Source organism: Cygnus olor, chromosome 2 (genome assembly GCF_009769625.2).
Source record: "Cygnus olor isolate bCygOlo1 chromosome 2, bCygOlo1.pri.v2, whole genome shotgun sequence".
NCBI classification, from domain to species: Eukaryota; Metazoa; Chordata; class Aves; order Anseriformes; family Anatidae; genus Cygnus; species Cygnus olor.
Window position 1 is genome coordinate 10,822,152 of NC_049170.1, and position 144,179 is coordinate 10,966,330.

Genomic DNA, 144,179 nt, shown 5'->3' on the forward strand with positions numbered 1-144,179 from the left:
GTGTATTTATAAGAACTTATCAGTTCTACATCTTCTTTTAGAAAGTGGCTACATAAGAGACTTGGTGTTGTTGAGAATTCCTTCTATTTATGCCTTTTATAGTAATTTTTAGGGATTGTGATTTTTTTTTTTTTTTTTTTTTTTTTTTTTTGCTGGAGTCATGGGCAGGACTGAATATTAAATCAGCTTAGATAGATAAGGAATAGAATTAAGCTTAAAAAACTTTTATTATTCCTTAAATGGGAGTTGCATCTTTATTGCAATATTCCTTGTTTTAGCTGCCAAGTATGTAGTTCTAGATATACTTCAATGAAATTATTATATAAAAATGATATTTTCAATGGGTAATGTGATCCAAGGCTATTTATCCTATGCCAGACTGCTCTAGCAATAAAGCACCTCTTCAGAAAATTGTTTAATAAAAGATCAACACAAATCTCTTTGATTTTAAACAGAAGAGTACAACTGGTGATTACAACAGCACTATTGGCAAATGCTGATGTTTTACTCAAAACTATTACAGTAGCCATTTCTGTGTGGACTGCAAAGGCAGTCCTACTTTGTGCACCAAAACATAAAAACCAGGCACTTTCAAAGGGGACCACAGGATAGGAATCAAACTCTGTGGAACATCATCTTTGAAATTCATACAGTGAGCCAAGAAGCACTACTTTTTTTTTTTCCTTTTTTTTTTTTTTTTTCCCCGTGTGATATTAATGATTTCCTGGATTAGTACATTAAACTCCCAGTGTAGTTAATTATAGCCTTACATTTTTCTTTTGTTTTCCATAATTAGGAAGGAATTTCCTGGTCCTTAAGGAAATAAATGCTACCTGAAGTATAAATATAATGTAAGAAATTTTCCTGCTTCCCATCATAACATTTTCAACATGTACCAAAGCAGTCAGCACTGAACGGGATCCCACACACCTATCTCATAGACTGGTTGGAGGGGAAAGGGACCATTACAACAAATGAGTTTTTGAATAGTTATGGCTAGTAAATGGCAAGAGAACATCAGAATTAATGTGAATGTCGTTAAAAAAAAAAAAGCAGGAAGCATCCATGGGGCAGGTGTTTCTGTTATTACCTGATTGGCTGCACTAACTAATTTCCCAAATACCAACATGTAGAAAAGCAAAGCACTAAATTTTACATGTTCGAAAATACCACATCAAGCTGCATATAACAAATGATATATCCCACAGTTTTTGTATGTTTTGGGGGACATAGCTGACTTAGATCATGGTGGTCTCTGTCTGCATAAATGACTGAGCCCTTGAATTCCGGTGGAGCTGAGAAACACTTTCTGATCCATTTCGAGAAATTGAAGAGCTGTGGAGTCTGTAATCTCTGCCTGCTGTCTGCTTCCAGCACAAACTCCGCCATTTTCTTTTCAGTTCTCCTTGCACCTGTGTTAAAAAGTAAATGCACAAGATGGGCTGAAAACATTCTTTCTATGTGAGGAACTTTTCCACATTTATTGGCTATCAGATGGGGAGCTCTGGGTACAGCTTCTAAACAGGTTTTACAAAATTGAGGAAAAGACTGTGCCTATGCTGTCTGTGACGAGAAGCCCCAGGGCCACTTTCAAAATCAGATTTGCATCACTTGTGCTGCCACAGTGGTGTTTATTAAAATACTAGCTAGTTATTAATCACTTGTACTTAAAACCAAATCAAGTTATTAGGCCCAAATCAGGCATCTCATGAATACCAAAGACCAAACTAGCACTCAGGAGACCTGCATGTCAATTCCCTGCGCAAGCAAGCGTCTTCTTCAGACAGATTCCTCCTGTCATACACTGAATGCTGTTTAATATATATTGTACCTTAAAAAGTGGCTGGAACAAGGAAGGAATCAACAGGAATTCCTTCCATCTTCCTTAGTCAAGATGAGAAAAGCTGCTACATGCCGAGCACTTCTGAAAACCTGCTGCTGTGCTGGTGTTATATTCTCTCAAATTACCCCTAAATACCTACTAAAAGATGCTTCAGGTTTTGGATGAATTTCTAGTATTGTTGCACCTCACTTGCACAATACACATTGCTTGTACAAAGGCTAGAATTAGTTCACACCAAATAAAGATGCCCTTACTAACACCTCAATTACCAAGGAATTAGATTTCAAATGGCTCTTAAGTCTTCACCCAAGTACACTAATTTCTCCTGTTGCACAGAAAAGCATATTCTATAAGCAGGAATGCAAAAATCTGCTAAATCTACTAAATCAGCTTCATGTTACATAGAATATAATTATTGGGACACTTATACATTTATTGAAAATAATTGCTAACATCCTCAGTAGGAAAGGTGAGACTTACCTCACTGTTCAAAAAACAATACAGGACTGCAACAATCAATCCCTGGAAACAAACAATATTCATTAGTATGCTGCATTAACCCAAGTCAATAAAGCTTGAATAAAAACCTTAAAATTTACCTGAAAAGATCCCAAACATAACTCAAAGATTATTTTGTAAGTGTTGGAAGTGTGGTCAGGAAACAGAGCAAACACTGTGTAGTGAACTCCAAATAATGGAATAAGCAACAATGTGGATTTTGCAAGTCTCCTGGGTAAATATATAAAACAGAAAAATAAATAAATAAAACAAGTTTAATGATAAATTGTTATTTTACTAAGATAAGAACCTGATGCAATGTCGTTTTGATAAACCTCATATAACTTCAGTTTTACAGTTAGTGTCATTTATTGAAAATTGTTTTCCTTTCAAGCTTGCTATGAGATTAGCCACACAGTAACATTATAAATTAATGTGTGCAGTTACATGCTGTATTTGATCTTCTGGATCTTGCAGTCTTCCAAAAGCTGGTAAAAAGCTGCAAGGCCTCTCTAAACCAAAAGATCCTTTTTCTGTTGACCTCTGGACAGCCTCTGGGGTTGGAAATAGATGGCCTTTAAGGTCCCTTCCAACCCAAACCATTCTATGACTCTGTGATTCTATGATTCTATTCCATAGGACCATGTTCGATAAAACATCATGAGCTGTGATCAGGCCTTTTGGGACATTTTTTACTTGGCATAGAGGGTTAATAGTGGAAAGAAATATTTCCTTCCTGCAAAATCATACAGAAATTTCCTCTTGTGCGGAAGGTAAGGTCTATGTCCTGAAATTAATATTTTCATTTCCTTTACATTTGCAACCATAAGGTTTGCCTGTACATTTCATATGCACAGTATGGAAACAGTACCTCAAAGATGCAATCCAGAATAATCTCAGCTGTAAAATTTTCATCAGAAATTTCAGATTTATCCCCAATTCCTAAAACCTCATAGCTATACTGATGGTATGAAGCATATACCCATGAATCATTGTAATGTCATCAATTCTGTAATACAATTTAGCATGAGACACTACTGAAGTTAAGAAGACCTTTAAATTATTAAACCGGGCAGTTTTGACAAACTGCCTGTGAATCCACTGAGATGCTGAATTGCTAATTATCCCTTATCTGTCACTCAACTCACTCTAATAACATCAGTTTTATAGATTATACAGGACCAGTCATGCATGATTATGGATGTCTGGTATCAGATGAAATTCAAGAAATTGTAATGCTGAGTCCTAGAATTCATCACTGTTTTGATGAATATAACTGGATTCAACAAAGAAAGGAAGCTGCTGTGATTTCACCTATTTTAACAGAAAAAGGTCACAGTATTACAAGCAGTTTTACTTTTTCTTGTGTCAGTCCTCATGGCCTTCCTTTGCATATAGTGTCCCAGAGGCTGCATCTGTCTGTGTGGAAATAATCAGTTCTGACAGCGAAGTTTCTCAAGAATAGTAAAACCCTCACACTTAAAGGAGATACCAGTAAGTGGGACGAATAGGGTTTCTGTGGCAGAAGAAATTCATTTACAACTGAAGATGATGATGTCAGCAAATTTCCCGTTTTCCCAAGTGAAGTGGAAAACTGATTTTATTTCAACATAACCCTTCCCACTGCAAAAGTAAAATAAGCAATAAAAAGGACAGAACCAGGTACAAGCAAATGGGACACACAGGAAGGGAAGAAAAACGGTGACTTGAAACGAGTAGTATTTGTTTTAAACTCATCTTTCACTTCCAATTCATTCTTGTTTAAATAATTTTTGTCTAGGTGATATAATTTCTGTATACTTCATTTACATTTTAGTGAAGGAAAGAGCCAGGCAAAAATAGCCTTATTCTTCCCTATATTTTAGAAAGTGCATTTGCATTTTGAAAAATGAGCCTCCTAGACCTTTAATTTGATCTGTAGAGGCACTATTTCTTGAAGAGGTTAATCTACTGTTCCCATGGGTATCTGCTAAAGACCATCCAATCCAAACTTAATCAGGCAATCAATTGCTAAAAGCAAAGAATTCACAGGCCTAACAATGAAGGACAAGGTTGCTATTACAAGCACTACAGTAAACTGTCAAAAATAATGGGACGCAATGATAATGATAGCTGGAGAATGCCTCATTTTCATAAAATACATAAATACCACAGGGAAACAAAGAAAAGTTTGTGTCACAAGAAGTAAACTTGAGCAGATTTCATGCCAGTATATGTATATATATATGTGTGTATGTATATATGTACATATGTATATATGTATATATGTCATTGTGTTAAATAATACTGTGGTGACTGCATAATTTCTTATAGGTTGATTTAACTCTCCCAGATGTTCAATTAATTCAATCAAAAAAACACACAAAAAAGGAACTGTGTAGGTCTGTGAAGCACAGCCTTCTGCCTATCTAGTAGCATCTTCTTGATACATCAAAATTCTTTTTGCATTTAAATGTGTCACACATTGTAAAACACAAAATGTCCTGTTGGCTTTAAAGTTATCTTTTACTGTAGCACACTATGATCTTAGCTGTTTTAGAACAGGAATTCAGTATTATTTAACTGAAGAGGTATTATCCAGGAGCCCATTTCCAAATAACACTTGCATGGTTTTGAATTTTCATTTTACTTTTTGTCATTGAAACACCATATTAGTGTCAAAAAGTGCCAATTCGGTGTCTTTATCTGGGCTTTCAAATAAGACATAGTACAACAGAATCTCGACTCTAGGTTACCGTATTCAGCAGCTACTATAATAAATAATAATAACTGATATGGTAATATAACAAAGAATAAATCCAATTTTAGCAGTGTATTTAAACTACCCCCCAAAATTCTGTGATTCTAAAGCTGTGGAAATAACAGATGTTAGGATTAAATGATGAAATCGAAACACAAAAAAAGAAAGCCTAATCAGAAATTATGTTGATCTAAATCAGAAACTTTTTTTTTTTTCCCTTTGGAAAAACAAAGACGCTATTTTAAATCAAAGATGCTATTTCTTTTTAATTTCTGAGAACAACAGAACTTCCTTCCAGCTCTTAAAATACATGTAAATATTAAAATGTATTTTGGAAATGGAAAAAAAATGTTTTAAATTAGGTTGAAGCAATAAATTCTGATCTTCCAAAAACTTTTTTTAATCTTGAAATGTAATAACTATACATTAAATGAAAGATAGTAGTCTACATATTTTTTGCGTAAGCATATTCATTCATGGTATTAAACTCAAATTCAAGAGTAGTTTGTTGGCCTTTATGAAATTGCTTGTTGTTTACTGAATTTGGTATTTGAAAAAAAGTTAATCTCTATTTCAACATAATGTTAAGATCTTTATTAAACTACATTTAAAAGTAGGTACTCCTGAATTAAATGTAGTTATAGTATCATAGCAATGGCTGCTAACAGGTTTCAGCACAGTAAATCTTACTGAGATTATTTAGGTTCTGCATGTAATGTCTAAAAATATGACTCACTTGTACTGTGACTGGTCATTTCCTCCAACATCTGGAGATCTTAACTTCTGCAGTAAGATTCTTATAATACTAATGAAAAGTATAAAATTCAACTGCAAAGAAAACAAATAGAACAGTGATTTCTGACTTCTCCATTCCATACACAGCACAAAGAAATGCTTATCAAGTCAGACTCATCAACTCAGCACTGAGTGTTGTGTACCTCCTGCCAGAACATGTTAAGCTCTACACTGCCAAACCTATTGTCTGTTTTCTGCCTCACTAGCTTTGTTACGTCCAGTGCACCTCTACATGGCTACCAGTTCCAGTCTGGCTGGCAAAAGCCTTTCAAAGCCCCAGTTGTCAGCAGTGACCTCCTTCCAAAATCTCAACTGAAGACAGATTTCTTGGCAGTGACCTCCTTCCAAAATCTCAACTGAAGACAGATTTCTTGGCAGGATGGGACATGGGATGTGATTTGGTGCCATCAAGCATTGCCCTAAATTTTCATGTGGATTCACAACTGGAAGCCCAAAGGACAACATGAGTCCCATATAGTTTTGACCCTCTCTTGCCTCTCATCTTGACTTTTATTATTTTCCGTCTGGATTAGGGGAAGAGAAGGTTGTTACATGGGTGATCTGCCCACTCCCATCAAGTATGGAGAGGGCCTCTCACGTATCTGTCTGCCTTGGGTACTGATGAACACTGATGAATGAAGCAACTGAATCCTTGCAGTTGAAGATTTTATCCTCATAACAGTTCTCTGAGATGGAACGGTAGTATTGTCTTCTTTCATAGAAGGAGAATGGAGGCATTTCATTATAATCATTGTGATCAGGTCCTGATCAGTCTAGAACATTCAAGATAAAAATTCAGTAGATCCTAAATCTCATTCCCATAGTATATTTGTTGGCTTCTGGCATCTTGTGTTCACCAAGTTTTCAAGTTGAATGACTTTTTGTGTCTTCTCTGAAATACCCAGTACAATTTGTGATGTTAATAAATGAACTGTGATTGTAACAACTGCATATCCCTCTGTACTTTATACTTTGTTTGAAATGACAGGTAATGTGAAGTGACGGAAACTGAGAGGGATTAAATAAAAAGCTGGGAAATTTCAGTATTTTTGAAAAAAAATAATAAAAAAGAAGCTGTTAGAAAATATAGGCCTTTAATGAAGGCCTTTAATGAAGTAAACACACCTTTTTCAGGAGGAAGACAAATTTCAAGTTTTACTTGATTAAAGTCTCCTATAAAAGTAATAGGTAGCAGCCAGTATTCTCGCTGATTTTATCTACAGAATTACGTATCACAGCATAGTGTACAGATCAATGGAGGTACATTTGGTATGGTACATGCACTGGAGGTATTATTTGTGAACAAAGAGAGAGCTTCCACTTCATGGTATATTTGTTAGCCACAAAATAGGAGAAAATAGAAAAAAAATCTTTACTCTGCATTTGCACAGAAGCAGAATAACTTATTGTTCTTGACAGGTCTCCCTATTTTCTACTGCAATAGTCATTCTACTACAACTGTTATCCTTTTGGTTTCTGAGGCATCACATCAGCTGCCAAACTAGACACAGGTGACTCACATTCTTGACTGTCATTCATGTACTACTTTTACATCTGTTTTCAAACAAGTCTCTTTCTCTCTGTAAGCACGATTTTGGATTAATGAAAAAAAGGCGTTCTTGTTTGGAGTTTGTAACACTCCTTGACACTACTGACCTTGTAAATCCAGCCAGAGAAAACTGGGTATTGGGATCTAAAAGTGGCAACTGCCACTTACCTTACTGCAGTGCAGCAATTTCATTTCTGTAAGATTATCATTGAATAAATCATTTGTTAAAATCCTTTAAAATATACATCTGGTCTAGAATAATACGTTTCAATGAACTATGAAACAAGCAGTGCCCTGAAATTTCACTTTTAGTATTGCAGCTTTTCAGTCCTGTAAAACAACAGGACAAGAGACAGTGGGTACAAACTGAAACACAAGAGGTTCCTCCTGAGTATCTGAAAACATGTTTTTACTGAGGGTAACCAAGCACTGAAACGAGTTTCCCAGAGAGATCTTCAAAAGCCACCTGGACATGGTCCTGGTCAAGCAGCTCTGGGTGGCCCTGCTTGAGCAGGGGGTTGGACCAGAGGATTTCCAGAGGTCCCTTCCAACCTCAGCCATTCTTTGGTTTTGTGAAGATCCTTTGAGCATGATCTCTTTAAATAGAATATATTATGTATATTATTGGATGAGTATCTAAGAACAGTAAAATAAGAAAATAAAGTGAATGCAGAGAAACTGCAAGAGTGATGACAAATGATGCCTCTTTGCTGGAATAAAACCAAGATGCTGCTGATACTCTGTTTTAGTTGCTGACTTCTGAGTTTTTGAGTCTAAACACATGGCCTGAGCATGCATCATTTAAACTATCTTCATATTGCTTCTCTCTTGCTATTTAGTCTATCACACTAGCTGCAATGTGAGATAACAAGATGAACATTTTTCAGATACTTTGAAGTAACGTAAGTACTGTTTCCACCTGAAAACCTTTCACCACTCTTTCTCAAATGAAAGCGGTTTATTGTAGTGGAAGTATGGAGAAGGCAGCTGTGGAAGCATTTGCCAAATGAGTGGTACTCCAAATTAACTGTTTGGAATAGTCATCTCCAATTAAACAACTTTGAAATGTGTACAGCATGAAGCATGGAAACCTGCCAGTTAACTTTTCTCAGGCCAATATTGTCAAAATGAGATGCCAGGGAAGGCTTCTGACACTGCATTAACTGAAGCCATTCCCACTTTGAGAAGTGACTTCAGAACTTGCTCTCACCAGACTATTTATTGTTGGATGATAGCAATATAGATAATACAGTCTTCTAACCAGTGAAAATGTTTGGAGGTAACAGAGAAGTCAATGGAAAAAAGTGAATATGGCATGAAGACAAAGTGGACTTCCAGATAAATCAAATGCAGTTAAACTACTGCTCCCTAAGTACTATTTGATTTCCTCCTTCTTTCAAAAGTATAGTCATGGCATCATCTTCACAAAAAGGCTCTGTTCTAATCTTTTTTCTTTTCTTTTCTTCCTGATCTTAAAGATTTTCAGTATCACCCATTCTCTGTGTTTTTCTTTGGTGCCATTACATAAGACAGTCTGTAACGGTTTTCAACTCCTGTGTTCTACTCTCCTTTATTTTCCTGAAATCCAGCTTCTCTCAGAATCCTGCTTTGTCCATCTAATTGACTAATTATAAGTCTTTGTCCTTCCTAATAATGAAACCATTCGTTACTCATCATTGTTTTCACTATTCTAAGTTTTCCAGTCCTTCTACATTCTCAAGAACTGACTGAAGGCTCTGTGTGAGCATGACGTTGGCACATCATACTTTCATTCAGAAATGTCATGACTTTCACAACTCCTATTCAAAGAAGTTGCAATGATCTATTTTCATCTCTGAATGGGAGGCAGCACCAACCTCATTATTCAAAGACTTGTATCTTCAAATTTTATTTTTTTCTTAAAGGTAACTGAAAATAGTTATATACATTGAAAACAATTTTCCCATGAATGCAGTATTTTCACTCATCAATGACTGATTTTACATGATATTTCACTAGCTACTTTTACTCTTTGAATGCGTGCTGCACAGCAGTAAACTTATATGGCATCCTAGATGCCGTAACAAATGTGATGTCTGCAGGCTGATGCTCCAACAAGATAGGTTACTTATCCAGCAGGAAAGGGTGAGTATCACTGCTTTATATAACTCCCTGTACTTCTGAATTCTCCTTTCAAAGCTTTACTTCCTAAACGCAAAATGTGAAAATGATCAAATCTTCTGGAGACTCATCTAATCAGAGAACACAGTACATCATGTTGCAGAATCACTTGGCCATCTTTAACTGCTCTCATCCCTAAAACACGCCGCTTAAGACAAGAGACGTCTTTGGAAGACAACAGCAGATTCTAAACATGTGCACCTGGCAAACCAGAAAAGGTCATTTGCAAAATGTTTCTGCATGTCGTACAATCCCATTGTATGATAGCAGTAATAGAACCAGTATAAAAATGGAGCAAGGCTGTTCCTTCACCTCCATGATCAGGGTCCATGTTTTATGATACGTTGGACTTTTGCTGACTGACTAGTTAGTACTCCATTTTCTTAACGCCCGATGCGTTTACTAGTCTATGCTAAGAGCCAGCTGGAGTTCAAGTCTGCCAATGAACACTTGGATAACTTATGTCTCCTGGTCTAGGATTTCTTTGGAGATGCACTGCTTTCTGGCACATGAAGTCTCATCTGTCTACCAGATAGCTGTTTAAATAGAACCTCCAGAGAACAGGCTTTTATCTTTCTGTAAACACCGGGTGGTTTGTTTTGCTTTCATCTTTGAGTATATTTTCTTTTCTCTGCACCGTCCCCCATCCTCCAGCTCCTCTGAGGTACACGTATCCTCTTCATGCTGTAGTTCTGTTGCACACCTATCACTTTGGATAATAAAACATCTTTTCTGGGAGTCCTTACCTCATGTTATTTCACACATACATGTACTCTGTTTCTCTTTAAACACTGTAGAATTCACTCTGATGAAAATGATAGGAAGTTCTCTCAAAATGATTTTCAGTAGGCACAGATTGAAAGGAAAGCCCAAGTGTAAATGCTGGACTAGTCTGGACTCTTGAAATCTTGTGTAATCTAATAATGCCTTAACTTTTCTGGCTGAAATGTTAAAAACAAAGCACGTGTATCTGAAATGAATTAATTTGCACTGTGACTATTTTCAGAAATGGACATAAACAATAGATTATTATGCCCAAATTTAATTACACAATCATCACAATGAACAGGAATTTTATTATGCTACTCCAGTAATTCTAATGAGCTCCATACATGAAAAGCTCCATGAAACATTCTCAAATAGTATTCTTTTGCAAATATTTCATGTTCATTATGTATTTCAGTAGACTACCAATTAAAGAAAGATATACACAGCTATATTTTTTTATGGCTGCAATAATATCAGATTCTTAGTTGCAGGGCTATCTATTTACAAGCAAAATCAAATCTGCATTTCATTGAAAAGTGTAATTAGATTTTTGCTTCCCCCAGGCTCATAAACAGAAGGGATGTTAAAGAAAGAACAACATACAAATAAAAGCAACTGTTCATTTAATAGGAGGCAGATAAATTTTGAAGGCAACAAATTTTAATGGCCCTGGCATCTGTTTAACATGTCTCCTACAGTGCAATTTCTTTTCATTAAAACAGAATTCTGGCCTGTCTGTAACTAGCAGTAAAGAATAATGGCTATATGTACTGCACAATGCTGAACTGATATATAATTCATGCTTCAAAGTTTACTTACTATAATAGAAATTAAAATTGGTATTCGTATAACCCACCAGGGACCACCATGCTCATTTGTATCCCAGCAACTACAAAAAAAAAAAAGAGGGAAAATGGTGTTGACACTAATAGCATCTGGCAAGCATGACCTATGAAGAGAAGTATTTGGTATATACAAGTCAAAGAGCACTAAAATAATGTTCTAGCTTAGAATTTGGTATTTATTTTTTTCCATGCTTACTTTTTGTTTCCCTGTTTTCAATATGCATATTCAAATCAGCTGAAACACCATGCGCTGGACCATGCCTTTAGAAACTATGGAGATCATTGGCCTTTAGGGAAAGTAAGCTTAGTTTCACTTTGAGTCAGGATACTTCTACAGTAAGCACTTAACAATAGCCTCTAGGTAGCAGGAAGATCTAAAGCAACTGACAGATACAATTTAAATGACATAATTTCCTTGTGGGATATTTAGGTTGCGGATGGCTGGAACTGGTTTAGGAAAATATGAGACTGAACCTGAAACTTTGTCTGAAAAAATGAAAATTTAATTTTCACTGTCAGCTCAACAATTCTGGTCTGAGTACTCCGAGAATAAATGCTCTGAAAGACTAGTTAGAAGCTACAGCAATACCCTTCAGAGTTCCTCTAACTGTGACAGTAACAATGAAGGAGAAAGGAGTTAGCCCTCAGTCTACATGTTAGAGGTCTTGCAAGGAAAACTTAGAAATTATTTAGGACATGATTTTTCAGTTTAAAAACTGAAATGGTGAAAACCATTTACCCCACTAACTAGGAATGCTCTCCCATTCCTTGGGGCTAGCAAAAGGAAGTCTGATCTTCCTACAAAATTCTTATCTCAGCTCCCCTTCCCATGCCAGGAGCCAGGCTTAGCTCTAGCTAGTGACAGTTTTACCTGAATACATGCATCTTACATATGTTTACATTACATTGCTTCTTTTCTGGGAATGTATTTTAGATATACCAAAAAAAATCTAGATTTCAATCTTTTGCATTGCTAGTTAGCAAATTAGGATGCCTGGCAAGTTACAACACTGTATGGCAACACTGAACTCAAGGACCCCCACTGCTATTTTAATAGTTTGACTTCCAAGGCAGATAGCTCTACATGTGGGTTTCAAGGGCTAACATTAGTAATAACCTGTCTCTGCCCACTCCTGCCCTTAGCATTTCCAAATAAACAGGAAGTGTAGGCTGCATGCCAAAGAGCTCCTAAACACCTGTCCCTTTACTGCCATTTCTGAAATTTTAAGTTCTGTGTTTGTCTCCTTTAGAACAGCAAACTACCTTTGGATGAACAACACCAGATCCAAGGCAAGACTAGCATGGGCACAGATGGAGGCTGTAAGCTTTCCCTCCCTGACATACTTACCCAGTGTCCTCTAAAATAATCCGTGTCACTGTCCATGTAATAATGAATATGGTAGGAATTCCTAAAAAATAAAATAAAATAAAATAAAATAAAATAAAATAAAATAAAATAAAATAAAATAAAATAAAATAAAATAAAGAGGTTTAGAGAATGATCATAAGAAAGTAAGTCCAGCCTGCTAGTAAGCATCCATCTATTTCCCAAATATGCAGCATATAGAAAACAGTTTAGTGAATGGAGGGAGAGGCCCATGTGATGAGCTATATGATGTAAGCAATGTGTTTCAAATACTATAGAGAAGTGAGCATATCTCTTATAAAAATGTAGCTATAACCACCAATACACAAAGCATGTATCTTAGATTTCTTTCAAGCTGTCACAGTGACCTATAGGGATATAGATACAAATTAGGCATTCCCAATCTATTTGCAAGGACTACAATATAAAACCGAAGAGTAAATCATTTCATATGGAACCATTCCCACACTGGTTTATTCTCATTTCCAAGCAATACCTAATGTTTTATGACCACTTATTACCGGAAGCTTTAAACTGCTCCAAATATATATATCATTGCACTTTCTGTAAGTGAATGGAATGTGTATTTAGAAACAGATGGAAAATATCATTGTGCTTTTGTAAAAGGCAAGTAGCCTGTTGCTGTGCAGCTAAACTTCCTCTCCCCCCCCGCTAAATTAGGACAGCCTGAATTATGTTTTGTGGTGGTAGTCCCACACCATCCCATCCCTGAACAACCCATGAGTGTTGTCAGGGAGTGCAGATTGGCAGAGGTCAGAGCCAGCCAAGAAGCAAGCTAGCATTTACAGGTCTGCAGGAACTAGAGGGATGAGCATGGAGGTTTTGTGTCCACTCTCCTCCATGCCAGAGTGGCTGTACCTACACTGGAGCTGAACAGAAGAACTAATGTGCCCAAGGGCTCATGTCCACCGACCAAAGTCATCCAACAGAAACTGCATGAATGCTTGGTATGAAATACTGAATTTGACTAATACACACATTAAATATATATATATATATATTATTGGAAGATGCTTAAGTTCTTACCCCATCCAATGAGCAGATAGACTGTAAAGTGTCTGTTGGGGGAGAATATTAGCACAAGGAGGATGTGGAGGTAAAGTCCTTCAACTAATAGCCAGTAAAAGTTTGCCATAACACCATACTGAAAAAACACCAAAATAGCCTTGCAGCCCACCTGAAATGTGAGAACAGGGGTCAAAGTTATTGCAGGAAAGATGGTGTATAATTCTGTTACTAATATATCCTACACATTTTAACTCTCCATGTAATGCTAGTCCCAGGTTCAGTAGAAACTATTTTCCCTCAGTCAAGCAAATTGAGACATTTAAAATGTTACAGTATATATATAAAAAGAAATTGAATTCTAAGAAAAAAAAAGCACACATTTTCAATAGTTAGTTAATGAATGGCTATTAGATTAAGTGATCATCCAGTAGGTGGCTGATAAATACATTAAAATTTCATCTGTCTTCCTAACAGTAAAAATTAACAAAGCAATTGCTTTACTAGTTTTTAAAGGCTAAACTGGAAACTGAGGGAAAAGAATAATTTCATATGCTGAATCCTCTAAGCAGACTTAGAAAAAAAATCTGAATGGACTTTTAAAAATGTTTTCCCTTTATAAAATGCTTTAGTGTTTCTTAATTAACAAGACACATAAGCATGTATCATAAAATGATGTCCCACCATACTTATAGTCTCTGTGCTGCTCTTCAGAATTAATTTTCAGATTTCTGCTCTGCTGATGTTCCACAGTGCTGGCTGCTGCTACTTTGGCACTCCCCAGTAGGAATCTGGGATGTGTGAATTGAACATAAAAATGCTCCTGCTGAGACTGAGCTGAGAAATGTGGTGATACGGTGAATGTAACAGACTAAACAAAATGGACTAAATAAAACTTCTAGTTTCTGCCTGCTTTATTCTTTTCCCCACTTTAAATACCCTTCATACCTGCACTGTTTCTGTTAAAATTCCAAGTACATCAAATACCTAAGTAAGTAACTTACTCGTTTAGTGATTGATTCCGCTGTCTAAACAGGTGTCTGTTAGGTGAAACTCTCCCAGGTACCCTAGCCTCCAGCTGGTGGTTCATAATGGCATGGGTCTCTCAGAGACACTTCTTTGTATCCATCAGCCCAGTGTGGTGTCTTGGATAACTCACTGCATCCCCAGGAACACTACATGCCCGTATACATGTCTACATTCAGACGACTAGAGAGGAGTCCAAAGTCTTGAATTCATTTCACCCAATGTTAGCTGCCTAAAGGTAAGGTTTCTGGTGTAAGCTAGACACCTACTTGCCCCTTCTACAGCTCATAAAGATAGACAGGCATGTCCTGAGAAAGCTCTGCAGCAGATGACATAAGCCGTCCAGTGAGAAAGGCAGAAACCCAGAGAAACAGCTTAGTTCAGTCATCTTGTTTGGTAAAATTAACCTTGCCTCTGGACTTCGTATGCGTGGAAGGGATATCCATTGCAGACCAGTACTGGGCCAGAAAATATAACACAGAGAACATTAAGTATTTTAAAATGAAAGTCAAAATATGTTTTGATGTTTATGGCTGCTCGCAAACAGATTGGCAGTGAATGTCTAAATTTTTTGTAAATCCCTTCAGAATTCCACTACAGATTTACCACACATACTCCCCTGTATTATATACTTGACTTACATACCAGAACCCTGCATTAAAACAATTTCCCTTCCTCCTGCAGTTAATCCTGTATCGGGCACATTTCCAGATGCTGAACGGTCTATCTCTCATTAAAGAGTCAGCCAAAATTACAGATCTGTGTTATTCAGATCTAGTTACCCTGCATTTTGAAGTGTGCACTTTTAAACATCTTTGTGTGCAGCAGAACTGTGGAACATCACACCCATGACGAAAGGGGTCACTCCTGTGTGCTGTTATGTAAGGAAGGTAGGATCCAGCCAGAGCAAGGCAAAACAGCCTTACCCATCTGGTGTCAGATCATCCCACGTACAATGCAACAGAAATTATTCAACAGTCCACAAAACTGGACAAATTCAAACAGGAAAGTATGAGGCTTTGCAGCCAAGAATAACTGGAGGATAAAAGAAATAGCAAAAAGCAAATGGTATTTGAGGGTCCTTTGACCAACCTTTGAAGGATTTAACAATGGTTTACTCCCCCTGGAAGTCTGTCTAACTAAATTGCCTACTTTGGTCCTACTAATCCAAAACAGTTACTTCTTCATTGGAAAGCTCTCAGATTACTGAGTCATACATACAGCTTGGTAGTCACTGCTAAGGACTGTACTCTTTGGGATAATGTGGCTTCATCTGTATAAAAACATCTTCCATCCATTTTATTTTCAAAAGCTTAAACTCTAGTAAATTACTTCTGAGGTTATTCAGCAATATTTGTAGGGTTCTTTTGCTGAAACAAAGAAGGTAAAGAATGGGGAATATTATATGGTCGCCAGTCTTTTAGCAGCAAGACTTGGTGTTTTTCTAACCCTTGTGCATGAAAATCTAGTAAATATACTAGCGTGCTGTTGTGGTTTAACACTGACAAGCAGCTCAGCACCACACAGACACTCTCTTGCTCCTGCTCCTCTGGAAGGGATTGAGACAAACTTGTGAGTTTGAGATAGGGGTAGCTTAATGGGGAAAAAAAAGGCTATATAGATGCAAAAGCAGAAAAACTGTATTCTCTACTTCCCATCAGTGAGTAATGCTCAGCCACTTCTTGGGAGGCAGGGCCTCAATACGTGCAGTGGGATCTTGGGGAAGACAAATGCTTTCATAGCAAGAGCTCCCCCTTCTCCTTCACCCCCAGCTTTTATTGCTGAGCCTGACATCATATGGAGTATCCTGTTGGTCAATTTAGGCCAGCTGTCCCTCCCCACCTCTTGCCCTGCCCCATTTTACTGGCCTTTGTGGCCAGGGGTTGGAGATACAGCCTTGATGCTGGACCACCACAGCTCAGCAACAGCCAGAACAGTGGTGCCATATCAACACCATTCCAGCTGCAAGTGCAAAGCACAGCCCTGTGTGGGCTCCTGTGGGGAAAGTTAACTCCTTCCCCCCCAGAACCAGTGCACTTGCCAAGAACACAGACCACAGCAATTCTGTCCTATTCAGAAAGTACAAAGGACTTGTTAGAGGTAACTCCTGCAAATAAAGGATAAAGAAAACTCCTCCTTCCTTATTTCTTTCCCTCCACTGGTATCTGCCTGGTCCCTGGACTCCTGATAGAGCTGTTGGAAAACTTCCAGACAAGCTGCCTTTCACCCTTCCCATCTGATGGCACTCCTCTTAATCTTAAAATCTCCCAGGATTAATGCAGTGGCTATATTTATTCTCATCTATAGCTGTTTGTGATTTGTTTTGGCAGATTGATCTGCTGTCCGTACATGGACATGCAAACCAACAATAACTTCTCTTACTTCTTCTCTGGTTACTTCTAATAGACCTCCTGACCGGTCATTATATTCTCCGCAGAACTGTGTACGCTGACAACTTGGTATTTCTGAATATTTACAAGGAGCCAGGAGGACAACTTAGTGACACAACAGTATTCTGCCAGGTAGTAAATGAGGTTTATTACCCATGAGGTTTGATCCTCTTCACAGGGAGCAGTGTTGGAGCTGGAATAGAGAATATCATCCTTGACTAAAACAGAGATTGCTCTTAGAATGAAGGAGAGGAACAGGTTCAGATGGATGTAGTTCCGAGTACAGTGAAGTTTTCTAAGAAATTAAAAAACAGGCATTTTAGATTTCAAGACAGAAAGGCTCTTGAACAAGCTTGTATTACTCTCTGGTTGTTTCTTAGTAATAGGAACCTTAAGAGCCTACCCTTTCTTTCTCTGTCGTATTGTCAGTATTGCCTTGTTGTTTTCTTTTATCATCATCACCATCATCATTATTATGTGCTGTCCAAAATATACAAATAAAGTTTCTCTTACACCTTTTCAGTATCAAAGACCAAAAGATCACAGTGGTGTTTTAACATAAGTTGACAGTAAACATATGTAATCATATCCTTTTGCGTGTGCACTCATTTTCTAGCAAATAAAATGTTGATTAGCCTGGAAATATTTCAGAAATGCTACCTTCTATTTTTTTCTGGTTTCATTTTTTACTTCTTTAACTCCTTTATTTTGCTAAATAATGCTTCTTTTATCCTACTATGTGAGTCTATGCAAGAACAATTAAAAATGCATGCAGAGCATTAGATGGCCTATCCTTTCTGTCCACTGAGATGTAAAGCTTTCCTTCTTTAGTCCAGCAGACACGCAAAAGCCTTACAAACAAATGACAAATTAAACCTTCCAAGTAAGTGAATGAGTGTTTGGGGGGAGTGAGTTAGAAGCTGAGGGCATTTCACTTAAGACACACTCCTTTCAAGATCTTCCCATTTTACAGATATTTGTTTTAGCAAATGGCCAGAAACCAAACTGTTAAGATTTTTTTTGGTCAAAAACAGAACCTTGAACTACATCAGGATATAAACCAGAAGCCAGGGCATTTTAGCAAGTATGAACAATGAAAGAATGAAGATACAATAGAATGTTATGGCTAGTCATTGTGGTGTGCGATGTCAGCTTCCACGCAGTCTTCAGGTTTTGATTTTTACAGAACACTGAATAATGCAATGACTAAAGTAAGCACAGTTGCAGTGAGCTTTGGGACATAAATATGTCTATCTTGCTAGCCTATGGTTTGGCAAAGGACATAATACCAGGCTAAATTCACATCAGTTGTTAAAAAAATCAGTGATTTCTGTGGCTGTATGTGTCCTTTGCTGAAAATGGTTCTGAGAAAAACTGAAATACCACTATTACTCTGGACTGCATCACATGTTCCTATAGGACTCAGAGATACGTGCAAGATGCGAGTGGGAGAAAATATTTTTCATGAGTGACTAACTTAGATTATTAGTTCTTCATCCCTTTCAGTAGAGGAAATTATAAATGTTAGATCTACAAAAGGCTGTCAAACCAACATTTTGGAGGTGGTGGGCAAGAAAGTCTCTTTAATTAGGGTTAGGTACTGTGATTCAGAACAACAAAAAAATGCTGTTTTTTAACAGTGAAACAAAAGGTGCTATCCATTTTTCCTGTGATAAGGCTAAGTTATGATAGAAAAATGTCATGTGAAGAATGTTGACAGTTAATGCACGGGAGCACATCTTATAAAAATGATTGAGATTCATATTTTTCTCCTTGTTAATAAACACATATTAGAAAAACTGACGTTTTTGGTAGGGTTTGCTATACAGGAGTTACCCTGAAGAAAGTATATTAAGGTAACTAGAATTTCAGTGTTAAGCAGAAATATGCTGTTCTACAATTTGTTTTCACTCTGAGTTGAAACAAACCAATATGTTTTAAAATATTTGAAAAATACTTATTTTCAAATCAATTGTTTTGTTTCCACTTTTCTAAAACTTTATGACGTTAAAATTCAGACATTCAAAATGAAGAAACATGCATTCTAAGAATGGTAAAGGCACTTCTCTTGACTAAATCAAAATTATTAATTTGATGTTCATAAAATGTTTATAGAAATGAGAGTGTGCCTGACAAATTGGCAACCTCTAAGAGAAAAGTATTGTGCCAGAAAATTTACAGTTAGCTTTAATCACAGTAACTACATGGAGTATTATGGGGGGAGTGACACTGTAGTAACTTGAAAAATGCTGCCAGCTTAGTCTAGCAAGGTATTTTGAGATATTCACATTCTATGTCTTTGTTCTGAGATTAGAAGATCAACCAGAGATAAGATCCTTTTGTTTTACAATGCTTCTAAACCTGTCGTTTATATTAATAATGGGAGCCTATGTACTATTTCTATAAAAATCAAAATCTAGTAAAGTGGCAACCATCTTTTGAAGAAATGTAAAACAGAATATTGCAACTGCACAGAAACTTCCATCAAAACCAAACCAAACCAAACCAAAACACTTTTCAACACCCGACAGTTCTGCCTTTCATGTGCTTAAAACAGCTGATACTTTAAGCTGATACTCTAAACAACTGCAAAGCCCTGAGGCTGAATCTGCTCTGCCAGATGATACATAACAATTTACAGTGGAGTGCAGAAGTAAAGCAGTAATACCTAAAAAAGAATTTCCACTTCTTTGTCATGAACACATGGCCTACACTTAAATTAAATTCCACATCACTCCATGTTCTTTCAGAAAATAATACTGCACATATTTGGGATTACATGCAGTATAATTTGAAGCATACATATACAAATCCAGCAATGCACAATTTTAATTATCTCTGGGTTTAGTAATATCCAGAGTTCAAAACTTAATCCTGCTGGAAAAAGTCAGGATTTTGACAACCCCACTGCTTCAGTAACTTCTGATTCATAACTCACTGCCTAACTACCAAATCTCCTTTAGACAGTTTCACTTAGAGAAGTTGTTTGCTCTGCTTTTTAAACACAGCAAGGTGAAAGTTTGCAGGTTACATTCAGAGGTGAATATACCTCAGGGGTGAGTGAATGATCTTTACAAATACAATAATTGACATTGTCTATAAAGAGCACTGGGACCTTTCAGGGCAAAGTATGCTTCTTGGGTAAGAGGTGTAAATAGCTGAGTAGTAAAAAGTTAAATCTGAGAGAAACATTCAACTTTTCCAGTCTCTGTCCTTAGAAAATAACCAAAATGTATGGGATGACCTAAAATGCGTCAGAGACATGCACAGACATACACACATAGCCCTTTGCTTTACAATTGCTTCAGCTGCAGCCTTACACAAGAACTGTCTCTTTGCTACTTGCTTGGGAAATCAAAACAGGGGTATTTTTACAGTTTATTTGGGTTCCTAATTTATATAATTATGTTAGGAGTCTAATACCCCTAGATTCCCTGTAGATAATCAAAAAAAACAGACAACTTCAGGGTAAGACTTGGAAGACCTTATGAACCCCTGAAAAAACTCTGTGTCTTTCCGCTGAACCAACAGAGAGACTGGGAGATCTCAGCTTGGATATTTAAATTGTTTGTAAAGTTGCAGGACTTGAGTGAACCTCTGAAATTCTTGATCTGTTTGTTACAACTGACTTCTGGATATGGACAACATTCATATGTCTATAATGTAATGTCTTCGGTGTGTTAGTAGGTTTTAGCAGTTTTGAAAATGCATGATTTGCCTGTAGTGTTTGGTAGTAGAAACCAAAGATAACTATGAATGACTTTTTTTTTTTTTTTTTTTTTTTTTTAAGATATTCCAAAAGATAATCATAGGTCATGTATCTGCTCTTAATCATCTCCGAATATTTAAATATTGAGAAAATTTTATGTTAGTCTCAAAGATTTACAGAATGTGGCATAGGAACTGTTCATCAGAGGACTGAGGCTCTGTCAAACAAACATGCAGCCCTCTACAAATTACATGTACTTTTTTTTCCTGCTAATCTGAGAGATGTATTTGCTTGTTCTTCTTGGCGCAGAGTGGAACTGAAAAGTTGTATGAGGTTAATAATGGAGAATATGAAAGTTACTCTATTAGACAGAAGTGAAACATAAAGGCATGAAAGTGGAGAAAGTGAGAAAAGCTATGACATCAATAATAAGATTTTGCTCTTTATTTTGCCACTTGGGGATTCCTTTCCATCTCAGAAAACTCCCAGAAATAAGGCAAAAACAATACACAGTACTGCCTTTCCCAACACTGCCTAAGGAAAACATTGTCCACTCAACACTATCCTTCAGCACAATCACCCACCCTTGCTACTTCTCTTGGACAAATTAATGATTACCTTCAATTACAGTACCCCTGGAGACAACTCAGAAGCTTCTGAAAAGGATGGCTGCCCACTTGTCTGGTTAAGACCAGCATCCTCCTCATTTTCAAGACCAATTTGTGGTATAAATTTTTAGAATCAAAGAAAAAATACTCTATAAGTCCATTCCTAAATGACTATTCTTTTTTACATAGGCTGTGATGTCTGTACATTTGTTAAGTGCTTTGACATTTTTAATATGATTGGTGCTAGCAAAAATCATGTTAGCATCACATTACTGTCAGCTGTTTGAGAAAAAATGCAAAAATTATGCATTTTCTAAAAATCAGAGCAGTGAGTTATCAAACAACAATTAAAACAGCCTTACCATTGTTCATATTTACTCATGAAAAATACATACCTGAAAAGGCAAAGGATTATACTTCCTGTTGTAAGAGCAATCAGAGATACGCTGTGTCCAAGGGTATAAATTGCCTTCACCCTTACATAGAAGTTGGCCTGCACAGAAATATATATATATGCAGAAAGCACTTACTGACATGCAGAATTGACTGAAATTACGTAATTTTCCATTAAATAGACCTGGAGACTAAATAAATAGCATTATTTTCATTCTTTGCTCTACAGAATGTGATGAGAATGTCTTACATCCTTATTCCATCATATTTTTGCAATCCAACATAACAAGCCAATTGACATCTGCAGAAAATTCAGCCTCAAGAACTCAGATGCACAAACTGGTGCAATTTCAGATGATTATTCTATGTCAGTGAGGTCAAAGAAAGTATGAGATTTAAAAGCTTCCATAAACAATTGAAATGAAGAATGAGCCACAGTTTGAAGGAATGTATCATCTCCGAAAAAGACAGTCTCTCTGTCCTTCTGCTCCAGTGTGCTTAGCAATGCATTTATACATGAGTTTAATTTTAATGACATATCTAAATCCCATTAATTTTGTAATCTATGTGTTCAAATACTTGCCACCCAAAGAACCCTTTCCTTATTTAGTTAAGTTATTTGCTATAACTTGGAAAGGAATTTTTTCAGCAGAGGAAAAGCAGACTGAAGCACACAGTCTGTTGATTAACTGCACTTATGTGTAAATTTACCAGCTACGTATTACATTAAATCCCATTCTAAATGACAACATCGAGTAATGCTAAATACCTCAGAATTAAGCAGCTTCTTCATTTGTGCTTACAACGAACACATTAGATTGAGATTGTTTTCAACTGAAGCTAAATAAAATATTAAAACAGTTGAGTTTTTTAATATTCTGAAATTGTTTTTTATAGCAGTGTAGCAGTACATGTGCTATGTAAAACAGACAGAATTTCAATATTTATTGCACAGTTATAATACCTAGCTTCTAAAGCAGTGTCTGTAAAAAGTAGCGAGAAAGCAATACCTTTAAATAAACCAAGTTAGCAAAAAGAAAAGTAAATCACTTAATATATTTATTTTTATGAAATTTAAAAGGCCAGGTGAAGAGGCAATTTCAGCAACTTCAATTCATGCTGAAATTAGCTGGACATTCATTTAACACACATTATACAGATCATGAACAAGACTAAATGAAATGTGTTAAATGAAATTAAGAATCTTGGAACTACAAGCTGTGGTTAAAGGGGAAAAACAAGGAAAACAGATTAACTGCAGTAGTTCTTAAGACTATTCATTGCAACTGTCATGCTTGTTAGGAGCTAAAAGTGGTATGCAAGGTATCACAGAAAACAAAAATCTCTTTTTTTAATTAGAGAAGGAAGACGTGATGACCTTTTTGACAGCAGTCCTGACATTATAATGCTTTGTAAGCTTTACATAATATTCATGTACTGCAGACTAAATACAAAAATATAGACTTACTGAAGTTTCCAGTGTGACTAGAATGACCGAAAGAAAGTTTTTCATTTAAAATCCTGAAGAATAAATATTGCTATAAAAAAAGGGGGGGGGGGGGGTGCATCCCTGACTGGTTAAAATAGTAAAAGATGAAGTATTATTTTATTGTTCTCTCCAAGATTTGACTCTATAACAGGTCTGCAGCATATTTGGAGAACTCTACTGCCTTCCTAGGGACTCTGCAGGCATAAATTATAGACTCTATTTCACCTAGCATTAGGTGTCAATACTGCAAATATTAACATTTAAGACAATGTAGGGTCTCTATAAGGACGTCTAGGAAGCACTTCATGTAACTATGTAAGCAGTCAATATGGACTTCACTGGATATATTTCTACTGAGAAGCCTCACAAGGACTAGTGTAGCTACCCACAGACTACCAGCTTGCACTTCGATGGATGCCTGACAAAGATCATTTTTTTCCACAGGAATCCCATGATTGCTAAATAGGACTCTAAATAGTTCAGTGTTTCTTGAAGTTATTTCTAAAATAGTTTTCAAGGATAATTCTAAATTAATTTTTTTTTCAAAATCAACATAATTTCACACAAAATCAGTTCTGAACTGCCCTTCAATTCCCTGCTAGAATGGCAGAATTATATTCTCCAATTTGGCTCATTTTTGGACAGCTCTAAAAACTATGCCTGGAGACAACTACTTATGAGCAGTCCTGTGCTTCTTTAATTTGACTTTTGTCATAGCAAAAGGAACGTCAGACAATCTCCAGGCAATTTTATGGTAATAACGTGATAGTTTCTCAGCAGCAATTACTACAGATCACGGCAGCAGGAATGTTACAAATACATTGGGCACCCTATTTCACCTATTCAACCTGACCTGCTCTGCAAAATCATGAAGAAAGGATCTTCCAATAAATGACTTAATTTGGTAGCCTTATACACCCGTCATGAGTATTCTGGGGAAAAAAAAAAAAAATCCTGATCTTGTGCAGATCAGGAGTTGCAAATGTAGGCTGTAAAGTTTGGAAACAATGCACAGCAGAACCACAATATGTTCTATTTGTTATCATCTTGTTGGCATTTGGAGGCCCCATTAAAACACATTTCTACAGAACGTACAAACAGAAATCAGAAGGGTCTCTAAATCAAAACTTCCTAACATCCACTATGTAAATATTGTAAATTTGAGGGAGATAAATGTCATTTGCAAAAGAAGTTGCAATGACAATAAATCTGTATTGTCTAAATACTGACTGGAAATTTTCATTGTTCTCTTTCTCAGAAAAAAAAAAAAAAAAAAAGATTAGCAGAGATACCCTTTTACTAACAATGATGTTCAGCTAAACAGAAGTCATCACATTGTAACAGAGTAGAGGCAGGGTCTCCCCAGGTGTGCTAAAGGCATGCATGAAAAATCTGGTAAGAGAGGACGTAGGGACAACTTTAAAATGCTCTCATCTTGTACTGGGAACTACCAAGTAGCTTAACCAAAGCTTAACCAAGTAGCTTTAAAACAAACAAACAAACAAACAAACATTGTCTTTCTGTAAATTGTATTTGCTAATAGTCTTCAAAAGGTAATCATGTAAACCAGGACTTCTGATGTAAATTGTGTCCTGGCCCAGTGGAAATGTCTTCTTCCCTCTCATTCAGGTTTCTCACTGTGCTGGAAAATCTTAAAAAAGCTGTAAGGTCCCTTTCTGCTGCACAGTAGCGGAGTAGTTCTATGAATTGGTTATAAGAATTGCTCCAAAGACAGTCTTAGGTCTGCCTGGCTAAGCAGCAGAAATAACTCCAAGATAAGTTTGTGAGTTTGGCCCATGCAAGCTCATGCATTTGCTGCTAAGCAGATTACTCAGCTGACTCAAATGTACACCTCTCTAAGTACCATGGTCTTCTGGTATTCTCCAGACTTAAGATTAGTTCTCTCTGCATAGAACCTTCCTTTACCTCCTCACTTGATTCAAAAACTCTTGTGTTGACTTTCTCACTGCTGGTATTTATATTAGGCCTTGAACCCCTTTTCTGCAGATTCTGTGAACAACTCTGGAAATATATAGAATCCTAGAATAATTTAGGTTGGCAAAGACCTCTAAGATCATCAAGTCCAACTGTTAACCCAGCACTGTCAAGTCTACCACTGAACCATGTCCCTAAGCACCAGATGTACACGTCTTTTGAATAGCTCCAGGGATTGCGACTCAACTACTTCCCTGGGCAACCTGTCCCAATGCCTCACAACTCTCAGTGCAGAATTTTTCACTCATATCCAATCTAAACCTCCCTTGGCACAACTCAAGGCCATTTCCTCTTATCCTATCACTTGCTGCTTGGGAGAAGAGACCAACCCCACCCCACTACAACCTCCTTTGAGGTAGTTGTAGAGGACAATAAGGTCTCTCCTGAGCCTCCTTTTCTCTAGGCTAATAAATGACCCCAGTTCCCTCACCTGCCCCTTGTAAGACTTGTTCTCTAGACCCTTCATAAGCTTCATTGTCCTGCTTTGGACACGCTCCAGCACCTCAATGTCTTGTTGAGCCTCATAAAATTGGCCTTGGTCGATCGATCCATCCTATCCAGATCCCTCTGTAGAGCCTCGGAGAGAACTGGGCCCAATACTGAGCCTTGGAGGACACAGCTTGTGACAGATCTGCAACTAGATTTAACTCATTCACTCTGTGGGCCTGGCCAAAGTTCTTTACCCAGCAAAGTATACATCTGTCCAAGCCATGAGCAGCCAGTTACTCTGGGAAAATGATGTGAGAAACTGTCAAAAGCTTTACTAAAGCCTAGGTAGACAGCATGCACTTTTCATTGCTATTTTGATGTAAGGAACCATAAGAATATTTGAATTAATAAAATACATGTACTTACAATAAAGATACTAGCAATTCTGTTTATATAATTCTGTTGCTAGTGACTACTTATCCAGCATTTACTTGAGAGATCAAATAGTTCAGCAACTATGAGAAGTAATTTCAGCTTACACACTTCCTTTCAACGGTAGGAAGTAGCTATTCTTGAACATTTCACTTTTTTGAGAACCTATTACTCAAGTATTTGACTTCTGCCTGGCACTGAATATAACATTAATTTCTCAAAAATGAGTCATAACATCTTTTACTAATAATTGACACAAAGGATTATCACATTTGATAATCTCACACATGGAGATCTAGTCTCATCTGCCACAGTCCCACTTGCAATATTTAATGTTGTCATCATGTTTACCCAGCTTTTTTGACTTTCATAGCAACACACATACTAGCTCTCCTTCTGCAGCCAGAGATACTGATTACAGAAACAAGACCTGAAAAAAAAAATGCAGTCAAGAGAGACATTCAGTTCATTCTTAAGTAGACATTACCTTTTGGTCAGCACAATCCCACCAACGTAATTAAGTATGTACTTGCCTAAATGTAGTCAACTAGTACCTCTTGAGATGCCCCATGGCATCTAAGATATCTGCATGGCAGATATGACAAAGGCCTCTTAGCTGGAATGGGAGTGGTGTATAAAATGATGCTAGATGTCTATGTTTAGGCAAACACATCAAGCCCTGTTTCCACACACTAGTGATTAGTCAGCTACATCTCAAATAAATATCTAACTTTAGGAATTCTGATTTGCAAGTTGAATTTCAGCCTTCCAGATTTTAAAATACATGGTAAGTAAGCTTATGTAAATGACTGGAAAGAATTCAATGTGGTTGACTGTGCAGATGTGGACAAGACTGAAAGACATAAGAAACTTGTTCCAGGACAAGATCTGATGTTCTGAACATAGTCAGTTTCCACCAGATTAAAAAAAAAAAAAAAAAAAAAAAAAGCTACCATGTACAGTGAAACTTTTCACATTTGAGTTCTATTTTGAATGGAAAAGAACAGATCTCTTGTCTTCAGACCACTTCTCCTGATGCAATATTTGCTATTCAACAAGTCCATTGCTTATAAAACAGACACCACTTGTGTCACCATCTAATTCTCATCTATGTATTGCATTTTTATGATGTTAGTAACATTTTAAAAGGCCTAAGCATACCAGATCTAGAGAGAGATAGTATATTCTCCTTAATTTTTGTCTTGGCTTGGAAGTATTTGCTTGGGAAATATGTAAATTGTTTGGTGCCAAGTATATCACATTTATATCTATGTTTAGTCTGCATTGCCTTTGCTCACTTTTTCCATATCTTTGCCCATCTTCACTTCAGAATGACTTGCACTGGTCCTACATTCGTTTCTTTCCTTCATTGCTGCTCTGGACAGAGAACCTTGTACACTTGCATAAATAAAGAACACAGAATCAACTGATTTACAGACACGAATGACCCAAGGTCACTCCACTCCTTAGATGGCATGCACCAAGAAGTTTATAGGAATGATTCTGGACCAGAACTCATTATTGGGAAATTGCAGTCAGACCACTGTTCCCATGGGAAACCCTCAATTCTGCTTATATGTTCTGAATTACTCCATGTCAAGAACAATTTGAACTCAATATATCTTTTCCTTTCCCTGTTCTTGGAATCATAAGGGATTCCATTACACTGAGTAAAAACACTGAAATTTCTCTGCTTTATGCAATTCAACTTAGATTCTTTTTTTTTTTTATGGCATAATTTTTTTTGGAGATCCCTGTAAAGTCGATCTTAGGAAAAGCAATTTCACTTCCCTGTAAATGTTTTCCATGCCCAGGAATGTACAGTTTCTGTTTACTTCCTCGAAATAAGTTAGAATAAAGTGCAGGATAGTACAGTGAAGTAACAGATGCACTAATTCATCTGTTACTGTTACATCTGTTGAATGCAACAGATGCACTTAAGCTGCTGAATTTTACAGAGGTGAGTTCATCTGAACTAGGTACCAATTTTCTTATTATAACCTAGGAATAGAAGCAGCAGTGTTATTCATCTTGTCCTACAAGAGACATCTAAAATAATTTGGAGGGACAGTGAAGTAAAAACACCTACTTCTTCATTAAGTACAAAGGGAACCTAGAAAGACTAGAGCAGATGCAGATGATAGGTGTCTACATTTAGTCAATATGACTCTATCTCAGGAGTTTCTCCACTGACTTTGTTGGCCTTCCAACAGGCAGTAAAAGTATTACACAACTTTGGCTCTTTATTTAAGATTTTTTTCCTTTATTCTTTTTTTTTTTTTTCCTTCTCCTATCTTTTTTTAAAGGCCATCATATGAAGTTTAGCACTTGTTTTTGCCTCTGTTTGGAAGTTTTTGCAACTGAGGTTCAACTCCCACAGAATTTCAGATATCACGTTTTCTCAGTAATAATATCATGAAAGCGACAACCCTAATATTCTTAAAAAAAAATTCAAGTAACTACCAGTGACTAGGTAAAATGAATAACGTAGGTCTCCTTTAGCTTAATCCATATAATGATGGTATCTAATCCTTCTAAAAGGTAGGCAGCTCAACAGAACTAGTCATTCTCTCTCCTGAGAGAGAGGGAGTCAGTGGAGGAGAACAGACTCTTCTATGCTATGATTCATGTTCTTCACTGTGCTCATGATGATTCAAAGAAATTAGGAGGAAATTATTTGCATCCAGGCTCCAAAGACTTGGTCTACTTTGACAGTACAGAAGTCATGGGCTGTCTGGAATAAATGCAGGTGCGTACATTGTACAATGTAATCAGATGAAGTTTGTCAGAGTTTTAAATCTTAGCCACATAAAAGTGTGTATTTTTTTGCTTACTATTCAGAAATATCAGTTTTGTGATGTGTCCTTATGTTACCAGCCATTATATTATTATTTTTGGTAACTACACACAATCCTATAGCGATGCCAGCATGTAACAAAACGAGCATGTATCTCAAAGTTACTGAAATAATGAAAAAGAAAACAGTAGTGTTTGGTACGCAGATATTACAGAGAAGTGAGAGAGGAGACATTTTTGAAAGGAAATTTACCTACAGATCAGGTGTCAGAAGCTACTGATTAAGGTATGCTTTAAATAATCTTTTGAAATAGAAATATATAAAAATTATGGATTTTAATATTCTGTTGCACCATTCTTACAACATATAGGAACTTTAATATGTATATACAGCTGTGTGCACATATATTATGTATATTTTATAAATTGGTTAGATACTAAGGTAGTTCAAGTAAACCTGATTTAAATCAAATTAAAGACAATGTTCTTCAATTCAACTTAGTTCAAAACTACAGTTTAACTGATGAAAGCATAGCCAGAGTTTGAGATCCCATCTTTTTAATTCCTTTCTTCTGTTACTATTTACATTTATTCAGAGTAAGACATCAGTGAAAGGACTTGTCATTCTCAACAGATCTAAAATGAGCAGAGTTCTTCACACAGAGAACATGAACACATCCCAATTCTAGATATGATAATCTGCAGATGTTATTTTTGTTCAACATATCCTGTCCTTTTCTCTTAAAGTGCATCTTGCAGAAGACAACACTGCAGAATGATTTTAGAGCAAGTCAAAAAAAAAACCACAGGATGTCCATTTCAAATTTGTTCCTCCTTAATAGCACCCCTATGTTGCATTTGTGCAAAGAAAAGTTTTGATAAAAACTTTAACAAAAGTTAAAATCCCTTCTCTAACACATTTTGTATCTTACAATCAATGTCTTAAAGCTATGTTGCCTCTTATTAACTCATCATATAACTTGCCTTTCTGACTTGTGCCCTCTATTTTCTGAGATGTGAATCTAAACTTAAATAGGTAGATAGTGAGAGAATAATATCATTGAAAGGTATTTTTTGCCTCATGGCCTCCTTACCTTAGGAATAAAATTCTATCTTCTGTTTTTACCAATGAAGTAAACTCCACTGTATGGAGTTCTTGACTGAGCTGTCCACAGTAATATTTCCATAATTTCCTGGAGAGTTGATATCTAATTCATAACCCCTGGGTGCTCTTGGTTAAATGTACAAATTGTTCCTTTCAGGTCTGCTGTCAGCTGGCTGGTCCAGACTATGATCTGCTATCATGTTGCCATGTTACCCAACTTTGGCTGCTGTAATTTTGCAAACGCATTAAATGAATGGGCAAAAACAATAATATAGTAAGAAAAAAATGAAGGATGTTCCTATTAAAATTGTTTATGCACATTGAAAGAGAATGAAAGCAATTTAAATGGATTTACAGGCTGTCTCAGAATTCAACACAAATGTGTCCATTTCTGACATTACTGTTATTTAAATAGTGAATTTCCAAAGTCAGTAGTAAATAATCTGCTAAAGCAAACAGTGAATGGTCCACAAAACCCCTGAAGGCAAAACAGGATTCCCATGTCCTTTACTCCAGTTCTCTTCTGATTCAGCTATTATCAACTTGTTACTGAGGTGATCTCAGTCCTTAGAAATTTCTTGGAAAATTGGTAGGGGGGAGGGAGAATTGGCCTTGGGAGGCACTCCTGAAGGGCAGAGGAGTCCAGGAAAGCTGGACACTCTTAAAGAAGGAACTCCTAAACGCACAGGAGAAGGCTGTCCCCATGTGCTGAAAGATGAGCCAGAAGGGAAGAAGACCGGCCTGGCTGAACAGAGAGCTTTGGCTAAAGCTCGGAAAGAAAAAAAAAAAAAAAAAAAGTTTTTGAAATTGGAAGAAGGGGAGGGCTACTCAGGAGGACCACAAAGATGTCATCAGGCTGTGCAGGGAGAAAATTAAAAGGACCAAATTCCAACTTAAGCTCAATATGACTTCTGTTGTTAAGGACAATAAGAAACATTTTTATAAATAGATAAATAAGAAAAGGAGGACTAAGGAGAATCTCAAGCAATTATTGGATGTGGGGGGAAACACAGTGACAAGAGAAGAGGAGAAGGCTGAGCTACTTAATGCCTTCTTTGCCTCAGACTTTAGTAGTAAGACCAGTTGTTCTCTTGTTACCCAGCCCCCTGAACTGGAAGATAGGGATAAGTTTGCAGATGAAATAGTGTTGATCTGCTTGAGGGCAGGAAGGCTCTGCAAAGGGATCTGGACAGGATGGATCAATGGGCCGAGGCCAACTGTATGAGGTTCAACATGGCTAAGTGCACTTGGGACTCAACAACCCCATGCAACGCTGCAGGCTGGGACAGAGTGTCTGGAAAGCCGCCTCGAAGAAAGGGACCTGGGGGTATTGGTCGATAGCCAGCAGTGTGCTCAGGTGGCCAAGAGGGCCAACAGCATCCTAGCTTGTATCAGAAATGGTGTGGCCAGCAGCAGCAACTCAGGAAGAAATTGTCCCCCTGCACTCAGCTCTGGTGAGGCCACACAGTGAATACTGTGTTCAGTTTTGGGCCCCTCACTACGCAAAGGACATCAAGGTGCTGGAGCATGTCCAAAGAAAGACAAGGAAGCTAACGAAGGGTCTAGAGAATAAGTCTTATGAGGAGCGGATGAGGGAACTGGAGTTGTTTAGCCTAGAGAAAGGAGGCTCAGAGGAGACCTTATTGCCCTCTACAACTACCTCAAAGGAGGTTGTAGTGGGGTGGGGTTGGTCTCTTCTTCCAGGCAACAAGTGATAGGACAAGAGGAAATGGCCCTGAGTTGTGCCAAGGGAGGTTTAGATTGGATATTAGTAAAAATGTCTGCACTGAAAGAGTTGTGAGGCACTGTGACAGGTTGCCCAGTTGAGTCACAATCCCTGGAGGTATTCAAAATACATGTACATGTGGTGCTTAGGGACATGGTTTAGTGGTAGACTTGGCAGTGCTGGGTTAACAGTTGGACTTGATGATCTTAGAGGTCTTTTCCAAAGTAAATGATTCTTTGATTCTATGAAATTTCGTAGACGATTCTATAGCAAGAAATATCTGAGCCATTATATTGACATTCTCCCCATGCCCTCCATTTACACACTACAAGTCACCTGTCAAAGCAGATGGAACTATATCAATTATATTCACTGTATTCATATTATTTGAAAGTTGAAAGGTCCTTCATCTTGTCAGGCCTAGTAAAACCCCATAATTCAAGCTGGGAGCTGGACTATTGTGTAATAACACCAATTGTGGATGTTTGTATATAAATTGCATTCAGCTGCATAAACTTAGAAAAGTCTTTGCAGTCTATGAACAAATTTACACGACAGGTGTTGAGAATACAGAACTGAAAACGTTACTTTAAATATTTTTCAGCCATTAGACTATAATAAGAGAGTGTTTTTTAATTTGGTGTAAAGAAAGTAGCTGCTGTTCTAATCATAGAATCTAAGAGTCTTAGAATGGTTTGGGTTGGAGGGGACCTTGAAAATCACCTAGTCCAACTCCCCTTCCATGGGCACAAACATCTTTCACTAGAACAGGTTTCTCAACACTGAAAACCATCCAACCTGACCTTGAACACTTCCCATGATGGGTCATCCACAACTTCTCTGGGCAGCCTGTTCCCATGTCTCACCACTCTCGTGGTAAAAGATTTCTTCCTTCTATCCAGTCTAAATAGTGTTGGGTTGATTGAAACATGCCCAAAGATAAAGCTGGACTTGTTTCATTCTTCTATCAGAATTTCTCTGATAGAAGTTACCTCTGTACTGTCTTGAAAAATCTGCATATATTCTATTTCAGAGAAACTCCTTTGACCAAATCTTTTGAAATGGGACTTATCTTACTTGTATCTGAGTTCAGAATTATTAAATGAAGAAAGGATGAAACCCCACATGAACTTTCTAGCAAAACATCAGTTGTCCAACCACACTGATGTAATTGTGCCTCTAATTTCGCCTCTAGCTACATACTCTGAGCTTAACAGTAACTGTCAGGCAGCTTGGATGTAAAATGACTCCTGTCACTTCTACCCAGTAGGAAGAGGATGTCTTTCTGCAGAAGAAAAAAACACACATTATTTAAAATAATGTTTCTGGAATTCTATACACACACACAACCCCTACAACAAAAAGTCTGACTAAAACTAAAACAAGAATTCTGTGTACTTTTAGTTTAGCTTTCAGTGCCAGTAGGACTGAATCTATCTGCTGGCCATCCACCTGCCAAATGAGCAAACACGAAATAGCTACATGGAGGTATAAGTCAATATTGAAGGAGCAGACAGCTAATCAGCCAAGAGTACTTTGACATTGCCATAACACTGACCATGGCCATTTTGTTCAAACTAAGTACAAGCAAATAAGGAACAATTACACAATCAAAATGATTTTGTCATACAACATACTAGCACACAATGCACAGATTTTTAGGTAAATCTATTCCAAGCTTGAAAATGTGGCGAATAAGCACATTCCTTCTTTCAGGCCATTTTACTCGTCGGGTATTATATGATTTTCTACTGATCAAAAGATAACCCTGCTTCTCAAAGTATTGCAAAGCTAAGTTAATGCTAATAGATCTTGAATCCATTATTTCGAAATTTATAATTATTTCAATTTGTGTGTTAAGATTTGCAAAAACAACCGAAATACTTAGCTGATTAGCATGAAGTACTTTACCAGATTCACTATCAGAATGGATGTAATCATACTCCTTAAATTTTCTGTATGAGAGTAAATAGAAGTGTCTTACTATGTCTGTAAGGCCTATATAACTCTTACAGACTCAGCAATAAATAAATAAGGCAAATGATGTTTTGAAATTATGTATTTAATAAATATTAAAAAAAAAACAGGATGAAATTCCACATTGTGTTGTGGCAGTTGAAATACAGAAAAAGAAATTACTTTAGATTAATACTGACCTAGATATAGCTATTAAATATTTGTCACTACTCTGTATTTTATGTTGTACAATTTAGAAACAGACTATTCATATTGTATTACTGCAAAACAGACAAAATGATACAAAATCCGGTAACACGTGAAAATTAATCTCTTTCATGTAATCTGGGCATATTTTATTCCTTATTAACTATTTTGTGTCAACCATAGTCTGCCATAGTTAAACTTCAGCTTAATCTCTAGACTTAATAAAAAAATTAGACCAACAGGAGTAAAATGAGTACAAAGAAGGTATATATATAGACTGACCAAACCAGAATTTAAAACTAAATTATATATATATATTTTTAAAAGATATTAACAAAGAGAAAATATCAATCCCCCTTTAGAATTTGTAACTCTATTCAAATCATAAACTGATTTAAAGCATGCATATGAATTTGAAATGACAATTATGATATTGAAATGACATGAAAATTTCTGCATGTGTAACAAAAATAGTATTTTTGCAACGTGATTAAGAATAGGTGGCCTTGCAAAATATTCACATGGTTATTTGAGCAATACTGATTCCAAAACTGAAATTCAACAATTTACTCTTCATGTTTTGAAGAAAGTACTCAAATTACAACCAGTAAACCAACTCAGTTGGTGGTTAGGCACTACAAAAATCAGTAGCTTATGATTTTCACAATTGTATGGAAACATTTACATTATGTCTATTTTCTAGACAATAAAGACCTAATGCTAAAAAGTTTAAACTTTTTTTTTTGGCTAACTAATTTTAATAGGTTTTACAAGTATATGAAAACACTACACATAAAAATAGTTTTATTACAAATTTGTGTAATTTGTGTAACTTTCGATACATTTTTGCTAAGATTTGTTCTTACGCACTGTTTTGTTTTATTTACTTAGAATGGACAACTTTTTCTGCTAATGCTTCCTTTAAAGTTAGTTTCATGTTATTTTTATTAAGTTTAGGAGACAGAAGTATTCTGTTTGCTTATAGAACAGAGACAGTGCAGAAACTTCCTGGGAAAGGTTACATTTACCCAGGGGACCTTTCCACGTCAGCCTTGGTTTGGAAGGACCTCTAGGGGTGAGAGGGTAATTTTGTGCTAAAGGACAAAACACGTCGAGTGAAGCACAGGACTGGATTCTTTATCCAAAGGAGTTTCACTATTGACCAGATATTACCCTTGACATAAAAGATGAACACAAACCTCCCCACTTATTTCATCAAAAAATATACTAAAAAATATAACTACTAAAATATCACTACTAAAGTATGATCATCACAGATGACTCTATTTTGTTTATTCTGGGGTCTAGTATATTCCTGTAATACTGTACGTAAGAGTTTAGTATTCACAGATGTGATATTTGCAATTATATTAAAATATGAGCTCTCACATTTTTATAATATACATGTCAGAGTACATTCCATAATATACAAATATTGATATTGGAAGAATGTATCAGAAAACCTTAAACTGCACAATCAATATAAAATTGTTTGGGCCTAGTAAACTAGTTCAGTGCATTAGAAATACTGAAATCAGCAAATGTAAATGTGAATATTATATAAAAAAAAAAGCTCATTCCTTTTGTAAAATTAACTTCAACAGCACAGTAGCCATTTCTAAACACTTGTAGCACTTAATATGAGTGCAAATATATACTGAAATAAAGAAATGGATGATATGTTATGTACAATTTGCTTATTTCTTATTAGGCACACATTTTTTGATGGCATGGCACAGAACAGAATTTACTAAAAATATATCTAACAAAATTTGTATTCCTCAGTATTTAACAATCTTTATATAACAAATTAATGATATTCCTTTTTCAACATGGTTCTCTTTCAGTTCACTTTAAGCCTAAGTATCATCCAAGAAAAGAAGAAAACAGCAATGCTTAAAGTACCTACTAAAAATAGAGATTAATTTTAGCTGTTTAATAAGAATATCATCTTATTCAAAGTTCAAATCATAAAGGAGAGATGACAATTTTAACAACGCAAAAACCTCATTACTTTCCTGTGTAAATATATACCAGTATATGTGTACCTGTGAATGTGAACTTTCTCAGTATGTACAGACATTTTGCAGAGTCTGTGGGCAATCTGCAATTAATAAATTAAATTCCCACTGTACTCCCACAGGAGAGAATATCAGATTATATTCAAGCCCAGTCCTTCTCACTTGAAGCCAATGGAAAAAAATTTTGTATTTATTTTAAGGAATACCGATCTCTTAATTACATCTTATGAAAAAGTAATGAAAAATGCAGAATGTAATGTAAATAACAATAGCATGACTCACAGGCACACAAAATAGCATTGGTAGACAGCAACCTGCATTACATTTTCTTGAGAGGGAAGCATTCAATTTAGATTCAGGACAAATGATCTAGAGCAATGATCCACTTCATGGATAGTAGTAATTAATCTGTTTTCTAAAGGTAGCTATAGAAATTCAAGACAGAGTTTGTCCGAGTCAGACAAACCTGACCTTGCTGCCATGACTCCAGCTGTCTTGGGTTGTGTACCTCGAGGAGCACACCTAGGATATTATGACAACAGCCTAAGAGTAGTTGCTTCAGGAAACTTGCCAAACAAGAGGATATTTCTTTCACCAACAATGTTTCCACTTATGCACAAGCAGCAACAGTATCCTCATGTATAATAGCACTGAGGATCTTTCTCTTCATGAATATGTCTTCATATGACCCAAGTATTCAAATCACATAGCCTGTGACTTGTATTTATTGTACGGTGTGTGATTTAATAAACCTTGGGCCAATTCAGACTAAGATTAGATAAAGCTGTATTGGCTGACCCAGTCATTACCTTAAATAAAGTGTACATATTGCAGTCCTTTACATTCACCATGCATCTTGCCTTGTGTTAGTAACGCAGACAGAGAGTCTAATACCCTATGAGGACAGCTAATACTCATGAGTCTAGATAAAAGATGTCAAAATACGTCCACATGAAAGAAAAGGTTGCAGCAAGACTTGGGTTGGGTTAACACACCTTGACATATTTTTCTAGCATGGTCAAATCAATTCACTCATTTTGCCATTGTGACGCCATGAGCTCAACAGAAATACACAAGGAAAAAGAAAAAGATACTTATTCGAATGACTGGGATGAAGCTAAAACATGATCTTGAAGGTCAGCAGCATTTAATTTTCTTATAGGAATGAGATTGGAAGTATATAGTATATAATAAAGGTTTAAATACACAATTTGATGTGATGACAACAATTGTTCAGTCACACTTGTCAAAGTAGTCTATAAATACAGACAAGCACTGAAGACTACTAAACTAAGATCTAATATCAAATAAAACATTATATTTAAGGATTCTGTATCAGCAACTTATTGTTAATTTCAAAATGTTATGCAAATATTTTCTTTTTATAGAACCTGCTAAAATACCATTTGACATGGAATAAAAATTGAATGTTTTAACTCTGAGTAAAATCAATGAAAGCTGTGGAAACAGTGAAATTTTTCATACCCTGAACAGTATCAGTGAACTTGGCAGAGAAATAATGGGTGACCTGCTTTCAGTATCTTATTTAAACTTTCTCATTTCAGTGCATTTTCAGTCTAAAAATTTGGTACCTATGAATTAATCACCTCTTCAATATTTGTTCGCCAATGTCTTTCTCTCAACCTCTTCCATAAAATTCATCATTGCTCCAAACAGGAGCATATCTGGAGATACATATACATGTGTGTGTGCATACATACACACATATTTAAATAAATATAAAATATGTATGGAAATATACATACTTTACACACACATGTATAGAAATATACATACATCTTTTGAAGTTAGAGATATAAGTCCATATCCTAAAAGACCATAAAAATACAGAATAAATACTTAATTGGATATTTAGTGGAAACTCATTCAGCAGTGAAGTAACGGGCAGCAAACTGCAAAGAGAGTTTCTACCTCCTCTGCAAACATTTTCTTCAGAGAAAGCATACAAAAGAAAATTTAAGACAATTAAATACAATAATAAAATAAAACTATAAGAAAAGTATTTTGTCACCTTTCCTAAAATATTATGTCCTTAGTCACCGTAACTCAGAGTAACCTCATACATTGCCTGCAAATCATATTGTCACATGAAATTTTTGTCTCCAAAGTATTTTGTACCTGAAGACTTAGGATTTCATTTTTAACTCTTTTTGTTGAAATTCTAGGTCAAATGTAAATGAACTATGCTGACTAATGTTGAGGAAAAACGTTTTGTTTTGAGGTGCTACTACTGAGCTCTAAGACTCAAATAGAAGAAAACATCTCCTTTCTGTGTAACAGATGGCATTTGAATGCCTCCTGAAATCTCTGAAATCTACTGAAAGATATTTTCATTATTTATATTTTCTCCCACAAAGAGATGGATTTAAACACATGCTTTTCTGTTTCCCTTTTCAGATTATTCCGATAATTTCATCCTTTCTTTAGCTACCAAAACCAACCAAACAACCCTAAGACAATTGCATATTTGCATTAAAATATAGTATTTGCACAGGAACGACTTACCATGTGGCAAGCCAGCACTGTTGTATAAATTTTTATTTTTGACTTGTCAAATTGAGGTTAAAAAAGAGTTATTGCCATGCCTCACCAAAATAACCAGCTTATGATATTCAGGCAAAGAATATTCTCAGAGCAATGACACCGTTACGTGAAAAAAGAGGACAAGGACCCTCAGGCCATGTTGCTTGAAATGCATTTTCCACTTTCCATCCCTGCAACTTGCTATGCACTCATGTCGTATAGTATCTATGGTAGATATCTAGGATATTCTCTCTATTGTGCTATTAATATTTTTTTCGTTACCTGCTTTCCATATTTCGTCTGATTTTTATCCTTTTTGGTTTATTATTTGCTCTTTATCACGCTTATTCAAATGTCACTACTACTTCCTATTTCCAGTTTCTCTAGGTTAATTCCTGCAAGTACAGTCAACTTGCATTTCAAATTACTACTTCAAATTATTATTAAATACATCAAACAAGAACTGTTTCTATTTATACTACTTCCTTCTTCTGCTAATTAAGTACATCTCACTACTTGAAATAATATCATTTGTTAATTTGATTTTTTTAAGTCTTGACCAATTTTGCCACTATGTGACAATGTTTCAGTTGATGATAGTGTTTAAAACAGCTGTTTTAGCAGTAACGTGTGTGTGTTCCCAAGCAATCAGATGACACTGATATTTTGGAACGTGTATACAGAAAGGATGGTAAAGCCATCCAGAACCATTTTCTTTATTACCTGTTTTCAACTATAGTGATGGAAGGGCTTTTAAATACAGAAAGTGATGACAAGAACTTTATGTCTTAGCTAGAAACCAGCACACCTCTGCAAAACAGCTGGAAGAGGTCTGCTAGAGTTGTTCCACACATACTACAATTCAGGAAAAAACAACCAGCAAAGTATTCATGAGATGACTTCATCTGTTCATGATAACAAAAGTTCTACTGACACTGTGAGCTCACGCCTGTAAACAAAATCTTGCACTGCTAGTCTCAGCAGACAACTGATAGAAAGTAGGTAAAACGTCATGGAAAAAGCACTACCCTCAACAACAGAAAACAAGGAATATTTTTACAAACTGAACAAATTAAGGTTTCCATTTTTGCTATATTTATGATATCTCAATAGCTTTTTGAACCATTTCTACTTACTAATGCAATTTGAAGTCCAATGTAAATCTGATAACTTACACACAAGCAGTCAAGTGGTGCATATATTATCAACAGATTATTACTGTTTTAGGGTTTGTTTTAATAGAAATATCTAGAAATAACACAATGCAAAATACACTGTGCACAAGCCCAGTAACACTGCGGTATCAGAAATACAGACCCATTACTGAAATTAACACCTGCTTATAGTTTTGAGTTTCAAGAGGTTAATGAGTTCTACATTTCTGTTTTTGTCTTATATGACCTTTGCAATCCAAGCATATGGCAATTGATGTTACCAAAAACATCTACAGATTTCCATTAATTCTGATTGAGCAAAATGTGAGTTATTTGGAAGCAGACTATATTTCATAGCTCTTTTGAACACCAGCATCTAAATGAATAGAAAGAATGTTTTTCCTACCTTATACTCATCCTCATAGTCATTATATCCACAAGTACTTAAGATGTCAGGAAAAATATCTGACCATCCATTACTCGTACAATTTTTGCTAATATTTCCTGTAAAGCAAAATTTGAGAGTTTAAATCAGAAGGATTCAAAAGTCTACTCATCAATGAACTGTTAACCAATCTAACGTTGTCATCTTCTGTAAATATGCTGTCAATGTGCTCTATTTCCTAGCTCTCCTGCATACTCAGCCATTTCCTCTCATGTGCTCTTCATTAATTTTACTTTGGCTTTTAATGTTGTTCTGAGTTGCCTTTGCACTGAAGAAAACAGAAACAATTCCAAGCTGTGATTGCAGGCTTCTTCTCTGGTATAATAGCTATTTCCGTAACATCTGCAAAAGTCTGAAATTTATTTTGTCTAAAGTATACTGGATGGAGCATTTCAGCTTGCTCTATAAAAGGGCTAATTTGTAGATAAGGTAATCTGATAGAAAAGAAATTCAAGTGAGAGTTGTTCTAAACTCCTATTTAAGCTTTCTTGAGAAGGCAGTAACAATTGAACTTATGAGTTATTAAAGTTCTTAAATATTCTAATATTATTCTATATTATTATATTATATATATTTTATAATATATTATATTATATATTATTATAATATTATTCTATAAATAAAGTTCTTAAGGTGAAAAATTACTGCTACAGCAAATTTTGGTAGGGTTGGTAATGCATTCTAAAGGCCAAATTTGCTGATAGGTTGAAGAACAATGAAATAAATACATATCTCATACTTCGAACCAAGCACTGAAACAATGTAGTTATGGAAGGTACGGGAAATGTGCAAGTATAGTTGGAAAGTAATTTTGAACAGTTTATTTCAAAATAAGCTTTTGATTGGAACTGAGAAGTTGATTCTTTTCCCTTGTAAAATCACTCAAATGAAATTGGGGCAACCCATGATACTACTCCTTATTCTAACGAATATGTACTAATGTGTATATAATACAGAACAGCTTCAATAGAAAACTGAAGAGTCCGATGTCAAAGTAAAAAACAGTCATTAAAATTATTATAACATCCTTACAATGTTAAATCTTGAGCTACTTCCCTTCACCTTTCCTAGAGCAATTTTTTTTTATCTATGATGCTTGAATTTATAACAACATATTGCTGTGGTTTGGAGGTTACTACTGGTCTTTAAATGATATGGAGATGTCTGTTTTCCATCACCCAGGAACAATTTTACGTGTCACAGATCAGCGTTGTCCCAAAATAACTAAATGTGTTTATATACACTCCAAACTAAAATCTTTGTGATTTTTATCTTGCTCATTGGTTACTGGAATTTCTTCTTTGTATAAAGTCTTCAGCTGAAAGTTGTAAATATCCTACAAAGGGTTGACCGGCAAACTACAAAATCTCTCTAGCTTATAACTAGACCTTGACCTCAACCCACAGCATCTTCTCAAACCACAGAACCACTTCTGTAGTTTGGCATAGACATGACATTTTTTAAAGTAAATGTAACCTATTTATACATTCTGAAGAGTCTTCACTTTAAAAGTACATGAAGATTCTCTGATCAGGCAGAGCAGAGGAACATGTTAACAGAACCACAAACTACGTCAAAGCCATTTTTGCAAGAAAAAGACTATGTACGCAATATGCTATAGTATTTTCTTCTGTAAGTATTGTAAGGCCATCTAACTTAAACACAGTTAGGCCATGTTCTATGGAAGGCATTGTTTATTTCTGTACCATCTTCCTATGCAATTAATATTTCAGATAACAACCTCACTTAAAATCTATAATGTTACTTGACACATACATTTTAATATGAAACTTCACTGATTAACTACCTGATATTCATATATGTACATTGTCATGTAATACAGAAGCACTACAGGATAATATGACTGCTTTTATAGTGAACAGTCATTTAAGATGAAGTCATTAAATGTTCAGCAGAGAATTGTGTGGTATGCTTAAACTGTAATTCTGATCATCACAGAAGAAATTAAGAGCCAGTTCTCCAAAAGCTGTAAAGATGAGATGACAACTATTTTTTTTAAATTCCCAGTTTAAATTAAGAAATCATTTAAAGAATTGTTGGTATTTAAAAAGTCTACACGTGACTTGGAAGAATTCTATGAATAACAAAGTACTCCAGATATTTTTGTAGAAGAATTTAAATTTCCTCCCAGGAAAAAAAAAAAAAATACATCTCACTAGTTTGGATAAATAAAAAGATTTAGATTTCTCATTTAAAGATATTTTGACAATTTCCTGCTATAAGAATCAAGTGAAGTTGCAATGTTCTGTATACAAATTAAATAAACAATGTATTGTGGAACATAAACAAATTATAAAGGTGCTGAGATACTTAATTAGGCCATAATTGAATCATCCATACAAGATGTTTGCTGTCTTCCTTCTCTGAAATTACAGAATGACAAGACTTTAAAAGACCTCTTAACTGAACAGGCACCTCTAAAAAAATCCCCCTATTAGCTCCACAAGCAAACAGTAAACAGGTGGCTATGAAAAAAGCTGTGTATAAGACAAATTATGGCAAATGATAAAAAGGAAATGACCTTTCTGTCCTGATGCCCAAGTGAGATAGAGTTTAAAATATTGGGAAGAGTTTAGATAGGAAAAAGAAAATATTACTGTAATATAAGATACTAAGAGTTGTTAAATATCAAATGTCCAAACTTTACATAGAGAGTAAGCATGCTCTAGCTTTTGGCAAAGAGAAGCAGTGTGATTTAATTCATATTAAGAACTTTTGATATTTATTATTTTGCCTTGTCTTATGCCAACATAGTATTTTCTATTGAGTAATTTCAATACTTTTATAGATTTCACAAGATTTTGTCAAGATTACACATACTTGCTCCTTTATAAACTGTTTAGACTGTCCGTGATAAACTAATCAAGATTCACCAGCTCCAGGAATGAAAACCTTTGCTCATCTGTAAATTGCTTTATTTGTCTGCTTTTTACTGGAAAAAGACTTAATCAGCAGTTTTCAGAATAAAGGCATTTTATTCATATCCCAAGTCAGTCTTTCTGTACAAAGTTTTATTTTTAGAAAAGGGCTCCACAGACAGATTTAGAAGACATAATTAAATCACTGTGGTAAGTTTTGCATAGTTCATCATGACAAAGATTTCTCACATGGGCAACAAGGATAAGAATTTTCCTTCTGCATTTTGAGATACATATATGAAAAGCTATAATTCCATGATCTATTTTTAAAAACCCACTGACAAGGCAAAGTACAAAATTAAACTGCAATATGGCATGATATCAACAAGATTGTGCAGAAGATCGTGGACTTAAAACAGGTCTCAGCAATCTGAAGAGACAACTGAGGAGCTCCTTTCAAGTTTCACTAAAAAACAGTATAAAAGGAGCATAAAAAGCACAAAAGGAACAACCTGCATGTGACCCGTTGGCAACTGTTAAAGAGGTCTGTTAGGCTCAGCTGCATTAATAATTAACATAAACAGGTCAGAAAAAGCAAACAATGTCTTCAGCCTTGATGAGCAGTATCAGAATGTATGTTTAGCTCCTCAAAGAATACCATATGGACCACAAAGACAATTATTTGTTTTTTTCACAATGTATCATGAATAGCTTTGTTAAAAATTTACTCTTTTAACTCTTTACAAAAGTAAAACCTGTAAACTGCAAGTAAACATTTTAAACATATTATTTTATCAAATACTAAAGTGCAGGCAGCAAAAATAAACCCTAAAATGAAATACCTGGTTTGCCAGAAAAAAGACTAAATACTTTTGGGCAAGGGACAGTGACAGTCTCTCCAATCTTTGCAGGACGCCAACAGGTGATGTTATCCCAAACTCCAACACATCCTGTAACAAAAGCATTAATAACAGACATGAAAGTTCAGTTTGGCTCTAACCACTCTACTACATATATCTTGTAAATAGGTTAAGACTTGGTAGAAGCTTTGGATGAGTAGTTCAAGAAAGTTTAGACTATTTTAAGAAATAGGCAAAGATAATATTTTCTATGAAAATTTTAAGGGAATCATAAGTCTGCTGATTAACCAGCTTCTTTTAAGTCAGTTACTATACTTGTTTGCAATATGTCTCATCACAACTATGTCATTTTGATGGCATAATGCTAAGGAGCTCAGAAATGGAGCCCAGATGTAGCCTCAAAAGTGCCAAATAGCTGCTTCCCTTGATCTACCAGGTTGCTAATGCAGCACCGTATACAGGTAAACCTCATCTCCATAAGGGTGCACTGCTGCCCCATGTTTAAATTCATATATTTCTAAAGCAGACACCTAACAGAGTTCAGAGGAATTTAATCCTAAAAATGTTTATTTCTTCCCAGCAGAGTCTGAAGTTATTAAGTCAGTTGCAAAATCTAGACCACAAGTATTTGCATTTGTTCTAATTAATCCCTTGTCTGCTTAATACTTTGTGTCTAACCTTGGTTTGTCACTTTTTCCAGTTACTTCAAAATGGACTAATTACTTTGGTTCCTTTAGTGACTCTTGACTCCTAGACTAATATATCTGACTTCATTTAGCCTTACCTTAGGGTAAGGGACACTTACATAGGAGTAGGAACTATGAGAGTAGCATTCTTTCCAGCTGTATCCCACAGTCTGCTGAGAAGTGCCTCTTCCCGCAGACAACTTACTCTTATCAAGTTTTTCATCCTTACCTCTTGAATGAGTGTTTTTAGCAACTGACTGACAGTACAACTTTACTCCTTAAACTCGATAATCACTCTTTTTTTTTCCCCTCATAATCACAAAGCATGTGTCCTTTTCAGTGTTTCTGCCCCTACAGTTCATTCACACATTTCATTAAGAATTGGCTCATGAGTTTTATCTATCCCGTGTTTTATCTGTTTACCTTACACTCCCTCTGGCACTTGTAGCTTTTTTTTTTTTTTTTTTTTTTTTAAATGTTAGTAATACTACCTTTGAGGCCATGCTGACTTGGCCATCTGTATGTAATTTAAAATACAAACTTTAAATCTGAGCAAGTCATCTTTATACCCTTTGAAGTCAATGGAACTTAAATGTGCTTAGGTGCTTTCTGAGTTTAAAATTAAGTCGTACTCTCTATGATGTAACACCAGGGCTTATGCAAAGTAAAAGAATGCTAACCCTAGCCAATTCAGGTCATGCTTCCTTTCCAATTGGTTTTAAGCCAGAAACAACGTCAACAACATCACATAGAAGTAATCAGAAAGACAAAGAAACTATTTTCTTCATCCACCAGCACTCAGAACTATAGTGGCAAAACGAAACTCGTTTGGCTTGGATGGATGCACTGCTTGAGCCAGCATAAACAAATCCTGGAGTACACAAGAATAATTAGCATCTTGTGCGACTTCAGACCTTTTTAGTTCACCCCCATTTCAGTAACAAGTGAGAGCTGAGATGAGTCATGGAAGTGTTCATGCACGCCCATAAGAGCTGATGACTTTCACAAATTTTCTCTTTTATTTAACACATACTCTGTAAGATGGTGGACTTGCTACAGCAAGCCGCCAACTGTTCAGAAGCCTTTACAAATTTGTGCCATGCAACTGTATGGACTGGGCTAAGGCTTTGCTAAAAAAGCAGCTGAACAATGTGGACTTCAGAGCTTCATCAGTATTCGCCCTGTGCCCCAAATTCTTATTCAAGCATCACTCACATAAAATATCGTATAGAAATATGGAGGTCCAAGTCCTATTCCAATCAAAATCATCAATACAATTTGCAACAGTTCTTGAAGCTAGCTTGTAGAAAGTAAAATGGTATACAAGTTTTTGTTGTTCAAACCATTACAAGTCACAAATGATTTCCAGGGAATATACTCTTTACCCCAGTTTTTCCCCAGTATCTTAGGACTTTACAGGTATATACCCCAGAGAAAAGAAAGACACTTTTTCATACTCCTTAAATCAAATAGATGAAATAACACAAAAGATGTATTTCTATAAAAAAAAGGCTACATTCAAATGCATCAGCAATCATGGAAGTGAAACCTGAGTGGCTGTCATCAGAATTCCAAGAACATTAGGTCTCGATTTATGCATATCTACAGGCTTATTTATTATTGTACAGGAAATCTGAGAAAACTGCTGAAATGTCCTGGAGGCATTTATATTCACTGAATGACTACAGTGTGTTTCTGAAAACTGGTCTACGGATGAAAGCTGAAATTCTGGTGTTACTGAACACCGTGCTGATAAAGACTGCTGGAAGTACAACTGTTAAACAATATGCACTTTTCTGGTCTCTCAGCTTACGCTTTTCCTCATTTCCCCCTCCTATTACTACATAGTTTTGACAAGATTGCAGTCATATATCATTTTCTTCTCTTAGCAAAATGTACCTGTTCTGCAGAAGTGGGATACGATTAACAAGTTTATACGCTTGCATCAGTTTGTCTCTTCCACCCCAACAACATCCTTCTATTGTACAGCATAAGCTTAACTATGCACAATTGAAAATAGCAATTAGTTTCCCACTGATCTTGGAAATTCAAGATGTGTCACACCTGGAGACCTAGGTGGGATTCACGGGACTTCAAGTAGATACTGCTCTTTAGCCACCATAGACCCATTTTACAGTTAACACAAAAACACAAAATATTGTCAGAGGGTGACAGAACGCAATTCACCCCATTCTGAGATACATGAAAATAGGCCAGATTGATTGCTCCCTACAATTGACTGGTTTTCCCCAGTGGCTGTAGAGCTCCCTAGAGCGCTGCAAATGTCTATACTGCTGCAAAATGAAGGCGAGATAAGGGCTAGGTTTAATGTGTCTCTGCACATTGAATATCTAGCTTGATTGATTGCTTTCTATACTCACTCTCTACTACTCTGTCAAGCCATTTATTCAGTCAGTGTTAGGATTTCTGGACTGTTATTCATCACTTCCACATTTCAGAAAATCATTTTGTATGCTCATTCTCTGGAAGTTTCACCCATCTCCCACATACATAAACCTGATTCCTACTGCCTCCAAAGGATATTAAGTAATTCCAATATAAAACATTTGAATTAACATCTTTAAATAAAGTTTTATGTTTTAGTTATAATAAGTATTCTATCAATAATTGCAGTAATATTTTTAAAAGTTTATTAGAAAATGTCAAAAAAAGTAAAATGTTCCAATGTTTATTTCATATAGTCTCTGCAGTTTTCTATATTTATCACATTTAAAAAAAAAAAACTGTTTCTTTTATTCTAAGTATCCAAAAGTATATTTATGTTCTTTTTTTTTTTTTAATTTTATGGATTTAGTCTCTGTGTTTGTATACAGCTCTAATAAATTCTCAAGCCTTGAATGTTTTTGTACTTTCACCCTGATATTTACACACATAAGATCAGCTCAGCTGCTGCTCTGCCTTGGCTGCCTAACTTTTCTGAGTATCTCTACTGCCATTCTCTTTGCCTCCTACTTTACCTATTAATAAGGCTAGCAAAGGGGGAAAAAGAAAAGGTAAAAAAAGGGTTCTTCATCCCTATTTCTGTGATGCCTAGAAGAACTCTCCTGCACCCTACACATAACAAACTCTTTTCATCCTCTTCATTTCCATCAGTTACTTCCCTGGTGAGTCACTCAGACTATCCAAGCAAACAATCTATCTTCCCAGAAAACCTTTCTTCAATGACTCTCTCATCAGCTTGGCTACTGTGTCACTACTCTGATGCTCCCCCCTGTTTCTCCAGATGATACTACTGATGATATTCTTAGTTGAAAAGAGATTACTTACTTGATTTGAATGTTTGGTCCTTAGTGCCTGTAATGCATTTGCAGATAATATATTTGTAGATAATTCATAATGAAAGGAAAAAGACAGCAAAATTTTGTTTCTTTTTTTTTTTTTTTTTCAGCTTATGTATTTTTTTCAGCTTACCACATTCATCATCCTGCTGTCTGACATCCAGTCTTTGAGCGACAGGTTTGCTTACCTATGCGTGCTTCTTCACTTGTAAAAATTTGTAACAGTGGCTTTGTACAGGAAAGCTTTGTTTATACACACATCTTACCCATACATTGACCACTAGGTGGCACTTCGCATTTGTATTTAAAAATTGCCGATTCAAGGAGAAGTTTACAATTTTTTTTTAAACTAAGCGTGCATGATACATGAAACAAAATGAAAGAAAATCTGCCAGGAAGTTGTCAGCTAGTCTATGGTTTATTTTTCAAACAGGGAAACATTTTGATTTTTGTACTTAACTTGACAAAGCAAAAGCAAACTCACCTCTTACAGGCAATCTTTTCTAGACTGTAGGTCTGAACACTGCAACATGTAATTTAGGCTGCATGAGAATTTATGAACATATAGAAACTGAAAGACTGAAACATTATGAACATATAGAAACTACAGACTGATTTTTTTTTTCCTGCAATTTCAAACAAGTAATAATAAAGAAAGGAAAAAGAGGGGATCAAGAAAAAGTGAGTTAGCAAATTGGAAGCAAAGAAAACACAACAGAACTGCTTAAAGTGGTAATAATAAGAAGACAGTAGCAAAAGCACCACTGCTCCAAGGTACTTTGCTGAAGTTATTTGCATCTATGTAAGTCTGGACCCTGAACACTCCAACAGGCCTTAATGTCCCTGACCAGCATCACCTGGGGGCTGCCCCGCTCCCCCTGCCCAGCTAAGCTCAGGTCTGGGCTCACCTTCAGCTGTGCTGGGGGTGAACCTGTCTTCAGCGTCATCACCGACGCCTGTGCCTGCCTTGGCCTGGGCTCCGATCCACCCCTGTGGTCTTGCCCGGCCATCCCAGGGCTATGTCCAACTCTGGTACTCTGTACCAGGCTTGATCCTGACCCTCACCCAAGGGCTGATGCCCCCAAGGAGGTGCCTGATGGCCCCGGCCTGCTCTGCTCCCTGGCTGTGGGTGGGACAGGCCCTGGGAGCTGGTGGCCTTTGCTCCTGTGTACATGAGGACACGAGCTGCAAAACTGGCCAGAAGCAGCTCCACAATGCCTATGCTGAACTATAGCACTGTTGTGAAACCTTGCAGAATGTATACAGGCTCTGATCAGGCACAAATGCTGAGGAAACGTGAATATAAACATTTTTTAATTACTGATCAACTAAAATGACACACACACAATGAGAAGAATTTAGGGACGTTACACAATATACACCAGATTTAACTAGTCAAACAAAATGAAAAATACAATAGGCTTTATCTCATATCCATCTAAAATGTTTTCTGTTTATAGATTTTTAAAAGCCAATCCTTTTACTAGGAATGGCAAAAATGCTGTTATTGAGGCTTCTGGGGGATTACCGGGTTTCACTAAATTAAGAAATTTCAGAAATACTGTATTTCCTTTCTGAAGAACAGTTTCCCACCAGAATATCAAAAATATGTGGGTCAATTTTAGTTTTAAGGTAATTTACATATTAGAGCACTGTAATGAAATATGGAAGTTTTGAGCTAAACATTTAAAAAAAAAAAAAAGCTCTGAAAAAGAAAACACATTTCCATTCAAATTTTCTACCAAATAAATCTTGCTTTCTAATTACTTAAAATGTTTCTTGGAGACAACAGAATGTGTTTTTGTATGAATAGACAGCACTCTTATCTTACCATAAGAACATAATTTTGTCTTATACTGGAAAAATACGTGTTTATAGGCAAAGCTGTAAGAGCTATGTTCACCTTTGTCTTGCCCCAGTTTAGACATGCTGTCCATTCTTCACAAAATACCATTAAATATCAATCTCCTTTTCATATAAAATTCACACACACACACACACACACACAAAAAAAAGTCCATGTAAGGTACTGGGACTATAAATTTCTGTTAGTTTGGATTATTTCTCACCTATGTGCTATTTGATTTATTAACTGGAAATTTTTTAGTGCATTCAGGACTGTTTCTTCATGGCATCTGAACTTTGGATGTAGTGGAGAGTAGACTGTCAAGGTCAAAGTTGTCTCTATCAAGACTCAAGTTCAAAACTGTGTGTGGCTGGAATTTCTTTCAGAATCTTCCAAAAACTACAATAAATTCCTTTATGGTTGTACAATTACTTTCTTCAGGGTACCAAATGCCATTTGTTAATATCCACTGATGAATTTCTACTTACCTTCTGGGGGCGTAGAAATTTTAGACCTTCAAAATTGTAGAATAGAACCACATGTTGCTTCTTTTCCTTTCAGAAAAGCTTCATTTGGTCACTCTTAGTAACTTCATGGTGTGAGATTTGGAACGAGGCTGACCAGGACATTTTTTTGTTCTTCTCCACTTTTTTTCATGTTGATTAGTTTTCCATAGGCTACTACACTTCCCATACCTCCTTTCATTCAAGGTGCTTTCTCACCTATGGCCCAGCTCCTTAAAAGACTAGCCAGCTCACTCTGTCTTCTGCTCTCAAATAATTAAGTATAGCTTACACCAAAGCCCAGATGTTGACAGTTTTATGTGGTTTCATTAACAATGACACTCCAATTAAGGAAAGCCACAAATAACCAAACATTCAAAACAGTCTCCTCAGCTCCTTAAATATTTGAAAAAAATGCATGAACCAAAAAGTAGCAGCATGCCTGTTCTGCAGCTAGAAAAGCAGCAACTCAGCTCAGAAAAGTTGTCTTGACATGAGCTACTGGTGCTGTGTGAAAGGAAGTTCCATGGTCCCCCTGTCTTTAAACTCTACTTTTAATGCCACCTCAGATAACTCTTAAGCAGTGCTGCAGTCTAAACTACTGACTCATCTTACAGAGAAAGATGCAAAAAACAAACATTAACTGATTAAGACCTTGATGAAATTGAGAGGATTAAGAAAGAGGGAACCTTGAGAAGGTTCCTTTTCATGCAGCAAAAGAAAGACCTCATCCAGCTTTGTGTACATCTCTTATTTACTGATATGGAGAAGAGAATGATCTTCAGGTTGGTATACTTATACTCAGAGTTAGTCCTTCATTTGTGTGATACAGAGATATGTATGTGTGTATATGTGTGGGTTTGGAATGCACGATAGGCACCTAACTGTAGAAATAACCTTAACAGCAGAGATTTGTTAGACAAACTAACTTTTCAACCAATATTTGATTCCCATCATTGTGAACAGCTTTCAGAGAAATTTGGTGCGGCAATCACTGAGGGAAATTCTGGCAGTGTAGTTCAGGAGATTAGATTATACAGTAACATTGCTTCCTCTTGCTTTAAATTTATGAATAAGTGAGCATATCGTTTTGGTAGTCCTGTCCATTTTAATTTCCCATTACTACGGGCATTAAGAAGCTGCTCTTTGAAAGGTTTATGAAATTCTTTCCAAAGCCATTTTTCTTTCCATCTACATCCTTTCCTCAAAGTTAAGATGTCATATGTAAAAATAAATACATTGTTGGGCATGTGGGTCTCACAAAAAAAGAAAAAACAACATTTTGGAAAGCAAGAACTGAAAAGATTTATTTAACTGTGTAGCCATTCAGGCCAATTTTTTTTTTAAATTGACTTCAGTTTTTTATACTGAAATTGTTTTAGAACTTTTTGTTGTAGAACCCTGTTATAAAGCGTATTAACTGAGTTTCAACATTGTTGATTATAAGATTTCACTTTTCACTTAAAGGTGAACAGAAATTAATCAATTGCTCTATAAGGTAAAATTCTCAATACTGAGCAAAGACAGAAACTGGCGGTGTATTTTTGTGTATTTGCAATCATTTGTATTGGGACCTTTTTTGTGTGTGTGTGAGAACACAGGTCATGAGTAGAATGTAAAATATGAAATAGTGTTTTCTCATATGAACCTCAAAGCCCATAAGTTATGGGCAACTTAGAATGGAATTAATCTGCCCGCCAAAAACAAGACAACAGCCAGAGGTCTCTTAGGCTTCTAGCTCAGGTGCATCCATACCTTACATGTCAAATTATAGAAGGAGAAAACAAATGTGGATGGAAGCTAATGCTGTCTACATAAAATAAACAACTAGATTTGCTAAGATCACGATCACTACACAAATGAAGGCACTGCCATGGATCTTTGGAGAGTGTCTTTTTCATTAAATGTAGTGTAACACTCTCCACTATGGAAGAAAGGCTAATGCCTGAAATTCCCCCAAAGGGTGCAAATCAGAAAGTCATGTGCTTTTAATATATCCTTAACATTGTTCAGAGGATGTTTACACAGTATTTATACAGTGTTTCCTTGGAAAACCCACTATTGCTTTATTAAACCATGAAGCAAGAAGGTCCTTCACGGACTTCATAGCCAATAATTTTAAGCACACTACAGAAATTATGCAGTGAAGTAACTCTTCAGCACTTTATAAAGCAGCTCACGATGACTATAATATCATTTTATGATGTCAGAAAAAACCAACCCACGGTCATCGTTAAATCTTTCCTTTATATATTCCTAGCACAGAGATGAGAAGTATTAGTACACATACGGTATTCCACACATAGTTGCTATTTAGACCAAAGGGACAAACTGCCTGTCCTATGAAATTTGGACCCTCCAAAACTCATTAACTGTGTATGACAGTCAAATTCTGGAGCATGTTACACAGAGATGTGAAGGCTTCCCAGGTGCTCAAGAAGTTAATGGAAAAATTCCCACTGATTTTGATAATGGGGACCCAAGCCTCCAGTGAACCTTCATTTCCAAATTCTAGACAGGACCTTGTATTTCATTGTAACTTTTGTGAGGCAGGTATCATATACTGAAGTCCGAAAAGTGTGACAAGGGTTGTATAACTGTCTTTCTCATTCAGGAAAAATTGAAGTGGGTTTTGTGAATTTATTGTAATGAATTATGTTTCAAGAGCAATACAAGTTTTAGGTGTGGAGCTAGGGCTTAGACTAGTTCCAGCTTGCCAATTCTCATTAGTAACTCTTCTTTATTAGCAGCCAGAGTATTGCTGTGAAAATCTGCATGTCTCTGTTCAAAATACTCCTTACATCTTAGTATGAATTCAGAGATTTTATTTGGAAAATAAGGACACATTAATATTTTAGTAAATACAAACAAATATTTTTAACACAGGCTCTTCTGGACAGGTTGTTGGTAAAGGTATCTGTAACGTGAAGCATAGGATAAATTCTCCTGTAACATTAAACATAAAGTTACTACTGGTTCATTACCATAGGGGCTTTATTACAGTCTCCTACAAAATTGAATATTCCATTTGTTTCAGCCAGGCATTCAATTAAATTCATAAATCCTTCCACTGCTCTTGTATCTCTACCTGCACAGCTAAATCAACAGCATCAGAGATACTGTCTGCTTTGAGGTTATAAAGTTCTTACACAGCATTTTGTCTTCAGGAAACTCCACTCTTTCAGCGAAAAGAAGCTTTGAAAGAAATATTGCCAGAAAACCTCTTCACCAGGGAAACCCAAAATGAAACTGGTGTGCATGACAAGGATACCCTTAGAGCAGCACAGCATCTGGATCACAAAAATGCATCTTGAAGAAAACTTCACTTTCAAAGCCTTGTAACAGCTAATAGTGAGTTTATTAATTCATAATTTAATTCATTAAGCAAGGCTAGTAATTATTTCTCCATATGGCTTCACACTGGTATTATTTATGTAACAGACATCTCTCATCGCTCATATAAATAAAAAATCTAAATGTAAATAAATTATTCCATTAAGAATTTGCTTGGAAGAGATTCACTGTTATTATATTTTTTCTAATTACTGATTTGGATTAATCAAAATGAGAAACAATAGTAAAATACAAAACTGATGATGATCCTTTTAATCATTGTATACAAATTGGTATTAGAATACACACTGAGGGATTTACAAATTCAAATCAAGAAAAGAGGTGGAGAAGGGATTATGATTTGGGACTTGTGTTTATGCTCAAAGGGCACTGCAGTTTGCAGGTCCTTTAAGTATCACAATCATCTTCAGAGACTATTCAAAACGGAGAGATTATGCAAAAGCAAATATACTGCATATCACCTAATTCAGCCAAAGAAAAAATACGGCACTGCAAGAGTCTTCCAAGGAGCCACATAACGGCACTACAACAGCAAAATGCAGGACACCAATGAGATATTTCAACTAATTTGAAGTGAAATCCTTCCAACCACTTGAAAAGCATTTGACAGCAGAAAGTTAATGATTAGTTTTAGATGTGACTTTACTTTGTAAGAGTCAAAATTCTCTTTTGAACCCCAAAACGTGCCCTTAGATCTAAATTTTCCTTCCATTTTTCTACATCTCGCTGAGAATCCACCTTTCCTTCAATATTCTGCATGCTACCAGAGGAGCGCTGGGCAAGTAACGTATGCAAATGAAGCGCTCCAAGAAGCACTTTTACCTTTTCACCAGGAGGGACATGGAGACTGCTTTCTGCTCACAAGTTCTGCATATGGTTTACAAAAGATAACTAATTACAAAACATTAGTACATTTGGCAGTTTAAAAAACAAAACAAACAATCAAAAAAAAAAACCCACAAATATAATAAATACAGACTTTCAACTTTCCTAAAAACCCCAACTTAACCAAGTTCCTGGCATCCTACATACGTTACAGATTATGTTACATATGTTACAGATTTGCTTTTCATTTTCTGGCTGGATTTATCTGTCACCTTCACATTTTGCTTGCTGAACAAATGGCTTTATCCACAGCACCAGCTTAAAAGAAAACTGTCATACTTTTCTGTTTGTTCGTTTTTGATAGTCTTATGTTCTACTCACGTGAAACTGTATCAGGGAAATCTAGGAAAATCTAAAATAAAATAAAAATTAAAAAAAAATACATTCTCCTCTTCCCTTTTTCCTCTGTCGAATTCCTGTTGGCTATATCTGCATCTGTGTATTTCTTTCTATCAAGACAGAAGATAAAAATGCTATAGTAACAGAGTAAATTTGTTTTCTGAATGTAACACTAGTGTCCAATTTTTCCTTTGCATGACTGTGGCCTTATGCAGGTGAATCTGATCTTGCGTCTAAAACATCTCCTGCCCGGAAAACCTAGTGATCATTCCTGCCACTAGTATTTTACTTTCAAACGGTGCTAGAGTGAGACACTTGGATCCAAGGCTTTCAACTTTTCCTCAGACTTGCTCTTTCTGCTGGTCCTATCAGAACCACCCTGCAGCTTTTCTGCCTGTGAAAAATAATAGCAGCAACAGCCTAAAACATCAGTGCATATTTTCTCCCATCTAGCATGCCTAGCCCAGCACACCTCTCACCACATGTTTGCTGTGGCTGTAATTTTAAGGCAAAAAGCTTTTTAAAGCTTTTTTTTTAATGCATTTTAAAATACATAGAAATTATAAGCACAATACAAAGAAATATGACAACTGCAATTGAGCTAGCAAAGAAGGTAAAGGGAGAAAAACCTCAGTACTCCAGTTGTCTCGACATTACAGCTCATCTTTTCTTACCTTTGTAGTCCACTGGTTTTGCATTCTTTAGAAGTTCCATGCACCTTGTTTCCTCCTTGTGAATCTCCAAATGAAATCTGCATTCTGGATGGACACCATTCACCTGTGTCAAATTAACAAATGGGCCAGGGTCTTGAGACACGAATTAAAATGCTTTATAAAGAATCCAACTACTAATAATGAAATCCACAACTTAAACTGATACTATTTTTGCCTAAGTATGTGCTCAACATTTTACACACACAAACAGTGCCCATTTTAGCTTCTCACACACTGACTTTTCAAAACAGAAGGTTAAAATAATGCACTAGAGCATTCACTAATTCCTGCCTGTAGCATTCTAAGGTTAACTGTCATTTACAAGAAAATATTTAACATTCTAGTGCATTTGCCAATACTTTCTTCCTCCAACAAAACAATGAGTTAAACTGAAGCAAGAAAGTAAACACAGAACATAAAACCAAATCAAACTGCATTATCTTTGACATGGTCAATTTTGATTTTCTTCCCATTTCCACCATGTATATTTTATGTCATGAAGGCCTCAGAGCATGATTATTTGATTCAAATCTCATTTGATTGAGAAAAAAAAAAAAAAAAAAGATGTTATTTTAAATGAACACAATATTGCCTTTACTCACTTACGGCTCTGCCCCCAATTATTTATGTCCATGGGAAGAGACAGGGATATAGATGGGGAGAGAAACAAGACACTAGGAAGTTGTGCTGACATCAGTGGGACTCACAGAGATCATAATGAAATAAAACACGAATATGCTGTACTTCAGTACTCACACTTTTAGCTACAAAGAAAAGGGTGGCGTCTCTTACTTTTTCTGGGAGACATTTAATAGCAGGATCTGGTAATAGTCTCTGATTCATCAGACACTATTTTTCAAAACTGCAATGCTTAATGAAGCTGTGATTGGGGACCTGGAACCTGGGACCGAGTTAGGACTGAGAGCCTGGTTATTCCAGGGGCTCCCTGTGGGCAAGCCAGTTGCACAGCTTTTAAAAATACATCGTGATAACCATAAGCATAACATAACATAGCTTAACTGTAAGATAACAGCAGGAGATGTTTTCTACAGAAACTCCGGAAATCTGTCTCTTCTCCTCAAAGTTTGTCATTTCATCATCTATGAAAACAGAACCTTATTTCCATTTCCCATATTTTGACTATTTAAATTATAAGCTTTCTGGGCAGGTATTTTTTTAAAGGAATTTTTACAAATCCTTAACTTAAATTAGGATTCCTAGCAGTTATTGTAGAAAGTTCAGAGTTAAACTGAAAATAACAGCATATTGTTATGTATTATGTGCTTTCCAGATAGCTCCTACTTAGAATAAAAGGCTTATGTAAACATAATGACTTTTACTACTGCATTTTCCTTCCATATAACAGATTTTGTAAAAAAAAAAATTTTTTTTTTAAAATATGTTATTTTGTCAATTGCAAGCATTCACTAGCTGACAGTAGACCTCCTACTCATCAAAAAGTGTAAGAATTAATGGGTGTTGGAAAGGTGGATTCCAGTTAATGGAAATGTTAAATAAATGCAGAGTAAATCAAAGCAGCTACTGCCATGAATGAAATTTACAAAATAAGTACTTAGAAAAGAACCACAACTTTCCCACTACCAGTGATCTAATATTGAAGATTACTTCGAGAACATAAATTTGGTAGTACCCTAAGGTAATGCAACATTACTTTTCAAACACGGGATGCATGCCAAACCGTAACATACTTTGTTCCAATACACAGCCCAGTTTCCTTCAGATGTACTTCACCCAGCTAAAGAGATTTAGGGCTCAAGACTGTGTGGCACTGATGGTGTCCCAAAACACATCGAGAACCCCAAAATGAATTTTGAGAGCACTCACCAGCCTTCAGGGCCAGCCAGATATGCGTATCTGTCTTTCCTTCTGCTTTACCAAGTGTAGGCTATTCTTTGTAAGTAGTGATTACAGACCTGTGTGCACTGTAGTGTGTATTACAAAGGTACACAGGGACTTGGAAATCCAGCTGAAGAGTCTCTCAGCATTCTTAGTGGCTGAACAATCTTTAAGGCACCCAGAATAGCAATTGGTTGGCAAAAACATTTTGTTTGACAAGTAGTTTACATTTACCTTCGGCATGTTTTCCCAACTCTTGTTGGAAATGGTCTCAGATTTTAAATTTACAGTAACAAAACAGTAAGATTCAGAGGGTAGATTTTTATTATTATTTTATTTGAGGTCATGTTTTCTGAAACATTGTAGCCTTTTAAAGACTGCAAGAAACTTAAGTTTCTTACAACTGAAGAAACGCTTAAAAGTATACAGATGTGGAAGGAAGACACCTTAAAAGAAATTATTTTAATATTCTGAATGCTTTTTTATGTTAATATTACAGAGGAATTAACTGTGCACGTACTACAATTGCTAATGACCCTCTAGACCGTACCACGGCAATGCTCTGCGGTGTCTGTGGAAACTCTCGGTGTAGTTTTCGGGGACAGCCGAGATAACTAAAACAACCAAGAATAACCCACAGCCACCGGGAACAAGCCACAATAACCGGGAACAAGCCACAACCACCGGGAACAAGCCCCAACCGCCGCCGGCCCGGGGGGTCCGGCCCCGCCGCCCGCTCCCCTCAGCCCAGCTCGGCAGGGGCAGGAGCCGTCCCCGCCCCTGAGGAGCAGCCGGGGCTGCGGGGTCCCCCCGGAACCGCCACCTGCCGGGGTGCCGGCGGGGCTGAGGAGCCCCAAATCCCTGTGGATGGGTGGGGATCATTCGCCGTCCTGCAATAACAGCGGCACAAGTCGCTTATCTCCCGCCCGGAGAGAGTTTGCCCAGCCGAGGTCCCTCGCACCTGCTACGGTTGCCTCGGAGTCCCCTCAGGGGGACGGGGGAAGCTGTGAGTGAACAGCCACAGGCGGCTCCGGGGCAGGAGCGGGGCAGACGGGGCAGGGCTGGCAGTGCGGAGCGAGGGGCGAGCGCTACCCTCCCGCCTCAGGGTGACTTACCCGCCCCAGGCTCCAGCAGAGGAGGAGGAGGAGGAGGATCGGCAGGTTCCTCATGCCAGCCAAACGCCGTTGGGCTCCGCTGCCCCGCGCCGCTCCGCGGGCCCCCTCGGAAGGCGGCGAGCAGGAGCCGGGTCCCGCCGCGGCACCATAGGGCCCGGGGGCCGCCGCTGCCCGGGCCGCCGAGCTGAGCCCCCCGCCCCGCGGGCGGCCGCCGCCCTGCGGCTGAAGGCAGCTCCCGCACCTGCCCCCGCCGCCGCCCGCTCCGGCGGCCGTCAGCTCCCGGCCCCGCCGAGTCCCTGCCTGCCGCTTCTCAGCTCCTCCTCTACACCCCGGCTCGCTTCCCTCCCGCTTCTCTCCTCAGCTCCTCTCCGCCGCTGGCTTTTCTCCTCCTCCCCCTTGCCGCCGCTCCCGCTCCCCTCATGAGGTGCGGGTCGCTCCCGCCGCCCCTCAGGTGCTCCCGCGCCGCCATGGGGCTGTGGGCAGCCCTCGCCCCTCGCTGCCAGCCTCCAGGAGCCCGAGAAACCCACTCAGGCTTCTTTTTGAGGGTCCCGGGTGCCCGTCCCGACGGTGTGCCGGGGCACTGGTGCCAGCTTTGGGATTTTGGGATCCCTGCTGCCTGTCAAAACACCGAGGCGATCGGGCGCGGTCCCCCCGGAGCAGACACGCACACACAAACCTACACGATGATGTGGGGTCAGCCAAGAGACCCCTGGGCAGATCAACAACTGTATTACAAAACCTTTCGTGCCCCCTAGCTGTTTTTTTTCGAGGTGTCAATATGGCACAATGTTTTAAGGCAACTTTGTAAGATTGCCGGGCAGTTTATACTGGGTATGGATCTTGCTTTTGCCTCACAAGGCATTTACAATATATAATAAAGTGAGAATCGTGTTAATCCATGTCTATTGTCACAGAGAAAGCTGAGTTCATGTGCTGGCTTTTAGCTGAGAATGAGAATAAATTAGATTTATCTTTCTGCTGTCTCACATGTGCTGTAATTTCAGTGGTATATACTGAAACGGAGTGAGTAGGCAACAGAAGACTTCTAAATAGTCTTATGCCACCCAAAATAATAAGCTATAAGCAAAGCCAAGGACACTTCTGGGACAAAGCTGAAGAGAATTTTCATATTTTTTTAATGTATTTGAGAAAATTCCCTTCATATTTTAAGAACATAGATCTGATTACAACCTCTGCGATATCATTAAAAAGAAACACTACAAACTGTAATGAACAGTGTTATGACCTGCATGCTGAGAGCAGAGGGACATATTAATGTAGAAATAAAACCTTTTTCTAGGATGGCATATGATCAAGTAATGAAAATATTTTCATTATAGCAGAAAATTGTACCCCTTCAGATTGACTTTGTTCTGTGCAGGACAGCTGAACTGAAATGTCAAATTGCACCTACTCCTAAAACAGCTGGGTTGGAGGAGAACCCGGGTATGCCGCTAGCTCTCAGACTCCAGGGCAGAATCCCAGGTCAAACCTCTTGGAAATGAAGAATTGCACATTGCATCCCCTCGATTCCTGAGACCAGCGTCCAGGGTTCCCCTTTGGGCTCTTGGTTGTTGACACATGCTGACTGGGGGTGCTCTTAGCACTTTCTTAAGAGCTATACAGCTTTCTGAAATAGCAATCTCAAAACAATTTATCTATTTTTTCCCTATTACAGAAATCTAATGTCTTATTATTTCAAGGTTTTGGTAAATCCTTACTATCTTTTTCTTTAGAAGTTATTTCTTGCACTTTGTGATGAATGTCTAAGAAAGCAGTCATTAAATGCAATCACTCTGAGTGAAATTTCTGTGTGTCAAGGCTCTTCAGGTACTTCAGGTACAGCAGTAAACCCAACAGCAGTCCCTGTGTAGAGGAGCTATCAGGCAGACTATCCACCAGCTGGACTCCCACAGCAGCTGAGGACACAAGGGATGCCAGACACCAAATCCCAGTGTTTGATTCTTTGAGCAAATGATTCATTAGGCTGCTGAAGCTGAGTAGCCTGGGAAACCAATTAACAAATTAGTGTTAACATTCTGTGTAGAAACAGTCTTGGGAACTGTCATCATTACTCCTTTTGTTGAATGACAGAAACTCATATCTTGGGTATAAGGCAGCCCCCATGTCCCAGAACTGGCAAAGAATTTTTGAAACTTAAATACATTCTGTCAGAAGGTTGTCCAGAGTCAGATTTTTGTCATGTTTTGTTTTCAAAGAATCAGCATTTTGGGACAAAAAGAAAAATTATCAGATATTTCCCAACCATCAACAACAACAACGATAACAATGGTTATTACTTCTGTCACTATTCCTAATGATGACTCTTTGACATGAAAGAGACAACAGATGAAAGAGATGCATCAAATACTAAGATTTTGTTTAGATACAGCTGAGTGCTTGTTGGTTTTTTTTTTTTTTTTTTTTTTTTTTTTTTTCCTGAACAGAATACAAATCATTCACAGATGAAGCCTGGAAAGTGTGGTTCAAGTTCTTTTTACTTAAACATAGCACCGTTCAGTGCCAGCTGTTGAGGGAAAAAATAAAGAACAAAAAGAAATTAAAACAGCTGTTGATATATGGAGATATATAAAAATTAGCCTGATACACTTATGCAATGAAGACTGGATAGCGTTATGAAGGAAGCAAGGGGGCATATAAATTTAGACAGTTGGTGTAGATTTGATGTCATTTCCAAGAATGTCCTAGCAAATTTGGAGGAAAGAATAAAGAGAGAGATTTTGTGGAGGTTGTGGAGGTATCCTCTAGGCACAGATTGCACAGACATGGAGGAAAAGGATGAAGTCCAAAAAAAGGGAGAGAATTTACAAAGGAGGTGGTGGAGAAGTTTGACTGAAATGGTTATTACTTGGAATCAGCAGGGCCCAGGTGTTACAGAAGGGGCAGTAAAGTGATAGTGGAAAGTTCGTCATCAGGTAATGGACCCATTGATGAGCAATGCCAAGGTTCTGCAAGCTCTGTGCTCCCCTAACACTTGGAGGAGCCAAAAGGTTTGCTCCAGTTCCAGATGTTGGAAAAGTCTGCCTTCATAGGAAAGGTCCATGTCAGTAGTTATCTGTGACAAGTACTTTCTGTTCTGCCTGGCCAGCTGTCTCTTCAGAAACCTCTAATACATGGTGTAGGAAACAAGTAGCTGATTTTTGTCAGGCACATGGAGAAGCTGACAGCTTTCCATATTGAAGCAATGACATCAGCCCCATTGAGCTGAATCTTTATTTATGTTGTTTGTGGAGTTCAAGATGTTTTGACAGTTTCCATTTTATCCACAAATCATGTTCTTGTCATGTGTATAAAGACTAAAAAACTGTTGCTTTTATTGTTTAAAAGTTTTTCTTTTCTTCAATCATCTAACAATTATTGTTTACTGAATTCATAACATACAGTTGCCAGAAATACCCAAGCAGCATGAAAAACTTAGAAGGATTTTCCTCAAAGCATGTGTACAAGCTGTCTTAGACAACGTGCCACTTCCAGAGCTGGTTATCTCTTTAGCTGCTCAAGTTATTTTACGTGTTTCCAGTCCTTCTTTCTAGACCTCATAGAGATCTTTTTCTTTCACTTTGTGCAGAACACAGTACTAAGTCAAAGTGCAAAAGGAGTGCTCTTCACACTAAGCCTTCATGAGATATTCCTAAATCTCCCAAAGATTCACTCTACAGTTATCTTGCAATTTTTTTTTATATTTTTTTGTTCGTTTGTTTTTCTGCAATCAAGATGTTTAAGGGAAGATTTCATCAGCAATAGAAATAGACTTTAGAGAGGGTTTCCATGAAAAAGGGGAAGTTTGCTTCTGCCTTTAACGTACATGCTATTTGGATCTGTTGTGTTGAAGAAAATGAAAGTTCCCCCAATTTTTAGCCTTGGTAATTTTTCTGAACTGTTAACGCATGATATTATTGAGCCTGGTTCAATGAACAGATCAAAGCACAACAGAAAAGGTGCCATTTCTATGTATGTATGCCTGAGTGGGGCAAGCTATTTGCGTCCAGCTTGTTCCAGTGGGAATTCAAACCTTGCCAGGCTCCGGGGGACTGTTGGCTACAATGCCATCCTGTGAGAAGCATCAGTGTTGCTACAGTGCAACAGATGACCCACCAGTACCAAACGTAGTAGTTGCATTCAGAGGTGAATGTGATGTACAGATTCTCTGAATGAACAGAAGAAACATTAATCAGTGGGTTTCATCTACACCTTCAGCAGATGTTCATGTTCAAAAAGTCCGCCTAGCTATTTTGAACTTTTGCCATCATTACCGGTCATCTTCTGTCTACCTAATCTCCTGAACTCTATTCTTGTTTCTTAGACAAAGAAGCAGCATGATATAGAGAGGAAGTTCTCTAAGGAAACGCTTAAGTGTAATCTCAGCTTTTTCATTGTCTTCCAGTTCAGCATCACCAACAGTGCCTTTCTGTTTCTAGGCATGAAGGGTAGCTTGAGGCTATAGCTGGGATTGTGTCTGTTAGTGGTAATGTTCAAATACCTCCATGAACTGCTTTTTTATTTTATCAATGGCCTGCAAAATGACAGTTTGCCAACTGCCCAATACATGCCAAATACATCCAAACAATGCAAATAACTAACCAGTAAAATAATGATATAAAGAAGTCTTCGGCGTAATCTTGCTATAATTTGCAAGTAGCTTGGCTACTAAAAATATATTCCTAAAGACAGAGAAGTTCTATATAAAAAAAAAAAAAAGGAAGACTTTTTTTTTGCTATGTTAATCTCAGAACTCATATACTTTAAATTGGCTTGATTAAAGAGACGTCTGTAACAATGAAGTCTTCAGTCTAAATATGGCACAGGGACACTGTTCTCAGAAGACTTAGAGTGTAATCTGTAATAGTTAGTTTAAAGTATGCAATTTCATCCTCTCTCCCTAAAATTTGTAAGACTCTCAAGTCTTCTGTGATTTCAAAAGAGTGAGAGAAGGTCTCTTCAGTACAAGAAGATTTTCCAATTTTGTGACCAGGGTATTCAGTTTTTCCTATTTCCCTTGTAGGCAGGTCCTTTCATAAATACCTATTGAATGCATTAAATTAATGGGTATTCTGTTCATTAACATAGATAGAGAAAATAGAATCTGGTATTTTAAATTTATGAATAAAAAACAATATAAATAATTTGGGTATATGACTTGCTGGAAAATACTTGGCTAATGCCATGACAACTATGATTTACTACAAAGTTTCAGGGTTGATCAGTGATTTTTGAGTCCTCTGTTGGACATGAAGAAATTAAATATTTGTATTTCTGAAAATTACAAGTATTTTATATACTAATACAATGAAGGGAAAATTGCCCCTCTTGGTTTTAGGGTTGTTTTAATGCCAGCAGGCCCTACAGGCAAATCTAACAAAACTCAAAAACTACAGGAAAAAAGAACTGATAAAATGGCAAACATGGCTTTAGAAATGTGAAGAAGAGTAAGTACAGAAGGGAAGACAAATGAAAAATAGAATCATATACTTTACTAAGACATATAATCTATGCAAAGAAAATGCATCAGACTTAGTCTCAATAGCTGTCAGTGAATCATTTGATACAGTGTCATAGAAGTAGCTAGTTAAAACTGAAATGATGTAGCTTAAAAAAAAATTATTTGGCCAAAATGGGGTTAAATGAACCTGGCAAATAATGCAGATATGTAAATAGGTGGATAAAAAGAAATAGCAGTGAATTTCCTCAGAGATCAGGCTGGGGTCCTATTTTGTTAATTTCAGTAATGATTTTCATTTTGACAAAAAAAAAATCTCTAATGATTCAAGAAGTCAATTGAAAGCAGGATCTGGATATTTTATGGAACTGGATCACCTGAAAATGAAGTACTAGAAAAAAGTTGGAAATTTAATAGAGCACAATGGAAGGTCATGTGTTAAAGAACAATGAACAAGTGTTTCCTCTATAAGATAAAGCGCAGTAGCAGGAATTTGTGTGTGTACAAGTCAGTGTGTAGCAAACACGAGTATTAGTGTGACATGGCTATGAAAAATAAATGTGATCTTAGGACATATAGGAGTGATAATTGCTGTAGAGTTAGAAAAGTAATGAAGCTAGGTGACACACAAAGGACCGTTCAGATCTCAACTGGAGTGTTGTGTATAATTTTAGCAATCCATGGTCAAGGCAGATGAATTCAGCAGGTGCAGAGCAAAGAAATGAAGACATAAGAATTTAGAGAAAGCTTCGTTCAGTAACCTGCTAAAATATAAACTGAGATAAAAGGAAAGAAAAGGAATTATGTAGGCTAAAGAAAATTTGGCAGAAAAGTAGGTGGATTAACCTAGGTGAGAGTAAACATAGGGATTGACATCCAGGTAGCTGTTCAGGACAAATATTTTAACAGTGACGGCAAAGAAAGAAATTGGTTTGTAGGGTAGAACTTGATCAGCCAGTGAAAAGGATTTTGTAAGCTCTGTGCATCAGTAGATCAAGCTTTTCTAGAGGTCTTTCCCAAGCCCCTGTGCTATTTTGTGGTAAGCAGACCCTCTCCAAATGTTTCCATCAATATTGCTGTTCTATACAAAATTGACTGCTGGATTCTTTGGCTTTTTGCAGAGACAAATTGGTTTTCTATATAAAGTGCCCGTCTTTGTGGAAAATTTCTATTTTCCATCACAAATAAAAAATATGATGACTATTTTGGGCAGAAATACAAATATTAAGCATTAGGATAAAATTTTCCATTTGGGGTTTTTCGAAAGCAGCATAAATTTTGCTAGAGACGAAAAGAAGTCTACCAACCTCTACCTTCTGAGGAATTTTGTTCTGTGACAAGGAAATTTAAGGTCAGTTGACAAGAGTTGGATCTGGATTTTCATTTTTTGGTAATCTGAGTGTATTTGTATCAGGAACCTTATACTAGGCTCTTCTCCAGCAAGAAGGGAAAATGTACTAAAGGACGATAGAAAAAGGATGAAAAATCCAGGCCACCCTTAGTCCTGGTAAAGGAAGAGGGGGAGAAATAACATCGGTATAGTCAAAAGATTGAGTGCTATTTTGCATGACTTTAAAATCTTGGAATAGAACCAAACAAATATGTAGTGAATATTTAGTTAGAGTAAGTTACAGTTTAAGGTTGTTTTGATTCTTGTTTTCTTTGTATCTTTAGAATAGAGACAGAATATTGTTTAGGACATGATTTTATTTTTTTCTTTTACTCCCTTCAAGAAGAAGACTGAAGCTCAGTGTGCTTTAGGAATTCAGAACACCATTCTGTCAAAAACTTCAACTAACCATCAGCCTAATGGTAAATACAAAAAGCAAGAATTTTAGAAAGAAGAGATATGAGATTTCAATGTCATCATCAATATGGTGTGTGATTTCTATTGCTTAGCTCAAGTCTACCCAGGAGATATAAAAGGAGAAATTTCAACTCTAGTGTAACCAAACTTTTAAAAAGTCCAAAATTGCTGTCTCCGTTTAGAGAAAAATTCAATAGCATATGGTAGTAAGCACAGCCTAATAGTCCAAAGCAGTGTGAGTTGAATGACATTCTAATCAGGAATGGATTAATGAAGGTCATATGAGAAATTTTGCCACGTAATAGGAGGATGAGAGAAATACATGTTGACAAAGCAAACCCCTGTAATCCACAGGAATGTTCTACAGACAAAATCAATACCACCCACTTCAGGTGTCCAAGTTAAACAGTAAGCATCTAAAAAGCAGGAAGAGTCAGGGTAGTTGTGACACAGGCTGCCAGTGTTAGTGGGTGAAGAAAGATAGGCATTCGGGTAAACAGGGATCTGTCCACAAAATGAAATATTAGGAGCAGATGTGTGCTCTGTCATTCTGTAGAGATTGGGTGCCTTTGTCCATTCAGGATCCAGAAAGCTCTGTGAAGAACAAAGGCCTACCTGAACAGAATTCATTCCTAAAAAAAAAAACAAAACAAACAAAAAAAAACAAACACCCTGAAAACCAGAAAATAACTTTAAAGTAGGAGGAAGTAGCTATGAACTGTTGTGGTGTAGTATTGTCAGGTTTGCTGAAGACTTTGTTTCCATGTCTTCCTTGGTCCAACTTGAATAAAGGCTATTGTTGTGATTGAGAAGAGTGTGACTGGAGGAGGGTTGAGATTGTGCCATTCTCTGTCACTTGGTGGTGGTGACAGATAAGCCTCTTTCCTATTTGGTCATCTGTTTCCATGAAAATTACATCTTTGATACTTTCTCTCAGGCTGAGACGGGCTAACTGGTTTTAAAGTTGTTAAAAATAGATGGATAGAAAATAACAGCCACCCCCACAAATATTTGCTCACTGATAGGCCTGATTTTATTACAGCGCTAGTTTAACAAAACAGAAGCAGGGACCAGGACTTCCTGACACCCAATTGATGGCAACCCTTTTTGTCTGGTGTTCTGGCCACATTTGTGGCTGCATAATGGCCCAGCTTCAGGACACGTGAAGGACATCATTCAGCAGAGAGCCTGGTGGACTGGACATCTAGTTGTTGTGTCTAGGTTTACATGGCCCTGGACACACATATTTTCCACTTCTTGGGAAAATGCATTTATTACTGAAGTATTGCACAAAATGTGGATATTACATAAAGTACGGCTTTTAGTAAGTGTAATGAAGTGTGTGTAAGCCCTAGATGCTTACATTTTGCTTGAGAAATCTATGTACATGGGCTGAATCTTGCCCCATATTCCCCAAATCTTTCTTCACCAAATGCCAACGAAAACCTGAGAATCTAACTTCAATCTAGCTTCTCTTGCTCTGATTCTATGGAGGTGTTGAGTGTCCTTGGGTTTGAGTAGCTGCAGTGAATATTGAGGAAGCTCAGACTGGAATCACTGAACTCTCAGGAGAAACCAAGTCTCGTCCTGTTCCCTTTAGCCCTACATTTGTGGCCCAACCTATATATTATATACTCAAACTATATATTGAGGAATGACGTTCATTAACTACATATGCCAGCAATTAGCTGACTGAATCTCCAGAACTGAAATGCCAGTTCAGTTTTTCCCCAATCACAATGTTGTTTTGGGTTGGAAACTTAGAAATTAATCCTAAGAGATGCAATTTTTCTGCTTTAATATATAGTGTTTTTAATGGAATTGTGCAGAATGATTAGTGAGAGGCAAATGTCAAAATACCAGACAGAAACTGACTCACCAGTCTCAGGACTTAATATTAAGGTCAGGCTATGGAAGTACAATGGAGCTCAGTCTTAATTGCCTTGCACCTTATGTGGTGATTTACTTTGGAGCAAAATGACTGGAGTGGATGTAATGAGCTGTTTTTCCAAATTTGACGGTATTTAACATATTCCTTCCACAATTGTTAGAGATGACACAGGGCACAAAGCAGCTCAGACAAGAAACCAAAACAAAGGAACAAGCTCAGAATGTCCTAGAAGATGATTAAGAAGAATTGGGGAGATTTTCAAGTGTTTTTATTTATTTTTATATTTTTTAAAGGCTGGATTGTGATGTTAAAGTTCTGTCCAAACAGAGCAGAGCAAGAACATACACAGTGCATGCTTTCCCTTCCTAATCATTCCACATTTTTCCCCTTTTTCTTAATGCATTTGCATATACCAACTGGTAACAAACCCTTAATGTTGATATTTTTTATTTGAAAAACAGCTTTCATCACAGAGATTTGATTGCATGGACTGCTCTGAAGTAAATGAGCTCCAAATTACATTATGCTTGAACTAACTGCATCTACTCACTAGAAGTATCTCAGTCCACAGCAGCACAGGAAGACATGAAAGACTGTAAGATCAAATGCTAACACCAGCTTTCATGCAATGCTAAGCTTACATGTTGCTGTTATTTATTTACCTCTTTTGTGTTAGTGAAAAAGCCCCCAGCTCTCACATCCTGTAAGTCTTTGGTACAGTTCTGTGCCTTAACTGCTATTCATCGCCCTATGTCACTGACTTGCATTTTGGTTGCAATATGATGATGAATTACAGGGCTCAGATTCAAAGTATCATCTACTTGTGTTCTCACTGTTTATTGTTTTGTCTTCTGGCCTTTCTGCACTGCTGTCTATCCACCTTGAACACTAGATAGCATATGGTAGTAATTTCACTCTTGTTTTCCTCGCAACCTGTTAAGGTCATTAACCAACTCCCACTTGTCAAGCCATGATGCTAACTTACCAGGGGAATGCAATATTTGGTGAATATCTGGATTTCAAAATACCCAGCAGCTACAATTTGACCACAGTAGCCACAGTCACTTCAATACTACTTCATTTTGAATATATTGCTCATAGAGGTCACTTACCTAATTAAATTTGAAACTAAGGTCCTTTCTGTTATTTCTGGAAATAGAAGAAAAAAGAAAAAAAAGAAAAAAAAAAAAAGTGTTTCTGAAAATGAATGGTATGGAGCTTTTTTGTAGCTACTCTTGGATATGAAGGGTTTGCCATTCTGCCAAGGTCTGAGTGCATTGATTATGTTAATGCTGTTGGGAGAAAAAAAAAATGATGCAGACATGACACTGCAGAAAGGATGCATTAGGGAAAAATCAAATTCAAGGAGTTAACACAAAGTGAAGAAATAGATGATTGCTCATAGAATGATGAGTTTCATTAAATGTTCACGGACTGATAAAGTATGAAAAGATTTTTAGGATGATCCTCAACAGTCATATAGTTTCTATGGAGTGTGATGCCCTTGAGCCTCATGAGTTAAAAGATTAGTGATGACTCTGGGGAAGTCCTAGATGTTGATGTCATTTTGAATTGTGACAGGAGCTACATAAACAAAAATGCCACTCTTGTTATTCTTGTTTTAAACAATAAGAATTACATACAGGGGAGGAAGCTCAATAAAAGGGATGGTCAAAGGGCAAAACTGTGGCAAGCAGCAAGGAAAATATACAAAGACTCCATATAGGAACTCAGGGCAAGTGTTCAATTACAGAAAGACAAAAAGAAATCTGGTATGGCTGTACAGAAGAGTTGGGAAGGTTATTAGAAGAAAAAAAAGAAACTTCCAAAAGCTGAGACTGTGCCCAAATGAGGAAAACCAATAAGATCGACAGATTGCACTTGAAAAAGCAGAATAGAACTGGAGATGAACTTCCAAATGAATCATAGAGTCATGGCATCATAGAATGGCTTGGGTTGGAAGGGACCTTAAAGACCATCTAGTCCCAACCTCCCTGCCATGGGCAGGGATGCCACTGACTAGATTAGGTTGCCCAAAACCCTATCCAACCTGGCCTACAGTTTGCTGTGTGGCTTTCTCAGCAGACATCCAGGTGGTTGAAATACCCCATCACAATGAGAGTGTGACTGTAATGCTTCTTGTAGCTGAAGCCAGAAGTCCTTGTCAACAGGCTCCCCTTGATCAAGTGGCCTGTAGTAGACTGCAACCACTAAGTGTCCTTTATTGGTTTGGTCCTTAATTTTTACCCACAAGCTCTGGACCTGTTTGTGTCTGTTTCTCAGAGGCAGTTGTTCATGATCCATCCAGTTCTTAACATAGAGGGCAAAATCCCTGCCCCTCCTTCACTGCCTATCTCTTTTGAAAAGCTTGTTGCTCTTGATTGCACTATTCCAGCATGTGTTTCATCCCACCACATTTCTGTGACAGCAATTAAGTCATAGTTTCCAACTGTGGTGGTTTCCAGCTCCTCCTGCTGTTTCCCATACTGCCTGGATTGGTGTAGAGGAACTTCAGCTGGTCTGTTGGCCTCATCACCTTTTTAGAGCAGCGCTCTCTAATTCCTTTGGGACAATTCACAGATATTTCCCTGTTGCTTCCTAAAGTGTTGGTGTTCCCTGGTTCTTCTCTGTCACTCAGAAAATTGTATCAACACTAATAGTTAAAATCTTTTCCAAACACTTCAGAAGCAGCAAGCCTGCCAGAGCATCAGTATAACAAATAGAGGATCAAAGTACATCAACATTTTTAAAAAGATAATAAGAAGAAAAGACAAATAGATTTTTTTACACCTGTGATCTCACCAGAAGAGTCTAGAGAGCCCTTAGCAGAGACTTGCTTGTAAGCAATGATTCAGTAAAGTTTTGGTAGAAGTTATGGAACAGATACATAAAAAGAACCATAACTGCCAGGTCTGACATTATCCCCAAAGGATCTTAAAGGAATTTGCAAGTGAAAGAACTGAGCTGCTAACAACAGCATGCAATTTCTCACTTAAACCTTCTTTGATGTGGAAGATTAGCAGTAAGTTTATATGGCACAAATTTTTAAACAATATTCCAGGGGAGATAAATAGGTGGCATGAAGACAAATACTGAAAGATTGCTGGTACTCTCTCTCAATACAAAGACTAGGGGGCATGAAATTAAACTATCAAGCTATAGACAAGCAAGGGTGATTTTTTTTTCCCACACAATACATAGACAATGCATGGACCCTTACAGATGATGTTAGGGTTGGTAAATGTTTATACAGATTAAACATTAAAAAGAAATAATAGAAGAACAACCCGCAGAAGGTTAAATACAAAGATATTTCCTCTGGATTAGGAAACACAAATCAGTTGATTCTGAGGGAATACTTATGAAATACCAACTATCTTTGTCCTGTTCTTATATTCTTCCTTACATTCCATGCTGTTTGCCACTGTTCAGGACAGGGTGTTGGATTAGTATGGAAGTCCTGTTGGTGTTAGATTTCTTGTTCTAGCAGTTTGAATAAGCAAATGTATCTTTAGCAAGTAGTTCTTTGGCAAGTAGGAAACTTCTCCAGAATCCTCTTTGGTAACCTGCAGCTGTGCAGGATCTGGGATTAGCTGTGATTTCCTGGGAGCTGAACAAGTGATGGAATTAATCCTTGTATTTTTAACTCCTCTACAGCTCTACCCAAAATATGTAAGAAGAAACTGAAAACAGATAAAGAAACAAAGAACAGAAGGGCAGCCAGCATCAGAACTCAATGTTTTATTTTTTTATTTTATTTTTCACTTTAGTTTTAGTTTTAATTTGCTCTTTGGATTTTCATGTACTGTGTAAGTGTGTGCCCATTAATAAACACCTTGCTAACTAGCTTGAAGTGCACATTTGTTTTGTGCTGACAGTCAAAATTATTCATATTTTTAATGATATTATATTTGCCATTTTATTTTATTTTTTTAAATGAATTTCTGGTGTCCACTTAATTATAAGAAATTGAAAGCTGCAATCATATTGACCTCAAAATATTTTTTAAAGGGCAGAAACATCAACTAGCAATATATATTAGCCAAACCCATGGTACACCGTGTTCCCAAACTAGCAAGCAGAGAAAGATCCATTTTAGTTGACATTTTATTCGGCAAATAAATTGATTCTTACACCACTTATTCCATAAATTAATCAGGTAAAATATACCTCAAAAAGTCTAGGAGTCTTATGCTTGAAGTTTAATATAATATTTCAGAACAGGAGCTCCAAAGACTTGTAACGTATCAGTAATGACCACAGTAACTCACTGCTCCCAAAACAAAATTTGCATTAGCAATCAGTTAGTGTCTGCAGCATGGCTCACCTCTGTCAAGAAGCAGAAGTGAAAGATCTTCCAAGATGCTTTTATTAGTTCTTGGCAGCATGAATATGGTATTTCTGTGCATTCTCCTAAGAAAAATGCATTCTCCTAAGCAAAATAATCACAAGGAATTTCCCTTTAACACAACCCCTTACACAAGCTGAACATTGCAAAATCGTGGAACAAAAAACAAGTGGAATATAAAGAAAAAAAAAAAAGCAATATGTCTCTTGAAGGGGAAACCAATATACTGTTTTGTAAAGCTACAGAGGGGAAAAGTAATAAATTTCCATGAGTCTCTAATGTGTAGTGCTGCAGCCAGAAGCACGCTTAGGTTTCCTCTCAGCTCAGGTGTAGGACATTCAAAGGAGGAACATCTTTTGCAGGTACTGGTAGGACTGAAAAGCCTCTGGCTTAAGAACATGAATGTCTATGTAAACATATCCATAAAGGTTGTCTCCCAAAGGAGAGCTATCCTCAAATGAATGTCGATGGTGATTTAGGACAGTCTGCGAATGTCATCCTTAGAGAGCTTGTTGTTACTCTACTAATAACTGAGAAGTTACTGGTTTAGCAAGACCAAACGAGTTACTGGGGAACATGTAGTTTCCTACAGTGACTAATAAGTAACTTGATAGAATGAGCCAATCACTTCCATATTGATGTGGGAATTTGGGATACTTCTTCACAGACCTTAACATTGCACACAAGTTTGAGCTGGTATGGCTAATGCAGAAAAGTGGGGTATGGGGTGTTTTAGAAAAGTCTGTGTGCACACAGAAAGGGCTATTTACTTGAATCTTGTTAGGCAAATATGAGTAAGGTGCTAACTGTTCCTATAGAAGCACTGTATGTCAGGGTCATCTTAAGATATATGATACGATGTTATTTTATGTTTATTTTTTAATATTCACTATGATAGTATGGTTAGCTTTGACTGGATTCTCTCTAAAGACTATCCAGATTTCTCCCACGGGTTATTTATTTTATTTTATTTTATTATTTCATTTTATTTTATTTTACTTATTATTTTAATGAAGAACAAACTTTCAGGGATAAGTTTAAAAAATATTGTCCAAGGAATGGCTAAAAGGAAGGTTTTAAAAAGGAAGAGTGCTGTAAGTCCCAATCCCAATTGCTAGTGGACAAAAGAAAAATGTGCTTCTGAAAACTCTGGGCTCAATCCTGGTACTAGCAGGCTGCACCGATGAGAAGAATTGGTATATTTCCAACTCCTGTTCATGTTCCTGGAAGACTGTGGTTTGCAAAAGCTTTTGACAGTGTTTCTAGACCTTGGCTATGCTTTTAGGACTCCATCCTAAAAAGGTGCTGCAAGGTGAAGCAGCCTTAACACCACAAAGCTGGACTGGGTCCTAATACAAATGTTCAAACCGTGTAGCTAGCTCCAAATATTTATACTTTTAAAATGTATTTCAGTAACAAACTGTGTATTATTTAGCAAAGTTTTCTCTGGAATTACCCAGAAACAGAAATAAAAATTAATTTCCTGCAAGGTCAGTATTGCTAAGATGAATACATATCCTTGTTTATTATTTCTGTTCCAAACTGCTTCATTCCTCTATAATAACTTTCTCTGAAAGATAAATCTAATTTCCAAATCCTTCCTACTGAATTATAAACAAATCAGATAAACAGCTATAAACCAGTTCCATCCACAAACGGAAGATGGAGAATTTCTCCTCCAGATTTAAAAACATGTAATTGTGTATCAGGTCAAAAAAAATTAAATACATTCCTGAGTGTTAGCACAGGTCTTTGCTGCCATGCCAAAAGTTTTGATCGTCATTCTTATTTCTAAATACCTCCAATGCAACTATTATATCAAATCCAAGCTTTCATACTATTTACAGAGCTCTATAAGGTTCTTTCTTCTTGTCAAACCTTGCTTCGTGAGTTCTTTGTTCCAAGTTACAAACATCTGTCTGGTTGTTTCTCAGAGATTTGTGCATGACCTGTCTCTATCCATTAATCAGTATTATTATGTATTAATAGCCTCTTATCCCCAGGGCCTGTAAAGTGAATGTGGGATTTTTTCACATCTTAGAACAGCAACCACAAACACTGTGAGTGGGGGCAGCCCAAACCAACCTATGAAAAACACTGAAGACAGATCTGTGAGCAAAGGTTGTCTCCCCATCACGTGCACTGGGGCTCTGCGGCTCAGGCCAGCACATTGTGAGGATTCATCTCTTGGACCACCCTTGGACAGATCCACTTTTGTAAAGTCCACTGAGAGGAACAATTATCATTTAGCTCCAGAGCCTTGCAATTAAAGTATCAAGTTTGCATGCAGGGTAGCACGGTCTTTCTTTACATTATGGGGTTTAAGCCCATCTCTCAGAAAAAGTTTATTTCAGGGAATGAGCATTTGTCATTTCCCATGTTGAAAGTCCCTGGGAGATGATGTATCTTTCCTGAGGTTGGTCTGTGGGCCAGGGGGTGAACTCCACTCTCCAGGGCCTTAAGACAGCATTCAGTCTCCAAGGCTGAAAAAAATGAAGAGATGGTCTTGAAATTTCCTTGAGACTAAATTGGGGCATCTGCTCAAAATACTGCAGAAAACATGACCAAACATAGTTACTGTATTTCCAATCACACCAGTAGGGCAGGAAATACTCAATTCTTCTCTTTTTTGTCTACTCCAGTTGCTAATTAAACAAAAAGTAAACTTTCTTTTAGCATTTTCCAAAATGAGATATATTAGTATTTCTTATGTCCTGCCTTTTATTTCTTTACTTCATTGCATACACATAGGCACACAAGGGAATGAACTCAGTGCGTAAGATATTCTCCACTTCCCCCTCCAGCTTGTAAAATATTCTCCACCACTTTCCCAAATGCACTGTCCCAAGATGCATAAACACAGGAAAACAAGCTGAATTAAAACTACTAGGTTAAGAAGATGGCATAAATTTCTCGCAATACTGTGTCAACATAATTTTGGTTAAGGTGCTTTCAGTTTCACATCAATTGGCCTCAAAATAGTAATAATTTTTTTTCGTAGTTCCAAATCTTAGAGCATTACTTTGACATTTTCATTTTAGGCTAACATTTGTGTACACATTTCTTTATAATATTTTTTCATTTACTGACCATGGAGAAAAACATCTGTTTGGTTATAGCCTGTAAATTGTATGTCAGCTGGGTCTCGGACATTAAAGTAAGAAAATTTATCATCTCTCATGAACTTGCATACTGAGATTTAAGATGAAGAGGTTTATCTGGAGATATATGTCTGCAAATTTGAAGCCCTCTCATTTAAAGGCAGTATGAAAAAAAGAGAAAAAAAAAAAAAAAAAGTATATGGTTTCCTAAGGCTGTGAGCCCTTTGTGATTGCACTGCTGATATAGATCTGTTATCTGTATTTATTTGTAAAAATGGGCATTTGGATAGAAGTCTGATGGGTGGTTTTGTTTGTCTGTCTTTCTTTTCCTGTTACTTTAGAAACCCCCATAAATATCAACTCTTACCTTGTTTTGTTGGATCTTTTTTTTTTGAGGAAGTAGAGGTGTTTAATGTAAGTAAGTTCTTAATATCTTCTTTTCAAATGGGATGCCAAACACTTTTAAAAGGGTTTGGAAGTTAAATAGGAAATAATAAAAAGCCACGAAAACCCAGAACGTTGTGGTTAGCATGAGAGAAAGTCCTTTCTATTCTGAATAGCTCAAATTTCACTGCTTTAGGGCTTGAGGTGTCACTTTTGATCTGGGATATGTTGCTATTATACTAATTTTTCCAGACAGACTTTACAGTCTGCCCATATTTAAAAAAAAAAAAAAAAAAAAAAGATACAACTTTTTATTTTATTTATTTTTTATTTTTTAAGGATTTGTGTTTAAGTGAGAACATGAGTGCAAGGAACTCCCATGGAAGGAAAATCTTGAGGGAGGAGCGAATTCATCAGTGCCTAATAAGGTAAGGTTCCCACTGACACTTTTCCCATGGTTAGAACATTTCTAACATTTCTGTCCTCTTTGTAGCAAGGCCTGAACTATGATTGCATTCTTCTCCTATGTGGGGACTGAATGTTTGACAGAGCTTTTCCTTGTTTGATCCAGCTTTCATTTTCATAAAACTTCAGGGAACTTAGTATCTTTCCATGGTAAATAAGGTGGCATGAATTTGGAGGGTTCATACTTGAATGCAAAAATCTCTGTCCTCAGTATACTTTACTGCATACAAAAGTCCACTACAAAAAAAGGAAAAATTAAATAGACCAAAAATATTTTTCTGGATTCCACCTTTTTAGAGTGAGACAATTGATTTATACTGCTCTAAGAATATATGTCTTCAGCTTTATTTTGAGCATCTACCTTAGATAGTTATATGTTATATTTTTATATATATATTTTTTTCACCATGCTTCTGTTTTTCACATAATTTTGAATATAAATGTTCACATAGAAAATATTTTAGCTTCGGTATAATCATCATATTGCCAGCCTGAAATCGGAATTCTGTTGCAATTCGCATTTATTTTTTTTCTGTGAGTTGAGTGAGGATGTTGTAATTCAACCAGGTGCTTATAGAAAAGAATGAAGGGTAAATTTACTTGAAATGCATTTCCTTGATAACTTTTTGCCGGCTTTTCCAAATTGGATCCTACCCCCACTCTCAAATTCCTTTGTCTCTGGAAAAAGTATTTTCTGACCTATACTAATAGCCATCTACTAAGTAGCTCATTTTGCAATGGGGTAGATATCCTTAAACAAAGACAGATGTTGAACTGCTGAGATTTTTTTTTTCCTGAAATAACTGCTGTAGCTGAACTGAGACTTGGTAAAGGGATCAGACAGAGAAATTTAGTCGCCTATACAGGAGGTTGGATTGCACAGTAATAATATTCCATTCCGTTTTTAAAACATATTAACCTGATTTTTAGTTATTGTGCTAACATTAATTTTCTCACAAAGTGCTCACAAAAATACATGGGAAGAAGATGGGACAAGACGAGCCTGTAATTGAAATAAAAGCAATCAGATTTGCAGAACTGCTAAGCTCCCACCAGCTCCTTCAGTGTGTGGTTCTTCCTCTGCTGTGACTTTAAAACACATGGAAACCTTCAATATGTAGGAAGCATAACTAGTGTTTTGCGAATGCTGCCAAACATTTGTAAAGATTCAGCACAGCCCGAATGTTAATAAGGAGTTGTGTTTCTGTGGCACCTCCAGGGACAGCTCTAGCCCTGGGCTCCATGCTGTTAGGTGTTGCTCAAACATGTACTTTCAAGAACTGCGGGTAAAAAGAAATGAAGTGACTTGTCCAAGATCATATGCCAAGTGCACACTCTGTATATACCTGTTAACACTAAGGGCGGGCAGTGTTTTTGCTGCTCAAGTCCCTGAGATGGCTGTGGATGAGAAGTTCTTTGTCTCTTGTCTGTGTTGCTGCAGGGCAGAGAACCTACAAGCTTGATTTTCATCCCGTACCTCAGTATTATCTAATTCTTTCCTCACCCTGCCCATCAGCACCGTGTAATGATTTGCAACTATAATTTTAAAACATTTTCTAAGCCAGTAAATGTAGCTGTATGGATCAGTGGCCCAAAATCTCTTGTTGGTTTAGGAATTTTATTCCTCTTACAAACATAAACCAACAAACTTGAACTGTCACTTTGGTTTATTGTTCTCTGAGTCCTTGATCCAAGTTCTGCTGGATCTCAGCACACAGTAAGGACGAGAGTCACATGCTCACTGCATTAGAGCAGAAACATCTGAAGATTCTGATTTTTTAATTAGATGTCTTTGAACACTATACAAGATCTGGATGCTATCAGGCTCTAAAAGTCTGGGAAAAATCCAGTGAATTTGAGACGCCTGGAAGTATTTTCTCTCTAAAAGTCACTTTCATGGTGACAGAAAATGTACTACATTCAAAAATGATATTCTAAAAAGAGAAGGAAAGAGGGAAAGAAAGAGGGGAGAGAGGGAAGGAGGGAGGGAGAGAGGGTGGGAGGGTGGGAGGGAGGGAGGGAAGGAGAAAGGAAGGAAGGAAGGAAGGAAGGAAGGAAGGAAGGAAGGAAGGAAGGAAGGGAGGGAGGGAGGGAGGGAGGGAGGGAGGGAGGGAGGGAGGAAGATGGATGCACCACAGTGGTAAAGGCAAACATTCAAAACTTTCAAAATGGAAGACTTGAGTTTGCCTGTAACTTGTTTTTGGCCTTCTGGTGTGTGCACTGCAATTCGGACTATTATTATGTGATTATATTTTTCCCCAGATCTCTGCCTCATTCAGTGCATGGATATATAACATTTCCTTTTATTTTTATTCAGCATGTGACCTTAGAGATCTTACTTAATTCTTGCTATCCAAACCCTCCTCAGAACAGAGATTTGTCAATTTTCTCAACAGCTGTTCTGTGCACTCAGAGTATTTGGATACTTCACAAATGTAATGGATTAATTTTCATAGTACCCAGCTGAGGTGAGAGGAATTATTATTAGCCCTTTGTAGGAACCTAGAGATGAAGGTCAAAAGCTAACTACCTAATTCTGTGTTCCAGGCTGAAATGCTTGGGGTCTAATTGCTTGGGACTTCTTCCAGTACTTTCTAGCAACCTACATATTGCAATTTTAAGACACTTTGGTGACAGTGCTCCAAGCAGTGCCAGTCAAATCAACTTTGAGTTTGGCATGATCAACCAGTCTTTTGTAGCAGAGAGAAAGGGAAGCCTGGCTGAACTTCAGCCTCTGTGACACTTCTTATTTTCCCTTCTACCTCCAAAGGCCTGTTTGCACCTACAGTCTCAACTCTTTTGAAAGAAAGTATGGGGAAAACTCCTCTCACACACCATGCCGACTACCAGCATGACCCATGGCCATCATCTTCTAGGTACTGGATACCACCTCCTGCAGGATGCCTCTGTGCAGGCTAAAGCCAACAAAACACATCAGCACCTCACATGGCCCTTGGTGACAGCAGTCAACTCTCCACGGGCTTTTTATGTCTGTGGGGTGCATATTTGGGAGACAAACCTTTACTACACTACCTAGGACAAATCTCCTCAGTCCTAGCTCAAGCCTCCCTTTACTTGTAGTTCAGCCTTCAGCTCAAAACCATGGCTTATATCCTCACGTGAAACTGAACTGGACAGAAAAAGACACGGCAACCCAATCTCAAGTAGGAAAATAGCCAATAAATGATGGCAGACCCGGACCTCCAGTGTACAGCAGCCCTTTCACAGCTAGCTCCCTCACCAAGCAGGTTGTTTCAAAAACACAAGCCCTTGATTGTCCTTACTGTTCAGCTTCACAGGTGGCATAAGGAAGGTCTGGGAGGGCCTTTTGGCCAAAATGTTCCTGTGATAAATATAACAAATGGTTCCTGAGAGATCTGTAGACCTTGTTGTCTCATCAGAACGTAAGCAGTCAAACTGAGAAGAAACCAGCATAAACACTGTATAACAAGAGGATCTTTCCCTCTTTAGCACAATGAGCTTGGGAAGTCCCAAGACAAAGCTATCTGTGATAATAACGATTTAAAAAGATCAGGAAGGGAATTTTGTGGACAGAGTTATAAACAGGATGCGAACAGAACAAAAGACAGAGATTCTTGCCCTCTCCTCGGTGTCCACCATGCTCTGCAGCCACCACAGGTGCATGGGTAAGTGCTCCCAGACTGGTGATGTAGAAAATCACCGAGATTTAGATCTCCTGGACCTCACCATAACACTTATGCACGTGACACGTATGCACATCTTGTTGTATTTCTTCTTTTAAAAGCTTATTTTTTCAACCATTACATTACTTAGATTAAGTTTGGATGTCATTGCAAGTTGCCACGAAGGGAAAATAACATCCTTGTGTATGGCATAGGGAGTTATCCTGCTGATAAGTGTTTCTCATGGATTTCAGCGTGCTCTTCTGGCATATATTCAGGATTCAGGATTCCAGTTTTTGCTAACTATGAATCATATTTATATTATGCCCTGAACAATTTTTCCTCTATTTCTTCTGTTTCCTCCCTCATACAGACCTTCTGTCCCCCGCTCCCATGCCATTACTTTTTCATCCCTACAGTAGACATATTGAGAGAACAGTGAAACTTTCATAATGGTTTCAGCACCATCAAGAGAAAAGAGCAATTGCAAAGAAAGAACAGTTCAAGCTGCGCAGGCATGGATTGCAGCATTCTGAGTACAAATAAAATCTCAGGAGAGTTACCTAGCTATGAAATACTCACAAGCTTCTTCTGCTGAATGATTTTTCAGAACTTTGCAACATGCTCAAATTTTGGAAGATTTACTTAGGAATGAAGCCAGGACAACCCTCCAAACCACAGGAGTTCCCTAACTTCTCAGTGGAGTATTGTTTTAATGTGAAATTATTATAAGCAAAATGTTGCAGGGAACCTCAAACAGAGTCTTAAATTGAAAATGCTAGTCAACATTGGTCAATTCTGACTGCATTAATCTCTTCTGGAATAATATATAGTTGTGGGTTTTTATTTTTTATTTTTTATTAATGCCATGTTAACCTTATCATCATGACATTGGTCGGCTTTTAACAAGCAAACTTGCAGTATATTTGGACTTTTTATTAAACAGCTGATAATTGCAGGTCATGGAAAGTGCTGGTACTGTCCCTAGATTATTACAAAACAATGCTGATTTTTCTTTATTTACTTTCCAGGTACTCTTGTTTCATTTGAAATTGGTGAGTTGCAGAGAACAGGAAACAGCAAGTATCTTGTTTAAAAAGAATAAAATAACACAAAAACATCATAGTCTAGATATTAAGAGATTTACAGTTATGCATAAATTTATTAATTAAATGATAGAGCAAGTTCAGTGACTTTTGAAGATTTTGGTGGTGAACCCAGACTAGATGGCAGCTATAAAAAGAAGCAAAATAGGGTTTTCCATATTGAATCAGGAAAACCAACATCCCTAAGGCCTTCAAGAAAGCAGGCATTTTTCTCCTTCAGGGGTCTTGCACAGAGAGCTCTCCTTTGTTTTCACTCTTTTCAGGTTTAATCTCCAGCTGATATTTTCTGGGATTCAAACCATTGTCATCAAATCTGTTCTGTGGCAATGAATTCAGAGTTTGCCAGGCACATAGCTCCAGCTATGCTCCTTTTTCAGCTCCAGGTGCAAACCAACAGGATTCCAAGTGCTTTCTCTCACTGCCTGTCCCAGTCCTGAGCCCTGGAGTGTCTGTGCAGTCAGGGATGGAAGAGGAGGAGGATGCAGAGGAGCAGTACTACATGCACACGGTGTCAATCACAAATGGGCACTTCCCATGCTGACTGTTTTTCATGTCCATGTGGCCAGCCAAGCCTCCAGTCTTCATCACTGTCTCATTAATACCAGAGAGGAGAGCTGAAGTGGTGGACTCAAGTTTTAAATGAACTGCTGACTTTTATGAAAGGATACAAATAATTTAAAAACCCTTTCTGGAGTTCAAGAATAGGCCAAGCTATTTGTACAGACACAGCTGATGTGTTTTCTTTTTTTTTTTTTTTTTCCTATGTGAAGGTTAATATGAAGACATCTGTTAGCTGGACCCAAAATTTCACTCACACAGCCTGTCTGAAATCAAAAGAAGGGGTGTAGGAAAAAGACAAGCTGGCAAACGGCGAACTAAATAGCTATCATGAAGTATTTTGAGATGGGTTTGTTGCAAGACTCGTTTTCACAACTTCAGGCTGTAGTAATCCTTCTTTAAAAAAAATAGGAACTGATTTGCTGGATTACTGGCTGGTAGAGGTTGTTGGTTGCTGCTTCAGTAATTGCAGACTATGTCTGCAAGACTATGCCATTTCGTAAGGAAAAAAAAAAAAGACATTTTCAGATGCTGTGAAATATTAATATGGAATATATCAAGAAATTTCTGCAAAATCTCAGGGTTACATCATGATACTATAATGGAAATCAGTGCAGCAGAGCTTTACTGACCAGTGTAAAAATTTTCCTGTTATAAATTCACAGCTACAAGATGTTTGTGTAACTACTTTTCTGCAGCACAGTCATCATAATATTTCATCTACAACATGAAATGATGGGGAGTCCAACAACAGTCTGTAAACACGGAGAATTATGTTCATCTGTAGCTACTGTTAGCATTGGATTATTTCTTCCTGCAAGTCATTTACTCATTAGGAAGTGTGCTTTTGAACAACCCCAAGCATTTGTAGTTGCAGATCAAATTCAGAGAACAGTTGATAATGGAAATTATTACTTAATATGCAATTGCTATATATTATTAAAAGTTAATAATAACTGTTCTTGTATTTAAGAGGAAAAAATGAGGGTGTGCTGTAGCTTCTGGCCTGAGTCTCCAGTGCTCTAATCCAGATAATGCTAAACAGAATGCTTATTCCTTTGCTGGAAAAATATCTGTAAAAGGATTTTGTCATACAAATTAACAACATTAACAAATCAGCAGCATTTGTATTATATTCGCATTACAACAGCTCCAGTCAGAACAGGATCATCTTATCATGCTACCTGTACAAACAAATGTTTCTGACCTGTAGAGCTTACAGTCTAAATTCAGACACAATAAACAAATAAAATAAATGGAGAGACGAGAAGAGGACAGGAGCGAAACAATGATAAGAACACTTAGTTGCATAGACCATGTACATGCATAATTGCAGCTCTATTTATAAGCTAGAACTAAACATGAGATATTAATGAGGTTAGTAATCCCTGCTGGCCAGCTGCCTAGCCATTAAAGGAAGGATAATTTGTCTGTAAGGAGAATATTCCTACACCCTGCTGTGTTGCTGAGCAGGATTTTATAAATGCCATGGGGTTTATTCAGTTTCTTAATACTGCTGGCTTTAGCTTCTTCAGTCAGCTATGCAAAGTCAGAAGTAGTACCTCTTATGGCTATATTATCTTTCATCCACTTTAACAGTGCAGCTAAGGGAGCCCTTTCCCATATCATTCTTTGCAAGGGGACCACTTGACCTATCAGATTAGAAAGTACATTTGTGACCCTAGTGAGTTAAATGTTGCCTCCTTTTAAATGACAGGACTTTCTGTGATTTCTGTTTTAGTGGTAGCAGAACCTTTTATAATATGCAGATATATTACATGGTTATAAACATGTTTCAATAATAAAAAAATGGATCGAGATCAAGTGGTCTCCTCCCTTCCTCTCTGCCTTATGAAGCTTAATCCTGATTTAAAAGACTGTAATTGCTTCTTGTGACGTTGGGATTTGTTGTTGACACGATGCTCTCTGCCATTTTCCACTTAGCATGTGGCCCTCAGCCCTGGGCATGAATGCACTGCTGTCCTCGGGGTGATGCTTCCTCCCCCAGTAATGTGTGCTGATGGACACCGTGGGGGACAGCGTGTTCATAGGAAACACACACACCTGTGCCTGACTAAATACTTTTCTGACAGGTAAGCCTGCCTCTGGATTGCAGAAGCTGCCTCTTTCTGTGTTGGTGCCTTTCTCCTGGGAGACAGAGCTCTACACTGCTTTTGTTCACATGAGATGGGACCTGAATACAGGGAGAAATTGGCTGTAGTTAACAGTAGCAGTTAACAGGAGGGAGGTTGATCTCCTATCTTTCCATCCACCCTTTCCTCACTCCCATCAGTTGTTTTGAAATTGTTTCCTAGGTGGGTGTAAGGCAAACTTCCACTCAGTACTCTGCTGATAAGATGCTTGTGCCCTGTGAACGGTCTGCTGTACGTGGAAAGACCAGCCCAGACAAGCAGGCATTGCTTGTTGAAAAGCAGGAAAGCTACTGGTAAGTGGGTGGTGAATTTGGAGGTAGAAAGAAGATATGTAGCAATTGTAGTCTCCCCACACCCCATGGGAAGGGACTGCACAACCCATCTCCTAAACAATCAGTGCTCAGCACTGGGCTGCCATCACCAGTTCGAGACAGCCGTAAAACACAACCCACTGGAAGCAGCCCCAGGGAGGCATGAATATGTGCCTGTGCTGTTCTCGTACTTTTAACTTGGCATCTGCTGCTGGTTAGATACCAGGCTAGACAAGTCTTTGGTCTGAGCAGAGCTGTTCTTGCATTTTTATGGTCTTGTCAACTGTCACATTAATTTCCTATGTTTAGGAAGTCATCTCAGATCAAATTACTGGCCTCACCATCTACTTGAGTCCTCTCTCCTCAACCCATTCATCATGAGCCTCTCTTTCAACTTCAAGTTTTTAGGCAATTTTAAAAATTATTTTCCATTTTTGTTTTCACACTGGCCCAGGTCTCTTGGGACTAGAACGGGAATAACTGAAATACTATGAGAAAGCCTTTTCTCAGGCTATTTACAGCTTATAGAGAAGCAGAAAGGACTAAAAAAACTCATAAAAAAACCAGTTCTCACAAGACTGTCCAACCCAATTTAGCAGATAAAAGGGATTTGAATAGTTTTGAGAACTATTCACAATTTTGGGTGGTTCTCAGTCCTGACTTGATAGGTGCCTAACTCGTGTGCACTGCATGCATTTCTAGAGCCACCAGAGATAACACGTTGGACTTATAACTTAGTCACCTGCTTAAGAATCAGTGTCGAATATTCCTGTGAGCCTCAATGTGACAAAATTCTTGCCCCAAAAAAACAGCAGTCCTGAAGTCACCATTGAGAGTGTCCCTGTTGTGGTTCCATTCAACAAGTGAAAATTGTTTTTCAGGCCATAAACAAAGCTACTTCTGAAAAAAAAAAAAAAAAAAAGTCTTCAAGCTTCTATATCATGGCTTTTCAGACAGATGGCTGAGAGGTTGTCCAGAAGGTGAGAAGGGAGCTCTTTGTTTTACATTTCATGCCTTGCTTGAAAGCTGAAAGGAAGTTGGTACTGAAGAGGATTCACTACAGGTAAGTGCTTTAGCATTGTCCCTAGCAGGAAATGGTTTATCAGATATAGCAAGAACAGATCCAACAGTGTTGTAAGACATCTACGGTCCTTGAGGTACAACGTTGGTCACAATAACTTCAGTGGAAAAACCCTCATTGCCTTTAGCTGGATCCAGGTTTCTCTCAGATAATGTTGTCAATAAAGAGCTTTTTCCCTGAGGCGTCTTCAAAGAACAAATAAAATTTGTATTACTGAAATTTGGAGCACTGACGTGATTATAAGGAGAGTCCAGCCCCCTTCCATCTCCCCTCTACCCCAAACAGAAAATCAACCCCAACCAGAAAATCAACCCCAAATCCCTGAATGTAGTACAAAAGTGAACTTTTGCTCTTCAATTTTGAGCAGGCGAGTGGCTGCCTAATCAGTAGTGTTTTGGTACCCTTGCTTGAGTTAATTCTGGTATGGAAGACCTTAACAAAGGCTTATTAATCATACTGAGAATCAGCCTGCAATGTAGTCATACCTATCACACTCAGTCATGTATCTAGAACTGATTACCAAGAAGAACAGAATGGACCACAAACAGTATGAGAGCAGGCTGTAGCTCTACTCTCTCTTTTTAGTCACTTGTGTAATGCTAGAGTGTCAAGGACAAGGTTTTAATAAATGAGGCCCTGTGTCATTCATCACTACCCTGTCCAGGCCCTAAACAAAAACACTTTAGCAAGCCAAAATGTAAGGATAGAATGGGAAACAGCTTGATGGAGAGCAGTGTATGATCTTCTACAGCCAAAACTCAGGCTGAAACAAAATCTTCTCCTTTTAGGTTACAACTTACCTATTTGCAGCTAACACTGTAGCTGCCACCAGCTAAGTGTGTCCCACCACGCCAAATGCAAGCAGTCTTGCACTGCTTATGCCGCAGCAGATCTGGGGACCTGCTCTCTTCACACATTGTTTGTGTTTCTCTTCCTTTTTATGGCAAAGTAAAATGATTTTCTGAGCAAAGTTGATGCAAAATCCTCAAACTGTCCCTATGCATAGTTGAGCAAAAATTGATTAGACTAGAAGAGAATCAAGGGGGCCTGGCAGTGAAAGAAAGAGTAGTTAGTGTGTCCAAGGTTAAGCTTGCATTTGCAAAGTTCTTCCATTGCAGATATAGCTAAAACAGAGTCATGTTCAGATTCAATGGAAATTCATTGAGAATTAACAGTAAATTCCCATTGGCTTGCTTTTTTTTTTTTATTATTATTTTTTTTTCTTTTTCCAAGTCATTAAGGTTTGCTCTGGAGAAACAGAGGCAGTTTATTCAGGATACAGGCAGTATTTTCTGAAGGATGGGTGGGATTTGGGTGCACTAGTGGAGGAGAGGGAGGAAGGGCAAGGAGCCACAGGACATTTGGAAGTGGGGAGGGAATGCAAGGCCGATAAGGGTGATGTCGAATAGATGTGAAAGGACAGCAACAGAAATAACAGAGTCAAGGAAAGCTTAGGCTGCATGCACGTGGTGAGACCAAGACATCTCCCATGTCTCACTCAAGTGGAGACTTAATTCTGTTTGATCTCACACTGGCCCAAGAGAAATCCGTGTCTGAATGATACAAATATCTGTCCTGCTCTGTTTATAGCACTTTCAGTCAAAAATAGCTGGACAGGAGGGAGTCATTTAAGGAAAGCAGTTTGCTTATGACAACGTTTTTTTCCTGTTTCTATATAATTTATATACACAACCACATACTCACATGTGCATAGCTGCATCTTACAAACGAGTTTTTTCCCTAAAGAGGCTCAGTAAAGCAAACTCATAATACGTTCTCAGAGCTTTGCTTACTAGCAGTGTTCAGAACAAAGAGCCCAGTTCAAAGTCCATTGGAATCAGTGGAAAGATGCCCATTGACTTCACTGAGATTTGGATCAGGTCCCAAGTCTCTCCCTATTTAGAAACTGGAAAATAGGCTGCAGATTCTCAGCTGTATGTGCTGGGCTAGCTGGGCCTGAAACTAAGTACTCAGAAAAGCCCCACATACCCACGGCTCTACCTTGCAAATGAATCTTTTGTCTCTGTCTGCTCACGGATCACTGAGTTCTTCAAAGTCAGTCAAACAAATAATGCTCCCAGTCATTGGATTTTCTGTCCTTACAAGGTTTGGCAGCTCTCAGAGATGTTATCTGCAAGATGTAACCATCCCTTTGGTCATGCCAAAAGATACAAAGTTGGTCTTCTTCAACAATGAAAAGTAATCTTTTTTTGGAAATTGGGGTGGGGGAAGGAGGTAGAATATATTTTGAAGAAAATTTTTTCAGATTCTTTTCTACAAAACAGATATTCTTCGATCCTCCAATGGTCTTGGATATAACAAACTGTCTGTGGCTTAGTCTTGGGTTAACCCTTAAATTTCCTCCTAAAGCACAGTTTTACCAAAGCAGTGTGGCAAAAGGTTAAAACAAATGAGCAGTGGAAGCTTTTGGGATGTATTGACCATGCTGGTTCTTATGTGCTTCTTGAGAATTATTTTCTTTATCTACTATCATACTATTTTTTTTTTTTAACTGCAATAACATTTTGAACTAGCCCACTAGATTTTTGGTTTGCTTTGCTTTTAAACAAGACTTAAAATTGCTACTTCAAGCTTAGAAAAGGAATGGATTATAGGCTAGATCCTGTCTTTTGTCTATGAAGATATCTTCATCTTTGAGGCATTTTAGAATCGCTAAGAGTTTTTCCATTGATTTTAGTGTGAAATGTATTGATTTCAGGCTCAGGAGAAGGGCTGATGGGAGGCAAAGGTAGCTTTGAGGTGGAAGTCAGCACTGATATTTCCGCACCAGAGGAATCCATTCCAAGTCTATTGTTTTATGCAGTGATACATTACTAAAGTGACAATTATGTGGGTGGCATAAAATTTATTATACCCTTAATTATTCATTTCTTTAAATGCTTGGAGTTGCTCCTAATGTGACAGATGTACAAAATTGTCATGTTACCAGCAAAACGCTTTATTTTTAAAATAAGTTCATTTTACTTTTGGAAAAAACAACAACAGCAACAAAAACCACAGATGTTGGTAGTCATTTATTTTTTTGAGTTTAATTTTCAGTCAGACTCATAAGAGAATTTGTTTAATTTTCTTATCTTTATTACATTTTAATGGCAATTTAATTATTTTAGAAAAATTAATAGTTCCTCCACTTCTTTGTGTTGAATATGAGAAGAGTATTATACAATAATTGTAATGAGTGAACTACAACTGACATCAACAGAATTTGTCACTACACATATTATAAATGAAATCAGAATATTGGGCAATAACTGGAAGACAGTCTAAGAAATAACATTTTGAATACTATATTAATGAAGATGCCGACTAACATGTTCATTTAGCTTAAGAATCTCTGTGGAAATAGTGTTCTTGTCTACTGACTTTCATGTAGTCTCGAAAATGCAAATAAGCTGATTTCCATGCTAATTCTGCCCAAATGTACTGAGTCATATTTAAATACATCAGTTGAACTTCAGTTAGAAATTGGATTGAACTGCAATGAAGCCTGATATAGCCAGAGGATATGGCACTTTCAGGATAGTAGTCACACTTGTAGTCACTGTGAGTGAAAAACAAGTCAAAGGCTGAGAAAACCCATCTCCAGCTCCAGAATTTTGAAAAACAGGTGAAGTCCATCATCCTGTTGTCCATCATCCTGTTGTGCACCGGAACTCATTTTGCTCATTTGTCATCAAAAAAAGAATACTCTAGATTTTCATGATTGGCTGCATTTATCCCATGCCTTCCTTGGTGTAAGGGATATTCTTTTTGTTGCAATGCTACAAGAACAGGACCCATCCCTACATTAGGGAAGTTTCTGCAGATAGAAATGGCAGGCACACAAGCAATCTGTGATGCACGTGACCATGGAGAAAACAGTGGATTTATTTCTAGGATAAGGAATTACTTAAACAGTGCAGGAGTAAAACAATGTTTCTCCATTCAAATATCTATTTCTTAATATCTCATAATATCCCAGAATATATATTTTTTCTTTCATTAAGCTGTCAATGAAGACATTACTATTACTCTGTAAGACTGCTAACACTGGATACCAGAAATTGGTGGTGCATTCATGCTGCAGACATGACATTTCTTGGCTGCAGGTACGCAGATTGATTTTGTGTAAGTGAAAATTTAGAGCCATGCCCTTGGTATTGCGTGTACATGTCATGGATCCAAGAGAAGACAAAAAGAAATCATCTCACTGAACCTAGCGCTTGCCTTCAGTGGCTGAGATGTCGTATGACAGCCCTAGCCTCATCAACTTATGAACCAAAGAATGTGAAGTGCAAAAACTGTGTGTGTGTGTTTGTGTTTGTGTAATCATTCTTGGAAAGGAGCAATCCTCTTGAATATATATCTTGAGTAGAGTATCAGGTTGCTTCTGTTCCCCTCACTTAGCTGCCAATTACACATAGCAAACACTGAGACAATAGACTTCTTTTAATATTTCCCCTGATCCCTTGATAAGCTTAATGCTCACCGAGGAAGGTGAGTGAACATGCTATTTATCTTTGCTGGTCTCTGTGAAAATGAAGATATTTTCTGTTAAGGAAAGAGAAAAGATGACTTGGCATAAGGATTTCTAAGTCACACTAGACTAGGCAAGTTAGGACAGTAATAGAAATTGTTCCTAATTGTTCCTAAGTAATTGTTGAGGAAATTCCTTAATATCTGATGGCATTTTCTCAGTCTTCTCATAACAAAATATGTATTAAAGGTTGATTTAGTGGGACTCAAAGTTCATCAGGGTTTGGAGGTAGAACTGCGAGTCCTTTGTCCAGAAAACTATGACTATGCTAATAATAATTGAGGGGGTTTTACAGACTAATATAAACTTTTATTAGAATGCAAACTAAAAGAAGGCGACATTAAATGGATAGAATTCTGATTTTGAAGATAGGGTAAAATGGTAATAAAAATATATTGAAACCAGTTTTCCTTCCTATATACCTGCAGGACAGCTTTTACTGAGTCCGGAAAGTTTTAGTTGCTACTGGATAGCAGTAAACACTTCAAAATCTCCCTTGGTCCCTGGGAAAGCCTTGTTACAATTACAATTTCTGAAATACATTTCTGAATGTATTTGCTCCCTGCATCTTTTGCTATCTCCCACCTCTGTTCTCTCTCCTGTTTTTTTGTACCTTATATCGACTGTCCATCCCTTCACATGTAGCATAGAGGTTTCTCCAGCTGACCATACTCCATACTCAGCTTTTCCTTCCATGAAAGCAATCCCCAACACCTTGGGGCCTCTCGATGACCCAGTCCCAGAGATGTCAGCCAGAACAAAGACTACAGGCAAGTATTCTTTTTTTGCTTTCTTGTCACAAGTTTTAAATGCCATCACAACACTGTCCTGGTTCAAACTTAACTGATTATATGATTAAACTGTACCAAACAGGTGAAATGTAAATGTACTTGCTACAGTGACCCATTTTTTTCCTGCGTCTGGGTAGTCTTGACAATGCTACCTTGATCCCAAAGTTTGTCATTTTTTCCAGGTCATTTTGGTCAAATAAAAGTATATGTTATTTCCTTGTATCCTGTTTTCTGCACATTGGAATGGGTTCAGCTGGAACAGTTTTGAGCACAACCCATCTCCAGAACAATTCGAAGCTTTGTGCTGAGGGGGTTTTCTGAAGAGACGGGTGCAGAGCTGTTAAGCCTAAGACATACATTAATTTCCTTTTCTCACTTAGGACTATGTGCTCTTAAGTACAATGGTGTAAAAATAGGGAAATCATACCTGTGTTTAGAGAGGAAAAGATGTTTTACTCAGGCCAAAAAAGAGAGAACACATTCCTCTTCAATGGATGGTTACAGACCATAGAACTTGGGTATATAGTGGAGCCTTTGTACAGCTCAGAGAAAAGTACTGCAAGGTGGGTTGTGTTTCTCATGTAACCTCAGATTTTGCTTTTAGTTTGCTTGAGGTTTCTGATGAGTATGACGAGAGCTGGGTAACCTCACTTGCAGAGCAAGGATAAGTGCAGTGGTCCGTGTTCAGGGCAAGGTTTTAGCAGTTTGAAGCATCTAACAGCATCAAATCAGATAAAGCATGTAACTCTTAAGTTCCTAAATCTTTAGATGTAAGCTTAAGTTTCTGAAAGTTTACTTATCCCAGTGTCATGTTAAGGGGTGTAGCCGATTAACCATTATGGGTCCGGTCGGATTCAGGGTACTGAACTATCACTATCACAGATTCACCAATAAGGCATTAACCGATATGGGTCTGGTCGGATTCAGAGCACTGAACTACCACAGTCACAGATTCACCAGTAACGTATAACCGCCCTTACTCTAGTCGCTTTCAATGAGAACTATCACGGCTAGAAACAATGAAGTTAAGTGCAATTTATTGCAGCAACAGGTACACAGGTTCTTTGGATTGCCGGCGATATTTACTGTCTGCAAAAGCAAGCCAGCATGCATGAAATACACAGGTGCGGAGCCTGGAAATTAATGCGTTAAAAGGCACAAAGACTCTGTAGAGATTTCTAAGTTTCCACGGAGATACACAGTATAACCAAGTGTTGAAATCTCACCCAAAGGCATCCCAATGGGGGGAGGAGAGGCTCAGCCCATCGACTGATCCCAGGAGTCAGGAGGTCCTCGGGACGGTGTATTCCCTCGGGATGGTATCTCCCCTGACGGTGATATCTTCCCTTACGATGGTATCTTCCCTAACATCCCCTCTCTTAGGCCAATTTATATTATTTTCTATCTTTTAGGTGGAGCTTGGGTGACTCTAGTCAAGCATATCTTAGTTATGACTGGTGAAAAGTTTTCCTGTCTCCATTTAAAGTAATAGGCTCCGAGAAATTCAGAGCGCATACTCAGTGAGGGGTGGTCGCACCTTGGAGGCAGATAGCTTTTGGGATGGAGGTGTGTTTTAGTATTATAATGATATTATAATGAGGAAAAGTACTCTAGAGTACAACATTTGTCAAAACATGACAGGTCGTTGGCTCAGGGTAGCAAAAAGTGTGGCTTATCGGTCTCGGTATGCACAAGAACAATCGAGTCCCCACCTGGTCACAGAGCCTAGCCGTGGTGTCTCCACTCCACTCTACGTTCTGTACTGTTCCTTAGAGCTAGCACACCAGGTTCCCCCAGCGCGATAGCATCTAAGGTTGGAAGCCTAGGGAACGCTTAGGTAATGCAGCTACACTCTACCCTGAAAGCCTCTTCAATGCTCTAGATTTTCTTTAAAATGTGAATGTTAGTTTTATTTTCCTAGTTACTTTAGGCAATTGCACCACACCCAGAAGGCATGAAGAAATAAGGCCAACAGGCCAGTTGGGTAAAAAAATAGCCATTTAAAACTGAGGTAAAAATTTAATTTCCTTTTAAGGTTGTTATACTTTGCTATATGGTGAAAAGAAACTTCACTGTATTCAGGATTTCACAGGGTCTGGTGGGCTACAGTTTTTGTTCACTAGTAAAATCTACCCAGTGTGTTAAGCATATCACTTTGATCCAATTTCTATTTTATTTAATTCTTAAATGTTGTCCTCTACAATGTTTCACGTGTGACTAGACTAATGCTTTTTGTTTGTTTGTTTGTTTGTTTGTTTTGAGGGGAAGAGGACCATCCTATTAGCACTGACAGTCTCTGTTTACCCTTCCAGCAGCATACAGACTTTAAAAATTCCCATAGCTACCTGATATTTATAGGCACATTTATTATCCAAAGCATAATTTTACTTGTGGGAAGGCACACAAATGCCATGAGTTACAGAACTTCTGTTTTATGTTGTTGTTGGTGGTGGTGGTGGTTTTTTGCTTGTTTTGTTGTTGTTTTTTTCCTCCAACATTTCTTTGAATTTATTATTCTTAAATGGGAGTCACTTCACCTAAGAAGGAAGTGTCAGAACAGAGCTATTTGTCCCCTTCTACCAGCAATTTATAGTGAAAGGGACTTGGGAAGTAGCAATTCATTCCAGCTGTTTGGGATATTTAAGTGAGAGGATTCCTCTTCAGGAGTTGCTTTTGTCCCATTATTAGTAGATGGTGCTTAGATGTGCTACCTACCTTTTAAATGGTGAGTTTAATTCTACACTACTTATTTCAAAAATACTTGACACATTCTGGGTAATATTTTGACCAACTAAAAAAAATACATATAGTGCATGATTACAAAGATTTAACCTACTATTTCTGAGAGGAAATCTTCAATCTGAAGACTCAAAATGTTTTTGTAACAAAAACATTTTAATACGAGGAAAGAAATCAGTCAGCTACAGAGATAATGAAAATAATAGGTTCATGCCGAAATTTTAATCTAGTTGCACAAAAATATACTAAGAACGCCAATGGTCTATGCAGTGGTATCTAGGTTGTGATTCTGACATCAGTTGTGGACAATTCCCATTTATAGTGCAGTTAGAGGATTAGTGTGGGCTATTCTCCTATTTTTAAATATAAAAAAACCTATACAGAAATCTAGGTACTTTGGATTAAAAAAAGAATTTTTGCCTACATAAGAATGTTACCCCAAATGAGAAACACAGCAAGAAGGAACAGACAAGCAAGTAAATGAAGCAAAATTCCATTTCTGACAATGGAAAATGAAGAAAATATGAAGTGTTAAGCATATCTGGAACTATATTTGAACAAAACTGGTTAAAAAAATCAGAGATTCTCTAACCACCCCAAACTCTTTTCCAGTGACAATGCTAATGTAAATCTGAGTAGTTCTGCAGTGAGAACAGGATTGGACTCTATCTCATATTGACTGTGTTGCATGGGACAGAAGATTTTAATCTTCTCATTGATTTGCATTTAGGGGAGCACACTTCCCACCTGCAAAAGAAAAAGAAGCAAAGGGATTCACAAACTGCAACAATGGCATTAATACAAATTACTCGGATGTCCATGCACCCAACCACAGCTGTACTGCTACTTATGCCCTGTGTGTAAGGAAGGAAGATTGAAGTAAATTCTCAATTCTTTTTTTCTTTCCTATCCTGTGAGTATAAAGACGGTGGACATCTGGTGTTGTTACACTCCCCTTGGGCTGTTTTTTTTTCCCAGCACATGGAGCTCTGCATCCCAGGATTCACAAAATCTCTGACCAGGCAAACAATGATATAACTCAGACCCCTGCTCTTAGGGAGGGACCACTACAGTGAAATTTCGATACTTTTGAAGAGGATGTTAAAACTCTTGGCAATTATTATTAGAGAAGCAATGTAGCCAGTTCTCCACAAATCCACTAATGCTTCATAGTAAATCCAGCAGCATTCAAATCCCCATACACCACCAACTTTCAACAGCAAAGAGATGAAGCAACATCTTTTGTTACCAAGACTGCATTATCTAAACAGAATATGATGTACCTTGCCAAAAAGCAGAAAAAAATAAGCACAATAAGTACCAAAAACACGGGCTGAATTTTATTCTGAATTACCCTGATATAAACTGAAGAGAACATGCACAGAGTTTTCTTGCACTTCCAGCAAGTAAACAATATTTGGGTGCTATGCTCTGAGATGCATAACCAAAATTTTGTTTGAAGAAGCTTTACAAGAAGATCACAGAACTTGGCATATTGATGCAAATTCAGAAAGTCAGACTTCTGGGACACACAGGAGACAAAAGAAACCGCTAAAGCTCTTGACTGTGGCTAACTGTCCAGATTGTAAACAGAATGACTACAAGGTTGCAGACAATATAGGACGTATGAATAGATTTCTTCCTCTTAACACTCTTCATAACCCACTTTGAGGGAAACACAAACACACAGAGCATGAATAAAGTTTCTGCTGTCTTTCATCTTCCCACTCTTCAGAAACTGGGCAAGCTTTCAGCCTGTGGCTGCCTATTACTAACTTTAGCTTGTTTAGTTGCTTGTTTGTGCCCAGCTAACCGATTCATCATGAGAAATGCTCCATGCTGGCTCCAGAGCTGGCACCTCTGAAAAAAATTACTTCCCCTTTTCTTTTGTTATTGTTTAGTCTCCTCTATTGTCAAAGTCATATTACACACAAGAGATGGGCTAGTCTCCCCACTGATGTATAAGATTGATATAGGAATATGCTTAATGCACATCTACTCAGCACTCTCAGAAGCAGACATTTAGTGTACTGATTTTTATTTTTTATTTTTTGGTCCTGAATGTAGCATTTATTTGCTTGGATGTGAGAGCTATCTTGAACTCCATCATATACTTATCAAGGCCCAGTTCCTGCACAAGTTGATTCTGTATGAAAAAAAGCGTGTAAGTGTCAATGAGGTCCCACCAGCAGGTTTGCTTTGTTGACTGGGACCTCATAGTTTTTCTTAGTAGAGCAGAATGTTTTCAAGACTCCTTTGACCCTATGAACTCAAGTCTGTACTTAAAAATATTGTAATCTATGTAATCGATGTAATAGATTGTTTGTTTTCTGAAAACCGAGGATGTTAATATTTAAGACAGTCCTTTTGCAGTTTTTTGCTAAAAAAAAGGAAGTTCCATATGATGTTCATTAGATATGGCCCAAATCTACGTGATTTGATTTTCGAAGCAATGTGAACACAAATTTGTTTCTAATCTTCTGTGAACCTTCAGTTCTGGAGCATATAACAAAGTTGTGGATGAGATATTCTCATTTAAATAGGAATCTTACTTTGGATGAAATAATCTCATTAAAATAATAAATATAAGACCATATTCTTATTTTAATTACCTCATACAGATCTAGAATATGTGCTCTGATGTAAGAAAAAAAATGAGATTTGCTTTTCTGGAATTGTAACTTAGATCCAGATTTGTTCTTAAAAGTAATATATCTGAAACAAGCTATCTGCTTTCTCCTTTTCCTAATCTATAATATCTAAAATAATACATGAACAAACAGAAAGAAAAGGTTTCAGTTGAAGCAAAAAGATTGACTTGTTTATCTCTAAGGACCATAAGTGACATAGGCCACAATCTTTGTGAGAACTGCACAGGCCATTCAGGAAATTATAAACATATTATGATAGAAATATAGTAGATACAGTCATGGTAGCTCAACAATACTGCTGTAAATATTTTTTTCCAGCTGAACTGTGTTCCATTTCTTCTTTTCAATTCCTTCTCCCTCACTTCACTTTAAAGAAGCCTAATAGAAAAGACAATAGAAATAATGGAATTCACTCAACTATAAGGAATGTTTTCACAGCAAAATAAAAAAAAAAAATCAAAAAAGCTATTAGGATGAAAGAAAAACATCTCAAAGATGCCCTTTATCATGACCTCAATCATAAAATAAACACTGAAATATCAAGAATGTGAAAACGAATTTTCAGTCAAATAAATAAATAAATAAATATCATGTCTTTCCAGATTGGAAAAAGGAAGAATGAAAAAATAATCCATTCATATTCAAGTCATATGGAACAAAGTGAAATAAAGGATGTATCTTGACATATTTAAGGCCTAAAACCACAGGAATTTCCACATTTTTCAAGACAAATGACATTCAGAAGGAACTTAGCCCTGGAGCAGGGTATATATTTATAGTTATTCCATAGACTTTTCCAGCACAAAGTAAAACACTAGACTACTTTCTTCATTAGCAGAGGAAGAACTGATGCACTTAGGGCTGATAACAATAATGTAAAGACAGAAAACCCCTGAAAGAAAGTGGAAACAAGATCTTTGGCATGCCAGTCAGTGTGTTCAAGTGATTCTGTCTCAGCTTTAGGCTCAGGGCTTATTCATATATGAGTGACCACAGCAGAGGCAGTGATACCACCTTGGATTTACTCCTACATAAGGAAGCAGGGCAGAGTACCAGCTTGGCTGAACAGGAAACTCCTATTAAAACTTGGGCGGAAAAAGAAGGTATATGATCTCTGGAAGCAAGGTCAGGCCACAATGAGATCACAGAGCTGCAGTTCACATTTGTAGGGAGAAAACAAGAAAAGCCAAAGCTCAACTTGAGTTGATGGTAGCCATTGTGGTGTCAGACAACCAAAAAAAATAAGGGTTTTTTTAAAGCATGTCAACAGCAAGAGGAGGTCTAAGGAAAATATTAGTGATACTTGATGAAGATGGTCACCAAACAAGTAGGGATGAGGAAAAAACAGTGGCATATAATGCCTTTTTTTGCCTCAACTTTTAATATAAATGATAGATCTTAGGTTGCCCAGTCCTCTGATTTTGAGGACCATGACCGGGAGAGCAGTGATTTTCTATTTGTGGTCACCAAAATTGTAATGGGCCAGTTTTATCAGATGAATGTTCATAAGTCCATGGGGCCTGATGGGGTTAACCCCAGAGTACTGAAGGAGTTAGTGGATGTTATATGAACCCGTTTCAACAATTCCTGCTGGCTGGAAGCTAGCCTGTTGATCTACAAGAAGGGTACAAAAAGGAGACCCAGGAAACTACAGGCCTGTTAGTCCAGTCTCAGTACCTGGAAGTTATGGAGAAGATTATGCTGGGTGCTATGATCTTATAGATGGATGGGACTTTCTGAAGCTCTTCTGTTACTTCTCTGACCTGTCTGCACATAAACTTTCTCCAGGCTGGAAATCATTTTAGGAGAGCATACTCCGGCAGGCTTTTAGTGTGGCTGGCCCATACTGACAAAACCCAGGTCTTCAGCTCATCCACACTATACGTACAGACGTACTTTCAGTCTTTAGTACCAGATCAGAGCCTCTCCAGAGTGTAGACACCATTTCATTTTCATTCTCCTGCTGCAAAACTGAGGGACTCTCAGACCTGGCCATTTCTGCTGAAAAAGAAAGGGAAGAAAGCATGAGATAATCCAAGTCAGACCAATGGACTGATAAAACACAGCAATAGAGAGCTGCCTGCCAGTAACAGAAAAGGTTACTACTGCTTCTGGGGACAGGAAAAGGGGTTACCAGAACCCCTACCTCCTGCCGCATACCCAATGGTCAATGCAGCAATGACTGTATTTTTTTCAGGGCTTCAGGGCAGAAGTAAGTTGTGAGCCTACAGTGGTTTTAGAGAATTTTATCTGTGCCTAGAAATTGCCCTGCCCAGTACGTTACCTGCAAGGCCAATTCTGCAATGGCATCTGCATACCCTAACTGATTTCCACCCACTAGCTGAGTGTGACTGTGGGGCTTGGGCACTAGTGATTGGCAACAAAAGCAAGTCTTCTGGGCTGCATATGAATATTTGCAGGTAGAGGGGAGGAAGAATGAGCTCTTCATTTCAAAAAATAGTTCCTCAGAAGGATAATCTAACCCTAATGACTTTCAAAAATTAGTATTGCATATTGCCAATAGAAGAGGCTAAGAACTTCCTATGGGCATTCTAAAGTGCTACTTAGCACTATAATTCAACCAGCAATTCAATTTTCCAAGGTATAAATTCAGGATATGATGTGTAAAAAAGACACAATTCAAAAGACATATGAATGAAATTGGAAATGTAAGCATGTGTGATTCATTCTGCCAGCATCATCAGCTTTATAAATGCAGGTTCGAAATACCCAAGGTCAGTATTTCTGTTAGAAAAGTGAAAGGAAACCGCATTCATGAAAAACAACAACAACTTCAAACATATAATGAGGGATTTTGTGAGAAGTAATAGTTTCTTTCAGAAATTAGTTCTCCCCATGGCATAAAATGTAACGAAAACAGTGCAAAGATCTGAATGTCAAATTTGTCAATGGTTTGTCTCAATCTGGATTCTCCCATACAATCAGATGAGATCTAGAAATAAACAGCTTTTCTATTACCATTTCTTCATCCCCTTGATATTCTGTAAGTTTCCCCCACACATTGCTGTACCACAAATTGCTTTGCTCTTTTCCATATTTTCTGTCAGGTATTGATACACCTGTTATCTCCATTGCCTAATTCTTACCACATACTGAAATTAGTGCACTTTTGGATAAGTCTACACTTTTGTTATAAATTCATTTATGTTCAGTATTTACTATTTTCCTGAGGCATTTACTTTTAAATTGTGGAGTCAATCATACATAAATGTTGAAATAATATATTTGAAACAAAGATTAGTTTGATCTTGAGTTCCTAAATTTGCAGAGACAAAATTGCATTTTATTTAATGAATAATGCGTCTGACTTCCCAATTCATAATATCATGGTCATCTGATTATTCTTTGTATCTGCATGTTACAAATAAGGTACATGAAAGCAAGTTGTTGCCCTCTAATGGAAAGCCAAAATTAGAAAATATTCGGTGCTCAGTATGCTCAGTATTGTTTTTTTATGACTACTTATTAGCCCATCCTTTTTTTTTTTAATGATTAAAACTTATATTTTGTTTGCCTGCTAGCTGATTGTCTTATAAAAGAGCCGTATCATTAGCAAAACACAAGCAATGTTCTGCTGTCAGACTATTCTGTTCACATTTTATCTGTCTTGACTTCATCTCCAAATCTTACAAATTCAATGCTAAACACCATGTTGAGAAAACCTCTCTGATATTAAAATCTATAGTGTGCATTTTAAATATTCACTCCTGTTTGATGAATCTGATTTGTCTTTTACGGCTGAAAATGTGTTTGAAAACAGGTTAAAATCTACCCTGCTCTCGCTAAGCTTTGTCATTATTCTCTTAAAGATATTTTTGTAGCATATTTTGGTTTATTAATTCTGTTGTTGATCTTTTCACAGTTTGAGCTTCATAATTTATTCAGCCATTATAACTTAGAATAGTATAGATGAATATAGCAAATCTTGTTATTTACTACCACCTCTTCCAACAGTTGTATCAATTTCCTTATAACTCATGTAAATCCCCTTGGATTTTTCTCTACTGCTTATATTGATGTGATTTTTATTGATTTTGCTTCACATTGAAGGGTTGTGGTTCTGTAGAAATTTTTGAAAATGTTTTTGAGAAATGAAAGGTTATTTTGGCTAGTTTTGTTTTGTTGATAGAGGTCTGTATATTCTTATTTATATATGTGAGGGGATTACCTCTGTATTTAGACTGTATTTTTTCTAGAATTTATGATACTGTCATAGAGGAAGGCTTCAAGATGATATCCTATGATAAGTCAAGACTTTCTGCATCTCAATCTTTATTTCAGTTTGAAATTGCTGCAATAAATGGCACTATTCTTTGTCCATTGCAGTCAGTTCTGTTTTAATTTTTGGGATTTTGTTTTCTTTTATTTTATCTCCTTTCTTATCACATATAACTTGTTATATTTAGTTATGATGATCTGGATATCCACATATTCATGTACATTTTTTCCTATATATATATGGTACCTGATAGCTCTGTTGGGAGAAGTCCAAATTTACTTTATGAATATCTTCATGAGGAAACAGATATAATTCATGGGCCTCTCTACCAGAAACAATTCAGACATCTATGCATCATTCTGTTTTGGAAACTCATGCTATATTTGTACATTTATTTCTGGTTGTTTTCCCAGCCACTGGGTTTGAAGTTCCTCATTAGCCAGTTTGCTGTAGGCTTATCTAAACAAGATGAGGTTGAAGCTTATTTGAAAACTGGAAAAGTTCTTGCCTTTATTCTTCGTTTAGTTCAGATTTATTTTTTCTTGCTTTTTATTTCTTTGTTTCTTTTTATTTTATTTTACTTTTTCTAGTCCTCAAAAGTTTCACACAGTTAGATTTAGACCTAGATGCTGTTAAAGGAATGGAATGAGACACAGTAAGACGTTAAATATTTCTTTAATTATGCTCTCAATGTCATTGAAAGTACATTTTTACTTATCTATAACAATTTTAAAAATATAACTTTCGTAAACAGGAGTGTATGCCGGTAAGAGGTGACATGTCTGGTGTACTAGCAATCCGGGTTTAGTTTCCAGTAGAGCCTTACTGCATATCCTCGCTGTCAAGTTGTGCTTAAGCCTGCAAAGTAAACATTAATCTCTACTTCACAGGAATAACCAATGTTTCCAATTCTACATTAAAACATACGCTTTAGTTTGAATTTAGAGGTAAATCTTACTTTCCTTCTAGCTAGGGACCTAGCTAGTTGCTATAAACAGAGGTAGATGGCAGAAGTACCATTCCCATAACCATGTTATTTTCAAATATTTTATAACTTTTTTTAGTACTATATTGTTGATATGAACTAGGGGTTAGTAGCACATGTTTTTGTTTTTCTTATCTCTAAGTGACCAATTTTCATCTACTGCAGTACATGATAAGAATATATTGCCATGGATTTAATAGAGTTTAATGAGAGAAAGTGAAATTGGAATGAGGCCTCTTAAATTCAGTTATGTTCACTATATGGTAAGAATGATTATTATGCAATTTACAAAGGTAAAGTATTGTTTTAAGATAAAACATTTAGAAAAGCCTTCCTAGAACTCCAAATGCCTTTAAAAAATTCATCCAGATTCCTAATCCCTGAAACGCCTTTTTGACCATTAATCAAGTCATACTGGCTTTTGCCCTTCACATTTTTCTTCCGACTAATCCACAGAAACAAGCAAATAAATTACACATTAAAATTTATGAGTACAAGTTTTTCCTTCCCTCTAACTAATGTGTGTGGTTTTCCCTGGAGAAATTCCCTCCTGCATAAGAAATTAAAGCTTTTAAGCAGAGAATAGTTCCACTGTCAGAAAGAAAAGCAAAACCATTGCCATAACCATATTATAAAATATTTCATAGTTTTGAATACTGTGCTGTCCATACGAATGAGGGCTTAGTAGCATATATAACCACAGTTAGCTCCTGACTGCTGCAGTATAATACAGGACAAAAAATCATTTTGTAGTTTAAATGTTTTTTTTCTGCCAGCAAGAAAATTTAGTGATGGTTTATTGTGTAAAGAAGCCTCAAAAGAAACAAAACTCTCAAAGCAGCAAACCTTTCAGTTCTTTTGTTCCCCTGGCAGTTGAAATTAACAATTGCAGAGCCTGCAAAGACTTTGGTTTCCAGTCCAATCAACCGCATTTGAAGGAGACTATGTTTTTATAGTGAATGGACAGAAAAAGACAAACTCATGACTTGAGAAGACTGTCTTGATTCAGAGGAAAATTTTCTTCAGTTTCTGAAGACTTTTCAAAACCCAAAGATAGGTTGTTATTTTGCTCAAGAGTAACACTTTGAGGTCAAAATGGACCTTCTGAAAACCACAAAGACGAAGACGTCAGTGGCATTGTAAACTCCTGCTTACCTGATAAGTTACAATGGTATTGCTGATGGAAGTTACTGCAGCATACCTTTTAACATCATTTTTGCATAATAAGCTTTTCAAAACCAGATTATTTGTGCAGAAAAGTGAAGACTTTATCTTGGCTTCCAAGAATATATTCAGTGCACAGTTATCTGCTACACTATAAATACACATTTTTGCAAGTGAAAGAAAGCATAATTGTCTACTGCCAGTAGAGCTGATTGTGAAAAGGATAGTGATTTTTTTTTTTTTTTTGGGTCACATCAAGATGAAGCCTTGATTAGTTCTATATTAAGCCAAACCAAGCTTTGCTTCAAACATTTCAGCCAAGACAGCCTTAGTTTTAACATAATGTATGTAAGAATGTTATCTATACATTCTCATTGTGATTTTTTCCAGTCATAGAGTGCTACAAAGGAAGGACAAGACCATGGCTGCTAAAATTTCATCTGCTGCCCACCCAGCATTTTAAGAATGTAAATCTGGTTGTAGGCCCCTAGCAATGAGCTTTAACAAAACAGAAAGCAGTAGACTAACATTCTGTTTGCAATCAACCCGTTCAATGCAATTATACCTAACAGTTGCTTAGGTAGGTTCATTCTTCTAAATGACAGAACAAGGGGCACTACTTTTTATTTGAATTACCTGGCAAACAGCTTTACTGAGATCAGCTGGGTATTATTCATAGAAGAAATAAAGTTTAAAAAAAAAATCCTAATTATAGATTAGGTTTGAGTCAGCCCTGCAATAAACTGGCAAATAGTTTTATTCTATACAGCACAAAACAAGAAAAGTTCACTTTTTCTGATAAGAAAAAAAAAAAAAAGCATGAAAAATACAATATTAGAAGTTACTAGAAAGCTTGTATTTTCTCGTTTTATCTTCAAGACAGCTTATCCGGAGGACTTGACTTTTCCAGACTAGGGGGTATTTTAAGACTGGATTATCAGAGGAATTACATAGATTTTTATTTAGCAGCCAGACACAAAGGTATTATTTAGAAGAGAATTGCAATCTGTTTGTAAAAAGCATTTCTATTGAGTCTTAAAACTACAGTATTCAGAATATAACTCCCAATTTGGTCATGGCTGCTTAGCTCCAACTTTTCAATTTCAAGGTAAATTTGATTTTTCTTTGCAAAGCAAAGGTTTTCCATGTTCCGCAATGTTCAAAAGAGAGCCTGCTGTGCTCCAGAAATGAGTACTGATGCTTTCACTGGAACCTTCAAGTTGTAGTCGGTCTCTGGATATGTTGAAAAAATGCAGAGTCTGTCTTGAGTTAGTTGCTGAGCTTTCACCCAGAAAGAGGTTTAATGGACCCAAGAGATAGCGCAGCTTCATGCATTTTGAGGGAAAATAGTTTTTTGGAAAAGGGGGCTTTGTTTTTGAAATAACTCAGTGGCACTTCGGGGCAGGTTGGGAATAGAAAGGTCTTTCATGTCAAAAAAAAAAAAAAAAAGAAAGAAAAAGGAATGGATATCCAAATAATTACATAAATTTATCTGACATATCTAAATTCTCAACTTGACTATAGACAGATAGAATTGCATATCTGAAAAAAAAAAAAAAAAAAAAAAAAAAGGTACATTCATTTTCTACCTTTTAGTCTTTCCAGATCTGCTTTAAAGACTGAAAAATTTCAGCAAAGCCACCAAGATTTTGGATGTTTAGTCTAAGCCAAAATTTACTGCCAAAATGTTGATTCCTAGCTCACTACAAGTATTGGAAAAAAAGCATGACCTGAATTCGTACTACTTGTTCTCATAATCTAGAAGAGGAAGGTGGGGAGGGGTTGTTATTTTGTTTTGTTTGTTTGTTTGAAAACTTAAATACGAAAATTGCCAGTGACTGTGGGAATGGGTACTCATAATAGCAGCATTTTGTATTTCTCTTCACAAGCCTAATCAAAGTATCTGATTATAACCCTTCCCTTAGTGCTTCATGCATTGTCTCCTTGAGAGCACAATAGATGTAATTTTACTCTTTCAGACTAAACGATTTTCATGCTAATTTCATTGCCGTTATCCATACCACACGTGGTGCTTTTGTATATAAATGTGTCTGACCCATTGCTTCTAACTAGCAGTCTGAAAAAAAGCAGCTTTCAAACACAATAAAAGGTAGAAGTCATAGCAAGGAGAGTTAATAACAGAAAGTACAGATATAAAGGCACAACTTGGACAGCACAAATTTGTTAAACAGAAGCTGAGTTAGAGGAGGATTTCAAAACCATACTTGATAACTCTTCACTTGAAATAATTCTTGTAAGCATATCATAGATGTTAACTCCTGCTAGATAATTCTGCATATCAACAATTTCATTTACATAAATGTCTGAGGTGTCACAGGTGTCTCTGTGTCTGAAATTTGTGATTCACCTTTGTCTCTGCTCAAGTATTACAACCATGGAAAAAAATTATAAGGTAGCTGAAACGTTAAGAGAGCACATCCTTGGAAGGCAGCAGAACACAGTAGTCCAGTTGAAGCATTCTACTGGTAGTCATGGAAGAATGCTCAGTGTTACTGCTTAGACATAATCACAGAATATCTCTTTCAGTACAAACATTGACTTCTTCTAAAACGTAAAGACGATAAAGTAGAGTGGTACAAAAAACAGTGTGGAAGTACATGGCAAGTTATAACATGCATGTAACAAAACCAATTTTGTTTGTTTATTCACTATTCAGCTATGAAAAAATGAAAGAAAATTAAGCTGGAAAGGACCCCAATTCTAGAGGAATTCAAAAATTCAGGATCCCCTTCACAACACATGAAGCTCCTGTGGAGCAGTTAACTTTTGCTGTTCCCCAACAGTGTGAAGCATCACAGCTACCTTGGCATTCCCAGCTGGGACCTGTCTCCTGCAGTTAGCCACCTGCATTTATTCAGATCCTTTCTTGTAAGAGAGACCCTCACCTGATGGCAGCCCTCCAGTACATAAAGGGGGCCAGGAAAGTTGAGGAGGGACTCTTTGTCAGGGGGTATAGTGATAGGACAAGGACTGATGGCTTTAAACTAAAAGAGGCTAGGTTTAGATTAGATTTAAGGAAGAAACTCTTTATTATGAGCATGGTGAGGCCCTGGCCCATGCTGCCCAGAGAAACTGTGGATGCTCCATTCCTGGGAGTGTTCAAGGCCAGGCTGGATGGGGTTTTGGGCAGCCTGGTCTGGTGGAAAGTGTCCCTGCTCATGGCAGGGGGCTTGGGATTAAATGATCTTTAAGGTCCCTTCCAACCCAAACCATTCTATGATTCTATGATCTATGAAAATTGTAACATTCTTCAATATACAAAACATTCTTTGAACATAATTCGTGCAGTGTTTGGTTCCTATTTAAAAGGCTTTGTCAGAAAGACTGAGTCAGATATGGAACCCAGGATTGTACTGGAATACAGTTTTAAATTACTTTCTACTGATCTGATAAACAAACCTTCCCTTACTATAGAGTGCCAGTTTATTGTATTTTGCAATCATGATAGCAAACTCACTGTGAATGTATTATTTTTCCCCAAAGCATAACTGTTCATGAAGGAAACCTTTGCTTTACATCAAGACAAACCTGAATTGTTTGATAGACCAAGTTAAAGCTATCCAGCCTCAGCTTTCTTCCTTGGTTCAGTTGAACTTTCAGGTTATCTTGAAGCAAACACCACATCACATCAGATGGACTTGGACCACAGCAGAGCTAATACAACCTGCCTTGCCCGGGGTTGTGTCCAGTCTCCAGGGGATCCTGTAGTTCCTGCCAGCAGCGGTGTGCTGCCCATCGGTGACTGTGTGTGCAGAGTGGGAAGCTAGTCCGGATGGATGCAAATCCTGCCTGCCCCTTTGGTGTGCCAGCCAGCTGAAATTGTTTGGTGTTGTGAATTTAGGAAACAAGAGGAATAGGTCCTGTCTTGAATGATGTCTTCATTCACAGCAATTGGCAGTATGTCATAACCACCATACCCTGTGAGGGTTTGGTGTGCCTCTGATATTCCCAATCCTAATTTTCTTGCTGCTTTCCCATTGTGCAGTGGGAATGTCTTTCTGTTCCTGTTTCTATAGAACCATTTATTGTCTATTTAGGTTTGCTAGCTTGAGCATGGACCAAAGCCAGCCCTGCTTTTTCTTTTTTCTTGGTCCTTCCCTTTCAAAGGACTTTCAGGAGAGCAGTCCTTGCACCCCCTCTCATGGCCTGGGTGAACATCTAAGCAAAGCTTGGAAACATAACAAGGTGTCCCAGAGCCCTCGTAGGCCTAGTGTGACACTCACTATCTAGTTCATAGATGGGACGGTTGTCATGGAAACAAAACTACATGGAAATACTAAAAATAAAGCTGGCCAGACAAGCTTGATAGTTTTTTAGGCAGAAAACCAAAGTGAGGGAGTGCCACGGATATACTTGGATTTCAGACAAGCATTTGATAAGGTAGCATATGATAGTCTAGGGAGAAAATTAAATCAATTTGGCTTAGACAACAACATAATTAGCCCAATCAGAAACTGGTTTGTGAGCTATCGACAATGGAAAATTATAAATAATTCATTAAGGAGAGAGAAATTGGCTGGTAAGGTCCCACAAGAACTGGTATTTGGCTACCTGACTGATGTCTGGATAAATATACCTACAAAATTGCATAAAGAATAAGGAGTTTTCCAAGACACACTTAGAGGAGAGAACAATTTGGACTGATTCACTAGAGTAGTGACTAACTAATATGAATCACCATACTAATTGCTGTGAGTATTGTGTGTTGAGGGGAGACTGATGAGAATGCATGACCAAATTTTCCAGCCTTTCCAACCCAAACAATTTGGGCTTTTGCCTGCCAGTGCAACCTTTATGCAGGTAAACCTGATTTTACATGGCTCCTTCCAGCAGAATTGGGATAATGGCTCAAAGAACTGGGCTTTAGTTTTGTTGGATGGAGAATCAAAAAAATCCTTCGCTCACACTTTTCTCACCTTCAGACCTACATTTCCCAACATTTCCTTCAATATCAACCATATTGAGTAGCAGCATAACAGCAGGCCAGCACAGTAGGTCCCTGGGCTGGTATCCAGCCACATTAGAGAACACACAAACCTCTTCTCCATTATCAGGTAGCTCAATATATAACAGCAACTTTATTCAGAGGTGTGAACATGCATGATTAAGCTAGACTACTGCTAGGAATGTCTATAACAGAAAAAGTAATTATTTTATTTTACCTTCTTAATAACAAAAATATTGTTACTGTCTGATCTCCTGTAGTGACACCTTTACTGCAGAGAGCACAGTGCTAATAAGGTAAATGTACTACACAGAAACATTTAGGATGGCTGTAGTTATTCAGTCTCTCACACTATTATTAATCATTGAAGTCATCCAACTTTTGCAAACATCAACTTAAAATAAGCACCAGCAGCCAAACTTATAAATACTTCAGAAGTCAAGACTTGTTTATATTTGAAAATGTGGTGGAATAGTCAGAATAGCTGTTTCAATGTAAACCCTCAAACCACTATTTTCTTAAACAGCTATTTCACTCAATTTTTGAAGATATGCAACCTCTGAGTCATCAAAATTGTCTCCCCTGTCACTGAACAGGGTTTTTTAGATAGCCAGTTTTATTTTAGATCTTTTCCTCATAGTCTGCTGATTTATCTATTATTCACGTAACTGCATCTTCCTCTGTCCTTGAATTATTTAAACTGTTGTGCATCTGGAAAAACACTCTTTCCACTCTTTCCAGTCAGATCCTATTATAAGTAGATATTTGCATCTAATCACAGGTATTAGTGAACCTAGAGACTTAATATATCTAGTATTATGATCTTTCTTGGATGCAAAACCCCATCAATACTATTTATAAAATACTTAGAGCTTTCAAGTTACATTTTATTTGGCAATAATTTTTTTCCTTGTTGTTGTTATGGAACCGGACTGGCTGTGCTAACACCAGGTTCTCTCACGAATTGACCTATAGAACCTTAGGCCGAAGACAAAATTTATATTTGTGAATTAAAACTGCCATCTTAATGGGAATATTATTGAGTTATTACCCCAATGCTCAATAATCCATTTCTTGGAGATATTTTAAATATGAATCGATAGCTGATTCCCCTGAGATCAAATAAGTTAAGGAACTGAATGATGTAAACAAAATCTATTTCAAATTAAATTTGGGAGGCAAGTTGGTTATCAGGACACAGAGCTACCCAACGCACAGCCTCTGCATTAAGACCCTGTCTCCTGGAGGACCAGGGCCCATCCATCTCTCTACTGCAGGCAAGTGGGCAAGGAGCATCCTGCTCAGCACATGCTCCTCCAAACCCACCTTGCATGAAGAAGGGGTTCTTTTTTCCTAGTAGCTCTGAAGTGTTAAATTCCATTGCACTGAATCAATCTCATAGGGTTTGATGCCAGTACACAGGGTGTCAGATCTGCATGCAATACTCCAGCAGGATCCCAGCCACAACCTGCACAACGTCATTAAAGCTACTCTGTCTCTAAAGAAAGTACACAGCCTACAGCAATCCTACCACTGCCTTTCATTTCTGATGGGTGCACCATAACAACAGATCAAAGTCGTTCTATAATCAACTAATTCAGCCGGATTTCTTTTTATTTCAGTGCAAAGAGGAGATAAACAACAGCCAGTGAACTCGTTTGTATTATATCCATATTATCCCTGTACAGTGCACGTTCAGCTCTGCTCCCAAACGTGCTACTTCTGCACTGAAAAAAAGCAGTTAAAAACCTCAGGACCACTGCAACCAACCTACACAAAAATCCAAAGCAGACTGAAGGTGAAGGCTACACACACACAAAAAAAAAAAAAAAGTAAAAAGAGGAACCTTATTTATAGCAAGTCACAAAGTGCAGTTTATTGTGGTGTTTTATCCTCCTATGCCACACATTATTGTACATACAATAACAATGCACGTGTAATAACATAGTTTATTTATAATCTCACAAAGGTGCATTAATGTAAATGAACTGTGAAGTATTAGGAAAAAAAAAAACAGTTAAATGTACTAAATATTAGCATTCCATTTCCACAGCCCTGGATTCAAAGGTGTTTGGATATTTTAAGTAGAAATATAAATAATTCAGTGTTGTATAATATAATGCAGAAAAATTCTGGAGGAAAGTGCTATTGTGATGTTGCTTTATAATTAGGAAAACATTTTGAAATTAGCTTCCTTTATGGCATGAGTAGTTGTGAGTATGAAAAGAAATGCATTTTGGCTTTCAAAGCAAATTATGCCCTCATCTTAGAGCACAAATTGATGTAGGTCAGTCTGCAGCTCTCATGCACTTGTGTGATTCTCTGAGGTATGTGTATCCAGCATGGCAGAAACAGGTTTAATTTCAAAAAATATTATTGTTTTCACTGACATTTTCAAAAACCTTGGAAGTATTTGTATCCTGAGTAGTCCATTTTAGGAGCAAATCTAAACCTCTGAGTCTTAACATTGCCTGAAAACTCTCTTATCAGTGCCTATGTTACCAGCCGTAATCCAACCAGAACTTTCACTGTTGAACTAAAGAAGGAAAACAAGGATTTCTATTTTAAGAGACTCATGAACCTTGTTGGAATTAAAATACACTGCAAATGTAACCCCTGAAGTTACAAGGAGTCTTTTAAATTGCTTTCTGAAGTTTTAATGGAGCTGCATATATGAATAAACTTACTGAAATTCTGTTGAATCTTTTTAGCCTAAAATTCAATTTCCCTGCATATTTTTTTTGCCAAAAGGGTAGAAGGTGACGATCAACACCTGAAGAGTTTCAAACCTGAAGGTCCTCACAAGTCCCCTGCCAAGTAGGCTTACAGCCAACAGCACGTTATTTTTAGCAGAGAAGAACCAACATCAGACTTCTGCTTAAAGTCTGAGTTTTCCCAAATTTGAGGCATACCTGTAGTTTTGCTCTGAACTTTTCATTCCTCCCATAATACAGAAATAACAGTTTGCTTAAGTGCTTGGATCAGACTGAAACTGAAAGTTTTTACCATCTTGCAGTGAGAAGAATGACACTGTTACTAAATACTAGTGCTGTGTGTTAAAAATGGAACAAAACCATCAATGCCTCCCACCCCAGGAAATTCAGAAATGAATGGTGGGATACGCATTTGAAACAGCAACTGTCATTGCTATAAAACTTCATTTCAATTTATCAATTATGCTGGAAAGAAGAGAATCCTGATTCCTAATCTGTGCTGCTTGTTTCAAGCTGAGCAGCTTAGTTTTTGCTACTGGAAAATCTTTCCTCATTGCTTGTGACGTCTATGTTCCAGAATAGTAAAATATGGGCAACAATTTGCCCTAACCAGCTTTATTCCTGGTGTATCTGTAACATCATCCACCTCATCCTTTTCAGGCTTTTTTAACTGCATCCAATGAACAGTTAAGCAATTTTTCCTTTTTAGGCTGTCTCCCTAAAGACAGATATAGAAGACATGAGAGACAGGAAGGATGGAAAAGAAACAAAATGAGGAGAACCTTCACAGAAACACAATTGCTCATGTGCACCATATGTGAACTATGGCATAAAGTGAATGAATCAAATTTTGCCTTGCCATATTATACTTCATCAAGAAGCATCGCACGCTACAAAACGTGGCCGTGGAGGAAACAGAGTACATTGGTTCATCGTAACAGAGCAGCTGGGGCAGTGCAGTGAGAAGCAAAATGAATTAGAAAGTTCTGCTAAGGACCCAGAATGGCTCTGGCTCCTGCTGTCTGTCGCCTCCAGGAAGAGTATCTCCATACTCTGCAATATGATTTAGGATACAGTATTTGCTGTGGTCCCATTTTACAGGTATGGAGACTGAGCTCTGGAAAAGCTAAAGAATTTGCTCAGAAACTTGACCCATTCCTCAAATCTTCCTTATGCTTCCTTATCCTCATTTATATATTCCAAGAGAAAGCTGACAAATTCTGATATGTTTTTCCCTTTATGCTCATCTCACCACATCTTGTCCTCTTTCCTGTGTTTTTCCCTAATCTCTAGTTCCTGACTTCAGTAAATAAACCCTCCTACCTTTCTAACTGTTCCTTCAGTAAGTTCTTCTGTGAATCCTTGTCCTTTTCCAACCCCTTCTGGGGATTCCCTACAGCTATATTTTCTGTGTACATCTTATCTAAGTAAATGTCATCTACAAACAAATTCTTCGCTTGTTCCTATGCCTCACTTCTACACCTGTATTCTGTCCCTATAGATGCGAATCATATCTATAAATGTAGATATTTCTGAATCAACAAAAACAGGCTCTCTGTGTAGTCTGAAAATCAAGCCAATAATATTCAAAGAACTGTAGGGTTCACATCATCCTACTGCTAAAGAGCATCTCTAAGATAAAGCACCTGAACGATATCCTAAATGTCCTTGTTTTTGTTTACTGTAAAGGGTAATATCTGTATTGCAGCTATATAAATGTAGGTGAGATTAAATTTACTCTTTTTTCCGAACTAAAATCCTAGTCTGTCTCTAACACTTTGTAGATGCTTAGGTTCAACATGGCTAATTTAAAACTAACTTTCTCCCTGGTATTTTTCTGCTTGTTCTTGTGGACAAACATATCAAGCATTTGGTTACACAAGACCATAGCCTGACCTTCATGTTCTTGAGCACTCAAAGTCTTACAGTGTCTTTCTGTCTGCCATCTCTAAATACACCATTTCTGATTCATTCACGCAGCTAATATTTCAGTACTTGAAGGGGACATAAAAAAGATAGGGAGCAACTCTTTGCTTAATCAGATAATGACAGGATGAGGGGGAATGGTTTTAAACTAAAAGAGAGGAGATTTAAATTAGAAGTTAGGAGGAAATTCTTCACTCAGAGGGTGGTGAGGCACTGCAACAGGTTGCCCAGAGAAGCTGTGGATGCCCCATCCCTGGAGGTGTTCAAGACCAGGTAAGATGAGGCCCTGAACAACCTGATCTAGTGGGTGGCATCCCTGCCTATGGCAGGGAGGTTGGAACTAGATGGTCTTTGAGGTCCCTTCCAACCCAAGCCATTCTACGATTCTGTGATCAGATTGTCATCAGATTCTTATCTCATGAATGTAGCATGCTTTTCTTGGGCCTGAGTAAGTCCCTTGTCTTGCATATATACCAAGAACATCTTTGCAAGGATAATTTTTCAAGTCTGTTTATCGATGCCACTAGTCTCTTTCTGTCTCTCTCTGCAGTTCCTCATCTCTATCATATCCAAGAGAGGCTTTTGAGGACCTTCCCAGCCAATAATATCTTTTTTTTTTTTTTTCTTTTTCCTTTTTTTTTTCCCCTCTGAAGCCAACTTCAATCTTTGTTCAGAGGACGTGGCTAGCCTGTACCTGGCCAGATTTTCAAATAGCAGCTTAGTGCTTTCTTTCCAGCTGCAGCTCATGTTTGAGAGCAGCCTCCTACAAATATGTGCAAAACTTACCAATTTGTCTTCAAACTCTTTACTAAACTTTCCTTTTCCACTATGATTGAACAGCCCTTTGGTTATTTTGGTAATTTCATGGGATCACCATCCTCTCCCTTGTTTTCATGCACTTAACTGAATTTTATTGATCTGCTGCCTCTTCCTACAGGTTAGATTCCAAGTTTTCAGGGCTTTAACCATTTTCTGTTCTTTTATTATTATTATTATTATTTTCTGTACAGAGCCTACAACGTCAAAGTCCCAGCATGTGCATTCAAGTAGACCACATAAGCTCCTCCAACTCAGCAAATGTGTCAGATTGCAGACAATTTTTCTACTAGAAGTATTCATCAGACACGAGGATTTTGACCAACATGTTCATGAAGCATCTATATTATGCCATAATTGATTTATTTATACTTATTTCTTTTCCCAGCAGAAAACAACTTGGCCTTGCAGAGCATAAGAGACTCAATTTACAGAACAGTTTTAAAAGTATAAATGATTTGTCATAAGACAATAGGCAATAAGGGAAAGGATATTTATGTATTAATATGACTGTCAGGCACAAGGGAAGGAAAGGAAACCCCGCTTGTTTATTTAATTATTTTTACTTGTCTTTATATTGCATTCTTAATTAACCAAATCCAATAACAACAAAAAGCCCCTGTGAATATTCTCCAGTTAGCTTGGAGGCATAAGGACATTTTGCAGGTGGATTTTCTAAAATAATTTCCCTTGTGGAAATAAAGCTTTTAGTGCATAGTGCATTGAGGCAAAACAAAGGTAGAGACAGATGCTTTTAAAGTGTTTGTTAAGTGGACAAATGGCCTTTGTTACACAGTAGAGACTCAGAGTGTTATTTTGTAAAGTCTGTGCAAAAGCTGTCGTCCAACCTTACCTGGGGGAGCTGGAGTTTCAATTCCCTCTTGTGTTACAAATTCTGGGCAGCAGCAGGTTCTGAAAAATACAAAGTGATCCTCACACAGAATCATTAAGGTGCTACTTCAGTGGTGAACAAATGCTGAACATGGCTAGTAAAAGGAGCTAATTGAAGGTGAACTGAATGATGGAAAAAAAAATAAAATCCATTCCTTAGCTAGCTCCAACTGTTGAAAGTGCTAGTTCAAACAATCAAAAAAATTAGTAAGAGACTAAAAGGAAGTATTTGTAATATTGGCACAAGAAAGACACTGTGCTTCACTCCTCCCTCTGTCTACTTCAAAAGCACTATGCCTTGCTAAATCTGTTTTATTTCTCCTCCTGTGCTACTTGGAAAGGTCTGATTACCAAGTAGACAGTAGTTATTTCTCTTTCCTTTAGTTCTGCAATGTGTCTGTACAGGTGTAATGATGCTTTCAACCTCGTTATTTCCACTTTATCTCAAGACTTACTCCTGAAAACAAGATGAATTCAAAACAAAGAGGTGTCCTGTTCTCCTCTACAAATGAAGCACAGATGATAAACTGAAGCGACTGTAAGATGAAGGCTGCAATAAAGAAGAAATTAAATAAAATTCCTTTTAAAAGAAATCAAAACATATTAAGGCAACAAATGTATGGCAGAAAAATATAGAACTAAAATAACCATATGTTTGCCTGGAAGGAAACTCACAAAGAGGAAATATCCACTTCTTCTGAAATACATAATCTAAAAAGTACGAATAATAAAATGCTCCTGACATGATAATAGGGCCATTGCATGTTTTCACGGTGGAGTAGATTTACAATTGCCCTAGTACACTAGATGCCATTTTCAGACTTAACTTGTTTAGATTTTTCCTTACAGTAACCTTTCTGAGCCCTTAAGTGGAGGTAAGTAATGATAACCTAGAGTACTGTGTTCAGCTCTGGGGATCCCAACACAAGAAGGACATGGACTTGGAGCAAGTCCAAAGGAGGGCCATGAGGATCACCAGGTGTCTGGAACACTTCTCCTACAAAGACAGGCTGAGGGAGTTGGGGTTGTTCAGCCTGGAGAAGAGAAAGCTCTGGGGAGACCTCACAGCGGCCTGCCAGGGCCTAAAGGGGGCCTACAGGAAAGCTGGGGAGGGACTCTGTGTCAGGGGGTATAGTGATAGGACAAGGAGTGATGACTTTAAACTAAAAGAGGGTAGGTTTAGATCAGCTTTAAGAAACACTTTACTATGAGCATGGTGAGGCACTGGCACAGACTGCCCAGAGAAGCTGTGGCAGCCCCATTCCTGGCAGTGCCCAAGACCAGGCTGGATGGGGCTTTGGGCATCCTGTACTGGTGGGAGGGGTCCCTGCCCATGGCAGGGGGGTTGGAGCTGGATGGGCTTTAAGGTTCTTTCCAACTCAAACCATTCTAGGATTCTAGGATTCTACAAAGATTTTTTTTTTTAATCACAAATGCAAACTCCATGTTCTCAAATTTAGCATCATATTCAGTGGGCGTGGGTAATAATGTGAGTATCCGTGCTTTAAGAGGTGTAAAAATGTGCATAATGTCAAAGAATTTGAAGGTTAATTTGGTTCTGATAAGAAAAGATGAACAATTTTCAAAGAGGGAAATCAATTACGATAATTTGAAATTGAAAGCAACCTTGTGAATCTAGTAGCTCAGAAAGAAAGGGTGAGATTAAATGTAATTTTTATAGTGTAATTACTATCCCATACTCTTTTCTTGTTATACTTTTTGTTAATCTTATTGTTCATGTACAGGTATTGAAGTCTGACTACATTCCCTGGACGCTGAGAACCAGTTTGAATCCAGAGAAATTAGCCCAACTCTGAGATGAGCTTCCAAGTCAGCTGGGGAAATGTTCTCAAGTGACTACATGGAGGTACTGTGGAGAACCACAAGTGTAGCAGTAATCTGAGGACATCTCAATTATGAAGAGAAAGCATAACTTAGAAAATTCTAACCTCCTTCAGAAATGCTGCTTGGTGTTTACTGTTTCTTCTCTTGTGTATCAGCACTGCAACCCTCTGGAAAAATTAATGCCCAGAAAATTGAAGGGATTTGAATTTGAGCTTGAGCCCTGATTCTGTTTTGAATCATTAATAGCTTGTTCCTGCAGGTCAGGACTGAGTTCACATTAATTTCAGGTAGGGAGCCATCTACAAAAGCCCTCTGGTGTTAGATGTTATGTGCCAACTGAATAAAGATTAGACAGACATCCAGCAGGGAAAGACCTACAAGTCCATTTATCTCTCCAGTGGCAAAAACACTTTTACATGTGAGGGCTCCACTGGGCAAAACTTGAGGATGCCTTCAGGAACCTAAAGATCTCAGGAGTTAGGTGGTTTCTTGGTAGACCACTCAGGAACTCATAAACACATGAGTTGCGCTTAAGCTCCTTTGTGTGATATACCATCACTGAAGCAAGGAACCAGAAAAAAATGGGTCTAGTTTAAATGATGATTTTCAAGTCCCCAGTCCCAGATCCAAGCACTGGAAACCTTCCCACCATGCAAAAGCAGAGCCCAAAACTATAAGAATATACCAAACTACAGAAATAAGATGCAGCAGGTGGCAAGTCTCAGTTTGTTGTTCCCCTTTCATTGAATCGTTCTTATCTATAGGCATCCTGTATTTAATGGGGGTGTTTCTTTTTACAAACACATTTGTAATTAGCCTCTCAGTAGAGCTCGCGTTGGCACCCCAAGGTTGTAGCAGACTATATGTGACTTCAGTTCTTTTATATTATCATTATGAAGTAGAGTGGCAGGAGGCCAGCAGGTCGTGAATAGGGGGGCAATAGAGCTAATTAGAGCTAACTGCAAGCTGAGCAGTCACCAGAACAAAAATTCACTTTCATGGCTGAACCCCATCTTGAATTTCACTTCAATGCAACCTGTTCTGAAAAGCAAAAAATTGGAACATAACAAAGTCCTTGCCAGGACAGTTCCTTGTGCATCATTTTACTGACTTTTCTCATTACGAGTTTCGTGCATTGGTGCAAATGAACAAATGAACACTTACAGTGTTCTGCACACCTCCAACTGACATCCTGGATTATTACCCAATACAACTCTCCCTCATTGTAATGCATATTAAATCAAACACACACCAAAAAAAAAAAAAAAAAAGAGAACTCTATGCCACTAATTTTTCTCTAGAAGAATCCAGGGGTTTATTATTATCACTGATCTAAAAAAAAATGCCCTAAAAATAAAATAAAATAAAATAAAATAAATAAAATAAAATAACATAAAATAAAATAAAATAAAATAAAATAAAATAAAATAAAATAAAATAAAAAGCACAGGATAAGGATAACAAAGTTATATCTTGGGCCAATAGGCACAGAAATTGCAGATTTGCTGGGCTGGAGCCTCTTGCCACAACCCCATCCTTTCCTCAGCACAGAGCAGGGTCTAGCAATTCTGCCTGCTCAGAGGAGTTGAACTTCCTGGTGAACCCCCTCACTGACATATTCTGGCTCCAATGCTCATGAGTAGGTCCCATACTTGATAACCTAGAACACTGGGCTTCTTCCAGTAGTTTTAAAAACCACAGGAATCCAGAAACACATCCTCTATTGCAATGAGACTTCAGGGCCAGAAAAACACTACACAGTTTTCATCAAAAATCTTTAAAAAAGACGTGTCATTATTTGGCTTCCCTCTTGCTGTCCTGGGTCCCTTCTTGAGGCCTCATGGGAGATGATTGCCATGCTTTGTTAAAAAAGTAAAGTCATTGTGAATATAAAAGGTATGGTTCAGTATCTTTGGTTGGTCACATACCCATACACATATTACATACACACCCATACACATACCCATATTAAACCAGTTATTGCAGTGGTTACAATGGGACTATTGGCTGAACTAAACCTATGAAAATGACTATTTGAGACCATTTACAGGAGAACAAACAAATAAACAACAACAAAACAAACAAACAAAACACACCAAAGGGAATGAATGCATATTCACCTTCTTTGCTATCTTTTAGACAGGCAGTAATAGCACATATAACAGTTTGACCTTGTAGTATTTGACCAAATAATGTGCTTTTTAATGATCATTTTTTTTCTAACATGAATCAGTGTTTCAGGCAGAAACAGAATATTCAGTGAGACCTGATTCAGGTAATTTATTTTTATGAGCTTAATACCAGAACTTATCTGATTTTATTTTTTTCTCAGAAATATTCAAACAAATGGAAAGCACAGAATTCAATACAACTTTACAAAAGAATCAACATTTATCATCCTCTAGACATAGTTGACAGGACCCTGGGAAACAGGACACTGCATAATGCAGTAACAGTGGGCACTGAAAAAATTACAATATTTTTTTTTGTGGTGAATAACCTGTAAATTAGTCCTTTCTTATATTAGATATGACTGTTATAAGTCCCTGGGGTATTTTAACTTGAGCTTTTTTTTTTTTTTTTTTTTTTAATTCAGTGCCTGCTAGGCAGGATAACCAATTTTTCTGGAAAGTTTTCGTTTACCTTTCCAAACAGAAACAGACAGGGCTGCAATTCCACAGCACACATTTTCATTTAAATAGTGTGCACAGGACTTTGTTAATGGAAGACTGCTCTTATTATTTCAAATGTTATTCCAGGTGAATTGAATCATTCAGTAGGAAAATTTGCATTTGTTTTCCTCCTTTTGGTGTGCTTGTCTGACAGGAAATGGCCATACTGCCAGGGTAGAATATAGCTTCTGGAAAACAGAGCAAGAAAGGAAAAAAAATGCTGCAGGTCTGGTTAGGAGTCTTGTCCCTATGAAAACTGAATCAAAATAGCCCTCCATCTGAATGTATCACAGAAGTACAATGAAGTATCATTCCCTACATTTTTTAAGCTACTGCTATATATAGGTAAAGAAAGGGGAGATTACTGGGTTTATTTTTCTGTTTATCAAAAACTAGATAAAATACTTTACTGAAAGAACTAGGTTTCAAATGTAATCAAGAGTAAAAATAATTGTTGAGAAAAACAGGCCTTTTTTCCTCTGTTTTGTGTTGATGAGTGCATATGAGATATTCAAAGACACAGTTAAAAGGAGCAATTTTCAGCTTGACAAAAGCCCACTACTGCAGGGGCAGATGGCTGACCTTGGCCAGTTCACCTCTTAGCAAAATTAGGCCTTTTTTCTATACCATGCTCCCTTCAGATAGCACCTACATTACTTACAGACAATAAAAGCTATGAAGAAACTGGTAGAAAAGCAGCCTATTTGCTTTTGAATAATCTACCATGTTTCCACTTCATCTTTACCAACAAATATATTTGAACGTACTTCTCTACATATTCTAGGATTTAATCCTCTTTGAAATGTCTATATAAATTAATCACATAAATAAACAGCAAATATAGCAGTAAATACAGCTTAGAAACCCTGGTAAGGGATTTAAAGAATATTTATTGACTCTTTCTTGTTACCACAGGGCTGATGCCCAGGCTCGGTGAATGAAACAGTAAATGTAGCAATAATAATAACACTCACGGATTCTCTTTTAGCTCCCCACAGCCCAGAAAAGGAAAATAAAGTAACCCAAGACTGGTTTATATATGATTTGGTTGTACTGAAAGATGTGTCATGGAACTTGGCAAACTTTCTCAGGTCACAGACTTTGTGACCGCAGTGCAATGTGAGCGGTTTAACTGATCGAAGTAAAAATAATCATTTCCTATCCTTTAATCATAAAATGTTCCTAAATAGACCACAGATAACTTCCCCAACATACTACAGAGATGCAATTCAGATTTTTTAAGCACGTGAAGTAAGAAGGCACACAGTTCTGTGGTTTTTAGGATCAATTTGTATTTTCAAGCACAGCATCAGATTCGGCCATTCACTTCCATAAACTAAAGAGGAGAAACCTGGAGATGCGCCCTTGGCTGTAGAAACCTCTTCCCTAGCAGTGTCATCCCTACCTTGGGGCTCTGCTAACCTAGTTTCTAAACTAAAGAAGGAAAAGCCACCTGGAATATTTTGGAGTTTAGGCTACTGTCTGGATTAATCCCATTGAAATAATGAAGTTAAACTGTCCTGTACACCTTGAAAGATGTTATTATCTCTGCAGATCCTTTCTCACTTTGAGAAGTCAATAATCATTGGCATAACCACCTCACTGTGATTTGAGGACAGGTTGGGATTGCAGCTTCTTGCAAACCATGTAGAATGGGAAGGCTGGGAAAATTCATCTGGGCTTTAATTACAGACAAATTACTGCTAATGTTGAAAGACATTTAGCAACAAGCTTATTTGATGAAAATTTCTAGTCTTATTTATTTATTTCTAACAACTTTAAGTATTTCACAAGCAGCAGGATCAGTTCGGCCTGCATGTAAGAGTGTGATGACGGCCCTGTAAATCATCCAGAAATCATCTGCTTGGGACATTGATAAATAACAGGCCAACTACCCAGCCAGCTCTTGGAAGCAGAGCCCCTGCTTTGGAACAGTGTGAAACCACAAATACTATCCATGTGCAAACAAATGTGACTTACAGTTTATCATTTATATTCGAGCCGCCCTGAAAATGTCTTTCCTCTTCCTGAATCATTAACTTGTCTGAAAAAAAATAGAATCAGACACATATTAGAGGAGGTCAATAGAAGAAAGTCAAATGACAAAAATTAAACAAAACAATAGGCTGTGTTATGTTTCCATGGAAAGGCAGCAAAGGAAAAAAGAAAAAAAAAAAAAAGGCCAAAAAAAGAATGCTGAAAGGATTAAATAGAACATAACCAATATTTCAGGAAGCAGTGGCATGTTTCGAAAATGTTTTGTGTGTCAATAGCTGCAGATCTTAGGACAGGCAAGCAGGATGTGCCAGGGAGAGCTCACCCTCCTGAGGGCACCCCCTCCCCGCTATACAAAGATGTATTTATTTTGTGAATGGATTTGAAGATAGATTTTTTCATTTCTGAGGACTTCTGCGTGCATTCAGAATTATGTCAACCAAAGAGAAAAAGGGTATTTCCTACCGGAGTGACAGACAACCACTGCTGTCATTACAGCCAGAGGCTGCACGTGCAGCGCATGTCCTGAGAGACTGAAAACAGCTAAGTGGGTGCTTGCCTTTACATGGAGGCCTTGATGGAGCATCTAGGGCAGGTTTCACAAAATATGTTAACCTGGTGTTTGCAGAAGTGGCAAACAATCTGCAACTGTGAAAACAGTATCAGTAGGCAAATATGAAAGGCAACTGTTGAACACATTGTGGTATCGAGACTGTGTGAAAATGGGACCTGATGTGACAGCATTTACTGTGTTATAGGCTTGTGCTACCCATTCTGGTTACACCAGGAAATCCTTTTTTTTTTTTTTTTTTTTCCCCAAGGTGCTGCTTTGACTTTGTATGTGGCATTAACACAATTATATTTTGAAGACACAGAGCACAGTTTGCATTTTTTCCACATGCACTCAGTTTTGGGGGCTATTTTTACCAAGAATTAAAGCCATAAAATAAACACTATTCTAAATATTTGTAAAAGATATTTTTCCCATGTTGCATTTATGTATTTTCTTTTACATTTGATTTCCATTCTGCTGTTTCCCGTTCAGAAAAGGAGCTAAAGGGAAGAGAGGATGATAAAAAGCAGATATCATACAGATTGTGGTTTTCTTGCATTCTATTTTCATTTGTCAGCTATGCAGAAATAAGTCTGGCAATGAAGATTTGTCTTCCTTTAAGAATTACAACAGAAAACCTGGTGCAAGTTTGCATAGAGGTGATGTCTATTTCTTGTGGGTTGTTTTCCAGCAGGTAAAAGAGATGGGGCTTATCTGCTGTTCTGATAGCCTCACAAAAATATGAGTCCTGAAAAAGAGAAAATTGAGTGTCTCAATAACTATATTATATATATATAACTATATATAGCTGTAACTATAGGAGCTATGCCCAACATTATTCTCAACCCACCGTTGCTAAACTGCCTCTGCTGCAGTCTTTGCAAGGGTTCTGACTCCAGCCTGGGGTCTGAGGACCAGCCCCTTGCCATGGTAAATGGTCACAGCCCCGCTGCAGTCAGAAATGCTTCCTTAAGTCACACAGCCTGGCCTTTGGTTTAAAGAATCTTGAAAAATATGTACTTTTTTCAGTAAAATAATACAAATACCCACGTGGAAAACCCTTTACAAGGAAGTTGAATATTACTGTCTGATCCACAAAAAACTTTCTCCAAGGCTAAATTAAACAGCTGCTCTTAAACATTCACTGTCTAAAAAGATGAGCATGACTTTAATAAATAGCAGTATAAATTAACATATATTTTATATGGGATATTTGAGTTTACAATAAATTTAACAAGCTCACAAATTTTACACTAGGCACAAGATCATGCTTAGGATTTGCTGTATAACTTAATTATCAGAGCAAATTCATTTGATTGCTCATCTCAGCAGAGTAGGCGTTAGTTTCCAGAATTCTGCCAGCACGGAAAGTAAGGAAGTCTTTTCTGGGGTAACATGGGAAGTGGTCACTTTTCAGTACTGTGGGAATCCTCAGATAATCATATTTGTGTTACATCTGTGGACCGATACTGGCACGTCTGGTTTCTGTTAAAGGAGATCTTTTCTGCTGTCAAAACCCAGAGCGCCATGCATAATGCTGTATTACAACTGTAGCAGGCTGCTGCAGTTACTTTCCGAGAGCATTTCTGTAGCAGGAGATGAGGGACTGGAAGAATGAGAGGGGCTGTTTCTGAGAGGTGCTGCCAAGAAATCTCGGCAATCATGAGCTGTCCAATAGGGCACCTTGCATGAGAAATTCAGCATCTTGGACCCATGGTAAGGATGCTGTGAATTGTTCAGTCATCTAACTTCTGAAACAAGGTTTGTACAGTGCCCTTGCCAAATGCCACCTAATGATAACACTATTAACTTTAGGTTTTTTTGGGAAAAAAAATGACAAAAACCTCCAAAGAAATCACAACTTCGCTTTTTCTTTTCCACTCTTTTCCTTATGGGCACAAAAAAAGCAAAATGCAATCTCACACAGTAGCAAAAGATATACATTATAAACCACCTGATAAGTGTAACCTGACCATTTTACTGTTTTTACCATGATTCAAACCTGTGTGAAGCACACGAAGAAATCAGCTGTTGTGCTGGGAACCCTCCTAGAAGAAAGCAGAATTTGGAGGAGTTTGCTGTGAGGAGAGGTAACACAGCTCCCAATGTAAAGTGCCCGCCCTATCTGAAGGAGTTGATTTCAGGGTATAACAACTGGTGATATTGCTGCATTTTAAAAGCACAGAGTGTTTTTTTTTTTTTTTTTTTTGTTTTTGTTTTTTTTTTTGTGAATTTAATCTAGATAGATGGCACTTTACATGATTACAGCTCTGATAGGGACGGAAAAGATTAATATTCCTGTAATGGTTTTCATGATCTGTTATACTATTTTTCAACTCTGTTAATCCTAAAAAGCAAAGAGGCATCTGCAAAGCTCCAGCAGCCCCCCTTCCCCTCCCAGGAGCGCCTGCAAGCCCTGACCCCCGATCCCCACACCAAGGATGGCTGGATGGGGCTCCAGGAGGAAAGGGCTCCATCAGGGCTGCTGCCCCAAGAGAGGCGTGGCATTAACTGGAGACAGCCCCAAGGCACCTGTACACATGCTTGGGATGACCCACACTCAGGTACCAACATCCTGACACAAGATGCTTCTAAAAAACTAGCTGAGGCAGTATGTGTAGTCCTTCATTTACACCAGCGTGCTTCTCACCAAAGCACCCCAATGAGGCTGTCACTAAGAGCTCTGCAGTGGTGCTGGAGCCAGCCTCGGCCACATGGCTGGGACCCGGCATGCTCCTTGCCTTTTGGCAGCATCTCTCTACTCTCTGTCTGCTCTTTGCCCTCATCTCACAAAGCAGAGAGGCAGTCTCTGGTTTCAGCACTGCAGACCCCAGCCCAGCTTACCCTGGAGGTGCCTTGCTCTCACTGCTGCAGGAGCAGCCACCCCAGATGAGCAGGGTTTCCCTCAGGCCACATGGCAGCTGTTTAAAGAGAAAATAGATGGACAAAATGTTTAAGATGCAGCCTTGAAAAAGGAGATTGCTTTTTTATCCTCTTTCTACAGAAATGTTTTCATTGGACTTTCAGTTGTGTTTTAAATTATGGTAAATAATGGTTTTCAAGAAGAATACAGCTCTATAAATACCAGGAGTTTATCATGGGATATAGTGCTACATGCTCCAGTAGCTGGTAACTGCCAGGGGGCTGAGAGAAACCTCAAGACAGGTAACCACCAGGTCACTTTCTTTCTATATTTTTTATTCTCTTTTTTTCTTGAAACTAACTTGCTCTAGGCACAGAACTAAGTAAAACTGAGACCAACCCATAAGGACAATACAAATGCATTTGATCCCTCTAGTCATCTGCCTCATAGAAAGGGCTCTGCTTTGGAACACAGCCTTCCTGTCCCTTTCAAGGCACCGTGTGAAAGGCAGTCACACTGATAGAGAGGAATGCTGGATGCCTTTCTTCTCAGCCCCAGTCAATGCTGGTTTTGAAATTGCCACAGGATTGTACCGAGCGATGTTGCAGATGTTCGTGTTCTCTTCCTCTAGTCCAGAGCTCAGCCAGCTGCGTTTGTTGCCATTCCCACATGGCCTGTGTGAGAAGCTGGTTACTTCATTCTGTTTTAGATTTTAAAGTTTAATTAACTTTAAACATACTTTAACTGAGGTGCTTGTGTGGCATCTCAATAAAATAACTTATTATTTACAACTGACCACCTCCTTCAAGAGCTCCTGTCACTGGATGATCTATGTGTCAGGTAAAAGACCTCCAAGTTAATAAATCCTGACATTAAAAGTTTTATCTTGGAGAATGTGATTTACTGCAAAGCTCCAGTAATAGCTCAGAAAATAGTTTATTTCTTCAGTCTCTGTGATCTTTCTGAAGTCTTGAAATCAACTTTAAAGGAAAGAAGAGAGTAAGGAATGGGATGGGGGAACTGCTTGGCACCGTTATGGAGCAGAGACTCTTCACTTCTTTGGGCTCTTCAGTCTGCTGAGATTTGAGGTTTTTCTTTCGAAATCTATGTATGCTCCAGATGTGCCTTGCCAAATTCAGAATAAAAGGTATCTATAGTCTGGATTCATACATCTTAGGAAACAGACTGTAAATAAAATGCCACACTATGCACACAGTAAAAACATGAGAATTTTAGGGTAGACCTGTGTGGTGCCAGGAGTTGGACTTGATATCCTTATGGGTCCCTTCCAACTCGGGATATTCTATGATTCTATAATGCCCCCATGCCTCATCTAGCTCAGCACCTTGAGGCCAGTTCCTATTGACAGCAGATGCCAAGGAATGACTATGGGAACAGGGGCAGGCATAAAGTGCGCGCTCCTGTGATGTGCTCTCCTCCCCTCCAGCATGCTGCTTTTGGAACTTGTTGACTCAGATGTTTTCTGTGCCATCAAAAGGCGTGGCTTGCCTTTGGGACATTTGTTCCATTGCTTTTTGCTCTTTAGGCATTCATAGTCTTGTGACAGAGTCATATTATGTAGAAACAACAACAACAAAAATCCACAACAATTCTTTGTACATGCTGAATCTGTCATCTCCTAGTACATGAATTAGGGGCATTAATGCAACTAAGAAGAAAGGTGAGAAACAATTTCCTATTTATCTAGATTTCATATGCCCTTCCTGATTTCATATGCTTTTTTGGAAATGTTTTTCCAGACTGACTAACCCCAGTTCATTTACTGAGTTCTTACACTGGGACCATTCCATAAATCTGAACATGACCCTCACATTTCTATGTCCTTTTCAGGCAGGGAATATCCGCATGCCTGAAACCAGAGCTCAAATGATAAAACACCTCAACAGCTGCAAATTCTCAGGAATGAAGAAGACAAAAACTGCAGTAACATCACTTTCTTGATTTGTAGTTTTTCTAAAAGCTTTAAGGTTTCCCTTTAAAATCCACTAATTATAAGGCTTTTGCTCACACCCATCTATGGAAAAAAATAGGTTGGAACAATGCATGGAAAACCATTCATTCATAATGGAAAACTATTGTTTTCCATACATTCATTCATTTATGTGATGAAAAACAATGTACGTTCTTTAGATCAAACAAGAGAACTTTTCAGTTTATATGTAGTGCATAACATGTATCATAAAATATTATTCGTAGTCCAGTATTATATGTAGCTTGGTATTGTCTTAGTACTTGTCTTTCTCAAGGCCGACTATGAACTTTCCACCTCTCACCTGTAACATTAAAGATATTTGGTTAAAAATGTCTCCTGACAATGGAGGGAGGAGTAGGGGTCAGCATCTGTTCACTCCTGCAACTCTCATTCATACAGGGGAAAAATGAACTAACATTTCTGGATTCTTGGTCCATCATAACCTGGAGATCATCATCCAAATTAAGAGGCTTATTTTTTTCTGCAGGAGCTGAAAAACAAAACAAAACAAAAAAAACAGATTTAATCCCTGACACACTAATTTATTTAGTGAAGTGCTTTTCTTTCACCTATTAGTTTTTTTCCAACACATCTTATTTAGACCATTGTCTCTAGTCCAAGAGCCATCTGTGACCCTCACAAATGACAAGTGAATTCCCAAAGAATAAATAGGAAAGGGGTTATTCACAACAGATTTTTCAGTCACACTCATTTCACTTACAGGCTTCAATAGTAACCTGGAATTCAACTGATGCTTCTATTAACTTACCCCTTCATATTATTTCAACAAAACAATTATTATAAGTTTAATAAAGATAATGGACTATGAGAAAATAAAGAACAATCAGAAGAAATATGTAATCTATACAGATGCTAAAATAAAGTTAAACAGAGAATATCTCTTTTCACAATTGTGAAAATATTGGGAATGAGTCACTGCAGAACCTGTTAAATGTTACCTGTGGAGATGAGGGGTCTAATAAGGGATGAATCTTAATGGGTTACTTGCTCTTAAGTCCTTCCTCTTATTGTTTCTTTGTCCTAAAATAAACCTGACAGTATTATTATCAGGTTAATGAAAGATGCATGTGTTGTGAAGGTCGGATAAGGTCTCTGGTTAAAGAATTTTCAACACAAAAGCCTGAAGCAACCTGAATTTTTCTTGTGCTTCTGATTTCCTAATACATCCACTAAAGAGGCAGTTTGACAAACACAAAGCACTCAGGGCTTTTTGTCCACAGTTGTCAACTGCTTTTTGCTCGGTAAAAGCCCAGCAGAAATAAAGGGCTTTAAATAGTCATTTTGTTAACATAGAATTTGGATTTAATATACATGCATCTGTACCCAGTGGTGCTTTTTGCACTCTTCTTTGTAAACTGTAAGTCGCCCATATGAGGAATGTGCAATCTACACATGGGAGCTCATCCACCTTCCCCTACTGTTTTTGCTTTTTTTTAAAAAAAGCTTCTGTTTAGCAGTCATTAAGGGGAACACAATGTGCAAAGGTTTTTAAAAGTAAATAAGTAGATTATTTGAAGTATTCATACTTGCATTTTCCTAATGAGCTTTGCATTTCTGACTGTATACATTAACACATCTATTTTTAAGTTTTATTTAAAAGATAACTAGGCCTGTCTGTCAACATGCAAGGACAAAAAAAAAAAACAAACTATAGCTTCATGAACATCATTTAAATCAGGGTTTTACAGAACTGTCAGTAGGAAGGAAATAACTCAGTGCTTTATTCCCTGATTTTTATTTTATTTTTTTATTTTTTTATTTTTTATTTCAGTCTTTGTTCCCTGGTTCCATTCATGCAGAAAAGGATACATAAGAACTGATCTATCAAGTAAGAGTAGTGGTTCATAAACATACTTTCCTGTCTCTTCCAGAGACAAATGCCAAAAGCTGGCATAAAAACCCAAGCTGCTTAAATATTGATTTCTTCTTATTATTTTATTTTATTTTATTTTATTATTTTATTTTATTTTATTTTATTTTATTTTATTTATTTTGATGTTGTTGTTTTTGGTGGTATAACCAACTGCTGGGGAAATTACTTCCCAGGGGCCCAAGACAAAGTTTGTAGGTTAAAGACAAGTGGCAGGCAGTGGATGGTCTTTGGAGACAATTGTCCTCTGGGCATAGGGTACAGTAACTAAGATCCATGCTTAAAGGATTAGGTATTAAATTTCAGAACAATGATTTCCACACTGTGGCAAAAGTACTGCAGAGAGATGCTTTGCATGGGCTTGGTATGTGCAGAACTTTATGATTTTCGGTGGTTTAAAACGATTTGGTTTTGTTGTTCTTCAATGCAAATACCTATCAGGATGGGCTCTGGCTCTGACACCTGGATCCCCATTCAGGTTGGCATCTAAAACCCTGTCAAGACTGCAATTGGGCAGTGGCTGCATTTTTAATCCCAGTCAAACCTTATCTTGGCAGCAAGATGTGAAATCCTGGGGAATGAGCTGGCTTGGGAGGAATCTGTAGTGCTTCCCAGGGCTTCTAGGCGCAGAGATTTGCTGCGGAAAGATAGCATCTAAAGTCTTGTCCTTGGAGAGTGAAGCCCATTATTATAAATGAATTTTAGTTAAACTGCCACCAGGCAAACACATTTTTCCGACCCACATCAGCAGGACTTGAAGAGGTGTTAGAGGGGCATTGCTAATCTCTGTTAGGAGAAAGAGGGTGAGGTATCTTCTGATCATTACAACAATTGAACTTTTACGTAGAAATAAAGACTCAAAAACTGTAACTCGACTTTTAAGAAAAACTGCACTGCTGAGTCCAGCTGTCAGATTGATTTACCAAAAAACTTAAACTATTAAATGCATTTTCTTAAGAGAATGCTTAGTGATGGTTCACAATTCTGACTTTGCTTCTTCTGGGATTGCTAATGATTCATTCCCTTGTTTTCCAGAGGAAGTGAATTTTGCAAGAGCAAATGATTGAAACTGGCTTTTAGACCTTCTACCTCTAGTGCCATAAGGGGAAGACGGTGGTATCAGGTCATGTCAATGGATGGTGAATCCATTGTTCTCAAATAATGATGGGGAAAATCAAGGAGTAAAAGTCTATTTGGGAAAAAGGAGAGAAGAAAACCAGCCCAATCTCTAGATCTCTAGATCTGGTCTTTCCTGCATAGTAGCTCATTATACCTATCTAAAAAGTGTGCACCAGGATTTATTCTTAGTAAAACGTGTCCTAATTTGGGGGCTTTTTTTTTCCTCTGATGTTTTTTTCTCTCCTTTCTTCTTCCATAATTCTGATCATATTACACAACCTCGTGATAGTTCCTCACAGCTTCACATCCTCTGTATGTTTAATTAGCATTCTTGCTTTCCATCCTTCCACAGCTAATAAGGCCAGGCTCTGAAGCATCCCCCTTGATTATCAGCGCAGAGTACCTATTCCCAGACTGTTTTGCACCTCAGCCTGTCAAAGTTCTATTTAGAAACTTATTTTCAAAGCATGCTTGTGAAAATGCTCTATAAAGAGCACAGGCACAGACAGGGAATCTTCTACTTCTCGCTCATTCACAAAGCTGCAGAAGGAAGTTTGAAAGTTCTGACATTATTTGTTCTTGCCAAGCCCACGCCAGCCATCGCTCAGCTCTGTATTCAGCTCCCCGCGTTCCTCCTTTTACTCTGGCTGCTGTGCAGCTGCTCTCACCTTTGCAGCTTTTCTGCCAGCAGGCTCTGGTCCCTTCCACTGACAAAACTGTTTGCTCTCTGTGGGACCCCCCCATTACCCCTCTGATTTACCACCTTCACATTTTGATTTACATTTTTCTCCCCCTTTTCCAGATATATTAATGCTTTTCTATCTGTTGCGACAACTTATGAAAGTCTCTAATTCTTTACCTCTAATTATATTCCACCTCTCAGGCTGCATCCTCAATTTTTTTCTCACTGCTGTGCCTGTGTTTTCCCCTCTGCCCCTAGTCCCTCAGACCACCCTCTGATTTCTCTTCTTTCTTCTCTTTCAAGAGCCCCCACTGCTATTTCTATCATCTTTTCTTGCCATTCTTGCTAGTTCAAACCAACAAACAAAAAACTCCTTTCACCTCATCTGCATCAGATTATGCTCCACTACTGAAAACTGATAGATAGAAACCTTTTAAGTATCTTTCTAACTTTTGAAAATGAAGAGGAAAAGATTAAGCCACTTTTACTGATTTAATTTGGGACCCATGAGCGTTACGGTAATGCAGGATTAGATTCACAGAGTTGTTTTTTAAAGTACACAACAACATTCCTTTGTGTTCGTCTGACATCACAGTAACATAGTCATAACTTTTCAAAAATTGACAATTATCCTAAGGCTTCTGCCTTCTAAATATAGCCATTCCAAGTTTCCAGCTCTTATAAAGTAATTATGTTTTGTGCTACATTTACAATGGAAATGGATGAATTCAGTCTAAAGAAATAGGCCTTTTCAAAGGAAATCAGATGGAGGGAAAGTGGCTCTGTAATCTGAGAATTCACACAAAGAAAGCAGCTGATCTTGCCGACACACACACTGGGAATTTCTTTTAAAAGGAAAGGTCTAATTACAACTGGCACTTTGAAGCCAAAGAATTCTGCTTTGCTGAAAAGTGACATAATTTTTCTGACACTGGAAGCATGAACCACAATATGCAGTAGTCCCCATCCTCTCACCTCCAATTCAAAATAAATAAAATATAATAGGATTTCTGTTTAATTTTTAATGTAAGAATTTCGGCATTTCCCTCTACAGCATTGTGTCAGGGAGAGGGTTTAAAGCAAGATCAGGCCAGCCAAACTGATGGAAATCAAAGGGCTTGTTTAATTCCCTGCACAGTGGTCATAAACACAGTGCAACAGTATTTATGCTTTAAAAGTATCATTTGAAGAATTTGCAAATGGTATTTTTAAAATCTGACAGATGACCACCAGAGGTAAATCCACTTAAACAAATCATATCCTCTTAAAACAAATGTCATTCTCTCTACTCACAGCAACATGCCCCATTCGCTTATCAGCACTTTCTCTAGCACTCCAAAAACTCTTCAGTTGATGCTGGGATCAGCAAGCAGTACAAATGGGAAAGCAGACGATAGCTGTATGCTCTGAGAGGAAGGTTCCTTGTGGAAACATTAATTGGACTCTTTAGATCATTTGGGTGGGAATCAGTCAAGGGCTGCCTACCTGGCCCAGTCTTAGGACAGGGAAAACCCTGGAGTACCAGCTATGAAAAGCAAGGGTAACAAAGCCTACCAGTGTATTCATGATGAATGGATGAAAAAGGATCTGGGTAATTTCACCCAGGATCCTTTCCTGAACTTCCCCTAATTCCATATTAAAGCCTGATACCCCTATTTAAAATGTGTTTCTTATCCCAGTGAGGTGTGACATTTCTCTCCCTTGCTATTCCAGACTGGAGTACCTGATTTTCTTCCCCATTTCTCTCTTTTCACAGTGCCACCATATTTTATATAAAAAAGACTTCAACAACCTTTATCCGTTATATATGAATTTAGAAGTCTCCAACCCTACAGAACAATGAAACTACCAAAGTACAGACTCTGAAAAATGTTACTCCATTGTCCTACTCACTTTCTAGCACCCCACAGCATGGAGGTAAACCTCGAGGTGCCTCTGCATCCTCTCCTTGCACTTGGGTTCTTCACTGAACACTGGCTTCCATTTTGCGTTCATCGTTGCTTCTCAGTTTAAAGCAGCCTGAATGGCAGAGTCAACCCATCTCCACAACCAGGCTGCCTCTGAGCTGACTGAAAAGCAATCAGAAGTACATTGTTTGCAAAAGTCCAAGCTTTAAAATATCTTTTTGGTCCTTGACAGTCAGACCGTCAAACAGCTGCACAGCATTTACACAAGAGAATTGCGAAAGTTTATATTCTTTCAAGCTGATAATAATAATCAGTTTCTTCCCTGTCTGCCAGATTTATCAGTCATGAATGACAAAATGAGAGAGCAGAGGGAAAATAGGGTGAGAGAGAGAAAGAGAAGGAGACCCGGCTTCTCCCCGTGTATACAGCTCAACCAAATTATTTCATGGCGTGGCTCACTCCACCTGTGCCAGAGGCAGTGTGGCAGGGCATTTCCAGGAGGGACTTACTGTTATTTGCAAGCCCTACAAACAATTTAAATTAAAATGCCATACAGAAGCCTCTCAGACAGGTCTATATAAAGGACCAGTCCCCTTGCTGAAATGGAATACATTTATACATCAGTTCAGATGCCACATCTCGTTAGAGGCAACATAACCCTTAAGTTTCCTAGTTCTAACTGAGGAAACTTTTGGAACTAAATTCTCTAGATTCCAAAAGCTGCAGAGCCAGAAAGCCCATATGTGCTTTGTCCATGCCCAGAACAACATGTCTCAACAGTGCTGAGCAATTAGGCGTTTAGCTGATCACAAAGCCTTGAAAATATCTCAAAACCCTCCCGAGGTCTGATCTGGAAGTCCTGCTGTGAAAACCCCAACCCAGCTGGACTCGTGCAATGCTCAGCTATGGGGAAAGAGTGTCCATACTGTAGGGTGGGAGGTGAAGGAACATTTCTCTGACAGGACATTTGAACCCACCTCTTCCATAGAGAGTCCTAAATCACTAGGTCAGAAGATAGATGAGGATTGTGACCTGTCCTGTGGATGAAGTGCTTTATTGCATGAGAAAATTAGATATGCATTCACGCATATGATAAGGAAAAGAGGAAAGAGAGAAGAGGAAAATGACTTTTCATCCTCACAGTTCATCTGGGACCAAGTATATCTGTTATTCTGTCCCTGTTCCAAAGAATATCCACATGTTGTTTCAAGATGCTGTTGTTCTGGCTTGTAATAAAATGTGATTTTAAACCCAAGAATTGTTGGACTACACAGTGAATGTGCACTTAAAATTACTGCATTTGGGATACGATCATTTTTAAAGAAGATAACATCTATTTGAAAGCTGAACAAGAATTGAGCTCATGGGTTTGCAGGAACTTATTAAATAACATAAGACAGATTATCTTTCTTTCATACAGACTTTGCTTGCTTTTTTCTTTTTTTCCTTCTTTGAAAGGGGAATTACAAGCACCATGAGAAATGAAGTCAAAGGCTGCTAACACTTCCACACTACAAAGAGTGTTTGATAGTATTTACAAGATCAAGCCAGTATTAGTCGTGGTGTATCCCCACTGAAATAACAACCATGCAATTTTAAATAGTATATATCCCTATATCATTGCATCTTGTCTCTGCAGCCTTTGCTAGCTTTAGCTCTGTCTGTGTTAGCAGAACTAGTGTCTCTACACACAGCTGGCTACACCAGAATTTCAGCCTCCTCACTAAGGTATTTTTTAAAACTCAGAGGTGTTTATTTCATATCAATATATCTGTTGAGTTTTACAGGTGTGATGTTAAGAAGGGGGTAGCATAAAGGTATTTTCAAAAGACTTTCACTAACAGTGAGAAATTAGTTTCTTCTCTTAAGCATGTGATGATATATTTTGTATAGTATTTTAGGTGATAACAGTCTAATCATCTAATCATCATAAAGTGGTCAGTTTAACGTGACCTTTTGAAGACAAAGATGGGTGAGACTTCTGTTTAGGTGGGCTGTAACTCTGCACCCTTGCTGCTTTGAGCACCACAACAAACCCAGAGCTGTCCCAGGAGAACAGCATGCTAGGTAGGCCCCAAGGAGGCTCAGGCTGATGGTACAGGAGGGGACGCAGCTGCCTTCCATAGGCAGCATGGGGTCTCCTTCTGAAAGCCTTAGAGTCATCTTTCTCTCTCTATTGACTATATAGAGAATTTACATATTTCATTTATGTTCATGAGAAGTCTCAGTGCAGGAGAAAATTGGTTACTTAAGCAGGCAGATGGATCCTTCAGTAGATTCCAAGCCTGATTTTTTTTTATATATATATTATTTCTTTTTCCTTTCTTTTTTAACCTTATTTCTTTAGTATTTGCACCCAGAATGTTTTTCACAAATTCAGTTGTCTGCCTGTGGATGCTTTTCCTTTCTCTTAGGTCAGTTTGCGCCAAAATATCAAAATTTCACTATTTTTGAGGTTTCTCCCTCAGTAGTCACAGGGACCTATGACTTTGATGTGCTCAGCAGAGAGGTGCACAATGACTCCCAAACACAAGAACAACATTAGCAGAATGAACATCCTTCCAAGGTCCAGGCCAAGCAGAAGAGGATGGGATAGGGAGAAGTGGTGAAAGAAGGAGGGCAAAAGAGAAAATTGATACAGTCAAGCCCACAAAATAAAACTTTTGATAATCACCACACTAGAACACACTTCAGTGCTGAGGAAGTTCATCACATTCATGTAGTAGCACAGTGATTCTTCATATTGTATAACAAACACTGTCAGCTGTATGAAGTGACCACGTCTGCAGCTCTCAGGGAGAATTACACTGTTTTCTCATCAGAAAGCAAAAATATACATTGGACAAGAACAAACTGTGAAACTTGCACGTATTTATTTTAATTCATTAGCGTTATCTTATGGAGCTTAAGAGATTTTCTATATAAAAACAATAATAAATGATAAAATAGATATGAAAAGCATTTTTTTTTCCTGCTAAGTACTTTTTACTGCTAAGTTGTTCTGCTAACAACATGTGCAAACAAATCCAACAGTTGCTTTTATTTTCATTCTCTCTCAAAGACAAGCCTCTCTTCTCTGTCAACATGACTGGCAAGACCCAGCAAGCAGATTCATTTTTTTCAATAATGCTGCTCTTGGTTGATTAGTTTGCTGAAGTTTTAGCGGTATGTTCCCACTGAGGACTATAGGCATTGCAGTTTTTGTTGTACAAGTGTCGTATTAGGTTATATTTTAGCTCTTTCACGAAAACTTTTGTACACTTGAGTGTTTGTGCATTAGAGTCAGCCATGCAAAAGCAACGCCCAGCATTATTCAGGTAATGCAGAGCAACAAAAGGTACTACACACCTGCCAATACTCTGAATAAAGGAAATGCTAAAATCTTTAATTCAGATGCAGAAAAAAAGCCAAGAAATTCCCCTTCTCTGAACTACATGCCCTCTGCCTCTATTATTTAAGCCTCTTCTAGCCAAGGGAACTAAGCTATCCATTTCATAATGTTTTATGAAGGCAACTTGTTAGCTTTGTCATAACTGTGTTTAATGGCAGTTTGCCACTATTCAAGTTTTGAAGGATCCTAAACTACTTCACAAACCATAACACAAACTGTTAACTGGGGTTACTCTGTTAAGCAGCTACAGGCATCTGTTCCTAAGGCTGTCTGCTGTTCCTTCTCTTCCATTATGTCTATTTTGGCCTAACAGGTGGGTTATTTTTGTTTGTTTGTTTGTTTGTTTTTTTAATTATTATCATGATTCTGAGTCTCAATATGAGAACACTCCAGGCAGGATGAAGAAAATTCTGCCTCTAAACATAAGATTAATATGAACTACTCTAATACTGTACCTTGGAATGCATGACTGGAATAAAATGTACTTACCTGCTAATATAAACACCAGAAAGTAGTGCTCCCAATACATCAGTAGATGTATTTCCCAGAATAGAGATAAGAGAATTGAAGTGTCAAGAAATCTCTATCCACGTGTTGTTTTTAAAGCAGTGGGTTTGGCCCATTCCACTGGCTGCAGACATTTTCATGTTTTTCTCTCATCTATGACTTCATTAATATAGTACTTGATTGCCAAAAGGATTACTTAAACCATTTATCTTTTAATGATAAAAATACCACCTGTTTGCTACATCTATGCCATAGAGCATATATAAAACCTTCACAAATTTCACCTCTGCAGTTTTCTAAGTAGCAACTTTGAATGTTGAGAAAAAAACAGGTCTGTAGCTCTTACCCATGCTATGCTTCTACCAGCTTTCATTAATTATTACTCGTTCACATTTTTGATCAGAATTATTTACCTCTCATTGTCCTTTCCAAAGCAATTCAAAATTCCTAAATTTCTAGTGCATTGCAGTCACTCTGTCTACTTACCTGCTACATTACCAAACCTTGCCACTTTAGCCAAGTAACCTCTCCATTTTTGATGTATGATATAATTAGTTTCTAGATAGTTACATAAATGACTGGAAATGTCATCATGATTCTCATGAAGCTGAACCCATTAAATTATTTCTTAAAGGAGTGAAAAGGTCACACTGTGCCTTGTGGTAGCATTGTAAATGGAGCTAGCATTGGAATCTTTCTAGGCCCTGAGTTCAAAAAAAGTAGCCTGGCATTGGTCTGGTATTATATGCCACCCATTAACAAAGAATCAAAACTCAGGTCACCTTTGAAAAAAAGGAAAAGGACTTTATCTTTGCCTAGACAACTGAATTTACAGCTAAGAAGGTATATATCTGTATATACAAAACATACTGAGGTGTATCAGTCCCAAGCAAAGTTTGCAAGTTGTTCTAAAAACATTTCTCCTTGTAGTGCGCTCTAGACTCCAGTTCTCCTGCTGAGAATGTCTGTAAATAACATTTATTGGAGTCTGAGTCATCACAGGTCCAAAAATCTGTCTATGGAACTGATTCAGGACACAAGGTATGGGAAGTCCACGCTTTGGACAGCAGAAGGTAAAGATGTACGGTGCAACATAAAAATACTCAAAGGCAACTGAGAAAAGTCTCGAATTGAGCACCTGTGTGCAACAGAGAAATAATTTCATCTGACGCTCTCGGTTTGGCTGATTAAGCTTGTGGTGGCTCTAAATCCCTTTCTTTGTCGCACTTAATATTTACTTAAGGCATAGCAATTTAGGCGTCCATCAAAACATTGTAAATTTTTGGTGCCAGATAGCAAACATTAGGAGTTGCAGCACTGAATATTTCATTGGGTTTTTGATTCCTTTCCCAACAGAAATCTTAGTTTTGCTAAAGGATGCTGTGACCAGGAGTCCCATAATTAGTCCCCCTACAGTTGTCAGCTCCTCTAATGCATAAATACGACCTAACTAAATAGTCTGCTTGAGCCTTTAATCATCTGTTTTGATTCTGTGATCCTACCGCTCTCTCTATGATGATTGCGTATTGGACTCTACAACTTCCCCTGGCTGCGTGCCATACCAAGAGAAGGGGTGGTTACTAAATTCTGTACAGCCCCTTGACCTCTCTGAGGCTACCAGCAAATTACCGGTGCAGCTGTCAGCTGGGTGGTTTGTGTTTGGCTAAAAGTGAATGTCAATAATCATCAGCATCTGTTGTGGGTCCTACACTACTGGGCACATCTTCAAGTGAGCAGCACAGCTTCAAGTGAGGGCACTTATTTAGCTGCCTAAATATGGATGAGGAGCTCCCTTTTTCTGTTGTTGATGTGTTTTTTTGTCTGTTCCTACCACCTTGGAATAGACTTGACTAACACATGGCTAAAAGGAAAAGTTATTCAATGAAAACGAAAAACTTCTTGTAACTTAAAATTTGAGATAGGGACTTAAAGTTTCTATTAAAAGGATTAAGTTTTAATCCACAGTGAACTCCTTGTCTTACATGATGCTGAGTTATGCCTGATCGTTATCTGTCCTTTTCTGCAGAGCGGGTGAGGTCTCGGGGAGAACTAACTGTACTGCTTATCCCTCAGTTAATCTTTAAAAACTCATAAAATTTTATGCAATTTCAGACTACAAGTAGCTGTTTTATCAGTTAGTCTGACTACTTGTATAGCACTTTTCACTGAAGTTTTGAAGATATTAAGGATTGAAATCAACTTTAGAAAAGAGTCATGGCACAAAAGTAACAGAAGACACCAAAACACCTCTGGCCTCCACAGTGGCAGAGAACCAACTGGGTCAGATCTGCTTAATTGATCCTGCAGGCCTTTACACCTCATGGTGAGGACAGGAAAAACGATGCTCACATCCAGACTGATCTTGAGTGAACAGAGATCTGTAATTAGGGGAGAGAGGGACAATTTCAAATCTTGCCAATTGGGCCTTAGGGCAGAGATAGTCTCCAATCTCATGCATCTGCCACCCTACAGCATGAAATTAATGTTTTAAAGAGCTGGAAACCTCAGGAGAACATTTCTGGCAAAACAGAACAGTTCTGCTCTCCCCAAGAGCTGAGAAGAAAGAGAGCAGACAACTTTCAGTGGCTTTCACAGATAGCCTTCACTCTCCTGCATTGAATAATTTCTTCCAGAAGTCTGCAAAAGCATTAAAAAGAATCTCTAAAAAACATCTCTAAAAAAACCATCTTTAATCTGATGTAATGCTGTCTACTTCACTAGCACTTTTGTCTACCAGAGTGTCCCATCATGCAGGGACATCCCAGGTTACTTCAATCACCCTCCAGCAATCCACTCACCATACACCACATTCACTGTCCCAGAAAAGATATCAATCTCTAGAACATCACATTTTGCAAAATATACCAAGGATAAAGCTTCTCTTAGGAATGTTTAGTAGGAACTATTATAAGAATGAATGATTTCTAGAGAAATTCCCTCTGTTCCTGTGAACTGCCTTTCACCCATGGAAGTCCCAGTCAATGCAGTACACATTTCTTTAATCTCAGTTTCTGGTGTCAGGGATAAAACACTACTACACCTGGACATAAATGGAAATAGAATACTTTATAAACTCAGATGGATTGCAGTGCTGGAGGAGTACTTTGTGCTCACGCACTACTCATTGCCAGGATTTACAGTTATGTAATAGACCTCAGGTTGCTTAGACAAGGATTCCTGCGATATTTTTAGCCTTTTTTTTCTTCCTCACTTTTTTTTTCTCCTTCTTTTAGGTCAGAGATTCAGAACTCCTGCAGTTTTTAACCTCTGTGTAGGTTTCCTCCACATGTCTTTCTCCTTTAAATAAGAACATTTGCCTTTCTTTCTTCCCTCCTGCCTGTTGAATCATTCCTGTTGATAGGATATGTTCTCAGCAAAACAGGAGGCTTTTAAAGCTCTTGAAGACCTGCTCACAGCTAAGGCATTTTGCTCATGACAAATATGGTTGAAATTCCTTGAAAATTGAACATCTCATTCCCACAGCCTTCTAAAAAAAAAAAAAAAAAAAAAAAAAAAAAAAACAGAGTGTAACAGAGTGTACAACTGTTCTAAACATCACACTGTGCTGAGTTCATTCTTCCTACTGCACACTTACTATACAGGCTCAGATACAGCTTCATTGCTAGCCTACAAAAAGAACATGGAAAGCAAAGAAAATGACAAGTCATCCAATAAACATACATGACCTGTATTTCTCAAGATAGCTGAAGAATCACCATCCTATCAATATTTTAATTACAGCTAGATCTCAACTTCCTCCCATTTCAGCTGTTAAATTTTATTACACTGCCATTTTTCCATTGCCAGTTTGACTGATCACCAAAAATATAAACATCTCCAGATTCATTTATCTGAGCCTTCAAAATCAGTGTAAAAGTTTAAACAGGAAAGTAATAGAAATATCTATAGCTGGCTCTCCATTAGTGTTCATATACCACCCACTTCAGTTCCAAAGGTATTTATGATCTCTGTTATTACTGAGAACACCACATAAATTAAAATAATAAGACAGCTAAAATAAAGTGTTACCAAATCTTAATCTCTAAAAGTGTTATGAAACATTTTCCAGTAAATAAAAGCAGAAAGAAGTAATGATCTAGAGCTTTCATCCTATTTCTGTGAAAGACTAAAATAAACCTAGATACTAAGCTTTGATCAGTGATAAAAATGTGTGGTCTAGAAAATAGGCAACATAACGTATGTATATGTTGGGCTCCAGCTGAAAATGGGACATTTGTTATTCAAATACTTTGGGGTGGGATTCACTCTGAAGTTTGGGGGGCTCCTTGTTAGCTTCAAAGGAGATGTAGTTATTTCAGTTTGTTATTACAAGAAATCATTCATAGATCTAGACTTCTTTGGAAAGAATTCTAACAATTTCAAATGCCATAGGGCGGTACTGACATGCTCTTTGGAAAAGAATCTCATTGTGTGTAAATTATAGAGTCGAGACCAGTATTTTGGCAGCCACAAAAAAGGTGAAGGTCTTGAGTAATTCACAGGTGTTTTTTGTTGTTGTTGGTTTGGTTTGGTTTGTTGTTTTTGTTTTGTTTTGTTTCTCTATACATAAGATCATTGTGGAAGAATGAGCAAATTCACCTTCCCGTCAGACAGAAAGAGGAGAAGCATTTGGTTCATGATGAGGGTTTTGGACCTTCTTTTAAAGTCCTTCCTTAGCTTTGCAGAACGTACAAACTCAGAAGAGATGATGCTTAAACCTTGGATGCTTGCGACGGAAAGAAGGCACAATTTTTTAATCTTTTCACTCCCTATTTACGGTGCAAGTAAAAGTAACCCCATACAGTTTTTTCCTAGGACACAGTCAGATCCTTCCTAACATCCCGATCAGCACAGTTAACTCAGAAATGGTGAGGGAGAGGAGGACAGCAGGGTGATTTTCTCCAGGAAGTTCACCACATCCACCAGGGAGGTGCTGGTGACCGCTGTCCCAGAGGAAGTCCTGCAGGAGGGACCGTGCTGCTTTATGCAGAGGAGCACATTGACAGTCAGCCTTTATGGCCCACAGGACACCTTCAGCTGAATGCAACGGTTGGGTTTGACAGTCTCTGAGGCAGAATGCTCCTGAGCAGCATCAGCATCACACCAAATCTTCCAACAACAGAAAAACATCGAACAGCTGACTCTAGCGTCAGCTGTTGGCTGGAAACATGGGGAAGACAGGGCAAGGGGAAGTCCAGGTGACATAGTCCAACAAGCCATCAAAGTCACTGCAAGACTATGCCTAAACCTCATCTTAAAGTTAAAAAAAAAAAAGAAAAAGAAAAGAAAAAGTAAACTATAAATTAAAAAATAATAATTATTCATTTTCACATTATTTTCACATTAAATAGCGTTAAGTGTCTGAACATTACGTTCATACTGCATTCTCAACAGGTGGTCAGCCTCTGTCCCTAGGTACAAATCTCTCAGTACTCAATTCAGCTGCCTGGCAGTCACTTTGTTATGGGATTTGAGATGGTGCAGGACACCCAAGTCACCTGCATGGGGCTGGGAAGACCTGTGGGGATAACCATGCCCTTCTGGAGCCAAGTGGGTCCAGGGCATCCCAGATGTCACTACACACCTAAGTGAAGGCAACTGAATTGAACATTGACTGTCACTGTTTTAGACACAATGGAAAATTAAAATAATTTTTATTTTTAAAAACATGGTTTCAAAATATTTTTCTTCTAAGTGTTGCACTGAGAATCTTGGAGGGTTTGTCTGATGTCAGTGATGAGCTGAAAATCTCAGTGAAACAAATTCCTTCTCTTGTCCCCTTCAGTCACTTGCCAGTCATTGCTGCCTCGCCAGATTTTGTACTTTTTGCATTTGTTCTTGGCTCAGCAGATGAAGATGAGTTTAGAAACAAATGAAAGAGGAGTAAAATACAGATGCTAAATAAAGTAATGCATGTTAATGGGCATCCTACAATTTCTCCTACTTTAGCCAAAATTGTCTTGAACGGTAAATGAAAGGAAGAGGATGGGAAGCAGCTGCTTCTACTGTCTGTAACGATTGATTGTAAATTGGCCTGACAGTATCCCCAAAGATTTTGTCACGAACATTTGATTCAGTGAATCAGTCCCAAACCCAGAGCTGAACACCAGAGTCTCAGTCCTTCAGCCAAAGTGACCGACCACCTGGGCTTGCTGGGGGATAAAAAACAAACAAACAATCAGATAAAATATTTCAGCTTTACAGAAACATATTTCTTTTGCCAGAGGCAAAGAATTAAAATAGTAAGACAAACCTTGTGGGATAGCTACACCTCATATGGGTAGCCTTGGAACTTGTTGATCTCCATGAATCCAATTTAGGCTTCAAACAGGGGTGAAAATAAAATAAAATAAAATAAAATAAAATAAAATAAAATAAAATAAAATAAAATAAAATAAAATAAAATAAAATAAAATAAAATAAAAGGTTTCTCTAGAATGTATTCCCCTATAAAGTAAAACTACCATTTGGGAGTACCTGTCACCTCTGCCCAGATGAGGTACAAGACAGGAATAACAGATCCCACAAACCAATTGGAGAGAATGTGTTGAACTAAATGAAAGAAGAAAATGAAGAGGAAAAATCAGTTATAATTTAACTAACATTTAGATTTAAAACTGCAATTTAGTCATTAGTATCAGGTTTTACTGAAGGTGCAGAAGTCTTACAATGAGATAAAAGTACGGTCTAGTGTTAGATCAGAAACAAAAGGTATAAAATAGAATAAAATTATTTTAATGTAACCAGTGATTTTAATTTATAGCAGTGAAGATGTACAGAGACACTACTTCAGTTTGTCAGGAAAACAAGTTGGAGTAACAGTCACGTTTCCCATAAGGAGAACCTAAATACATGCACTCACAGGAAAACTAAGAACCGTATGTCCAGATTTTGAAGGATGAGGAAAAAGCAAAACAGCTGACAAAAGGATAATAGAGAAAACAGCACAATGAGAAAAAATAGTAAAGAAATGTGTTATTAACTGTATTGCCAGAACGTTGTGCAATGGTCACTTGTATGAACAAACAGAACTGGGACTTGCTTTCCAAGAAACTTCCAGCGAGTCAGGGCTGTGATATGGCTGGAAAGGAGGCTGGTCTCTTCCCTCTGAAGCAGAGGAAAAGTGGGAACTTGTTGTGCTCTGAGCAGCAGACATGCTCTGCTAGCTTTTCAAACCAGCCTCGTGTTCTGGCCATTTTCTGTCCTCGCTGGGGAATTGAGCAAAACACTTTAAAGATGATGGAACTCCAGACTTCATCAAATTCAGCTTTCTAGAGAAATAAATAATGCATTTAATAGAGTCTGGAAGTATATTTCTTTCTCTCAGCAACTCTGAGCATTAATTTGATGCTCGCATTTTGTTTTCCTGCATTTTCCTGGTCCCTGTTTCTTTCTGAACTGAGATAAGAGGGAAAAGAGGGACTCCACAGGGGAAGGAAATGTTGTTCTTCTAAATAAAACCAGTGCAGATCAGTGTGTGCCATGCCCTGAGGTACAACCACTGAGGGAACTATTAGAAAACCAAAAGAAGATTAAGGTCTGCTAATAAAAGCTTGCAGCAGTTCAGTCTCCAACCAGTGGGAGAAGAGAGAAGAGGTACTGCTGCTGCTGCGGGTGCAAGCACAAATTCTACCAACTCCTGTCCCATCTCCCCTCCTTGCAGAAGAACTGCTGGCTGGAAAAAAAAGCTCACCAGTGGGCATCAACGTTGCAGCCAGTAATTACGGGATGTTCCTGGGCAGCAATTTAAGGTGGTACATCGTAGTAGTCCTGGCTTGAAGCACACCCCCCCCCCCCCCCATGTGCTCCTCTGCTTGCACCAGCACTCCCCCATCTTTGTACATGGACCATGTCAGGAGAGCTACTGTTGAGATTAGCATTCCCCAAAATGCGGGTCACAATGATGGAAGAACATTTCTATGAAGGCTCAAAATATGAAGGGGACAGTGAGTGCTGGGCTAGGGAAGAGGTGGTTAAAGGAAGACAAATGTGGACTTAACATACCTTATCACATTCTTCTGGCCTGGCTGGGGAGCAGGATGCTTTCTCATTTTGAAGAATTTCCATTTGCACAAGTGCTGCTACCCACAGCAGCCTAGCAGAAAGCATTAAATAAAACAGGTCATTGAGGTTATGTCTGTGTGTGTAAAATAACTGGTACATCTACAGCAGTAAATAGCACAGACCGCTGCTGGCTCCAAGCTCACCTATCAGAGAGCTACTACCAGCTGCATCCAGTTCCCTTAGAGGTGAGTTGCTCTGGTCTGCATCACGTCCTACACAGTGCCTGGGCTTCTCACAGCCAGAAACAACTGGTAGAAGCTGCAGTCATGCCAGGCCAACCTTTACAGCACAGTGTTTGGAAGAATTGCAGTTCCGGGGACCTGTCCCCTGGCCCTGCTTCACTAGCAATAGAGACATAGCTAACAAGGCTAGAACATTAAATTCTCAACATGGTTTTGACTCAGCAGTCTCCTAGGCAAGGTGTACACAGTTCAGAGGACAGGAAAGACTGGTTGCAGTTAGCAGTATGGACCAGTATGGGCCAGTATGTGCCACCCTTTTTCAGGGCTTAATAATGTGCTAATGCAGATAAAGCAAGTGCACGAGCTTGCACTTCCTGGGCCTGGAAAACGGATGGCTCAGAGATTACTGCAGATGGGACTGACTATGTGGGCTCCGCAAACTTTGAAAAAGACACATTTTTCACAGCTGCTCCTAGGGAAGCATTTGTCCTGCAGAAGTAAACATTTTAAACTTATTCTGAGGTCTGACATGGGAAGAAGTAAAACATGTACATTTTACACCTTCTACAAAACAGCGATTTAAATTCACAAAGGTATGAGTTTCTGGTCAAGCCACTGAATAGCAAGATACTATGTTTTGAGAGAAAATAGGTCCAATTGCAGCAAGAATAGTCTATGATGGTTTATTTTACAAGAAAGTCCAGTGAATTTCTATGACTAAGATTACACATATGTTAGTACTTTAATCCAGATCAGAATGGTGCTTTGTTGACACTTCCCGTGATTCTAATCACTTCACACAGTGGTCTCTGAGAGCATAAAGACTTTCCTTTCAATGAAACCAGAAGGTGACTCCAAGCACACTCTTGGGCTCCAGTCCACAGGGGCAGTTCAGCCCAACTCAAAACCTAGTGAAGTGTGTATGGTGTAGGTTTACGTTACTTATCTGCCCTCGGTATCTACACTACTTGCAGGTGTCAACATAGCCTATACAGCTTTCTTTCCATACCTTATTAGTGTCTTTTTAACATTTTAAAAAATAGATTACACAGGTGAAACAGAATTTTAGTATTTTATTTTGACATTTTGGAAAGAAGAAAGCCATAAGCACTCTACTACAAACACTTAAGAAAATACAGTCCTTTGATTCCTTTGGGTTCTCTATTATTATTTATATATATATATATAATATATATACATATATTTTAGCCTGAAACAGTAGATTTGGTATTACATCCAACCAGCATGTTGCCAAATAGTTAGTTTTACCATTCCAATTGACTGTAGTACATTTGGCTTAGTCAGATACCCTGGCTGCTTATGCATTGTGTTATTTGTGTTGAATGCTGCCATCTCTGTGAGGCATTCGTGGAGTACCCATGGTGCAATATTTAATTTCTGCAGATCAAAGTGAGGTGTGATACAGCAGTTTGTGAG

The 144,179-nt window shown here is 37.7% G+C and overlaps 1 protein-coding gene across 1 annotated transcript; it reads right to left on the bottom strand.

Annotated features, from left to right (window-relative positions):
* Nucleotides 1-212: 212 nt before the first annotated feature.
* VIPR2 (vasoactive intestinal peptide receptor 2) lies at nt 213-58,483 on the bottom strand. The gene is made up of 13 exons (XM_040548105.1): nt 58,352-58,483; nt 55,341-55,443; nt 43,737-43,844; nt 39,977-40,074; nt 21,719-21,816; nt 17,160-17,301; nt 13,612-13,762; nt 12,547-12,607; nt 11,173-11,242; nt 5,818-5,909; nt 2,443-2,572; nt 2,324-2,365; nt 213-1,412 (listed from the first exon to the last, which is right to left on the bottom strand). Exons 1-13 carry the CDS (start codon nt 58,403-58,405, stop codon nt 1,239-1,241), a joined length of 1,323 nt encoding a protein of 440 aa, XP_040404039.1. The 5' UTR covers nt 58,406-58,483; the 3' UTR covers nt 213-1,238.
* Between the last annotated feature and the right edge of the window lie 85,696 nt (nt 58,484-144,179).

Bases quoted from the DNA above. Each gene is read 5' to 3' on its own strand.
- VIPR2 (XM_040548105.1), bottom strand. From the start codon at position 58,405: ATGAGGAACCTGCCGATCCTCCTCCTCCTCCTCCTCTGCTGGAGCCTG. The intron at 55,444-58,351 runs GTAAGTCACCCT...AATTTGACACAG, and splicing joins TCTGCTGGAGCCTGGGGCGG to GTGAATGGTGTCCATCCAGA. The intron at 13,763-17,159 runs GTAATAAACCTC...CTCACATTTCAG, and splicing joins AAGAGGATCAAACCTCATGG to GTGGGCTGCAAGGCTATTTT.